Raw genomic sequence first — 117,243 nt, 5'->3', positions numbered from 1 at the left:
GTCAGCTTGGAAGGATGCAGTCGCATAAAAGTTGAGGGCGATAGTCGCCTTGGATGCCACACTCAGGGCTGTCCTCACCCATGTTTGGGTCTCCAATTCTGCCTGCAGGAGATTACAGAGCTCAGTCACGACGTCCTTCTGGAAACTCAGTTTGTGTAGGCACTGATCATCATTCATATCAGTGTATGAGAATTTCTGGCTGAAGACCCTTTCTCGATATGGCCTGTCGCCCCCACACCTGTGTGGCCATCTTGCTCTGTGAGGTGACTCATTGGCTTCTCCCTGCTGCTCTGCTGGCTCCTCCACCTCTGCAGGCTGCTGCTGCCCAGCATCTATCTCCGCTGCAGGCTGCCTCCTGGCCTGCTGGCTCAGTATCTGGTGTGGGGGGTCCGTGTACCTCGCTCTCCTGCTGAGGGGACACCCTTGCTGAGGGCCTTCCTGTGGCAGCTCTCTGGCCTCCCCTCTGTGGCCATCTCCCTGGCCCTCTCCGTGCTGGGCTGCAGTGATACCTGTGAACCTTGCCCGCCTGCCTCTGCAGCCGTTGCCCCCAGCGCCGCCTTCTCCTCTGTGCCTCTGCAGCATGCACAATGTGCAGGAAGCGTTGGCCTGTCAGCACTGCCTCCATTTCAAATCTCTCCACAAGCCCAGCCTCCTCGAAGTAGCCTCCATGTTCTGCATGTGGAAGGCGCCTCCAGCACTCGCAAAGCAGTATCCTTGCACTGCTAGTGAAAGAAAGCGAAAAAGTCGGCGACACAAAATCGACTGAAAGCAACATACCTTTAAGGCACTCTGGCGGCGTGCATCAGAAACTATGCACCACCCGAAAAACCAACTCTTGGCACCGCCCAGCGGTGGGATGCCTCAGTGGTGGGAAAATTATTGGAAAAAATCCTGAAAGATAGGATAAATCTACATTTGGAAAGTCAAGGATTAATTGGGGACAGTCAGCACAGATTTGTTCAGGGAAGATCGTGTTTGACTAACCTGATTGAATTTTTTGAGGAGGTAACCAAGAGGGTCGATGAGGGTAGTGCGTACGATGTAGTGTATATGGACTTTAGCAAGGCTTTTGATAAGGACCCACATGGTAGACTGGTCATGAAGGTTAAAGCCCATGGGATCCAGGGCAAAGTGGCATGTTGGATCCAAAATTGGCTTGGAGGTAGGAAGCAAAGGGCAATGATTGATAGATGCTTTTGTGACTGGAAGGATGTTTCCAGTGGGGTTCCGCAGGGCTCAGTACTGGGTCCGTTGCTTTTTGTGGTATATATAAACAATTTAGATTTAATATAGGGAGTATGATTAAGAAGTTCGCAGATGACACTAAAATTGGCTGTGTGGTTGATAATGATAAAGTCATGGGCTGCAGGAGGATATCAATGTGCTGGTCAGGTGGGCAGAGCAGTGGCAAATGGCATTTAATTCAGAGAAGTGTGATGTGTGAGCCCACTTTGGGAAGGATAATAAGGAAACGGTATATACAATAAGCAGCAGGCCATTTAATAGTGTAGATTAACAAAGGGACCTTGGAGTGCTTGTCCACAGGTCCCTGAAAGTAGCAGGCCAGTTGGATAAGGTGGTCAAGAAGACATACGGAATGCTTGCCTTTATTGGCCGAGGCATAGAATATAAGAGCAGGAAGGTTATGCTTAAATTGTATAATACTTTGGTTAGGGCACAGCTGGAGTGCTGCGTGCATGTTGCCGTATTAGAGGAACGACGTGATTATACTAGAGAGGGTGCAGAGGAGATTTACTAGGATGCTGCCTGGAATGAAGAATCTTAGTTATGAGGACAGATTGGATAGGCTGGGTTTGTTCTCATTGGGACAGAGGAGGTTGAGAGGAGACCTCATTGAGGTGTACAAAATATTGAGGGGCCTGGACATAGTGGATAGCAAGGGCCTATTTCCATTGGTGGAGGGGTCTATTATGAGGGGGCATAGTTTTAAGGTGGTTGGTGGAAGGTTTACAGGGGATTTGAGGGGGGGGCTCTTTTACACAGAGTGTTGTGGGGATCTGGAACTCGCTGCCTGGAAGAGTGGTGGATGCAGAAACACTCACCACTCCCATAAGGGGAGTATTTTCTAGTTGGGGAAGATTTAAACTAGTAGGACAGGGGGATGGGAACCTACACAGGGAGACAGGGGGAAGTAAAATGGGGTCAGAAGCAAAAGGTATAAAGGAGAAAAATAGAAGTGGAAGGCAGAAAAATCAAAGGCAAAAATCAAAAAGGGCCACATTACAACATAATTCTAAAAGGACAAAGAGTGTTAAAAAAACAAGCCTGAAGGCTCTGTGTCTCAATGTGAGGAGCATTCGTAATAAGTTGGATGAATTAACTGCGCAGATAGCTGTTAACGGATATGATGTAATTAGGATTTCGGAGACATGGCTCCAGAGTGACCAAGGCTGGGAACTCAACATCCAAGGGTATTCAATATTCAGGAAAGATAGACTGAAAGGAAAAAAAGGTGGGGTAGCGTTGCTGGTTAAAGAGGAGATTAACGCAATAGTAAGGAAGGACATTAGCGTGGCTGAGGTGGAATCTGTATGGGTAGAGCTGCGGAGCACCAAAAGGCAGAAAATGCTCATGGGAGTTGTGTACAGACCACCAAACAATAGTAGGGAGGTTGGGGACAGCATCAAACAAGAAATTAGGAATGCATGCAATAAAGGTACAGCAGTTATCATGGGTGACTTTAATCTACATACAGATTGGGCTAAACAAACTGGTAGCAATACGGTGGAGGAGGATTTCCTGCAGTGTATACGGCATAGTTTTCTAGACCAATATGTCGAGGAACCAACTCGAGAGCTGGCCATTCTAGACTGGGTGTTGTGTAATGAGAGAGGATTAATTAGCAATCTTGTTGTGCGAGACCCATTGGGGAAGAGTGACCATAATATGGTAGAATTCTTCATTAAGATGGCGAGTGATACAGTTAATTCAGAGTCTCGAGTCCTGAACTTAAATATAGGTAACTTCGACGGTATGGGGCGTGAATTGGCTAGAATAGACTGGTGAATGATACTTAAAGGGTTGACGGTAGTTGATAAGCAATGGCAGACATTTAAAGATCACTTGGATGAACTTTAACAATTGTACATCCCTGTCTGGCGTAAAAATAAAAAGGGGAAGGTGGCTCAACTGTGGCTAACATAGGAAATTAGGGATAGTGTTAAATCCAAGGAAGAGGCATATAAATTGGCCCAAAAAAACAGCAAACCTGAGAACTGAGAGAAATTTAGAATTCAGCAGAGCAGGACAAATGGTTTAATTAGGAGGGGGATATTAGAATATGAGAGTAAGCTTGCAGGGAACATAAAAACTGACTGCAAAAGCTTTTACAGATACGTGAAAAGAAAAAGATTAGTGAAGACAAATGTGGGTCCCTTGCAGTCAGAATCAGTCGAATTTATAATGGGGAACAAAGAAGTGGCAGACCAATTGAACTAATATTGGTACTGTCTTCACCAAGGAAGAAACAAATAACCTTCTGGAAATACTAGGGGACCGAGGATCTAACGAGAAGAATTCACTCTCGCGTTGATTCACTCACGGATTGATTCACTCTCTCATTCATTCACTCTCGGATTGACTCACTTTCGGATTGATTCAGTCTCACATTAATTCACTCCAACATTGACTCGCTCTCGGATTGACTCGCTCTCGGATTGACTCGCTCTCGCATTGACTCGCTCTCGCATTGACTCGCTCTCGCATTGACTCGCTCTCGCATTGACTCGCTCTCGCATTGACTCGCTCTCGCATTGAATCGCTCTAGCATTGATTCGCTCTCGCATTGATTCGCTCTAGCATTGATTCGCTCTCGCATTGATTCGCTCTCGCATTGATTCGCTCTCGCATTGACTCGCTCTCGGATTGATTCGCTCTCGCATTGAGTCACTCTCGCATTGAGTCACTCTCGCATTGAGTCACTCTCGCATTGAGTCACTCGCATTGAGTCACTCTCGCATTGAGTCACTCTCGCATTGAGTCACTCTCGCATTGAGTCACTCTCGGTTTCATTCGCTCTCGCATTGATTCGCTCTCGCATTGATTCGCTCTCGGATGGATTCGCTCTCGCATTGATTCCCTCTCGGATGGATTCCCTCTCGGATGGATTCCCTCTCGGATGGATTCCCTCTCGGATTGATTCCCTCTCGGATTGATTCCCTCTCGGTTTGATTCACTCTCGGATTGATTCACTCTCGGATTGATTCACTCTCGGATTGAGTCACTCTCGCATTGATTCACTCTCTGATTGATTCACTCTCGCATTCATTTACACTCAAATTGAATCACTCGGATTGCTTCACTCTGGGATTGCTTCACTCTGGGATTGATTCGCTCTCGCATTGATTCGCTCTCCCATTGATTCGCTCTCGCATTGATTCGCTCTCGCATTGATTCGCTCTCGGATTGATTCGCTCTCGGATTGATTCGCTCTCGGATTGATTCGCTCTCCCATTGATTCGCTCTCCCATTGATTCGCTCTCCTATTGAGTCACGCTCAGATTGAGTCACGCTCAGATTGATTTGCTCTCAGAATTGAGGGATCTAGGAAAGAGATCAAAATGTAGGACATCTAAGGTACTAATCTCCAGGTTACTCCCAGTGCCATGTGATAGTGAGTACAGGAATAGGTGCATGGAGCAGATGAATGACTGGCTGCAGAGATGGTGCAGGAGGGAGCGCTTTATATTCCTGAGGCATTGGCGCCATTTCTGGTGGAGATGGGACCTGTACAAGCCGGACGGTTTGCATCCCAACAGAGCCAGGACCAATATCCTCGCGTGCGAGTTTGCTCGTGCTGTTGAGGAGGGTTTAAACTAGCTGCGAATAGATTCAGAAGGGAGAGAAGCAAAGCTGGAAATAGAAGGCAGAAAAGCATATTTGGAAGGCAGAGGAATCAAAGGCTAAAAATTATACAACAAAGGAGTTTGGAAGTGCTAAATTATATATACTGCAATGCAAGAGTCTGGGGAATAAAGCAGATGAGCTGCAGGCACAGATAGATACTTGGGAGTATGACAATATAGCTATTATTGAGACATGGCTGAAAGAAGGGCAGGAATGGCAGCTCAACATTCCTGGTTACAAGGGTTTTCAGACGAGATAGAGAGGGGCTCGCAGTATTGATTAAAGAAACAATTACAGCTGTAAGGATGGATGATATGTTAGAAAGATCATCAAATAAGGTCATATGGATTGAACTGAAAAACAAAAATGTGGTGATCACACTGCTGGAAGTGTGCTATGCACTCCCAAACAGTCAGAGGGAGATAGAGGAACATATATGTCGTCAAATTTGTCAGAAGTGCAAAAACTTTAGGGCACCAAAAGTAGGGGATACCAACTATCCTATTATTAACAGGGATTGAATTAGTGTGAAGGGTATGGAGGGTGCAGAATACCTAAAATTGCATTCAGGAGAACTTTTTAGCTAGTACTTTTTAGCAAACCCAACAAGGGAGGGGGCGGTTCTGGATTTAGTTTTAGGGAATGAAGCTGGGCAGGTGGAAGGGGTATCAGTGGGAGAGCATTTTGGTGCGAGTGATCATAATTCAGTTAGATTTAGGGTAGCTATGGAAAAGAACAAAGATAGACCAGGAATAAAAGTTCTCAATTGGGGAAAAGACAATTTTACTACGTTGAAACATAGAAACAGAAATTAGGTGCAGGAGCAGGCCATTCGGCCCTTCGAGCCTGCACCCCCATTCAATAAGATCATGGCTGATCATTCAACCTCAGTACCCCATTCCTGCTTTCTCTTCATACCCCTTGATCCCTTTGGCCGTAAGGGCCATATCTAACTCCCTTTTGAATATATCTAACAAACTGGCCTCAACAACTTTCTGCGGTGGAGAATTCCACAGGTTAACCACTCTCTGAGTGAAGAAGTTTCTTCTCATCTCGGTCCTAAATGGCTTACCCCTTATTCTTAGACTGTGACCCCTTGTTCTGGAACTCCTCAGCAATGGTATAACATTCTTCCTGCCTCTCACTTGTCCAATCTCATCAGAATTTTATATGTTTCTATGAAATCCCCTCTCATTCTTTTAAACTCCAGTGGATACAAGCCCAGTTGATCCAATCTCTCCTCATATGTCAGTCCTGCCATCCCGGGAACCAGTCTGGTGAACCTTTGCTGTACTCCCTCAATAGCAAGAACATCCTTCCTCAGATTAGGAGACCAAAACTGAACACAATATTCTAGGTGTGGCCTCACCAAGGCTCTGTACAACTGCAGTAAGACCTCCCTGCTCCTATACTCAAATCCTGTAGCTATGAAGGCCAACATGCCATTTGACTTCTTCACTGCCTGCTGTACCTGCATGCCAACCTTCAATAACTGATGTACCATGACACCCAGGTCTTGTTGCACCTCCCCTTTTCCTAATCTGTCACCATTCAGATAATATTCTGTCTTCCTGTTTTTGTCACCAAAGTGGATAACCTCACATTTATCCACATTATACTGCATCTGCCATGCATTTGCTCACTCACCGAACCTGTCCAAGTCAACCTGCAGCCTCTTAGCGTCCTCCTCACAACTCACACTGCCACCCAGCTTGGTGCCATCTGCAAACCTGGAGATATTACATTCAATTTCTTCATTTAATCATTGATGTATATTGTAAAGAGCTGGGGTCCCAGCACTGAACCCTGCGGCACCCCACTAGTCACTGCCTGCCATTCTATTCGACTCTCTGCTTCCTGTCTGCCAACCAGTTTTCTATCCACGTCAATACATTACCCCCAATACCATGTGCTTTAATTTTGCACACTAATCTCTTGTGTGGGACATTGTCAAAAGCCTTTTGAAAGTCCAAATACACCACATCCACTGGTTCTTCCTTGTCCACTTTACTAGTTACATCCTCAAAAAACTCTCGAAGATTTGTCAAGCATGATTTCCCTTTCATAAATCCATGCTGACTTGGACCGATCCTGTCACTGCTTTCCAAATGCGCTGCTATTTCATCTTTAATAATTGATTCCAACATTTTCCCCACCACCGGATGTCAGGCTAACCGGCCAATAATTCCTTGTTTTCTCTCTCCCTCCTTTTTTAAAAAGTGGTGTTACATTAGTTACACTCCAGTCCATAGGAACTGATCCAGAATCAATCGAATGTTGGAAAATGATGACCAATGCATCCACTATTTCTAGAGCCACTTCCTAAGGCTGCCTCCCAGAGTACTTATCAGGCCCTGGGGATTTATCGGCCTTCAATCCCATCAATTTCCCAAACACAATTTCATGACTAATAAGGATTTCCTTCAGTTCCTCCTTTTCGCTCGACCCTCGAACCCCTAGTACTTCCGAAAGGTTATTTGTGTCTTCCTTCCTGAAGACAGATCCAAAGTAGTTGTTCAATTGGTCTGCCATTTCTTTGTTCCCCATTATAAATTCACCTGATTCTGACTGCGAAGGACCTTCGTTGGTTTTCACTAATCTTTTTCTCTTCACATATCTAATAGAAGCTTTTGCAGTCAGTTTTTATGTTCCGTGCAAGCTTCCTCTCATACTCTATTTTCCCCCTCCTAGTTAGACCCTTTGTCCTCCTCTGCTGAATTCTAAATTTCTCCCAGTCCTCAGATTTTCTGCTTTATTTGGCCAATTTATATGCCTCTTCCTTGGATTTAACACTATCCCTAATTTCCCTCGTTGGCCATGGTTAAGCTACCTTCCCCGTTTTACTTTTACTCCAGACAGGAATGTACAATTGTTGAAGTTCATCCATGTTTTCTATAAATGTCTGTCATTGCCTATCCACTGTCAACCCTTTAAGTATCATTTGCCAGGTCTATCCTAACCAATTCATTCTCATACCATCAAGATGTGATTGAGCCAAGGTGGATTGGAAACAGCTTCATGAAGGTAATTCAGTATCAGAGGCATTCAAGAAGAAGATCCTGAGGATTCGGAGCAAGTATGCTCCCTTAAAGAAAAAGGATGAGATTAACAAATCTAGAGCTCCCTGGATGTCAAGGGGCATACAGGGTGGGATAAAGAGGCTTATGCCAGATACTAAGGGCTCAGTACTGCAGAAAACCTCGAGGAATATAGAAAGTGCAGGGGTAAAATTAAAAAGAAAATTAGGAGAGCCCATGAAAAAATATTGGCATGTGAAATCAAGTAAAACCCAAAGATGTTTTATAAATACATTAAGAGCAAGAGGATAACTAAAGAAAGAGTAGGGCCTTTTAGATACCATGATGGAGTATGTGGAGGCGGAAGACGTGGGTCTGCTTCTTAATGAATACTTTGCATCCGTTTTCACAAAAAAGATGAGTGATGCAGACATTGCAATCAGGGAGATGGAGTGTGAAATATTAGATGAAATAAACATAGTGAAAAAGGAAGTATTAAAGCATCTTTTAAAGTCGATAAATCTCCAGGCCCAGATGAAATGTATCTCAGGCTGTTAAGAGAAGCAAGAGAGACTCTGACCATCATTTTCCAATCCTCTCTGGCTACAGGTGCGGTGCCAGAGGACTGGAGGATTGCTAACATTGTACCATTGTTGAAAAAGGGAGAAAGGGATAGACCGAGTAATTACAGGCCAGTCAGCCTAACTTCGATGATGGGAAAATTATTGCAAAAATTTCTGAGGGACAGAATAAATCTTCATTTAGAAAGACATGGATTAATCAAGGACAGTCAGAATGGATTTGTTCAGGGAAGGTCGTGTTTGACTAACTTGATTGAATTTTTTAAGGTAGTAACAAGGAGGGTCGATGAGGGTGGTGCATTCGATGTAGTATATATGGATTTTAGCAATATTTTTGATAAGGTCCCACATGGCAGACTAGTCACGAAAGTAAAAGCTCATGGGATCCAAGGCAAAGTGGCAAGTTGGATCCAAAATTGGCTTATAAGTAGGAAGCAAAGGGTAATGGTTGATGGGTGTTCTTGTGACTGGAAGGATTTTTCCAGTGGGGTTCCATAGGGCTTAGTACAAGGTCACATTCTTTTTTGGTATATATTAATGATTTAGACTTGAATGTTGGGGATATGGTTAAGAAGATAATACAAAAATTAGCCGTGCGGTTGATAATGAAGTAGAAAGTTGCAGACTGCAGGAAGATATCAATGAACTGATCAGGTGGGTAGAACAGTGGCAAATGGAATTCAATACAGAGATATGTAAGATTTGGGGAGGGCTAACAAGGGAATACACATTAAGTGGTAGGACACTGAGAAGTATAGAGGAACAAGGTGACCTTGGAGTGCATGCCCACAGATCCCTGACAGTAGCAGGATAGGTAGATAAGGTGGTGAAGAAGGCATACAAGATAATTGCCTTTATTAGCTAAGCTATAGAATATAAGAGCAGGGAAGTTATGCTAGAACTGTATAAAACACTAGTTAGGCCACAGCTAAAGTACTGTGTGTAGTTCTGGTCACGACATAACAGGAAAGATGTGATTGCACTAGAAAGGGTACAGAGGAGATTTACGAGGATGTTGCCTGACTGGAGAATTTTAGCTATGAGGAAAGATTGGATAGGCTGGGTTTGATTTATTTAGAACAGAGAAGGCTGAGTGAAGACCTCATTGAGGTGTGTAAAATTATGAGGGGCCTGGATAGAGTGGATAGGAAGGACTTATTTCCCTTAGCAAAAGGGTCAACAACCAGGGTGCATAGATTTAAAGTAATTGGTATGAGGTTTCGCGGGAATTTGAAGGGAAAGATTTTCGTCCAAGGATGGTAGTGGTCTGGAACTCACTGCCTGAAAGAGTAGTAGAGCCAGACACCCTCTCCACATTTAAAAAGTACTTGGATATGCACTTGAAGTGCTGTAACCTACAAGGTTTCGACCAAGTGTTGGAAAGTGGGATTAGGCTGAATAGCTCTTTGTCGGCCAGCATGGACACAATGGCCTCCTTCTGTGCTGTAAATTTCTATGATTCTAGTAGTCGTAGTAGTACATCTATCATTGTACGGCAGAGAATAAGGCTGAGTAAATGTTCTCTGGATGCTGAAAGCCTAGGTATGACTGGAAGGATGGAGCAGAGGAAAGGCTGGATAGGGCAGCAAACATGTAGGCCCTGAAATTCCAGCCTCTCCGGGTCCGTACGGAGTTTCTACAGACCCGGGAAGGCATCGGAAAAAATGGTTTTCAGCGCACAATGTGCATGCGCTGAAAACTGGCTTTTCTGATCTCACGCATATCTGGAGCGAGGACATTTGCAAGGGCAAGGTTGCGGGATTTACCCATATCTTACCCAGCAAATGTCCTCAAAATTCTTGCGCCTGATAAAAGTAGGTGCATCGCCCACTTTCACAGGCGTAAGAGTTTAAAAACATACAAAAATATAATTAAATTGAATTAAAAAAACACATTTTTAAAAACCCTGCCCACTACATTACATTTATTTTTAGCATAATGAAAAAAACTTTTTAAAAACTCAGGAAAAAAAAAATTCTCACATATTTATTAACTTTAATTTCAATTAATTTTAATTATGTGAGGTGTGTTTTTTTATTTTTTATTACATGTGTTTAGTGTCTTTGTTTTTTTTCTCATTAATAGCAGTGAGAACTCGTAGATACAGAGTTCTCATTGCTATTAATGAGAAAGCTGGAATACAGTACCTGATTGGCTGAGTAGTCACATGTGACTGCACCTTCTGTGTGGGAACCTGGAGGACGGGAAGAGAAGGCCTCCCCACCGGAATCCTAGGCTCCTCCCGGACCACCAGGTAATTTTGTAGAAATGTTTCAGGCTAGAGGCAATTGCCCGCGGGAAGCCTCCGACCCGAATTTCAGGGCCGTAGTGCGTAAGATGCCTGGAACGTGTGTGGTAAGGAGGCTGGTAATAAGAGTGCTGGAAATTGTCTATCAGGCAAGAGCAAGGGCAAGGCCATGAGAGATGGGGTCTGAGAGAAAGGGTGAACTCCTTAATAAATTGGACGGGCTCCACCTCAACCAGGATGGGACCCGTTTCCTAGTGGAAAGGATAAATAGGGAGGCGGGAAAGGCTTTAAATTAGTAAGACTGGGGGAGGGATCTACAAGAAACATAACCAGCCTAAATATAAACAAAACAGAGAGCATAGGAAAGAATAAAGTAAGTTAGGACATTGATGGCAAGGGAATAAACAGAGTTATAGTACAGGGGCTGGATTTTCCTCTAATTTGCGCCTCGTTTCGCGCCCCGGCGGAGGAGTAAATGCTGTTTATGGGTGTGAAACGGCATCCAGGATTTATTGCCCAGCCGGAAGTTTCACCAATGGTTTTGCGGCGGTGCAAAAACCTACTGCTCTACCTTCCAGTTTGTCCGTCATTATCACGTAAATCGTCGTGCAAGGCGGCGCTAGCACCCCGGGTGGAACTTTCAGCCCTCACACCTCATTTAACGACCGCCCCAGGAAACGACTGAAAAAAACAGGCGGACCCAGTGTGCAGCAGGCTCTATTGGCGGCATATTTAAAGGGAGGCTTGAGGATTTTATATCGCAGTTGTCAGTGACTGCCACGGTTGAGCGCAGAACGCTGCATGAGACTAAAGTTTAAAGTCGCACTTTTATGTGACCTCACACGTTGTTTACAAGGTCAGTGAGAGATTTCAATGGGGCCAATACTAGTTTGCCAGCGTAACATACTAGTTGCTGTTGACAGGCGGCTTCAAGCTGGAAGAATGGTTCTTGGCCATGTTGGGCCACGGAATCGAAGAGGTCGCAGATGTTTGGGGAGGAGGCCTTACCCTCACCCATGGGTTTACACGGAACATCGCTCATACCTCCACATCTCTGATGTGCAGTGCGTTAGAAGGCTGCACTTCCTAAAAGAAGTGCTTACAGAGATATGCCAGCTCATCCAGGCAGACCTACAGCCGACCAGCGCCAACAGGACTGTGCTGCCCGTCGAGGTGAAGGTTACAGTGGCGATGGCCTTCTATGCCTCTGGCTCCTTCCAGGCAGGAACAGCAGACATATGCAGCATCTCGCAGCATGCTGCACATTGCTGCATTCGCTAGGTTACAAGGGACTTAGAAACATAGAAAATAGGTGCAGGAGTAGGCCATTCGGCCCTTCGAGCACGCACCAGCATTCAATAAGATTATGACCGATCATTCACCTCAGTACCCCTTTCCTGCTTTCTCTCCATACCCCTTGATCCCTTTAGCCGTAAGGGCCATATCTAACTCCCTCTTGAATATATCCAATGAACTGGCATCAACAACTCGTGGCATTGGTAGCAATCCTGAGATTACTACCTTTGAGGTCCTACTTTTTAATTTAACTCCTAGCTCCCTAAATTCACCTTATAGGACCTCATTCCATTTTTTACCTATATCGTTGGTACCTATATGCACCATGACAACTGGCTGTTCATCCTCCCCCTCCAGAATGTCCTGCAACTGCTCCGAGACATCCTTGACCCTTGCACCAGGGAGGTAACATACCATCCTGCAGTCTCAATTGCAGCCGCAGAAATGTCTATCTATTCCCCTTACAATAGAATTCCCTACCACTATAGTTCTCCCACTCTTTTTCCTGCCCTCCTGTGCAGCAGAGCCACCCACGGTGCCATGGACTTGGCTGTTGCTGCCCTCCCCTGATTAGTCAGCCCCCCCAGCAGTACCCAAAGCAGTGTATCTGTTTTGCAGGGGGATGACCGCAGCGGACCCCTGCACTACCTTCCTTCCACTGCTCTTCCTGTTGGTCTCCCATTCCCTATCTGTCTGTGTAACTTTTACCTGCGGTAAGACCAACTCACTAAACGTGCTATTCACGACATCCTCAGCATCTCGGATGCTCCAGAGTGAATCCACCCGCAGCTCCAGTGCCACAATGCGGTCTGTCAGGAGCTGCAGCAGGATACACTTCCCGCACATGTAGTCGTCAGGGACACTGGAAGCGTCCCTGAGTTCCCACTTAACACAGGAGGAGCATGACACGTGTCCGAGCTATCCTGCCATGACTTAACCCCGAGATCAACTTCATTTGGCAACAACAATGATAATGGTTACCAACTGATAAAGGAAAAGAAAAAGAAAAGCTACTCACCAATCACCAGCCAACCACTTACCCCCTTGGCTGTGACGTCACCTTTCGATTTCTTTCTGTTTCTTTGTTTACCTTCTGCCTCTGCACCAGCTGGCCTCTCCGACGCCTCCCCGGACTCCCGCTGCTTGAACTCCCGCTTCCGCCGACTGTTGGGCCTTTTAAAGTCCTCTCCGATGCCTCCCCGGACTCCCGCTGCTCAAATTCCGACCTCCGCCGACTGTTGGGCCTTTTATAGGCCTCTCCGACGCCTCCCCGGACTCCCGCTGCTCGAACTCCGGCCTCCGCTGACTGTTGGGCCTTTTATAGGCCCCTCTGACGCCTCCCCGGACTCCCGCTGCTCGAACTCCCGCTTCCGCCGACTGTTGGGCCTTTTATAGGCCCCTCTGACGCCTCCCTGGACTCTCGCTGCTCGAACTCCGGCCTCCGCCAACTGTTGGGCCTTTTATAGGCCCCTCTGATGCCTCCCCGGACCCTCGCTGCTCGAACTCTCGCCTCCGCTGATTGTTGGGCCTTTTATAGGCCTCGCTGACGCCTCCCCGGACTCTCGCTGCTTGAACTCCGGCCTCCGCCAACTGTTGGGCCTTCATAAAGTTCCCAATGAGCAGGGACAACCAGAATGAGGGCTCTAGGCTTTGGACGATTTGCAGGCTTCTCCAAGGTTCAAGGTGCCATTGGCTGCACACACGTCGCCTTGCGAGCACCATTACACAATGGAGAGGTCTTCAGAAACAGAAAGGGATACCACTTCCTAAACGTTCAGCTGCTCTGTGACCACACTCAGTGCATCCTCGCAGTCAATGCCCACTATCCAGGGAGCGCACATGACTCTTTCATCTTGTGTGAGAGCAGTGACTCACCATGTTTCAGCGACAAAGACAAGGTCAGAGCTGGCTGATTGGGGACAAAGGATACGGCCTGGCCACCTGGCTCATGACGCCCCTCTGGAACCCTGCCACAGTAGCCCAGCAGCGCTATAGTGAGAGCCATGCAGCCACAGGCAACATAATTGAACAGACAACTGGTGTGCTGAAGCAGCGCTTCTGATGCCTGGACTGCTCTGGAGGCAGCCTACAATACTCCCCTCAGCAGTTCTCTGAGTTCATTGTGATGTGCTGCAGGCTACACAACTTAGCCATCATGAGGGGACAGGCATTGCCAGTGGGAATAGGAGGACCACCTCAGGAGGAGGAGGAGGAAGAGGAGCCTGGCGAGGAACCCATTGCGCATCCATCACAGCGACAGGAGAGGCAGCTTGGAGATGTGGCTGTAGCAAGAGCCTTACGTCGGCAGCTGATCATTGACTGTGTGGTTGTAGCGTTGACTCGCTACTCTGTGCCACCATGCTGGCTCATCTACACTTGATTCTGCGAATGAGACATAAGGCACCAATGGCAAAGGTCAAACAATTTTTTTGAAATGCAACATTTACAATTTTTCTGCCCCCAAAAATATACAGTGCTTAAAGACTATGTAAATGAGCACAAAACTGCTTCCTGCAGTGATCGATATGTAAATGAACACAAGACTGATTCATGCAGCAACACCATTGAAGAGGAGTGCATTATTATCATCCAACTATGTACAATCTGAACATTGTTATCAGCCACTGGGAAGGTCATTGCTAGAATCCTCCTCAACTATCTTCTCCCTGTGGCTGAGGAGCTCCTCCCTGAGTCACAGTGCGAATTCCGCCCACTACGGGGCACACGGATGTGATTTTTACGGCGCGACAACTGCAAGAGAAATGCAGGGAACAACACCAACCCTTGTACATGGCTTTCTTTGACCGTACAAAGGCCTACGACACTGTTAACTGCGAGGGACTATGGAGCGTCCTCCTCCGTTTTGGCTGCCCCCAAAAGTTTGTCGCCATCCTCCGCCTGCTCCACGACAACATACAAGCCGTGATCCTGACCAACAGATCCACCACTGACCCAATCCACGTCCGGACCGGGGTTATGCAGGGCTACGTCATCGCGCCAACCCTCATCTCGATCTTCCTCGCTGCAATGCTCCACCTCACACTCAACAAACTCCCCGCTGGAGTGGAACTAAACTACAGAACCAGTGGGAACCTGTTCAACCTTCGTCATCTCCAGGTCAGATCCAAGACTGTCCCACCCTCTGTGGTTGAGCTACAGTACACGGATGATGCTTGCGTCTGCGCACATTCAGAGACTGAACTCCAAGTCATGGTCAATATCTTCAGCGAGGTGTACGAAAGCATGAGCCTTACACTAAACATCCGTAAGACAAAGGTCCTCCACCAACCTGACCCCACCACACAGCACTGCTCCCCCGTCATCAAGATGCACGGCATGGCTCTGAAATATGTGGACCACTTTCCATACCTCGGGAGCCTATTATCAGCAAGGGCAGACATCGACGACGAGGTTCAACACTGCCTCCACTGCGCCAGCACAACCTTCGGCTGCCTGAGGAAGAGAGTTTTCGAAGATCAGGCCCTCAAATCTGGCACCAAGCTCATGGTCTACAGGGCTGCATTGATACCTGCCCTCCTGTATGGCTCAGAGACGTGGACCATATACAGTAGACACCTCAAATCGCTGGAGAAATACCCCCAACGATGTTTCTGTAAGATCCTGCAAATCTCTTTGGAGGACAGACGCACCAACGTTTAATGTTCTCGATCAGGCAACATCCCCAGCATCGAAGCACTGACCACACTTGACCAGCTCTGTTGGGCAGGCCACATTGTTCGCATGTCTGACACAAGACTCCCAAAGCAAGCGCTCTACTCGGAACTCCTACACAGCAAGCGAGCCCCAGGTGGGCAGAGGAAATGTTTCAAGGACACCCTCAAAGCCTCCTTGATAAAATGCAACATCCCCACTGAAAGCTGGGAATCCCTGGCCAGAGTCCGCCCTAAGTGGAGGAAGAGCATCCGGGAGGGTTCTGAGCACCTCGAGTCTCGTCGCCAAGAGCATGCAGAAAGCAAGCGCAGCCAGCGGAAGGAGCATGCGGAAAACCAGACTCCCCAGCCACCCTTTCCTCCAACGACTGTCTGTCCCACCTGTGACAGAGACTGTAATTCCCATATTGGACTGTTCAGTCACCTAAGAACTCACTTTTAAAGTGGAAGCAAGTCTTCCTCAATTTCGAGGGACTGCCTATGATGATAACAATGTGGACATTGTTGCCAGGCCTTATTGGGTCTTTGCAAAACTTTCCCCTCCCTCCGTCCCTTCAACCCCCTCCCATACCTGCTGCTCCCCCTCAATAAGTCCTCAGGGCATACAGCAAGGCTAGAGGGCTGCTGTGTTGGGGGGACCAGACGGTGCAGATGGCATCTGAGGACACCCTGGACCAGCTCGTGGCCTGGAAGGCCCGGCTTTGAACTGGGGCGCGTCATCATCGGCGTCACCAGTCACAGGTTGCTGGGGTGTCAATCGTGTATGGTATATGGTTGGCGAGTGAGTGGTGGGATCCGGAATGCTGTCATCCTGAGGAATGAGACCGCCTGCCATTTCCGGGCAGCCACTAACACTTTGACAGGGCTAGGCCTTAGCAACCAGAACATGATGTCAAGGAACAACTTGCTGGCCTGCTTTGGCACCGTCACTTCCCCATTGGACAGTGGGGAACACAGAGAGTATGGAACCAGACATGGACTGCATCATTTGGCCAAGCTAAAGCAAAGCTTGTATCTGTGATGTGCTCAATTCTGCGGCGTGATCCATGGCTCGCGCCACACTCTCTGGAACACCACTGTGTGTGGGCAATGATGCCCTTGTTGGATTCACGACTCGCATGACAATCTGTGACGCTGCCTCTGCAACAGTCTTGTCAATGCTCGCTGGGCTCCATCCCAATGCATCAATAAGGTCACGGTGCATTACTGTGGTTTCCTAGGACATCACCACCAGGTCCAGTTCCATGTCTGCCAGTCTTTGAGCAGACCGACTTTGCTGACTCGCCCTCCGGAGAGCTAGTCTGCGAGATTCTACCCCAATACTGCATTGCCTCCGACTCTTCAAACTCCGGGAGGTCAACATCGTGCCCCGATGAACTTAGCCCCGATGAGGCAACTGGTGGGCTGCAATGCTCTGCAAGAGCAATCTTCACCTTTCCTTGACGTTTTCACCATGGCCTGACGTGGAGGTCTCCCTCGAGGGATGCTGCACTTCTGGTTGGTCACCTGGAAGTAGAAAACAACAGACGAGTGGTTAGCATCTGGGGAGGGGACAGGGTGACATGAGGAATGTGGCATTGCACAGGTTCATTTGAAGGGCCGCCACAACTCCATAATATCATTCAATGCAGTATATTGAGTCGCGCGATCCATTTACATACACTCACTACCCGAAGGGGTCTCGGCATCGCCCCTGACAACTGTCCAAGCTGGGACTCCGATGAGGGCCGAGACCCCTTCCTCGACATCCGTCAAGGGGATTGGTTGAGGAGGACACCCGCCTGTCCGCAGCTGCTCCCTTCTATTATGGGAGTGTTTGGACTGCAAAGAGAAAAATAGGAAGGGTTCAGACAGGGTTTCTCTGCTGTTGTGGCACATATGCCTATGAGAGTATAATAGGTGATACTGTGTGAATGTTATTGTTGCTTCCATTCAATCTGTTTGGATGTTGTATGCTTCATCAGTATCTGTTCGTATGTTGGAGGCATCTAACATGGGGGCTGTAAGTGATCTTTCAGAAAGGCATCGCAACAGTTGGAGTGTATTGCGAGGGATGATGTGAATGATAGAGTTAATGTGTGTGGATCATTAAAAGCCAATGGGTGCCGAAGTAAACCTTCATCTTTATTATGCGTTGTGAAAGCCACCCTAGAGTGTTGAGAGGGACCTTCACATAGTGTGTGAGATTAATGTTAAAAGTCATAGAGGCATACATCCACGCAAATTGCACTCACTCTGATGTTTTCTCGTATGGGCCGTTGAACTTTGTTCGATGCTGTGTGCCAGTCCTGGCACAGTGTCTGCAGCAGACACTTCCTGCGCTATCTTCCATATTCGCTTAAACACAGTGGGGAGAGGTCTGGCTCCCCCAGCAAGACTGAGTGAGGACTCAGGCCTCACTCGCCTCATGACTGAAGCACCTGGCATGCTGCCTTCCCTCTTACTTCTCCATCTTAGCAGAAGTGGCTGAAGTGGGCGGTTTATATGCGCATGTGCGCAGGAAGCTGCTGCGCCCTGCATTAGCGTTTACAACCAGAATAGAGAAACTATCACTGCGCATGTGCAAAATGGCTGCCTCCTTTAACACCGAACGTTTCGGCAAATTGTCAGTCGTGCAATGCCTGCCTTAACGCCAATGCTTCTCCAGATGACTTCTTTGCCGAAACCTCCAGTCCAAAGGTGCAAACTACTTTCAGATGCACCACTGCGATTAACGTTCTGAAATCCAAAATGCCAAAAATCTAGCCCCAGGAGTCTAAAAAGATTGTTAAGCATAAAGTGAGACGAAAACCTATAAAAAATGAGTTAAACTGTCTGTACCACAATGCACGCAGTGTACGTAATAAAACAGGGGAGCTGGAGGCAATCATGCGTTGTGAGGAACCAGGCATAGTAGGAATTACTGAGACATGGTTACAAAAAAATTAGGTCCAGTGTCCTGGTGAATTGATTAACTAGGGCTGTAGATAGTACTTTAAGATATATAATGGGGTGGGGGGGGGGCGGTGGAGGGAACACGGGACGGAAGGGACAGATTGTGTAAACATAAGAGTGCATCAGAAAGTGGGGTCAGAGTAGGGAAAAATAGTAAAAAGACAAAATTAAAAGCTCTATATCTGAATGCACGCAGCATTCGTAACAAGATAGATGAGTTGATGGCACAAATGGAAATATTACAGAGACTTGGTTGCAAGGGGGCCAAAGCTGGGAACTGAATATTTTGGTGTATTTGACATTTCAGAAACGATAGACAGAAAGGAAAAGGAGGTGGGGTAGCTCTGTTAAGAAAGGATGAGATCAGTGCAGTAGTGAGAAATGATATTGACTCAGATGATCAAGATGTAGAATCAGTTTGGGTGGAGATAAGAAATAATAAGGAGAAAAAGTCACTGGTGGGAGTAGTCTATAGGTCCCCTAACAGTAGCCACACTGTAGGACAGAGTATAAATCAAGAAATAATCGAGGTTTGTAAGAAATGTACGGCAATAATTATAGGCGATTTTAATCTTCATATTGATTGGACAAATCAAATTGGCCAAAGTAGCCTTAAGGAAGAGTTTATAGAGTATCCGTGATGGTCTCCTTGAACAGTACATTGCGGAACCAACCAGGGAGAAGGTTAGCTTGGATCTGGTACTGTGTAATGAGACAGGACTTATTAATGATCTCATAGTAAAGGATCCTCTTGGGAAGAGTGATCATACCATGGTAGAGTTTCAAATTCAGTTTGAGGGTGAGAAAGTTAGGTCTCAAACTAGTGCCCTGAACTTAAATAAAGGTAATTACAAAGGTATGAAGGCAGAGTTGGTTAAAGTGGACTGGGAAAATAGTTTAAAGGGTACGACGGTAGATGAGCAGTAGCAGACATTTAAGGAGATATTTTATAACTCTCAGCAAAGATATATTCCAGTGAAAAAGAAAGACTAAGAGAAGGATGAACCATCCTTGTCGAACTAAAGAAGTAAGGGATGGTATCAAATTGAAAACAAAGACATACAATGTTGCGAAGATTAGTGGAAGGAAGAAGTTTTTAGAAACCAGCAAAGGACAACTAAAAAAATAAGAAAGAGGGAGAAGATAGATTATGATATTAACTAGCAAGAAATAAAAAAAGAGACAGTAAGAGCTTCTACAGGTATATAAAAAGGAAGCGAGTAGCTAAAGTAAATGTTGATCCCTTAGAGGATGAGACTTGGGAATTAATAATGGGAAACAGAGAAATGACAGAGACTTTGAACAAATATTTTGTATCGGTCTTCACAGTAGAAGACATGAAAAGCATCCCAATAATTGATAATCAAGGGGCTATTGGGAGGGAGAAACTGTATCACTAGAGAAAAAGTATTAGGCAAACTAATGGGACTAAAGGTGGACAAGTCCCCTGGACCTGATGGCCTGCATCCTAGGGTCTTAAATTAAGTGGCTGCAGAGATAGTGGATGCATTGGTTGTAATCTACCAAAATTCCCTGGATTATGGTGAGGTCCCAGCGGATTGGAAAAAGCCCCTATTTAAGAAAGGAGTCAGACAGAATGCAGGAAACTGTAGACCAGTTAGCTTGACATCTGTCATTGGGAAAATGCTGGAGTCCATTATTAAAGAAGTAGTAGCAGGACATTTAGAAAATCATAATGCAGTCAAGCAGAGTCAGCATGGTTTTATGAAAGGGAAATCATGTTTGACAAATTTGCTGAAGTTCTTTGAGGATGTAACAAGCAGGGTGGATAAAGGGGAACTTATATTTTGATTTCCAGAAGACATTCGATAAGGTGCCACCTAAAACGTTACTGCACAAGATAAGAGCTCCTGGTGTAAGATTTCTACATCTCTGGCATTAAATTGACAGCAAGACCGATTCTGTTAAAACAATTTGGAATAGTTTATTACACACACACATATGCACATCTATCAGAGAAACAGCAGTCGTGAACTATCCTATGGATGTACTTAGTTACAACAAATACAATGATGTTACAATTATGATTTATAAAAAAGTATACTTCTCTTCCCTCTGGCAAAGCACAAGCACTTGACGTTTGTCTTTGCTTCTGCTGTGGAAAGAGATTCCTGCTTTGCCATGTCCTAAGGAAAAGAGAGCGAGCAATCTTTTTGCTTGAGTTTTTATGTCCCTTAAGTCCATTGTTTCTCAGAAAGCCTCAGGATTGGGTCTGGTTTCCAGGGCCGTTCCTGATTGGCTTCTCCTCATACATGTGTCTGTCTGGAGGACCAGTGCCATTCCTTGATCAGATTAATGGCTTTCCAATTAAGATCTTTTCTTGTCTGGTGAGTTTCAAAGCCATGCTTCCTTTATTCCTTGGGTTCTGCCCAGCCAGAGAACACATGGGCTTGGGGAAGGTATCCATTTTGTCTCTTTCAAAACTGCAGCCTTTCCGTATAATCTACACTTTTAACATTTATATATACAGAATCAATGTTATCATCAATACACACTTTGGGGCCGATTTTCATTAAGGTCTCCGCCCGCCCAAAGTGCTGCTGCTGGCCGGCGAGATACCGGATGGTACTTTCGGCGGGATATTCATCGCCGAGGTCCCTCGAAGGTCATCGGGCGGGAAGTCTCATTCTCGGCGGCAGAGGCGCTTGCCGCCCAAGTGCCGCCGAGGATGGAGTCAGGCCCACGGAGGGTCAAAGATCTGAAAAAAAAATGCAGCAGTAAATAATAAAAAAACTATTGGAAGATCTCTAGGGGACCCCATGCAGGTAAGTTGCTGTGGAAATTTTAAAAAAATTCAGGTTCTTCATACTCACCATGGGGACAGACCAGCCTGTACCCTCATTCTGCCACTGAATCCCGCCCGCAGGAATCTGGGAGCACTTGGTCATCTGCTGACATCAGCAGGCATTTCGCGGCGGCTCTCCCCTCCCGCACGCTCCAGGCCACCTCGAAAGTGGCACTGGGCGGATCAAGAAGAGCAATGTCGGCGGCAATCGGCGACAGTGCAAGGTGAGATGATGAATTTCGGCCCCTTTTATTCTTACAGACCCCCCACCTTGAGGGGGAAATATCCTTATTGACTCCTCATATGGTTTATCTGTTCAGGGCTCGCATATCATAAACATTTAGAGGGTTCTGATAGCTCTGCTGTTTATGTTTCTGTGAAGTGGATGACCGTTGTACAATGGGTTTTAAACTTGGAGAGAGAGACAGAGAGAGAGAGAGAAAAGTGGACAGCCTGATTCGGTCCCCACCTCGTAAGGTGTATGCCACACGTAGGGGATTTACTATAGTGCAATAATATCTCCAGCGGAGAGCCTCCCCTTCCCGTATCTTCAGTGCACCATCGCTTCTCAAAGCACATTGATGATGTTCGTAAGTCATGCTGCAGCTCCTATTCCTCCATCTTCTCTCGACTTCGGTCGTGGCCAGTATCGTCCCAACAATCATAAGGTTCCGTATCGTTGTCTGTAGGAAACAAGATCAGTGTAGTACTTACTCTTTGGCAGTTTTTAACTGATTAATGTGAAACCATTTCTTGTGCTTAACGCCCCTTTTCCCCGGTAACTGAATCAAATAAACCGCGGGGTTCAGTCGGTCTATAATCGTATGCGGTCCCCACCACCTGGGCTCAAAGGCAGCTTTTTCCCATAAATTGAAATCATTACTGAGTCTCCCACCTGATATTCAAAGGGACGTATTTTCTTGTCAAAGTACCTTTTAATTTGTCTTTTTGACTTCCCCAATTTGGTGGCCACAAATCGATTCATCTGATCGGTGTGATCTACCTCTTGTTCCGGTCACTTGGAACTACATGGTTTCATTGTCAGGAGACTCATCCCTGTTGGTGTTAGTTCTCATGAGCCTCCCTGTCATGGCCTGATATGGGGAGACCCCTGTTGTTTTGTGACGTGTGGACCTCATTGCCATTAAGCACATTGGCAGCATGTTAGCCCATTGAGTGGGTGGTCTGCGCGCAATTTTTTTAACATTAACTTGAGGGTCCTGTTCCCCCTTTCGATCCCTCCGGATGACTGGGGGTGGTGAGCAATATGTAATTTGTGTTTTATCCCCCACATTTCCTGCAGGTGGGTAAAAATTTTACCAATAAAGTGTGAACCTTGTTCACTGTCCACTTGTACTGGTACTCTCTGTTATGTATTTAACCCCTTGCAACCTGTATTACACAACCACCAGAGGGCCTACCTGTTGGAGTCCCAAGGGATCCCAGCATCCCTTGGGAGCATGGTATATAAGCAGGCCACCCACGAGGTACCTGCATTCTGGAGTCTCATTAAAGGAGCTAAGATCACACTTTCTCATTGTACACAGTACTCAGTTTCATCCTTTATTATGAGCTTATCAATTGGCGACGAGGTAACGAATAACCGCGCGCAAATGCAAAGAACAGTCGGTATCCTGGAGAAGTTCTCAGAAGGGGACGATTGGGAGGCCTTCGTGGAGAGACTCGACCAATACTTTGTGGCCAACGAGCTGGAAGGGGACAAGAACGCTACCAAACGAAGGGCGATCCTCCTAACTGTCTGTGGGGCAACAACCTATGGCCTCATGAAGAATCTCCGAGCTCCGGCAAAACCAACAGCTAAATCCTGTGAAGAATTGTGTACGCTGGTCTGGGAGCACCTAAATCCTAAGGAAAGCGTTTTGATGGCGATATATCGGTTCTACACGTGTCAACGGTCGGAGGGCCAGGAAGTGGCGAGCTATGTCACCGAACCAAGGCACCTTGCAGGACATTGTGAATTTGAGGGATTCCTCGAACAAATGCTTAGAGACTTTTTTGTACTGGGCATTGGCCATGAGACAATCCTTCGCAAACTGTTAAACATTGAAACTCCGAATCTAAGTAAAGCCATAACGATAGCCCAGGCATTTATGTCCACCAGCGACAACACCAAACAGATTTCACAGAGTAAAGAAGTTTCGGCCAGTACAGTTTACAAAATAACGTAGTTTTCGAGCAGGAATATACATGGCAGAACGTACACGCCGACTGCTGCTGCCCAACCTCAGATGACCCAGAGTCCACCATCAATCGTTAATGCTAAGCAATTAATACCTTGTTGGCGCTGCAGAGGTGATCATCGGCCCCATCAATGCCGCTTCAAACACTATGCGTGCAACAGTTGCAGAACAATGGGACACCTCGAGCGAATGTGCAGGCGAGCTGCAAACCCTGCAAACCCTGCAAACCACCACATTGCAGAGGAAGATCGATCCACTGAATCGGAGACTTGAACCGAGGAGGCAGAAGTGCAGGGGTACTCAAATTCACCACGAAATGTCCACCAATAATGTTGAAAGTTGAACTGAACGTAATTCCAGTATCAATGGAACTGGACACGGGTGTGAGTCAGTCCATAATGAGTAAAAAGGCCTTCGACAGGCTGTGGTGCAACAAGGCACACAGGTCCAAGCTCAGCCCCATTCACACCAAACTAAGGACTTACACCAAGGAACTAATCCCTGTAATTGGCAGTGCAGAATGCAATATCTCCTATGATGGAGCAGTACACGAACTCCCGCTGTGGATTGTGCCTGAGAATGGCCCTACACTGTTAGGCAGAAGCTGGCTGGGAAAAATCCGCTGGAACTGGGATGACATCCAAGTGCTCTCGTCCGTCGACGACGCCTCATGTGCCCAAGTTCTGAGCAAGTTTCCATCGTTGTTCGAGCCAGGCATTGGAAGCTTCTCAGGGGCGAAAGTGCAGATCCATTTTGTTCCTGGTACGCGACCTATCCACCACAAGGCATGGACGGTACTGTATATGATGCGTGAGAAAGTGGAAATTGAGCTGGACAGGCTGCAGCGAGAAGGCATCAGTGCGCCGATGGAATTCAACGAATGGGCTAGTCCGATTATCCCGGTACTTAAAGAGGACGACACGGTTAGAATTTGTGGGGACTATAAAGTAACGATCAACCGTTTTTCGCTACAGGACCAGTACCCGCTACCCAAGGCAGACAACCTATTTGCAACCCTGGCTGGAGGGAAGACGTTCACCAAGCTGGACCTGACCTCGGCCTACATGACACAGGAGCTGGAGGAGTCTTCGAAAGGCCTTACCTGCATCAACACGCACAAAGGTCTGTTCATCTATATCAGATGCCTGTTCGGGATTCGGTCGGCCGCGGCAATCTTCCAACGGAACATGGAGAGCCTGCTAAAGTCGGTTCCTCGCACCATGGCTTTCCAGGATGACATACTGGTTACAGGTCGGGACACCATCGAACACTTGCAGAACCTGGAAGAGATTCTTAGTCGGTTGGATCGCGTGGGGCTCAGGTTGAAACGCTCGAAGTGTGTTTCCTGGCGCAGGAGGTCGAGTGCTTGGGAAAAAGAATCGCAGCAGACAGCATTAGACCCACCGACGCCAAGACAGAGGCCATCAAGAACACGCCGAGACCACAGAACGTGACGGGGCTGCGATCATTCCTGGGACTCCTTAACTATTTCGGTCATTTCCTACCTGGGTTAAGCACCCTGCTAGAACCCCTACATGCGCTACTGCGCAAGGGAGATGACTGGGTATGGGGGATTTCACAAGAGGCTGCCTTTAAGAAAGCCAGAACTCTGTTGTGTTCAAACAAACTGCTTATCCTGTATAACCCTTGTAAAAGATTAGTGCTGGCTTGTGATGCGTCGTCATACGGGATCAGGTGTGTGTTACAACAGGCTAACGAATCGGGGATTTTGCATTATGCGTCCAGGAGTTTGTTTAAGGCTGAAAGTGCCTACAGCATGATTGAAAAAGAGGCTCTGGCGTGCGTTTACGGGGTAAAAAAAAATGCACCAGTACTTATTTGGCCTCAAGTTTGAGCTTGAAACTGACCACAAGCCGCTCATATCGCTGTTCTCTGAGAGCAAAGGGATTAATACCAATGCCTCTGCCCGCATCCAAAGATGGGCACTCACGCTGTTGGCATACAACTATGGAATCCGCCACAGACCGGGCACAGAACTGCGCAGATGCTCTTAGTCGGCTACCACTGCCCACCACCGGGGTGGAAATGGCACAGCCAGCGGACTTGCTCATGGTAATGAATGCATTCGAGAACGAAAGGTCCCCTGTCATGGCTCGCCAGATCAGGACCTGGACTTGTCAGGATCCTTTATTGTCCTTGGTAAAAGACTGTCCTCCATGGGAGCTGGTTCAGTGTCCCAGTGGAGATGCAGAAAGTGATTTAGCTGTTCCACAGGCGCAAAGACGAAATGTCCCTGCAGGCGGACTGTTTGTTGTGGGGCAATCGCGTGGTCTTGCCCAAAAAATGCAGAGATACATTCATTTGTGAACTGCACATCATTGTAATGATGAAAGCCATAGCCAGATCCCATATGTGGTGGCCTGGCATCGACTCAGATTTAGCATCATGCGTGCGCCAGTGCAAAACTTGCTCTCAGCTGAGCAATGCACCCAGAGAGGCACCATTAAGTTTGTGGTCGTGGCCCCCCAAACCGTGGTCGAGGATCCATGTGGACTATACGGGCCCATTTCTAGGCAAAATGTTTTTGGTTGTCAAGGAGGCTTACTCAAAATGGATTGAATGTGCGATAATGTCTGTAAGCACGTCCACAGCCACTATTGAAAGCCTACAAGACATGTTTGCCTCGCACGGCCTGCCTGATGTCCTGGTCAGTGACAATGGGCCATGTTTCACCAGTGCTGAATTCAAGGAATTCATGATCCGCAGTGGGATCAAGCACGTCACATCTGCCCCGTTCAAGCCCGCATCCAATGGCCAGGCAGAACGGGCAGTTCAGACCATCAAGCAAAGCTTGAAACGTGTTTCGGAAGGCTCTCTGCAGATCCGGCTGTCCCGAGTGCTGCTCAGCTACCGCACCAGATCCCACTCACTCACCGGAGTTCCCCCAGCCAAGCTGCTCATGAAAAGGGCGCTCAAAACAAGGCTCTCTCTTCTCCACCCTGATCTCCATGATCACGTGGAGGGCAGGCACCATCAACAAAGTGTGTACCATGACCGCGCAAATTTGTCACGCGATATTGAGGTCAACGATCCTGTGTTTGTACTCAATTATGGACATGGTCCCAAATGGCTCGCTGGCATGGTCACAGCCAAAGAGGGGAATAGGGTGTTTCAGGTCAAATTTGCCAATGGACGAACGTACAGAAAACATTTACAAAAGAACATAAGAACATAAGAATTAGGAACAGGAGTAGGCCATCTAGCCCCTCGAGCCTGCTCCGCCACTCAACAAGATCATGGCTGATCTGGCCGTGGACTTCGCTCCACTTACCCGCCTGCTCCCCGTAACCCTTAATTCCCTTATTGGTTAAAAATCTATCTATCTGTGACTTGAATACATTTAATGAGCTAGTCTCAACTGCTTCCTTGGGCAGAGAATTCCACAGATTCACAACCCTCTGGGAGAAGAAATTCCTTCTCAACTCGGTTTTAAATTGGCTCCCCCATATTTTGAGGCTGTGCCCCCTAGTTCTAGTCTCCCCAACCTCTCTGTCTCTATCTTGTCTATCCCTTTCATTATTTTAAATGTTTCTATAATATCACCCCACATCCTTCTGAACTCCAATGAGTAAAGACCCAGTCTACTCAATCTATCATCATAAGGTAACCCCCTCATCTCCGGAATCAGCCAAGTGAATCATCTCTGTACCCACTCCAAAGCTAGTATATCCTTCCTTAAGTAAGATGACCAAAACTGCACGCAGTACTCCAGGTGCGGCCTCATCAATACCCTATACAGTTGCAGAAGGACCTCCCTGCTTTTGTACTCCATCCCTCTCGCAATGAAGGCCAACATTCCATTCGCCTTCCTGATTACCTGCTGCACCTGCAAACAAACTTTTTGGGATTCATGCACAAGGACCCCCAGGTCCCTCTGTACCGCAGCATGTTGTAATTTCTCCCCATTCAAATAATATTCCCTTTTACTTTTTTTTTCCAAAGGTGGATGACCTCACACTTTCCGACATTGTATTCCATCTGCCAAACCTTAGCCCATTCACTTAACCTATCTAAATCTCTTTGCAGCCTTTCTGTGTCCTCTACACAACCCGCTTTCCCACTAATCTTTGTGTCATCTGCAAATTTTGTTACACTACACTCTGTCCCCTCTTCCAGGTCATCTATGTATATTGTAAACAGTTGTGGTCCCAGCACCGATCCCTGTGGCACACCACTAACCACCGATTTCCAACCCGAAAAGGACCCACTTATCCCGACTCTCTGCTTTCTGTTAGCCAGCCAATTCTCTATCCATGCTAATACATTTCCTCTGACTCCGCGTACCTTTATCTTCTGCAGTAACCTTTTGTGTGGCACCTTATCGAATGCCTTTTGGAAATCTAAATACACCACATCCATTGGTACACCTCTATCCACCATGCTCGTTATATCCTCAAAGAATTCCAATAAATTAGTTAAACATGATTTCCCCTTCATGAATCCATGCTGCATCTGCTTGATTGCACTATTCCTATCCAGATGTCCCGCTATTCTTCCTTAATGATAGTTTCAAGCATTTTCCCCACTACAGATGTTAAACTAACTGGCCTATAGTTACCTGCCTTTTGTCTGCCCCCTTTTTTAAACAGATTTGGACCAAATCAAATTGCGGTTCACCAACGACTACAAACAAACCGAAGAAGACACCACCCACTTTGACCCTCCAACACACACACAAGTGGCAACTGACATCATGGTTGACCACGAAGCCGAACTCACCATCCCCAGTAGCCCAGCAAGGCCGGCTGCCCAGCAGCCCAGTGAAGAACTGACCAATTCACCCACACCTGCATTTGTACCGAGACGATCGACAAGGGAGCGAAAAGCCCCAGATCGTCTCACCATGTAAATAAGTGTACTATTGACTTCACGGGGGAGTGATGTTATGTATTTAACCTCTTGCAACCTGTATTATACTACCAGCAGAGGGCCTACCTGTTGGAGTCCCAAGGGATCCCAGCATCCCTTGGGAGCACAGTATATAAGCAGGCCACCCAGGAGGTACCTGCACTCTGGAGTCTCATTAAAGGAGCTAAGGTCATACTTGCTCATTGCACACAGTACTTAGTTTTATCCTTTATTATGAGCTTATTCCTCCCCATCTATAAAACACTTGATTTAATAGTATTTTGCTGCTGTGATTGCGGTGTTGGAGCGGCAGGGGCATGCTTCAATCCATTTAGTGAATTGATCCACCACCACTAGGGCAGGCTGAAAATTGCCTTGCGCCTGTGGAAGCGGCCCAAAGAAGTCTATCTGGAGGTGCGTCCATGGCCCTTGAGGTGGGGGTGCGCTTTGAAGCAAAGTTCAGTTAGTGCATGCGGGAGGATTGTACTGCAGGCACGATAGGCATGGTGCCACATATTGGTCGATTGTTTCCCTCATGGAAGGCCACCAAGCTGCGGATGCTACCTTATAGAAGGTTATCAGGACCAAATAGTGCCCTGCTGTGGGGTGGGAGTGAAGGAGGGAGAGCAGTTCCTGACCCACCTCTGGTGGAATACACACCACCGGGCAGGCGTTTGGCTTTCTTTTGAACATCAGCAGAGTCAGGGACAGTGGCTCGTATGGTATTGGGAGCCCAGGCTGTTGGTTGAAGAAGGGGTCTGCCTTCCTCGTGCCAGGTGCTTACAACAGCATATGACCAGTATTATTGCAGCAGGGACTTTAAACCTAGCTGATCTTTGAGGAGCCCTTGCTAACAGCATTGCAGGGCTCAACAACTATATCCTCTATCTCCCCATCAATCGCAGCGTTCTTGGCTGCTCTGTCTGTTCTGGAATTTCCCTCACAGTGTGGACCCCCTTTTCTATGGGCTGCTACATTTCATAAGAACATAAGAACATAAGAAATAGGAGCAGGAGTAGGCCATATGGCCCCTCGAGCCTGCTCCGCCATTTTGTAAGATCATGGCTGACCTGATCATGGACTCAGCTCTACTTCCCTGCCCGCTCCCCATAACCCCTTATCCCCATATTGTTTAAGAAACTGTCTATTTCTGTCTTAAATTTATTTAATGAAGCAGGGCTGGAATCGCTATTTAAGGTATGACCAAAGCAGGCGTAACCAGGGCCCATGGACCAGGGCCTTACCGTCTGTCATACGATAGTCATTTTTGTGGTATAGGGGCAAGGAGAGCATGGTGTTTAGAGCATAGGCACTATCTGACCAAATATTCATGGATCTATCTGAGGTTTCCTTCACAGCGGTTAGAAGTGCGGCGATTTCTGCATGTTGTGAAGACTGTCTGTTGCATCTTCGCTGGATGGTTCTTTCTGGCAATACCACAGCATACCCGGTGTGGGGGGATCCCTCAATGTGATATGTTGATCCATCGATGTAGACATCTGGGGCAGCCTGTATGGGCTCTTTCTGCACAGGATGGGTCTCAAAGTTAATCATGCGGGTCCCCCTCATAGATCAGAAATTGTGGCAGCAATATGGTGGGTTTGGAAATGTTATCAATGTCTCTTTTCATAAATTCCAATGTCCATTTGCTGAGGCGCTGCAAGGAAACCCACTTTTGTACCCCACTAAACCCAAGAATGATCGTAGGGCTGTTTTGGAAGTCTGGAGAAATGGACACTCCTCGAAAGGTGACCCGTTCTTTTACTAATTGAACCTTACGGGGATTCACCTTTAGTCCTGCCTGAGCCAACGATGTCAAAGGTTTGTGCAAAAGGGACATGTGCTCCTCCATGCTGTCGGGTGCCAGCAGTAGGTCGTCTACGTACTGCAGCAAGCAGGTAGGGCGGGAAAAGTCTTTTAAAGTTGCAGCCATTCTTTTGTGGAAGATCGCATTGTGGAACCCCTGAGGAAGGCATGTCCAGGTGTAGCTCTGGTCCTCAAATGTGAACGCGAATTTGTACTGATGTTCCCTTTTAACAGGGATACTCCAGAATCTATTGGCGATGTCGAGGGTTGCGAAGTACTTAGAAAGAGCAGAAATTTGTGATAATATGGTGGGGGTTTCTCTTACTACCGGTGAGCAGGCTGGTGTTATAGAATTTAACTTTCTTATAGAATCAATAGTCAGTCGCCAGCTGCTATCAGGCTTTTCAACTGGCCATGTGGGTGAATCACCATTAAACCCTTTAAGGGTCATACAACCCTTGCCCGCCGCTGCATGGCGTTCAGGATATGGGGTGGGGATGATGGTAATAGCTGAGCCGGTATCAATAAGCATAGTCTGCTGCCAGCCCCCTTTTAAGAAAACATCTTAAATCCTCTCACAGGCGTCTTCCACCCTTCAAGATGTAGTTCGGAATCTGGAATATTAGGTCCTTCATTGAAACACCTGTGAACTCATCCCTATTTGACGTGGAAGCAAGTTATCCTCGTTTCGAGGGACTGCCTATGATGATGAAGACAACAAGGACTACTGGTCTCCCGCTATCATCACGTCGGAACCCCACTTCCGACCAATCTTTGGCGGCCGGACCCTGTCATCGAGTGGAACCTTGAAGGGATCTCTATAATGAGTGTGCATCGGCGATTGTAGGCTCTGGTAAATGATTTTGCATCACCCCCGTGGCAATTTGAGTTTGTATGAGGGTTATCAACTGGTCCAGTCATTCATTCGTCCCAGAGGGCTTGGAGATTCGTCCCTCGGGAGCTATCTATGCGTTGCACTGTGGCATGGTGCCTGTCTGGGTCTGTTGCAGTCTTTTGCTAGGTGGCCTACCTTCTTACAATTAAAACACTGTCCCTTAAAGGGGTAACACCTAGATCCCTCCACCATTGACACTGGTTTATTTGCGGTGGATGGTGACTTCACCTTTAACTGGTCTTTTACCACCTTCCAGGTTATTTGAGCATTGCTCTCTATATCTGTCCACTGATTGGTGGGCCTCATGGATATTCCCAGGGTGGTTTTAACTAAAGGATGGAGTTGGATCACGAACATTGATTTAAATTGTTCCTGATTCTTTCCTACTGCAGCATTTGCGGGTGCCTGGTTCTGGGTACGTTCATAGATATCGTACAGCAATTACTGAAGGCTCTGGGGGCTCTTCTGGGCGCTGCTTGGTCTGATTAAGCAGAGCCACTAAGTTTAAGTTTTGGATTCCTAAATGGTTTAGGATCTCGGTCATGACTGCATCGGTCACTGTGCCATGCTGGAGGACTGCGTCCGGCAGATTATCTTTTCGGGAAGTGGAACAGGCCAAGAGAAGTACTCGTGTTAAGTCTCTCTGTTCTAACTCAGGGTGACTTCTCCTGAAATTTGCTCACCTCTTTTAACTCCCAATGGGTTGTCCCCATCATTAATGGCCCCAACTCATGGCTACCCACCATGGCATCAGCACCAGATATGGGCCGTGAGTCGGTATGGTTACTGTTGATGTGACCATGCGTATTACGCCGTAAAGAAGTGGTTTCTACTGCTACCTCCTGTCTCCAAAGTATTCCATCCTTCACCACCCTCCTGGGGATTATACTGATTGCCTTCCTCTTCCCAATCTGTCTCCCTCTTGTCCCATTCTGCTGTCTCTATTATGGCTGCCCGTGTTATTGCAGATACCAGGGCCTGCTGCTCCCCTAACTTACTTTTTAGCCTCGCTATTTCTAGTTGGCACCGGGAGTGGTCTGCCTCCCTTTGTGGCTTCTTAATTACTTCCGTTAATGCCCCCCTAGCATCTTCTACCACTTGCCAGAGCCCCAAGTTTTCCAATTTATATATTTTTAACTCTAATCTGTTTTCATTTGCTTCAACGACGGCTGCTGTGGCATTTAAATTTGAGAGGCTTTGTTGCTGTAGCAATGAAGCTGCCTGTTCGGCCCCTCTTTCTAATTGCCCAATACTGTGGTTTAATCGATCAATTTCTTGTCTGAAATGCTATATTTCTCCCTCTCTTAATTGCCAAGTAGGTTGGAGGCCTTCTTCCTTTTACATAAGAACAGAAGAACAGAAGAAATAGGAGCAGGAGTAGGCCATACAGCCCCTCGAGCCTGCTCCCCATAACCCCTTATCCCCTTATCGTTTACGAACCTGTCTATCTCTGTCTTAAATTTATTCAATGTCCCAGCTTCCATAGCTCTCTCAGGCAGCGAATTCCACAGATTTACAACCCTCTGAGAGAAGAAATTTTTCCTCATCTCTGTTTTAAATGGGTGGCCCCTTATTTTAAGATCATGCCCTCTAGTTCTAGTCTCCCCCATCAGTGGAAACATCCTCTCTGCATCCACCTTGTCAAGCCCCCTCATAATCTTATACGTTTTGATAAGATCACCTCTCATTCTTCTGAATTCCAATGAGTAGAGGCCCAATCTACTCAACTTTTCCTCATAAGTCAACCCCCTCATTCCCGGAATCAACCGAGTGAACCTTTTCTGAACTGCCTCCAAAGCAGGTATATCCTTTCGTAAGTATGGAAACCAAAACGGCACGCAGTATTACAGGTATGGCCTCATCAATAGCTTATGTAGCTGTAGCAAGACTTCCCTGCTTTTATACTCCATCCCCTTTGCAATAGAGGCCAAGATACCATTGGCCTTCCTGATCACTTGCTGTATCTGCATACAATCCTTTTGTGTTTCATGCATAAGTACCCCCAGGTCCCGCTGTACTGCAGCACATTGCAATCTTTCTCCATTTAAATAATAACTTGCTTTTAGATTTTTTTTCCGCCAAAGTGCATGACCTCACACTTTCCAACATTATACTCCACCTGCCAAATCTTTGCCCACTCACTTAGCCTGTCTATGTCCTTTTGCAGATTTTTTGTATCCTCACACATTGCTTTCCCTCCCATCTTTGTATCATCAGCAAACTTGGCTACGTTACACTCAGTCCCTTCTTCCAAGTCGTTAATATAGATTGTAAATAGTTGGGGTCCCAGTACTGATCCCTGCGGCACCCCACTAGTTACTGGTTGCCAACCAGAGAATGAACCATTTATCCAATATGTTCTTTTATACTTTGAATCTCTTTTTCTTTAACTCTCTTACTTGCGATTCTTTTAAGTCTTGTATTTCTTTTGCCCTTTGTTCATTTAAATCTTGTATCACTTCCCTTAAATTCTGAATCTCTCTTGCATCCTGCCTCATTAATTCCTCATCTCTCTGAGCGCAGTAATGTGCACTGTATGCCAAGAGACCGTTTGCCCATTTTGGCCTTAGCTCTCCTTGATTTACTTTCTCCTGGATAAATGCCACAAGCTCCCCAAAGAATGCATGTTGGCCCTTATGGAAGTACAGTCCCTGTGCCTATGCCTGTAACTCTTGTATATCCTTTATGGTCAACTTTTTGGATACTTTCTCCTGATAGACTCCCTCTACATCTTTTGCTGGCTTTCTGTACATGACCCGATCCCTTCATCCTGTGCCTTTTGAATTTAACTACTGATGGTTCCCCACTTAAACAGTTCCAACTATCGAAAGGACTGCTCTTTAAGACTTAACTTCTCCCGATCCCTTTAAAAGTTTACAGTTTAATCTTCGCAACACAGGTTAGAATCGCAACTACAGAGATTTTCAATTGTTCAAAAGAATGATCAAAAGCTGTCTCGCCAGCTCCTGGATGAGCCTCCAATCTGTAAGATCTCTAAATCTCTGGCATTAAATTGACAGCAAGACTGATTCTTTTAAAACAATTTGGAATAGTTTATTAAACACACACACACACACACATGCACATCTAGCAGAGAAACAGCAGTCCTCAGCTATCCTACAGATCTACTTAGTTACACCAGATACAATGATGTTACAATAATGATTTATAAAAAAGTATAAAAAGTTATATTTCACTTCGCTCTGGCAAAACACAAGCATTTGTCCTTGCTTCTGCTGCGGAGGGTGGTTCCTGCTTTGCCTAAACACTTTTATTCTTACAACAGGGTTGGGAGTAATATATTAGCATGGATAGAGGATTGGCTAAGTAACAGAAAACAGAGAGTCAGGATAAATGGGTCATTTTCAGGTTGACAAACAGTAACTAGTGGGGTGCCACAGGATCTGTGCTGGGGCCTCAACTATTTACAATCTATATTAATGATTTGGATGAAGGGATCGAGTGTAATGTAGCCAACTTTGCTGATGATACAAAGATAGGTGGGAAGGCAAGTTGTGAGGAGGACGCTAAGAATTTGCAAAGGGATATAGATAGGCTAAGTGAGTGGGCAAAAATTTGGCAGATGGATTATAATGTGGGAAAATGTGAGGTTATCCACGTCTGTAGGAAAAAAAGCAAATTATTATTTAAATGGGGAGAGATTACAAAATGCTGTGGTACAGAGGGATCAGCGAGTTCTTGTGCATGAAACACAAAAAGTTAGCATGCAGGTACAGCAAGTAATTAGGAAGGGAAATGGAATGTTGGCCTTTGTTGCAATTGGAATGGAGTGTAAAAGTAGGGAAGTCCTGCTACAGAGCGTTAGTGAGACCACACCTGGAGTACTGCGTAAGTTTTGGTCTCCTTATTTAAGGAGGGATATACTTGCATTGGAGGCAGTTCATAGAATGTTCATGAGGTTGATCGCTGAGATGAGGGGGTTATCTTATGAAACATAGAAACATAGAAAATAGGTGCAGGAGTAGGCCATTCAGCCCTTCGAGCCTGCACCACCATTCAATATGATCATGGCTGATCATGCAACTTAAGTACCGCATTCCTGCTTTCTCTCCATACCCCTTGATCCCTTTAGCCTTAAGGGGCACATCCAACTCCCTCTTGAATATATCCAACAAACTTTCTGTGGTAGAGAATTCCACAGGTTCACAATTCTCTGAGTGAAGAAGTTTCTCCTCATCTTGGTCCTAAATGGCTTACCCCTTATCCTTAGACTGTGACCCCTGGTCCTGGACTTCTCCAAATCGGGAACATTCTTCCTGAATCTAATCTGTCCAATCCTGTCAGAATTTGATATGTTTCTATGAGATCCCCTCTCACTCTTCTAAATTCAAGTGAATATAAGCCTAGTCGATCCAGTCTTTCTTCATATGGCAGTCTTGCCATCCCGGGAATCAGTCTGGTGAACCTTCGCTGCACTCCCTCAATTGCAAGACTGTCCTTCCTCAGAATTAAGAAACCAAAACGGCACACAATATTCAAGGTGTGGCCTCACCAAGGTCCTGTACAACTCTAGTAAGACCTCCCTGCTCCTATACTCAAATCCTCTCGCTATGAAGACCAAATGCCATTTGCCTTCTTCACCGCCTGCTGTACCTGCATCCCAACTTTCAAAGACTGATGTACCATGACACCCAGGTCTCGTTGCACCTCCCCTTTTCCTAATCTGTCACCATTCAGATACTACTCTGCCTTCCTGTTTTTGCCACCAAAGTGGATAACCTCACATTTATCTACATTATACTACACCTGCCATGCATTTGCCCACTCATCTAACCTGTCCAAGTCACCCTGCAGGCTCTTAGCATCCTCCTCGTAGCTCACACTGCCACCCAGCTTCGTGTCAATCTGCAAACTTGGAGATATTACATTCAATTCCTTCATCTAAATCATTAATGTATATTGTAAATAGCTGGGGTCCTAGCACTGAACCTTGCATTAGCCCACTAATCACTGCCTGCAATTTTGAAAAGGACCCATTTATTCCTACTCTTTGCTTCCTGTCTGCCAACCAGTTCTCGATCCACGTCAGTACATTACCCCCAGTATCATGTGCTTTAATTTTGCAACTAATCTCTTGTGTGGGACCTTGTCAAAAGCCCTTTGAACTGATCCAGAGTCTATAGAATGTTGGAAAATGACCACATCCATTGGTTCTCCCTTGTCCACTCTACTAGTTACATCCTCAAAAAATTCTAGAAGATTTGTCAAGCATGATTTCCCTTTCATAAATCCATGCTGACTTGGACTGATCCGGTCACTGCTTTCCAAATCCGCTGCTATTGCATCGTTAATAATTGATTCCAACATTTTCCCCACTCCCAATGTCAAGCTAACTTGTCTATAATTCCCCGTTTTCTATCTCCTTTTTTAAAAAGTGGGGTTACATTAGCTACCCTCCAATCCATAGGAATTGATCTAGAGTCTATAGAATGTTGGAAAATGACCACCAATGCATTCACTATATCTAGGGCCACTTCCTTAAGTACTCTGGGATGCAGACTATCAGACCCTGGGGATTTATTGGCCTTCAATCACATCAATTTTCCTAACACAATTTCCTGACTAATAAGGATTTCCTTCAGTTCCTCCTTCTCGCTAGACCCTCGGTCCCCTAGTATTTCCGGAAGGTTATTTGTGTCTTCCTTAGTGAAGACAGAACCAAAGTATTTGTTCAATTGGTCTGCCATTTCTTTGTTCCCCATTATAAATTTACCTGATTCTGACTGCAAGGAACCTACATTTGTCTTCACTAATCTTTTTCTCTTATATCTATTGAAGCTTTTGCAGTCAGTTTTTATGTTTCCTGCAAGCTTACTCTCATACTCTATTTTCCCCCTCCTAATTAAACCTTTTGTCCTCCTCTGCTGAATTCTAAATTTCTCCCAGTCCTCGGGTTTGCTGCTTTTTCTAATTCATATGCCTCTTCCTTGGATTTAACACTATCCCTAATTTCCCTTGTTAGCCACGGTTGAGCCATCTTCCCTGTTTTATTTTTACACCAGTCAGGGATGTATAATTGTTGAAGTTCATCCATGTGATCTTAAAATGTCTGCCATTGCCTATCCACCGCCAACCCTTTAAGTATCATTCGCCAGTCTATCCTAGCCAATTCACGTCTCATACCATCGAAGTTACCTTTCTTTAAGTTCAGTACCCTAGTCTCTGAATTAACTGTATCACTCTCCACCTTAATGAAGAATTCTACCATCTTATGGTCACTCTTCCCCAAGGGGCCTCGCACAACAAGATTGCTAATTAATTCTATCTCATTACACAACACCCAGTCTAGGATGGCCAGCTCTCTAGTTGGTTCCTCGACATATTGGCCTGGAAAACCATCCCTTATACACTCCAGGAAATCCTCCTCTACCGTATTGCTACCAGTTTGGTTAGCCCAATCTATATGTAGATTAAAGTCACCCATGATAACTGCTGTACCTTTATTGCACGCATCCCTAATTTCCTGTTTGATGCCATCCCCAACTTCACTACTACTGTTTGGTAGTCTGTACACAGCTCTCATGAGCTTTTCCTGCCCTTTGGTGTTCCGCAGCTCTACCCATACAGATTCCACATCATTCAAGCTAATGTCTTTCCTTACTATTGCGTTAATCTCCATTTTAACCAGTAACGCTATCTCACCTCCTTTTCCTTTCTGCCTATCCTTCCTGAATATTGAATACCCCTGGATGTTGAGTTCCCAGCTTTGGTCACCCTGGAGCCATGTCTCCGTAATCCCAATTACATCATATCCGTTAACAGCTATCTGCGCAGTTAATTCATCCACCTTGTTACGAATGCTCCTCGCATTGAGACACAGAGCCATCAGGCTTGTTTTTTTAACACTCTTTGTCCTTTTAGAATTATAATGTGATGTGGCCCTTTTTGATTTTTGCCCTTGATTTCTCTGCCCTCCACTTTTCCTTATCTCCTTTCTACCTTTTGCATCTGTCCCCATTTAACTTTGCTCTGTCTCCCCGCATAGATTCCCATCCCCCTGCCATATTCGTTTAAATCCTCCCCAACAGCATGAGCAAACACTCCCTCTAGGACATCAGTTCCGGTCCTGTCCAGGTGCAGACCGTCCAATTTGTACTGTCCCACCTCCCCCAGAACCGGTTCCAATGTCCCAGGAATTTGAATCCCTCCCTCTTGCACTATTCCTCAAGCCACGTATCCTGCTATTCCTACTCTGACTAGCACGTGGCACTGGTAGCACCCCTGAGATTACGATCTTTGAGGTCCTACTTTTTAAATTAACTCCTAGCTCCCTAAATTCAGCTTGTAGGACCTCATCCCGTTTTTTACCTATATCGTTGGTACCTATATGCACCACAACAACTGGCTGTTCACCCTCCCCCTCCAGAATGCCCTGCAGTCGCTCCGAGACATCCTTGACCCTTGCACCAGGAAGGCAACATACCGTCCTGGAGTCTCGATTGCGGCCGCAGAAACGCCTATCTATTCCCCTTACAATAGAATCCCCTATCACTATAGCTCTCCCACTCATCTTCCTGCCCTGCTATGCAGCAGAGCCAGCCATGGTGCCATGAACTTGGCTGCTGCTGCCCTCCCCTGATGAGCCATCTCCCCCAACAGCATCCAAAGTAGTATATCTGTTTTGGAGGGAGATGACCGCAGGGGACCCCTGCACTACCTTCCTCCCACTGCTCTGCCGGATGGCCACCCATTCCCTATCTGCCTTTGTAACCTTTACCTGTGGTGTGACCAACTCACTAAACATGCTATTCACGACATCCTCAGCATCGCAGATGTTCCAGACTGAATCCATGCGCAACTCCAGTGCCGCAATGTGGTCTGTCAGGAGCTGCAGCTGGATACACTTCCTGCACACATAGTCATCAGAGACACTGGAAGCGTCCCTGATTTCCCACATAGCACAGGAGGAGCATGACATGGGTCTGGGCTCTCCTACCATGACTTAACCCTTAAATTAACTTAATTTGGCAACAATGCCAAAGGTTTCCTACTGATAAGAAAAGAAAAAGAAAAAGGAAAAGATAAAATTCTCACCAAACCACCAGCCAATCATTTACCCGCTTGGCTGTGACGTCACAGTTCGATTTTGAATTAAAAAAAAATCTTTTGTCCCTGCACCAGCTGACTCCTCCGACTCTAGGGTTCCCTTTTATGTGCCTCTCGACCCTGCCACTCCTGCTCCTGTGGCTCCTCCAACTCTCGGGCCCCTTTTATGGGCCTCACGATCCTCCCCCTCCTGCTCCTGTGGCTCCTCCGACTCTCGGGCCCCTTTTATGAAGAAAGGTTGAGCAGATTGGGCCTATACTCATTGAAGTTTAGAAGAATGAGAGGTTATCTTATTTGAAATGTATAAGATTAATAGATTGTTGATTTTGAGGGGCTGAGTTTAGAACTTGGGAAAATAAAATGGGAAATATTTAAAACTGTTCAACAGAGTGCAGGAACAATATATCCCACTCAACGGAAAAAACAAACTAATCACAAATGAGACTCCATAAGGGAACAACTGAGGGTAAGGAAAGAGGCATATATTAAGTACATAGTCAGCAGGGGAGTGCATGATGAGAGAATACGAAGAGATTAGGAGAGAAGTCAAAAAAACAATTAGGAATCAAAGTGGAACTATGACATTACATTATGAAGGAACCTAAAACAAAATAGTAAAATATTTTACAGGCACATCAAGACAAAAGGAAGGGTGGGATAGGAATAGGGACATTATGGAACAGACAGGATAATACCACAGACAATAAGAGAGAGATGGCAGAAATATTGAATAATTATTTTGCTTCAGTATTTACCAAGGAAATAGAACAGGTAGACATTACATTGGATGATGAGATTAGTAATGAGATAATTGCATTTAAAATAAAAAGAGTGGATATATTAAATAAACTAATCAAACTCAAAGGGGATAAAACCCCTGGTCTGGATGGATTGCAGTCACACATTTTAAAAGAATCTAGGATTGAGATAGCAGAAGCATTAATACACATATTTAATAATTCATTAGAAACAGGTGTAGAGCCAGATGTCTGGCAGATAGCTCGGTAATACAGGTAGAGCATCTGAAATCCGAAGTTCCGAAATTCGGAATGTTCCGAAATCCGGACGTCACGCTGATCTGTGGCGGGATCGTCCGAAATCTGGAAAATGTTCCGAAATCGGACATTTTTAAAAACGGCGATAGCGGTACTTTTTCTCCAAAAATACCACAAATCACTATGCTACTATTTAGATGCCCAGCAGTAAAAATGAGCGGAAGCCGCGGTCCTTGCCAACTTTAGTCCGAGGTCGATTACTGCTGTGAGGTGGGCCTAGGGAGGGGGGAAAACACCCCCAAAAAATGCCAAAAAATTAAAAAAATAAAAAAACATTTAGAAGACCCATTTCTAGCGAATTGCTGCAAAATAATTAAAAAATGAAAACTTTAACTTACCTTCTTTGCAGGGCTTCATACCTATCCTGCTGTCCCAATGGCAGCAACACAGGTTTTTCCTGGGCGGTTCTGGATTCGGGACGTCGGAAAACGTTCCGAAATCCGGAACGGCCTCGGTCCAGAGGTTTCTGGATTTCAGACGCTCTACCTGTACCTATATTCAAGAAGGGGAATAGACTATGTCCAGGGAATTATAGACCAGTGAGCTTAACATCGGTGGTAGGAAAAAAAATGGAATACTGCTAAAGGAGAAAATAGAAGAACAGCTAGATACCAAAAATATAATAATGAATAGTCAGCATGGATTTCAAAAGGGAAAGTCTTGTTTGACCAACCTCATTGAATTTTTTGAAGAGGTAACAGGGAGAGTACATGATGGTAATGCAGTAGATGTAATTTATCTAGTTTTTCAAAAGGCCTTCGATAAGGTACCTCATAATAGACTGATGAACAAAGTCAGAGAATGCGGAATCAGGAGACAAGTAGCAGAGTGGATAGCTCGCTGGCTTCAAGACAGAAAGCAGAGAGAAGGGGAAAAACGTAGCTATTCACAGTGGCAGAAGGGGGGTCGTGGTGTTCCACAAGGATCAGTGCTGGGACCACTGTTGTTCACACTTTACATTAACGATTTAGACTTTGAAATCAAAAACACAATTTCTAAATTTGCAGAGAAACCAAATTGGAGGGACTAGTCAATACTGAGGAGAACTGCATCCAATTACAAGAGGACATTAATAAACTTGCAGAATGGGCATATAATTGTAAAATTAAGTTGAACACAGATAAATGTGAGGTAGTACATTTTGGTAGTAAGAATATTGTTTATTACTTGGTGGGTGCGAGTCAAGGTGGGGTAGAGGAACAAAGGGATCTCAGTGGAAATACACAAATCACTAAAAGTTGCGACACAGGTTAGCAAGGCCATAAAAATGCAAACCAAGCACATTTATAGGGGGATAGAATTGAAAAGTAGGGAAGTTATGCTAGGGGAACCTGTATTGAACCTTGGTTCGACCACATTTAGAGTACTGTGTACAGTTCTGGTCATCATGTTATAAAAATGATATAGAGGCACTGGAGAGGGTGCAGAGAAGATTTACAAGGATGATACCAGAAATGCAAGTGTATACGTATCAGGAAAGGATGAACAGGCTGGGTCTCTTTTCTCTTGAAAAAAGAAGGCTGAGAGGTGACCTATTAGAGGTCTTTAAAATTATGAAAGATTTTGATAGAGTGGATACAGAGAGAATGTTTCCACTTGTAGGGAAGAGAATAACTAGAGACCATCAATATAAAATAGTCATCAAGAAATCCAATAGGGAATTCAGACGAAAGTTCTTTACCCATAGAGTGGTGAAACTGTGGAACTTGCTACCACAGGAAGTGGTCGAAGCGAATAGTATCGATGCATTTAAGGGGAGGCTAGACAAGCATATGAGGGAGAATGGAATAGAGGGTTATGCTGATAGATTTAGATGAGGAAAGACAAGAGGAGGCTCGAATGGAGCATAAACACTGGTGTGGACTAGTTGGGTTGAATGGCCTGTTTCTGTGGCGTATATCCTATGTAGATTTGGAGCTAAAGGAGTGATCAGTGAGAATGAGGCTGAGTTATATCAAACCGTGGTAGGTCTGGAAGTGAGGGAGAGGCTAGCAGCAGATAGTGGTTGAGGTTGTGGCCCATGAAATAGTAATGGCAGATGAAATAGGAGGGAACATTCTAACTGTAGTATCTGATTAATCATTGATTCTTAAAGCTTATTTTGGCAACAATCAACAGTAGAAACACTAAACCAAGCAGAAATATCAGACATGATCCTATAGAAACAAAAACATTTTGGGCTGAAAATTGCGGTTGGAGGTTTCCTTCGTACAAATGCCTCTGACCCGAAAAAAATCTACGAACTACCTGTGTTTCCCGGAGGAACGTAGGATTCCGGTCTGAGGCCTTCATTCGCTGCACAGCGCACTGAAAGATGTTTTCCACGTACGAACGCAACTGTTGGAATCACATGGGCCTGGACCACCAATCACTATCTAGTATTCTCATTGATAAAAATGGGAGCTCTGTTTGTACGGGCTCTCATTATTATCAATTAGAATAAACCCATAAAACACCGAAACACATCACAATAAATAAAAAAAAAAACACCTCACATATTTAAAATTAATTGAAATTAAATGTAATTAAATGTTTTAGAAAAAAAAATATTTTTTGGAAATTTTTTAAAATGTGTTTTAATAGGGTTAAAAATAAACTTACCTTAATGGACAGGATTTTTAATAAAAAAATGAGTGATTAAATTGAAATTTTCTATGCTTTAAAAGTGTTATGCTGGTATAAGTAAGCTATACACCTGCTTTTACCAGGCGTAAAAAATAGCTCAAATCTCTCCCGCGTGGATGTCCTTCTCCCAGGGATGCGTAGAATCTCTCTAAAGAAATTTTGACAGATCGGTAAAGCCGGTTCTAGGCGCACCGAGAATCGGGCTTTTGCGAGGCCTCGTCGGGTGCATGCGCACTTCGTACCGACCCAGCGAGGCTGCAATTTTCGGCCGATTAATTCTATAGATTTTTGATTAGTACTAGGGTAACATAAACAATATCTTCAATCTGCATATATCAAAAATAGTGCAAATAATGAAAAACCAAGCAATCAGATTCACAAACATTTGAATTGTTTATGAAATTGGGAATTTTGTGGCAGATGTACTTTGATGTAGATCATCATCATCATAGGCAGTCCCTCGTAACGAGGATGACTTGCTTCCACGCTAAAAAAGGATGAGTTCACAGGTGTTCCAATGAAGGACCTAATATTCCAGGTCCTGAACTACATCCTGTAGGGTGGAAGATGCCTGTGAGTGGATTTTTTTAACGTGGGGTGGCCGTTGCACACCAGCCACCACACGGGTTTGACAGAGCTAGGTCTTGGTACAGTGGCAAGGGTTATCCAAGACGACTGGAGAGCTGCTCTGCTGCACGGATCTAGTGTGCACACATATCGCAGTGTGGGCTGGCCCGTGCTGCCCCTGGGACTACGCCTCTTTAGGCCCCGATCACATCCCTCTACAGCCTCTCGCCGCTTCTGCTGTATCTGCCCACGCTGCAATCAGCGACCTGGACCTTGATGACATCCCTCTTCGCGCCATTGCCCTCCTGCACCAACTCGCGCTGTATCTTGCAGTGGTATGCCGCCACGCTGCTCATGGCCGCCGCTCGCCACTCACCCTATGGCCCCAACCTGCCGCTAATGGGCCACAAAAGGAGCGGTGAGCGGCGGCTATAGGCAGCATGGCGGTCCCGACCTGCGACAAGGTAAACACAATTATTGACAAATATAAGATTTGGGATATAAAATCAGTCAGTAGGGAGTAGAGTGTGAAAGGCGTCGCTAAAATCTCCACGGATGCCAGAAGGTATCAGAAACCTGCCTTGTGTCAGCTGTGACTCAGTGGGCAGCACCCCCGCCTCAGAGTCAGAAGGATGTAGATAGATATAATGTGTTTGTAAACAATAATCAATTGAGAAAGTATCACTTAGAAATTACTGTTGCTGTTTAATTTAAATGGGTGAATGCTTAAAATTGTGATAAAGGCATTTCATATGATTGTGCTGTTTTTCTTCTAATATTGTCACATGTACTTTCTAGGCTTATGTATTCAATACAGTCACACTGTGTATTGATCAAGAAAGAGATGTTAGGGTTAATGTGAATCAATCTCTGAAATCTGCTTGGCTGCTGTGAAAATGAGGTAATGTATTGGGTTGAAATAATAGCAGGATGGTGTCAAAATCGTACAGTTATATTATTACTGTATAAGTCGTTGGTCATACATCGGGGTGCCCTACATAGTTCTGGGCACTAAATCATGACAAGAATATTATTGGCTTGAGAGATTAGAGTCAAGCAACAAAGATAATTCTCAATATCAGGAATTGAAGTTATGAGGGAAAGAGTTGTTTTTGAAACAAGCATGTTTCAAGATATGAAGGGAATTGACAAAATTGATCCAGGCAACTTGTTTACTAGGGGACGGAGTTTAATAAGCAGGAAATTGGGAGTAAGACAGACAGTCAAACAGAACACTTTTATCCACTGCAGCATAGCTGGACATGTACCAGCAGTCACAGAGCATGTTCATGTCTACTGTGAGATTTGCTTTGATTTATTATCTTACACTATTTCTCTCTTTTACAGTAGACTTTCATAACATCATTGAGCACTGATTATAATCTATAGAAAATCCAATAATCTCAGTTACAAGTGATTTTGTGAAAAATTTGACTTGTTTTTCAATTGGGTTTGCGTGTATTTGGTACTAAGATGAGTTTTCTAACATTTGAATAATGTCAACTGTATGAAAAATATAATGTTGTTTATATCTTTTAAGATGGAGGAGGCCGTGGAGAATGAGAAAAAATCATTTGATTCACTCCGCGATTATTCTGATGGAAAACGTATTACTAGTCTACAACCTTATTTGCTTCCAGTGTAAGTACAGCTACTCATTATGAACTATGAGGGTTAAGACTGCTTCAATTCACTTACTTGAACCTAACGCTGTTTGTTTTTTTAATATTATGCGATACTTTATTGACTTTGCACTGCTGCAAATGAACTTTGCTCTCAGTACTGCGTATCGGAAATTCGAATTGTACAATGGAGCTGATTTTTCAACTCAGTTAAGATGATGGTTAGAAACTTGTGCACAACATGCGAGTGAATTTCTGATCACTGATTTTGGTGGACGAGGCTCCCCGTCATCAGTGAAAAGTCAGAAAATTGCTCCTGATACTTGTATATATTGCAATGTTCAGATAGACGCTTAATAAAATTATTCAAATGGTAGCCTCGCTGCTGGCTCAGGGCGTACAGTAAGATGTAAATATATCCATATCAAGATGTTTCATTAAGTGAAAACCAGTGGTTAAAATTTAATTTGCATTTGGATACCAGTAAGCAGGGTGTTCTTCCTGGCCGGAGCGCAATATGCAGAAAGTAGTCTCGTTTGTATCTGTTCGCCTTGCATTACTCCAAACAGGTACCAGTTTCAGAACAGCACCTCTGATATAATAATACTGTTAGACTGCTGACACGACCAAGACCCCTGCTGTGGTCAGTTGTTTGTTTTCAACTCATAAACTGTGATTCTAAGTGAATGCTGGTATTACAGGAATAAAACTATTGTTTATTCTTATGTATAAGATGACCCATGTACAAGTATAGGGTTCTGCCTAATCACTTGGCTCCAGATGACATCACAGCATTAATCCAGACATGAATAGAAGAGCTGAATGCCAGAGGAGAGGCGACAGTAGCTGCTCTCGACATCCAGGCAGCATTGAACCAAATATTGCCCAGGAGCCATAACAAAACTCATCATTTGTGGAGTAGGGTCAAAAGAAAAACCCTCCAATAGGCAGAATCGCATCTGACACGAAGGAAGATAGTTGTAGTTGTTGGAGGACAGTCATCATGATCCTAGGACATCACTGCAGGACTTCCTCAGGGAAGCATCCTTGGCCCAACCATCTTCAGCTGCTTCAGCAATGACCTTTGATTTATTATAAAGCCAGGACTGGGTCTGATCACTGATGATTCCACAGGATTCAGCTCCATTGACAACTCCTCAAATAATGAAGCAACCTAGAACAGGACCTGTATAATATCCAGACTTGGGCTGACAAGTGACAAGTAACATTCATGCCATATGAGTGCCAGGCAATGACCATCTTAAACGCAAGAAATCCCAGCCACCTCTGCTTGAGATAATTGCACCACCATCGCAAATGTTATATATGCAGACTATAGATATACTCTCTGTTGTCACTGTATAGTTGCATAAGATGGAGACTTGTTACCTGATGTACTATCAATAAGGTTTACACGATGTATGCACTATGCTGGCACCACTAGAGGCTGCAACTGGTGGAGACTGGGGTTTCCTGCCTCTGTGGCAGAGGCTGTCCACCAGAGGGCATTGCGGTGGGAGACCTGAGGGTTATCTGCATAGGCCCAGTATAAAAGGCTGCCAACCATGCTTGTGCCTCGCTCTGGAGTTACGAATAAAGGAACAAGGTCACTACAGTTTGAGTACAACACATTGCCTCGTGGGGTCATTCATAAGTACATTACAGACTTAACAACTGGTGACGAGAATACAGACTTTCACGTGATTATAGCTATCTTTAGCACACTAAAAGACTTTGCAGAGGGTGATGATTGGGATGCTTTCACAGAAAGGCTCGAGCAATATTTTGTGGTAAATGACCTGGCAGGGGAGATGGACACATTGGTGGAGAAACGCAAGACTATACTGCTGACCAGTTGTGGGCCCAGTATAGCTTTGCGATTACTGTCTTGGACACGACCATCTAGTAAGAAGCTGTCCCGACCTGTACTGTTATAACTGTGGCGAATCTGGACACGATGCTCAGAACTGCAAGGCAGAGAATTGTGCGGTTTGTCACAAAGGCCCCACCCGCTGTGAGTGTGAGGCAGATGGAAGCCACTTGAGTGATGGGGAGATGGGAGAGGAAGCAGGAGGTGTGAGTGGAGTGGTGGAGGACACAGCCGCCGAAGGGAATGAGGAAAGAGCGCAAGAAGAGGCAGAAAATTGCGGAGCAGAAAACATGGTGGAAAACACACCAAGTATGGTGGATAAAGTCAAATTCAGTGGAGGACATCATGGGTCAAAGACAGAGTCGAGCCATAATATGGCTCGTCTCTCCCTAAAGAATCAGGTGTCCATGGGGGGAACGGAGGCACGAGCAGGGTGCGGGGTAAGTGGAAGTACTCCAAAGAAAGATGGGGAGTCGTACATCTCTGGGAGCAGGAGGGGGCAGGACAAGGAGAGGATGCAAGAGGCAGGAGTCTTAAAGGGGCAGCAGGATGGGAGCGCGGAGACAAAGACGCCAAAAGAGAGCAAGGTGGGTGGAGACGCGCCATTGTCACAGAGGGAGAAGAAATGGGGAGCAAGGGTCAGCGATGGAGGTAAGGCCGAAGAGAGTGGCACTGTTGGAAAAACCATGTTAGCAAAAAGTGAGATTATGTATCTGATGGGAAACAGGGACAGGAGATTACAGAAGAGCTTGAGAGTGAGGAGTCAGAGGAGGATGGAGACATGGAATTGGGGGTGGGGTGGCATCATGTGGAAAGGGAAAGATTAGTGGGGGACAGCAGGACGGAGAAGGAGCAGCTCCGCGGCCTAAATTTGATGTAAGGAAGAGACTGAAACTGCAGTGGAAGTTCAAACAGGAGGTGAAAAAGAGCCGGAGGCTGCAGGAGAAAGCAACAGCTGCCCAAAAAGTTTGGAAGCAGCATGAGAGGAGGGAAGGGCCAGAGATTAAATGATGGATAGATTATCAGGCATACTTCTTTTATTAAGAGCAATGATTACATTGGTCTTGATCAATATGAATAGATTGAGGGGGAGAAGAAATTGCAGCAGATATTGCAGTGTTTTAAAGGCATGTTGTGTCTGCAAGAAATCTTTAGGATGAAGATATCCTAGAAAGAGTTTGGTAAGGAGAAACATAGAAACATAGAAAATAGGTGCAGGAGTATGCCATTCATCCCTTCGAGCCTGCATTGCCATTGAATGAGTTCATGGTTGAACATGCAACTTCAGTACCCCATTCCTGCTTTCTCACCATACCCCTTGGTCCCCCTAGTAGTAAGGACTACATCTAACTCCTTTTTGAATACATTTAGTGAATTGGCCTCAACAACGTTCTATGGTAGAGAATTCCACAGGTTCACCACTCTCTGGGTGAAGAAGTTTCTCCTCATCTCGGTCCTAAATGGCTTACCCCTTATCCTTAGACTGTGACCCCTGGTTCTGGACTTCCCCAACATTGGGAACATTCTTCCTGCATCTAACCTGTCTAAACCCGTCAGAATTTTAAATGTTTCTATGAGATCCCCTCTCATTCTTCTGAACTCCAGTGAATACAAGCCCAGTTGATTCAGTCTTTCTTGATATGTCAGTCCCGCCATCCCGGGAATCAGTCTGGTGAAGCTTCACTGCACTCCCTCAATAGCAAGAATGTCCTTCCTCAAGTTAGGAGACCAAAACTGTACACAATACTCCAGGTGTGGCCTCACCAAGGCACTGCACAACTGTAATAACACCTCCCTGCCCCGGAACTCAAATCCCCTCGCTATAAGGCCAACATGCCATTTGCTTTTTTAACCGCCTGCTGTACCTGCATGCCAACCTTCAATGACTGATGCTGATGTACCATGACTCGTTGCACCTCCCCTTTTCCTAATCTGTCACCATTCAGATAATAGTCTGTCTCTCTGTTTTTACCACCAAAGTGGATAACCTCACATTTATCCACATTATACTTCATCTGCCATGCATTTGCCCACTCACCTAACCTGTCCAAGTCACTCTGCAGCCTCATAGCATCCTCCTCGCAGCTCACGCTGCCGCCCAACTTAGTGTCATCCGCAAATTTGGAGATACTACATTTAATCCCCTCGTCTAAATCATTAATGTACAATGTAAACAGCTGGGGCCCCAGCACAGAACCTTGCGGTACCCCACTAGTCACTGCCTGCCATTCTGAAAAGTATCCATTTACTCCTACTCTTTGCTTCCTATCTACCAACCAGTTCTCAATCCACGTCAGCACACTACCCCCAATCCCAAGTGCTTTAACTTTGCACATTAATCTCTTGTGTGGGACCTTGTCGAAAGCCTTCTGAAAGTCCAAATACACCACATCAACTGGTTCTCCCTTGTCCCCTCTACTGGAAGCATCCTCAAAAAATTCCAGAAGATTTGTCAAGCATGATTTCCCTTTCACAAATCCATACTGACTTGGACCTATCATGTCACCTCTTTCCAAATGCGCTGCTATGACATCCTTAATAATTGATTCCATCATTTTACCCACTACCGATGTCAAGCTGACCAGTCTATAATTCCCTGTTTTCTCTCTCCCTCCTTTTTAAAAAAGTGGGGTTACATTGGCTACCCTCCACTCCATAGGAACTGATCCAGAGTCTATGGAATGTTGGAAAATGACTGTCAATGCATCCGCTATTTCCAAGGCCACCTCCTTAAGTACTCTGGGATGCAGTCCATCAGGCCCTGGGGATTTATCGGCCTTCAATCCCATCAATTTCCCCAACACAATTTCCCGACTAATAAGGATTTCCCTCAGTTCCTCCTTCTTACTAGACCCTCTGACCCCTTTTATATCCGGAAGGTTGTTTGTGTCCTCCTTAGTGAATACCGAACCAAAGTACTTGTTCAATTGGTCTGCCATTTCTTTGTTCCCCGTTATGACTTCCCCTGATTCTGACTGCAGGGGACCTATGTTTTCTTTACTAACCTTTTTCTCTTTACATAACCAAATAAGCTTTTGCAATCCGTTTTAATGTTCCCTGCAAGCTTCCTCTTGTACTCTATTTTCCCTGCACTAATCAAACCCTTTGTCCTCCTTTGCTGAGTTCTAAATTTCTCCCAGTCCCTGGGTTCGTTGCTATTTCTGGCCAATTTGTATGCCACTTCTTTGGCTTTAATACTATCCCTGATTTCCCTTGAAAGCCACGATTGAGCCACCTTCCCTTGTTTATTTTTACGCCAGACAGGGATGTACAATTGTTGTAGTTCATCCATGCGGTCTCTAAATGTCTGCAATTGCCCATCCACTGTCAACCCCTTAAGTATCATTCACCAATCTATCCGAGCCAATTCACGCCTCATACCTTCAAAGTTACCCTCCTTTAAGTTCTGGACCATGGTCTCTGAATTAACTGTTTCATTCTCCATCCTAATGTAGAATTCCACCATATTATGGTCACTCTTCCCCAAGGGACCTCGCACAACGAGATTGCTAATTAATCCTCTCTCATTACACAACACCCAGTCTAAGATGGCCTCCCCCCGAGTTGGTTCCTCAACATATTGGTTTAGAAAACCATCCCTTATGCACTCCAGGAAATCCTCCTCCACCATATTGCTTCCAGTTTGGTTAGCCCAATCTATATGCATATTAAAGTCACCCATGATAACTGCTGCACCTTTATTGCATGCACCCCTAATTTCCTGTTTGATGCCCTCCCCAACATCACTACTACTGTTTGGAGGTCTGTACACAACTCCCACTAACGTTTTTTGCCCTTTAGTGTTCTGCAGCTCTACCCATATAGATTCCACATCATCCAAGCTAATGTCCTTCCTAACTATTGAATTAATCTCCTCTTTAACCAGCAATGCTACCCCACCTCCTTTTCCTTTTATTCTATCCTTCCTGAATGTTGAATACCCTTGGATGTTGAGTTCCCAGCCCTGATCATCCTGGAGCCACGTCTCTGTAATCCCAATCACATCATATCTGTTAATATCTATTTGCACAGTTAATTGATCCACCTTATTATGGATACTCCTTGCCTTAAGACATAGAGCCTTCAGGCTTGTATTTTTAACACACCTTGCCTCTTTAGAATTTTGCTGTAATGTGGCCCTTTTTGTTTTTTGCCTTGGTATTCTCTGCCCTCCACTTTTACTATTCTCCCCCCTTTCTATTTTTTGCCTCTGCCTCCCTTTTATTTCCCTCTGCCTCCCTGCATAGGATCCCATCCCCCTGCCATATTAGTTTAACTCCTCCCCAACAGCACTGCAAACACTCCCCCTAGGACATTGGTCCCGGTCCTGCCCAGGTGTAGACCGTCCGGTTTGTACTGGTCCCACCTCCCCCAGAACCGGGTTTGCAAGTTGTGCAAACAATAACTGTAGAGGGATGGCTGCATTAGTGAGTTCGTTCATAAACCATAAAAGAGAATGTTGCCTTGGTGGACAAGGACACTGAGGGGAGATTTTTACAGCTGAAGGTAAAAATGGAGGAATTGAATTGTGATCTCTTTAATATCTAATGATCATTGCAAGTGGCGTGAGTTTTTTCAGTGGTTATTCGCAGAAGAGGCAGAGGCGGAAAATCCTTGTATAATGGGGGATTTTAATGTATTTTTTATCTCGGATGGACATTTCAGCCCAAATGACCTTAAGGATGATAACTCTAGAGGGATGATTATAAAAATGATGGCAAATTTAAATTTGAGAGACTTATGGAGGGATCGGAACCCCATAAAAAGGGAATTCTCCAGAAGAGGTCGGGTGAGTGATGTTTTAAAACAGAGCCGAATAGATTTTGTGTTAATGCGGGAAGGGTTCAGTTCTGAGGTGATGGAGATTTATTATAAAAATGTCACTTGGCTTTGCTTCTTATAATTAAGAACAGCAGAGTTAAGATCGGGCCAGGGGTGTGGATTTTAAACAATCAGTACCTGAAAGAAATTGTTTATAAAGAAAGGATTTTAAATATAATAAAGAATACTCAGAAGGAACCTTTATTCTTGAAAGAAAAAAGAGTTTGGTGGGACAATTTCAAATATGAGGTAAAAGTTTTTTCTGTACATTATGGGAAAGAAAGGGCAACTGCTAACTGGCGTCGAGAAGAGAATATAAACAGAAGCTTTACAGATCTCTGTAAAGCACTTGATGGAGGGGATAAGGGAGCAGAGAATAATTGGGTGGTTTTAAAGGAAGAGTGGGAATTATTACAAGCTGAAAAATGAAAGGGGGCTATTCTCCGTGCAAAGGCTAAAGGGAGGGAGAAAGATCATTAGATATTTTCTGGAGCAAAAGAAGTTGCGACAATGTTTATCATTAATTGGAGATTTGAAGGTTGGGGAAAAGATCATTAATGAAAGTGGGCAGATCATGGAGACGGCTGGTAGCTTTTATCAAGAGTTGTATACAGAAGAAGACATTTCTAAATTTGCAATGGAGAAAGTAAGTGCTATCATTGAAGAGGGTTTAAAGGACAATGGGAAGCATGTGTGACAAAGTACCAATAAGTGGAATGAAGGGTGGGGGGCGGGGAGGGGGGAGGGGGGGGGTGGGCGGAAGCCCAGGGTCCAATGGACAATATGCAACATCTATGAAGAATTTTTAGAGCTTTTAAATCCATTGGTCTTAGAGATTTTTAAGGAGATTAAAACTGAGGGAAGTCTGGTCCCATCTATGTGTAGAGGTATCATAAGCTTAGCTTATAAAAATCAAGGGGATAGAAGGGATCTGAAGAATTGGAGCCCATCACACTATTAAATGTGGATTATAAGATCTTCACAAGGGTTATGGCAAATCGTATGAAGGAGGTGATGCCGCAGATAGTTTTGCCCTTTCAGTCCTATGGAGTCGTAGGCCGGGACATAACAGACTCTGTGGTCTCAATCTGAGAAAGTGGGAGGGAAGCTTATGTGCTAAAGATAGATCCAGAAAAAGCCTTTGATACAGTCTCTCTTAAGTTTTTATTGATGGTTTTGGAAGCATTTGGTTTCGGGAAAAATTTTATTGAGTGGATAAGGATTTTTTATTCAAACATATTTAGCTGTATTAAATTTAATTTTTTAAAATCCAAATATTTTCCAAACAGAGATCAGTGAGACAGGGTTGTCCCCTGTCTCCATTGTTGTACACATTGATAGCAGAACCTTTAGGTTACATGATACGAAAGGAACAAGGTGTAGTCAGGATTGCCGTTCCCAGTTCTGGGCAGGTGTCGTTGATACACCAATATGTAGATGACACACCCATTATGTTGAGAGATGGGGAGTCAGTGAGGAAAGCTATGGGAGTAGTGGAGGAGTATTGTAGAGCTTCAGGTGCCAGTGTGAATGGGCCCAAGTTTCGAGCCGTGCCTAGAACGGCGCAGTCCCGACCTGGACACCCGTTTTTCGCACCACAAAGTGCACCTAAAAAAACCCTCCAGATTCTCCACCTCCCTGCAGGTCTTCTGGCCCTCGGCGCAGCGCAGCAGGAGCTGTATGGGGCGGAGCCAGGTCCCTGCGCTGAAAACAGTGCCGGGACCTCTGCACATACGCGCTACAGTGGGGCCCGAAGCACGCAGCCCCTAGCCCTGGCCGAATGGCCTCACTGGGGCTGCGTGCATAAGGCTCCTCCCACGGCCAGCTCCTGCTTCCCGACCCGACTCAACTCGACTCCCGCCTCCAGACCGGACCCGACACTGACCCGACTCCGCCCCCCCTGCCCCGTCCGCCTCCGGACCCGACCCGACTCCCGCTTCCCCTCCCCCTGCCTCCGGACACGACCCGACTCCCGCTTCTCCCCGACCCGACTCCCGCTTCCTCCCCGCCGCCCCCGGACCGGACTCGATCCGACTCCCGCTCCCCCGGACTGGATTTGACCTGACCTCCTCCCCCCGACCTGACCTCCTACTCCCTCCCTCCACCCGACCCAAACCGAACCGACCTCCCTCCCACCACCCCCCCGACCCGACCCAACGCCACCTACCTGTAAATCTGGTGCTGGGGACGGGCCCTGCCCGAAGTCTCGGGCCCGGCCCGTTCAGCCTCCCTCCCCATTCTCCTTCCCCCGCCCCCCATCTCCTCCTCCCCCCTCCATCTCCTTTCCCCCCCTCCATCTCCTTTCCCCCCTCCATCTCCTTTCCCCCCTCCATCTCCTTTCCCCCCCTTCTCCTTCCCCCCCTCCATCTCCTTCCCCCCCTCCATCTCCTTTCCCCCCCCCATCTCCTTTCCCCCCCATCTCCTTTCCCCCCCATCTCCTTTCCCCCCCATCTCCTTTCCCCCCCATCTCCTTTCCCCCCCATCTCCTTCCCCCCCATCTCCTTCCCCCCCCATGTCCTTCCCCGCCCCCTTCTCCTTTCTCCCCCTTCATCCCTTTATCCCCAACTCCCCCCCTCCCCCTTCTCCTCCCCCTTCTCCCCCCTCCCCCTTCTCCCCCATCCCTCCCTCTGCTCCCCCCCTCTCTCCCTCTACCCCCCTCCTCCCCCTCCCCTCGCTGTCAGAAACACAGACACTGACAGACAGAGAATGAGAGACACACACAGACAGACAGAGAGATAGAGGCACTGACAGAGACACACTGAGGGGGGCATCCCAGCACGCTGTTGGAGGGCTCCCGGTGCTGCAGTCGGTAAGTAGAAAATGTTTTATTTATTGATTTAAAAAAAATATATATTTCTTATTAATTTTTTTTGATTGATTTATTGGTTGATTTATTGATGTATTTATCATTTATTATTGATGATGGCTCTTTATTTGTAAAACTGAAGTGTTTAATGTTTGTAAACTTCCCTTTAAACACCCCCCCCCCCCACCCCACCATTCCCTACGCCTGATTTGTAACCTACGCCTGATTTTCTAAAGTGTAGATAAGGTTTTTTCGAGCGTACAAAAATCTTCACTTACTCCATTCTAAGTTAGTATGGAGTACGTTTTCACTGACGAAACTTTGAAAACAGGCGTAAGTGGCCGGACACGCCCCCTTTTGAAAAAAAAATTCTGTTCCAAAGTGAAACTGTTCTAACTGACTAGAACTGGAGCAAACTAAATGACGAGAATTCCGATTTCTAAGATACTCCGTTCTACACCAGTTGCTCCTAAAAATCAGGAGCAAATCATGGCGAAACTTGGGGCCAATAATAGTAAGTCCCAATGCCTGGTTGTGGGAAGGAGTAGGGCGGAGTGGAGGAAAGCCCTTTTAAGATGGTGGAGGTTTTGCAAGTTCTGGGGGTGCATATGAGGTGCAAGAAGTCTAGGGATGAAGTGGATCGATTAAATTGGGAACCAAAGATTATGAAAATTAAAAAGATTTTGGGAAGATGGGAAAGAAGGTGGTTGAAAGTGCAAGGAAGAGCGACAGTGATTTCAACTATCCTGCTATCTAACCTATGGTACTTATTGATGGTGGAGGATATTCCTGAGTGGGCAGAAATTCCATCCGAGAGGTTTGTGTGAGGTTTTCATGGGAAGGGAAACCAGTCTTGGTTGCTTACAATACCATCATTGGACAGAAAAATCAGGGAGGACTCAATTTCCCAGATATTGATTTGAAGAAAAAAGTCTTTAGAATTAAATGGGCGACGAGATTTCTTCAGAACTCAAATACAAGTTTTTGGAAGAGTTGTTTCCAGCATTTTTTTAAATTAAGTGGGATGGGAGGACAGGGAATATTTTCTTTGGAATACAACAATATGTTTTTGAAATTGATTAAATCTCTCCCTCGGTTTTTCAGGAGGTTGTAGAGACTGGCCCAATTTTTTAAAAGTGTGCAGTTTATGCCCGGAAGCGGTAGTGAGGGATATGGTTTGGGAGGAGGATCAGGAGGTAGAGGAAAAAGCAATTCTGATCATGTATGAGAAGATTGTGAGGGTAATGCCACAGGATTGGATGGAAGAAATAAGTACGCAAATCTCCAAAGGAGGTATAATGTGTCCCGCTTTTCCAAGCTTTCTGCTGGAGAAAGGAGAGGAGTTGGTCCAATTTGACAACTGTAATACTCGAGATTTCTAGGGGTATTTAGAGACTGGAGATTCAAGACACCTGCTGGTCAGGAGTTTTGGAAGAGTATAAACCCACAACTGGACTTCAACAGGATTTGGAAGGGAGTGTGGGCGAGTTTTAAATGTACAGAATGATTGAACTGGAATTCAATTTGGCTCATAACCAGATCTTTATCACGATAGTCATGTAATATTGGACGAGTAGAGGTGGCAACTTGCCCAGTGTGTGGGATGTAGGATGAGACTCTGTCCCATTTACTGGTGTTATGTCCGCAGTTAAGGGTTTTAAGTGCTATGTTCGACAGTTGTGTGAGGTTTTCTTGCTGGGTGAGGACTGAAGAGCAAGAATGGGAATCCCGTGGCACTCAATTTTGAGATGGGGATTGTAGGAGAGTCTGTCGAGTCTAACAGAGCAGCAATTAATTTAATGTTCAGTTTGGCTAGATTTGTGATTGTGCAAAGAAGGAATGCTCTTTTTTCTAAGTGGAGGAGAATACACCTAAAAGAGTATTTTAAATATAAGTTAAAGATCATTATAAGGCTCTGTGAATGTTTTATTCAGAAAAGAATTTAAAGATAGTATTTTATGATCAATTTGTAAAGTACAATAAACTAATGTATGTTACAGGAGACAAATTAAACTTCAGGTTTTAATGTTAATATGTGTTGGAGAAATGGCTGTGCAGAGCGGGGGAATGGATTTGTATGATGAATGAAATGATCATGATGTAAATGTTCTTAATGTTCAATAAATATTAATTTAAAAAAAGTGGGTATCACACTCGCCTCTGAGTCAGAAGGTTGTGGGTTCAAATCCCACACCAGGGACTTGAGCACATAAATCTAGGCTGACGAGGGATTGCTGCATTGTTGGAGGTACCGTCTTTTGGATGAGACGTTAAACCGAGGCCCCGTCTGCTCTCTCAGGTGGATGTAAAAGATCCCATGGCACTATTTCAAAAAAGAGCAGGGGAGTTATCCCCGGTGTCCTGGCCAATATTTATCTCTCAATCACCATAACAAAAACAGATCATCTGGTCATTATCACATTGCTGTTTGTGAGAGTTTGCTGTGTGCGAGTTGACTGCCGCGCTTCCCACATTCCAAAAGTACTTCATTGGCTTTAAAGCGCTTTGAGATGTCCGGTAGTCGTGAAAGGTGCTATATAAATGCAAGTCTTTCTATCTTTATCCACTCTATCTAATTTTATACACCTCAATCAAGTCTCCCCTCAACCTCCTCTGTTCCAAAGATAACCCCAGCCTATCCAATCTTTCCACATAGCTAAAATTCTCCAGTTCTAGCAACATCCTTATAACTCTCCTCTGTACTTTCTCTAATGCAGTCACATCTTCCCTGTAATGTGGTGACTAGTACTGCACGCAGTACTCTAGCTGTGGCCTAACTAGTGTTTCATACAGTTCTAGCATAACCTCTCTGCTCTTATATTCTATGCCTCCGCTCATAAAGGAATGTATCCCATGTACCTTCTTAACCACCTTATCTACCTGTCTTGCTACCTTCAGGGCTCTGTGGACATGCACTCCAAGGTCCCTCTGTTCCTCTACACTTCTCAGTGTCCTACCATTTATTGTGAATTTGCATGCCTTGTTAGCCCTCCCCAAATGCATTATCTCATACTTCTTCGAATTGAATTCCATTTGCCACCGGTCTGCCCACCTGACCAGTCCGTTGATATCTTCCTGCAGTCTACAACTTTCTTCCTCACTATCAACCATGCAGCCAATTTTTGTATCATCGACAAACTTTATAATCATACCCCCAACATTGAAGTCTAAATCATTGATATATACCACAAAAAGCAAGGGCCCTAGAATTGAGCCCTGCGGATCCCCACTGGAAACAGCCTTCCAGTCACAATAACACCTGTCTGCCACTGAGCCAATTTTGGATCCAACTTGCCACTTTCCCTTGGTTCCCATGGGCTTTTAAATTTCTGTAGAGCATCCGCCATCAACATCCTGAGGGTCACAAATGACTCAAAGTTGGTCTGCACCAGCTATATCAATGCCACGGTTACAAGAGCAGGGCAGATACTGGGTAATGTCAGCCTTGGATCAGTGCTAGCACTTTCACATCTGAATCAGGAGGTTTTGGGTTCAGCCTCACTCCAGCAACTTAAACACATAATCTAGGCTGATATTTCGGTAGTAAGGTGCACTGTTAGAGATGGATGTAAAAGGTTTGAAGAGAAATAGGGGAGTTCTCCCGGTGTCCTGGCCAAAATTTGTCCCAACACCAAGATCATTAAAACAGGTTATCTTGTCATCAATCTCATTGCTGTCTGTGGGACCTTGCTGTGTGCAAATTGTCTGCTGAATTTCCCTACATCACAACAGTGACTGCACTTCAAAAAATACTTTATTGACTGTGAAGCCATTGGAACATAGAATCATAGAAAATAGGTGCAGGAGTAGGCCATTCGGCCCTTCCAGCCTGCACCGCCATTCAATGAGTTCATGGCTGAACATTCAACTTCAGTACCCCATTCCTGCTTTCTCGCCATACCCCTTGATCCCCCTAGTAGTAAGGACCTCATCTAACTCCTTTTTGAATATATTTAGTGAATTGGCCTCAACAACTTTCTGTGGTAGAGAATTCCACAGGTTCACCACTCTCTGGGTGAAGAAGTTCCTCCGCATCTCGGTCCTAAATGGCTTACCCCTTATCCTTAGACTGTGACCTCTGGTTCTGGACTTCCCCAACATTGGGAACATTCTTCCTGCATCTAACATGTCTAACCCCGTCAGAATTTTAAATGTTTCTATGAGGTCCCCTCTCATTCTTCTGAACTCCAGTGAATACAAGCCCAGTTGATCCAGTCTTTCTTGATAGGTCAGTACCGCCATCCCGGGAATCAGTCTGGTAAACCTTCGCTGCACTCCCTCAATAGCAAGAATGTCCTTCCTCAGGTTAGGAGACCAAAACTGTACACAATACTCCAGGTGTGGCCTCACCAATGCCCTGTACAACTGTAGCAACACCTCCCTGCCCCTGTACTCAAATCCCCTTGCTATGAAGGCCAACATGACATTTGCTTTCTTAACCGCCTGCTGCACCTGCATGCCAACCTTCAATGACTGATGTACCATGACACCCAGGTCTCTTTGCACCTCCCCTTTTCCTAATCTGTCACCATTCAGATAATAGTCTGTCTCTCTGTTTTTACCACCAAAGTGGATAACCTCACATTTATCCACATTATACTTCATCTGCCATGCATTTGCCCACTCACCTAACCTATCCAAGTCGCTCTGCAGCATCACAGCATCCTCCTCGCAGCTCACACTGCCACCCAACTTAGTGTCATCTGCAAATTTGAAGATACTACATTTAATCCCCTCATCTAAATCATTAATGTACAGTGTAAACAGCTGGGGCCCCAGCACAGAACCTTGCGGTACCCCACTAGTCACTGCCTGCCATTCTGAAAAGTACCCATTTACTCCTACTCTTTGCTTCCTGTCTGACAACCAGTTCTCAATCCATGTCAGTACACTACCCCCAATCCCATGTGCTCTAACTTTGCACATCAATCTCTTGTGTGGGACCTTGTCGAACGCCTTCTGAAAGTCCAAATATACCACATCAACTGGTTCTCCCTTATCCACTCTACTGGAAACATCCTCAAAAAATTCCAGAAGATTTGTCAAGCATGATTTCCCTTTCACAAATCCATGCTGACTTGGACCTATCATGTCACCTCTTTCCAAATGCACTGCTATGACATCCTTAATAATTGATTCCATCATTTTACCCACTACCGATGTCAGGCTGACCGGTCTATAATTCCCTGTTTTCTCTCTCCCTCATTTTTAAAAAAGTGGGGTTACATTGGCTACCCTCCACTCCATAGGAACTGATCCAGAGTCAATGGAATGTTGGAAAATGACTGTCAACGCATCCACTATTTCCAAGGCCACCTCCTTAAGTACTCTGGGATGCAGTCCATCAGGCCCTGGGGATTTATCGGCCTTCAATCCCATCAATTTCCCCAACACAATTTCCCGGCTAATAAGGATTTCCCTCAGTTCCTCCTCCTTACTAGACCCCCCGACCCCTTTTATAACCGGAAGGTTGTTCGTGTCCTCCTTCGTGAATACCGAACCAAAGTACTTGTTCAATTGGTCCGCCATTTCTTTGTTCCCCGTTATGACTTCCCCTGATTCTGACTGCAGGGGACCTACGTTTGTCTTTACTAACCTTTTTCTCTTTACATATCTATAGAAACTTTTGCAATCCGTCTTAATGTTCCCTGCAAGCTTCTTCTCATACTCCATTTTCCCTGCCCTAATCAAACCCTTTGTCCTCCTCTGCTGAGTTCTAAATTTCTCCCAGTCCCCAGGTTCGCTGCTATTTCTGGCCAATTTGTATGCCACTTCCTTGGCTTTAATACTATCTCTGATTTCCCTTGATAGCCACGGTTGAGCCACCTTCCCTTTTTTATTTTTATGCCAGACAGGAATGTACAATTGTTGTAGTTCATCGATGCGGTCTCTAAATGTCTGACATTGCCCATCCACAGTCAACCCCTTAAGTATCATTCGCCAATCCATCCCAGCCAATTCACGCCTCATACCTTCAAAGTTACCCTTCTTTAAGTTCTGGACCATGGTCTCTGAATTAACTGTTTCATTCTCCATCCCAATGCAGAATTCCACCATATTATGGTCACTCTTCCCCAAGGGGCCTCGCACAACGAGATTACTAATTAATCCTCTCTCATTACATAACACCCAGTCTAAGATGGCCTCCCCCCTAGTTGGTTCCTCGACATATTGGTCTAAAAAACCATCCCTTATGCACTCCAGGAAATCCTCCTCCACCGTATTGCTTCCAGTTTGGTTGGCCCAATCTATGTGCATATTAAAGTCACCCATTATAACTGCTGCACCTTTATTGCACGCACCCCTAATTTCATGTTTGATGCCCTCCCCAACATCACTACTACTGTTTGGAGGTCTGTACACAACTCCCACTAACGTTTTTTGCCCTTTGGTGTTCTGCAGCTCTACCCATATAGATTCCACATCATCCAAGTTAATGTCCTTCCTAACTATTGCCTTAATCTCCTCCTTAACCAGCAATGCTACCCCACCTCCTTTTCATTTTATTCTATCCTTCCTGAATGTTGAATACCCCTGGATGTTGAGTTTCCAGCCCTGATCATCCTGGAGCCACATCTCCGTAATCCCAATCACATCATATTTGTTAACATCCTTCGATCATGAAATAAATCAAACTTTCTTTCTTCTTTACACTGTTATGAGTAGCTTATCTCCTGACCCCCCTCAGTCTCTCCATCATCTACAAGGCTCAAGTTAGGAATTTGATGGAATACTTACCTCTGCCTGGATAGGTGCAGCTCCAACAACACTCAAGAGGTTTCAGTTAATTTGATTCTTGCTCCTGCACTCGATTCAATATCCACCCTGTCCAGCACACTGGCTACAGATGTCCTGCAGTAACTCACCAAGGTTATTTCAATAGCATCCCTGCAACCTCTACCACCAAGAGCAGCAAAGTAGTGGGAACACCATGACCTCCAAGTTCCCCTTTAATTCACACACGAGCCTGACTTTGACATATATCACTGTTCTTTCTTTCATTGTTGCTGGGTTAATATTCTGGAATTCCCTACCTAAACTATTGCAGGAGCACCATCATCACAAGAATTGCGATGGTTTGGAACATAGGAAAGGGATAGGCCATTTAGCTCCTCGAGCATGTTCTGCCATTCAATAAGATCACTGCTGATTTGTGACCGAACTCCATATGTCCACCTTTGCCCCCGTCCTTTAATATCCTTGGTTAACAAGAATCTATCTGTCATGTATTCAACCAGCATTGTAACCCATGTATAAACTGACCTAAGTTGTACACCGTGAGAACAATGACCACTCGGTGGGAGACACTCCTAACCTGGACTTTAAGTTTAAAAGGGGAAGCTCCACCCACCTTCATCACTTTGAGTGCTAAGGAATAAAGGACAGGTCACAGACTGACCTTCTCTCAAGCATGGGCCTCGTGTGCATTTATACTGTATAGTAAGGACGTATCAATGGTGACAAGAAACTGGGATTTAAACCACGCGAGCATGGCCACTAGCAGAACAGACGAGAGGTACTGTGTTAAGGGATGGTTGGGACAGAGATTCAACATTGTTAAAGCAGCACACAGTTCTCCAGGCAGACAAGGGCAGTCGGGCATGCCCCAACATGTAGTCGAACCCAGAGGGGGAGTTCGACAGAGACAATGGCAAGCTGAACAGTGATTCACGCCATTGCAAGGGATAATGCGGCCAGTAATGGGGCCATCAACACCTGTTAATGATGCACTCAAGGACAATAACAGGGGCAGTCAGGGACGATCGACTGGCAAGGGACCTTTTGTTTCAAACCGCAACTCATGCTGGAGGCATGGAGGCATACACTCAGCCGGAGTTTGCAGAGATGAGCAAAATACCTGCAGAAATTGCAGAAATGGACACTGGGGGAAATCGCTGGAAGCTGAAGTTCAGCGAGTTCATGTGGAGCACGTATACAGTTCATACACCAGGACGCCACCGATAATGATGAAAGTGCTCCTCAATGGCATCCCAGTATCAATGGAGTTAGACACGGGTGCCAGCCAGTCCCTGATGGGTATCAAACAGTTCGAAAAGTTGTGGCATCCAAGGCCAGGAGGCCAAAATTATCGCCGATTGACGCACAGCTATGGACTTACACAAAGCAGATCATTCCGATGCTAGGCAGCGCCACGGTAGTCGTGACCCACAAAGATTCGGAGAACAGGTTGCCACTCTGGATTGTCCCAGGGGACGGTCCCGCACTACTGGGGAGGAGTTGGCTTGCTGTCATGAATTGGAAATGGGGCGATGTCAATGCAATTTCCTCTGTGGAGCGAGTATCATGCTCACAGGTCCTGGACAAATTTGACTCATTATTTCAACACGGCATTGGCACTTTCATGGGGGCCAAGGTAGTGATTCACATAAACCCGGACGCCAGGCCAGTACACCACAAGGCCAGAGCGGTGCCGTACGTGATGCGGGAAAAGATAGAAGGCGAATTGGACCGCCTGTTGAGGGAAGGCATCATCTCGCCAGTCGAATTCAGTGACTGGGCGAGCCCGATTGTGCCGGTGCTCAAGGCGGATAGGTCGGTCAGGATATGTGGCGATTACAAGGCCACCATCAATCAGGTGTCACTCCAAGACCAGTACCCGCTACCGAGAGCGGAGGACCTCTTTGCGACGCTATCCGGTGGCAAACTTTTTTCAAAATTGGACCTGACCTCAGCTTACATGACCCAGGAGCTGGCGAGTGAGTCGAAGAAGCTGACCACCATCACGACACACAAGGGGTTGTTTGAGTACAACAGATGTCCGTTCGGGATTCGCTCGGCCGCCGCGATCTTCCAACGAAATATGGAAAGCCTCCTCAAGTCGATTCCAGGGACGGTGGTTTTTCAGGACGACATCCTCATTACGGGTTACGATACTGAAGAACACCTCCACAACCTGGAGGAGGTGCTACGCAGACTGGACCGGGTAGGTCTGCGACTGAAAAAGGCGAAGTGCGTCTTCCTAGCTCCAGAAGTAGAATTCCTGGGGATGAGGGTAGCAGCAGACGGGATCAGCCCTACTGCGTCCAAGACGGAAGCGATTCAGAGAGCACCCAAACCCCGTAACACGACGGAGCTGCGTTCGTTCCTGGGGCTCCTGAAATATGCTGGTAACTTTCTTCCCAAATTGAGCACGCTGCTAGAGCCGCTACACGTGCTCCTATGAAAAGGTCGCGAATGGGTCTGGGGGGACAGCCAGGAAAGGGCTTTTAATAGAGCACACAATTTGTTATGTTCCAACAATTTGTTAACGCTATATGACCCATGTAAGAAACTTGTATTAACGTGCGATGCGTCGTCCTGTGGTGTTGGGTGTGTGTTGCAGCATGTCAATGCCAAGGGTCAGTTACAGCCGGTAGCTTATGCCTCCAGGAATCTGTCCCAGGCAGAAAGAGGCTACGGGATGGTAGAAAAGGAGGCGCTCGCATGTGTATATGCGGTAAAGAAAATGCACCAGTACCTGTTTGGCAGGAAATTTGACCTGGAGACAGATCACAAACCCCTAACGTCCCTTTTGGCCGACAACAAGGCCATAAATGCAAACACATCGGCCCGCATACAGAGCTGGGCACTCACATTAGCTGCCTATGACTACACAATTCGGCACAGACCGGGCACCGAAAACTGCGCCGATGCACTCAGCAGGCTCCCACTAGCCACCACTGAGGGGGCTACCGAGCATGCTGCTGAGATGGTCATGGCTGTTGAAGCTTTCGGAAGCGAAGGCTCACCCGTGACAGCCCGTCAGATTAAAGTCTGGACAAATAGAGACCCGCTATTGTCTCTAGTCAAGAAATGTGTCCTGAATGAGGACTGGGCAGCCTCGTACAGGGCATGCCCTGAGAAATTTAAACCATTTCACAGGCGCAAGGATTCAGGCAGATTGCCTACTGTGGGGAAACCGTGTAGTCATGCCCCAGATGGGCAGAGAGGTGTTCATCAGAGAACTCCACAATGGGCACCCGGGCATTGTCACGATGAAGGCAATTGCCAGGTCACACGTTTGGTGGCCAGGGATAGACGCAGATCTGGAACTTTGTGTTTGCATGTGCAACATGTGTGCCCAGCTGGGCAATGCGCCCAGGGAAGCCCCCCTTAGCACCTGGCCATGGCCCGCCAAGCCTTGGTCACGCATCCATGTGGACTACGCAGGTCCTTTCATGGGGAAAATGTTTTTGGTTGTAGTAGACGCCTACTCCAAATGGATTGAGTGTGACATTTTAAATTCAAGCACATCCTCTGCCACGGTAGAAAGTCTACGGGCAATGTTCGCCGCCCACGGTCTACCGGACATCTTGGTCAGCGACAATGGCCCGTGCTTCACAAACACTGAATTCCAGGACTTCATGGCAGGCAATGGAATTAACCATGTTAGAACGGCACCGTTCAAGCCAGCCTCAAATGGCCAGGCAGAACGAGCAGTGCAGATAATCAAACAGGGGATGCTCAGAATCCAAGGGAGTTCCCTACAAACCCGCTTATCACGCCTCCTGTTGGCCTATAGATCCCGACCACACTCGCTCACAGGGGTTCCACCTGCAGAGCTACTAATGAAAAGGACGCTCAAAACCCGGTTATCCCTTATACACCCCACCATGAAAGAAATTGTCGAGAGCAGGCGCCAGTCACAATATCACTACCATGACAGGAATGCGAGGGCGCGATGTGTTGATGTAAATGATCCTGTTTTTGTCCTCAACTACGCTGCAGGGCCCAAATGGCTCGTAGGCACTGTGGTTGCCAAAGAGGGAAATAGGATTCTTGTAGTTAAACTTACCAATGGACAAATCTGCCACAAACATGTGGGTCAAACAAAAAGGAGGTTCAGCAACCCCATAGAAGAAGCAGAGGAAGAACACGATATAGAGTTCACTCCACCACAGGTGACCGAACACCGGAACCAAAGGGAGGAGAGCCCAGTCACTCCGCAAACAGCAGACACTCAGGCCAGCGCCCAAAAACCGGAGCCCCAACTCAGGCGCTCTACAAGGGAGCGTAAACCACCAGAGAGACTCAACCTGTGATCCCAATAAGACTTTGGGGGGGGAGGTGATGTCATGTATTCAACCAGCATTGTAACCCATGTATAAACTGACCTAAGTTGTACGCCGTGAGAACAATGACCACTAGGTGGGAGACACTCCTAATCTGGACCTTCAGGTATAAAAGGGGAAGCTCCACCCACCTTCATCACTTGAGTGCTGAGGAATAAAGGACAGGTCACAGACTGACCTTCTCTCAAGCATGGGCCTCGTGTGCATTTATACTGTATAGTAAGGACGTATCACTATCGACCTCAGATTTATAATTAACAAAACTGCTGTTTGCGAAAGAGAGTTCCAAACTTCTACCACCCTTTGCGAGTAGCAGTGTTTCAGAACTTCAGTCCTGAAAGGCCTGGCTCTACCTTTTGGTCCTTCAATCCTAGACTCCCCAACAAGTGGAAATACTTTCTCTCTATTTACCCCATGAGTTCCTCTTAATATCTTGAAAACTGCGATAAAATCACCCCATAACCGGCTAAATTCCAGGGAATACAACATATGTTCAAAGAAAAGGCCCACCACCTCCTTCTTGCGACAATTAGGGTTGGGTAGTAGATGTGGGTGATACGGCCTTGCTAGTGTCTCCCACGTCCAAAGCCCAAAATTTGAAAAAAGGCCAACCCTCCAGAATTGCTTGAAAAAAATGTGAAGATATCCATAACCCTCATTTAAGGTGAGAGTCCACAGTTTGGTGGCACTACACAAAAATTAGAATGATGTTGATTTTTGGAAGTTAATTTGAAGCTGAGTTGTAGGTTGTGTTGGAGCATGCTATTTATTGGGATGAATGGGGGGGCTTTGGGTATTGAATGAAGAGTGAATGGAAAAGTGATATAAAATTGACAACTTCCTCTTTCTTGTTTGGACTTGGGCTGTTGGATTTGGATGGAGTGTTGGGAAGGATGGTGATAAGGACATGCTGCAGTCTTTACCTTTTCTAGAAGATGCCCATCCATGCTCAAGCATATCTTTTCTGCAAAGCCAAGCAGAGAGGACACATTGGCCCTGAATTTGCAGTCGGAGGCGTACCTCCGGAGTACGCCTCTGATCTGCGAAAGCTCTACGAACTTACCTCCTGGCTCTAAAGCTCCAGAGAGTTTGGGTCCTAGATCTGCAGGCATAAGCCTGTGTAAAGGCCCACTGATTCCAGGAAAGTAAGCGGTTCGGGAGCGTCCCTGGGATCACATAAGAAATAGGAGCAGGAGTAGGCCATTTGGCCCCTCGAACCTACATTAAGATCATGGCTGATCTGATCAGGGACTCAACTCCACTTCCCTGCCCACTCCCCATAACCCTTTACTCCCTTATCATTCAAAAATCTGTCTATCTCCACCTTAAATATATTCAATAACCCAACATTCACAGCTCTCTGGGGCAGAGAATTCCATAGATTTACAACCCTCTGAGAGAAGAAATTTCTCCTCATCTCACTTTTAATGGGCGGCCCCTTATTCTAAGACTATGTCCCCTAGTTTTAGTTTCCCCTATGAGTCGAAATATCCTCTCTGCATCCACCTTGTCGAGCCCCCTCATTATCTTATAAGTTTCAATAAGATCACCTCTCATTCTTCTGAACTCCAATGTGTATAGGCCCAACCTACTCAACCCATCTTCATATGTCAACCCCCTCATTTCTGGAATCAACCTAGTGAACCTTCTCTGAACAGCCTCCAATGCAAGTATATCCTTCCTTAAATACGGAAACCAAAACTGTCTGCAGTACTCCAGGTGTGGCCTCACCAATACCCTGTACAGTTGTAGCAGGACTTCTCTCCTTTTATACTCCATCCTCCTTGCAATAAAGGCCAACATTCCATTTGCCTTCCTGATTACTTGCTGTACCTGCATATACTAACTTTTTGTGTTTCATGCACAACGACCTCCAGGTCTCTCTGTACTGCAGCACTTTGCAATAGGCAGACATGGGCCTGGTCCTCCAATGAGAAAGGAGGATTTCATCGCAGTCATTTCCAAATGGAATCTCCTAATGATATGCAATGGAATCCCCAAATAACTAAACAATTTAAACAACTCTAATAAATATAAATGCTTAGATTTTCAAATATAATTAAAAGTTCCTTCATTACACCAAAGACAATAAAAATTAAAGTTTTTGAAAAATAATTTTAAACATTTTAATCTGGGCCAATATTTGCATGAACTAATTTTAAGTGTGTGTGCATGATTTTTTATTTTTAAATGTTTCATTTAAGATTTATAATAACCCTTACGCTGATGAAAGCAGGCCTTCTTACCAGCCATAAGAGTTTTGTGGGCAATTGCTGGGTAATAATTGGACAAATAGCCGGGCTCTGCGCCAGCGAAAATGATTTCTTAGTCAATTTGGATGATCTGTCAAGGCCGCAAATTCCAGATTGTCGCCCATGCACAGTGCAGGCGAAAAATTGGAACTTGCGGGGCAAATCTCTGGCCCATTGTATACATCTCAGACAGCTCCAATTACCCAAGCAGGAAAGCAAGGAATACCTCCCGAACCTCATCCATTATTACTATACAGCTCAGTTCTCAGCATCAGTTGTCTAGAATATGAGCTGCTCTCAAAATGTTTGACTAAGTTTGGAAACAGTTGTTCCTTCATTAAGCTCCTTGTACACCCTCTCCTACACACCAGACTAAGAACTAGACTAATTGGTGGCTAAATATATTCAATTGTATTGCTAATGCTGACAGGAGAGAGATAGAGAGAGAGGGAGAGAGAGAGAGGCCTACCTGTCACTGAAGATATGTCACAGGACTTGAGCCCTTGTCCCACTTTGGCACAACTGCGACATCTCAGAGATGCTGGTTGTAGGAGCATTCAAAGCCTGCAATCAAAAGACCACGATAGAGTTGGGTAAGTCGCTCAATATGGTAGCAGCTAGTTGACAAATTTCATAGCCAATTGGAAGCCACAGATTCATGACCAGCCTCATTACTGTGTTGATGCATGATTGGCCTTCTGGTGGGCAAGGATCTTCTGCAGCAGCAAGATAATGTATACGCCAACTGTGACATAGCACATTACCCTACCCTCCCTCCCCATCCGTGCCACCCCCCCCCCCCATATAAGCATCTGTGGTACATCATTAGTTGGAATGGGTCTTGCACAGGCTATATTTGGAGTTGGAAAGCCACCATAGCATCTGGGCCCTCTTCCCGCGCACTCACTCTGCCCAAACCAATCATTTTACTCATTTCCCAGAGCAAATATTGTTCATTCCTTAACAGATTTAATTGCACTAAAATGTTGATTAAACTTGATTTATGAATAATTAGTAACTTAACATACTGTACTTTTAATTAATGTGCTTATGGTAAAGTTAAATTTGACATGTTTTGCATTAAACTTCGCCAGTTTATGATTTTCTGATGACAAATATTTTCCAGGAAGAACATTTTAAATTCTAACTCAACAACCACAAAGTGCAACACTTATTTGAAATATGGTCCAGTTTATCAGATGAAAATAAAATATTTCAGCACTGAGGACCTTCAATCAATTCTTTATGAGCTGGTGACCATGATAAAAGAAGGTATCCATTTTATTATTCATGGCTCATTGTGACACATCTGCATACATAAACTGCTGACAAGCTTTTTAAATCACTTGAGGTGATCTTTGGTATGATTTCATATTTAAAATCAGTTAAAATATTCCTTTATCTTTAGAAATGTAGATAAATGTATTTCTAATCAATACATTTGTTGAAACATCTGTTTTTTTTTTCTCTTTCCTCTTCTCTGATTTTGAACTTTTCTCTCAAACTGTCGTATTTTCTGTATGCACCTTGGTCTTTCACACTCATCCATTCTCTTGCTAACGTTGGCCCAGATTTTCCATGCGTACACTGCTGTAAGTGCCTTGCAAATTCTTTTACCAGCCTAAAGGGTTTAAATAAATATTAAAATTAAATTTAAAAATATCATTTTAACATTCAAAAACCTGTAAAGTAAGTTTAGGCTATTTTTGGCCCCTTGGAAAATGTTTACATTTATTTTTGAATACATTAATTTTTTGATTTAAATGTTAAATTGTATTTTAATTAATTTTAAAATATGTAATGATTCTTTTTATTTCAGTGTTGTGCAAGTGTGTTTTTTGAGTGATCCTATTAAGCTTACGGGGACTCGGTACATAAATGGAATCGCCGTAAGCATGATGGGAATCCGCTTTCTGATTGGTTGGGTCGGCCCACTTGATCCCAGGGGTGCTTGCGAACTGCATGCGCCCCCGGGATACATGGGCCTTTACGCATGCAATCGCGTAGAGGCACAGGAGTGCAAATCTCCGTGGATCCAGGACTGTCAGGTAGGTTCGTAGTTTTATTGTGGTTTGGAGGCATTCAACCGTGGGAAGCCTCTGACCGCAAATTTCGGCCCATATTTTCTCCTCAACCCCTTCCTCATTATCCTCTCATCTATCTGTTTTGTATTCTCTCTACTTCCCTGTCTACCCTTTCTATCATATCTGTACCCCTCTTCACTATCTCTGATATGTGTCAACCTTGCCTCAGTGATAGCATTTGCCTCTTAAATCAGAAGGTTATGGGTTCAAGCCCCAATCCAGAGACTTGAGCACATAATTTAGGTTGACACTTCGGTACTGAAGGCATATTGCACTGTCGGAGGCACAGTGTTTTGGATGCGATATTAAACAGCTCAAATCGACACAATGGCCCTGAAATTCCGATGTTCCCGGGCCTGTACTAAGCTTGTACGGACCCGGGAAGGCATCGGAAAAGCCGGCTTTCGGCGCGCAATGCGCATGCGCTGAAAACCAGCTTTTCTGATCTGTCAGGTTTCTAGCTTGACAGATCATCCGCAGATCGGGAGCGAGGACACTTGTAAGTGCAAATTTCCGATATTTACGCACACAATTGTCCTCAAAAATCATGCGCCTGAAAAAGCAGGCGCATAGCCTACTTTTACAAGGCAATTGTTTTAAAAAATATATAAAAATAAAGTTATGAAAACATATTTTATAATTAAAAACCCTCCCCACAACGGTAAGTTTATTTTAAAAAACTTTTTAAAAAATCGGGAAAATATATATTTTTTTAAAGACATTAATAACTTTAATTTAAATGAATGTAGTGTATATTTTCTATTTTTTTATTAGCATTTTTGGGTATTTGCGGCTGTGTTTTGGGTGTATGGGGCTGTTTCTCAATCACTGTAATAGGAGTTTAGGACCTTACGGAACTCCTATTACTATGATACTTTACCTGATTGGCTGCCAGAGCTATGTGACTCCAGCTCCAAGCCTGTGCACGTCCCGCTCTGCACGCACTGCGAATCGCAGTCAGGAGAGCCCTCAGCATCGGAAAGTCGAACGTGGGCAGCAGCTTAAGGTAGGTGCGTATTTTTTCTCTAAAATGCCCGCGGAAAGGACAAAACGGAATTTCAGGGCCAATATAAAACCATGTTCTTTCTTTTTCTTTCTTTATCTCTACTCTGTTTCTTTTCAACCTATTTTCTTCCTATATTCCTTTCTTGATACCTTTTCTTCCTCTGTATTTTCTCTCCAGCATGCTCTTCTTTTTTTATGATAAATCCTTTTCTCTGCTTCGTATTTCTCGACTTTTTTTCCCCTTTTCTCTTATATTACACACCCTTTCACACTTTATCTACTGTCTAAACATTTAGGGGCGAAGTTGGGCTCCTGTGCGCCTGCTGTTAGCGTCTTTGAGAGGCGCAAACATGGCGCAAATGGGTTTTCGCCTGGGCGTGGCGAGTAAAGCGTGCCCCCCACCCGCAAAATTGGATGGGGATTTTGCGGAGGCGCTAACAGGTAGCGCCACACTCCTGCCGTTAGTGCCCTGCTTGGCTGCACCCGGCAATGAAGCCGTAATTGTCGTGTGCAGCACACCGTTACCACCCTGGAAGAGGAATTCGGCCGCGCCCCCTCACTTACCGCCTGGCACTGACAACAATAGCTTCAGCTGTCGAGTTGCAGTTGGGAGTTGGCTGAAGGAGGGCTATTTAAAGACATCATCTTTAGAAACAATTTTTGTTGGCCATTACTCCTTGCAGCTTGCTGACACATAGGCAGAGTGGCTGTTAGACAGATTTGAGTGATTTTCAATTCAAAGACTGTTCTGCCTCTTAACCATTCCTTTGTTTCATTGAGGGCAGATTTGAAATGACAAGATTTATATCACTTTATGGGGGCTGTGTTAGCACTCGAGTTCCTGCTTCGACCTCACAGTTGGAGGCTACTTAGTTGGAGACAAAGACAGGGAGAAAGACAGCAAATTGTGGCCAAAGGCTGAAGGTCCAACAGGGCTGGCAATAGGAGACCTTACCCTCTCAGGGTGTTCCAGCAGTAGTTTTCCTACATCAATTTCACTGAGGAACAGTGTGTTCAAAGGCTGCGTTTGAGCAAGGGCGTGGTCACAGAGCTCTGCCTTCTGCTGCAACCAGACCTTGAGCCTCGAGGATGGCTCTCTCAGGGGCAGTCAAGGTCACCATTGCGCTCAATTTCTATGCCAATGGATCCTTTCAGGGTGCAACAGGAGACATCTCCAACATCTCCCAGTTTACCGTGCATTGCTCCAACTGCAAGGTCACAGATGCTCTGTACAGAAGGAGAAGGGACTACATTTCCTTCCCCATGACCAGAGAGAAGCAGCATGAGCGTGCATGTGGTTTCGTCAGGATAGCGGGTTTTCCCATGGTGCAGGGCGCCATTGACTGCACCCACATCGCTTTGCAGGCACCGCATAACAATCTTGAGGCATTCCGTTACCGCAAAGGCTACCACTCACTGAATGTGCAGTTGGTGTGCGACCACACACGCCGAATCCTCACTGCCAATGCCCACTATCCTGGCAGCTGCCACGAGCATTCATCCGCTGATGAATTGGTTCCGCTGCCTTGACCACTCAGGAGGAGCTCTCCAGAACTCGCCTGAGCGGATATCCCTATTCGAAGTTGTCTGCTGGATGTTGCACAACCTGGCCATCATGAGGGCACAGCCATTGCCACCAGGGATAGCTGCACCACCTCAAGAGGGGTAGGAGGAGGGGGAGGGGGAGGAGGAGGAGGAGGACAAGGAGGAGAGAATGAGGAGGAGCAGGAGCAGCAACACCAGCGACGGAGGAGGCAGCCATTCAATCGCGATTCTGCAAGGGCGGTCCGCGACCCGTCTCATCAGAGTTCAGTTCCAGTGAATTCCATCCGCTTCCCGGTTCCTCTGGATTTCCCCATCACCACATCAATTTATCCTTCCATACCAAAGCCACAAAACTGAAATGAGAAACAACAGAAAAGATGAAACATTCCAATAAAAATTTATGTAATAACAATTACCTGTATCAATGTATTTCAGAATCACCCGTCTGCATTTCATTATATCCCCTCTTTGCTTTAACTATTTCCAGTGCTCGTCCTCAGTGTGTCCCCTGTGGCTGCAGCATGGCTTGTGGAAGGCTGCTGTGTGTCAGGGCCAGAGACTACAGATGGCCTTGCAGGACGGCCTCGACCAGCTCTGGGCCTGGAAGAGCCGGCAGTAGGCTGCACCACCTCAGGCTGAGCGTCGGCAGTCTGGCTGGCTGGCTGACGGGCAGCGACAAGTGCAATGGCGGAATGGCAGTTGTGGGCCCAGGAATGCTGTCATCGTGAGAGAGGACAGCAGGTTCCTGCTCCACTGACCCAGTGACACTCACCCAGGGCAGCACCTCAGCATCCCCAGCAATCTGCTGCAGCACAGATTGGTAGGATGCTGTGACCCCATGAGATCCCCGGTGAGCTGTGGTGGACCCAGCGGCACTGGCAGCAGTCAGAGCTCGCGTGGCATCCAGCTGAGACGGCATGAGAACAGTCTGAGACTCAATGCCAGCAGTCACTGACTGCATCACAGCTCTAAGATGTTGCGTTGCTTCTGCCTGTGGTGCAATGGAAGCTGCCACATCGCCCATGACACGCGTCATGAGGGCTGGATCCGCACGGCCTCTCTGGGAGTCCACCATCGTCTGCAGATTGGCAATGGTGGGCTGTATGGTGTGCGCAAAGCTATGTGCAGTGTTGGCGGTGGCCTCCTCCACGCTCCTTACCACTGCCAAGAGGCTCTCTGGTACCTATGCCGTTGCACCTATCATGTCAGAGTACATGGCCATCACTCTTCTTGTGAATGCTTGCCCATCGAGGTCCTCTGCAGCAGCACTCAAGTGCGAACTTGCCCTCCGGAGAGATGGCTCCCGAGGTTCCCTTTCCCCTTGACCTTGTTGCATCCCGCTAGGCCCCGGTGCATTCATCCAGTGCAGACCCCTCTGCCAAGCTAACCTCTAATGAATGCGCAGTGCCAGTCTCTGAGCTGGTGCCTGCGGGTGAGAGATGCACATTTGCTGGTTGGTTTTCTGAAAGCATAAATGGCACAAAACCCGTGTTAAGGGCAGGGGGGCAGGAATGGAGCAAGGAAGGCAGACAGTATTAAGATCTGGAAAGTGATAAAGTCTTCTGGGTTGACGGGGAAGTGGGTTTAGAAAAGGAGAGGGGATAAAGATACCAGTATTGCCCCCAGCGGGGTCGACGTCTCCACCCACCACGGCGCCCACCACCTGCAGGCCAATGAGCCACAGCACTCACTTCTCAAGGTCAGTGAACTCGCACAGTTGAGGTTCCCCCACACTCCAGTGCGCTGTTGATCCCTCCTATTACGTGCCATCTTGGCCTGCAACAGAAAGGAACTTGTGTGAAGAAGTGTCCAGCTATGTATATGGAAGATATGCCTGCCGAGGTTGAATAGCTATAAATGTAGGCAAGGCACGAGATGAGGATGTCAGTTTGAGTAGTTGCACATGTTTGGAGGTTGAGTGATGGGGAAGTGGTGGTTTGCACAGTGTGCACAGACAGAGGTTCAGATGCTGGTCTGTAGGAGGTGTGGAAGCATGTACTCACCTTGACCACTCGACTGAGGCCGTTGAACTTCTTGCGGCACTGTGTCAGGGTTCTTTCTGTCTACAGAGTTGGCCAACACATCCTTGGCCACTTCTCGTCACATGGCCCTGAATACCTGTGACGATGGCCTCCTTCTAGATGCAGGGAACAACGATTCCCTTCTCTCCACTGCTGCCAACAATGTCTTCAATGCCACATTATTGAAGAGCGTGGCCTTCTCCCTTGCAGCAGGATTTGCACCAGCCATCCCACATGCTTCAGTTGCTGAGAGGCCTGACTCAAGTGCAGCAATGCTGAAAATGAGCAGCTGCAGCTGGAAATTACCTTGCCTTTAAGAGCTGGAATGAACTTGAGTCAAGGATTGAAGTCTGATTGCTGAATGCAAGTCAGCTGAAATTGGGTAACTCTCTGGCAATAGCGCCTCTGCAGTGCCCCACTGAGGCCATTTTAGCCTCATTTACTGCCCTCCTTCACTCCTGGGGTGAAAACGCCTAATTTCCCACAATTTAGCAGCCATTTCGCCGGACGCTAACTTTGCAAAATGTTAAAAGTTAACGCCCCAAATTAGATGCTAACAAATTTCTGCCCATCAATTTCTCACAGTCATTTCTGTCTTCACCTCTGCGTCTCACCTTCATATATTTTGTCTATCCTCCCTTTAAGTCTTACCTGTCTATCTTATACCTCTTATACCTCTGTGTTTACTGTCTCCGTGCCTCTCCATTTATGCTTTGTATATTTTTACTCTTTGTATTTTTTTCTGACTACCTTCTCTCTACTTTTCACATTTAGTTATTATAATTCCACTCTTTTTTTGATTTTTCCACTCTTCAAATTCAACATGAATTATTGTTGTCTCATGGTGAGCGCTAAATCATCTGAAGATATTGGGGGTAATTTTCCATTTTAGTGAAACTGGCATAGAGCATGCATGGCATGGGGTACATATCAGAATATTGTGTGCAAAGTGTAATGCCCGTGTAACATAGTCCACCTAAAGCTCTAGCTATCAATTTACTCTGTCATTCCTTTAGGAAATTTGCATTATTCTACTGCAATTTTGCTGGTATTTATAAAGTCTATCAAGGTGAATATTCTGACTGTCATTAGGAACCAGGAAATTGGATGCCAACAATCCCCAATAGAAACTCACTCTATTCAGTTTTCCAGTTAAGTTGAATACACATCATAGAAGTATATGGCACAGAAGGTGGCCATTCAGCCCATCGTATCTGTGCCAGCCAAAAAAGAGCTGTGTAGCCTAATCACGCTTCCCTGCTCCTGGTCCGTAGCCTTGTAGGTTACGGAACTTCAAGTGCATATCCAAGTACTTTTTAAATGTGATGAGGGTTTCTGCCTCTACCACCCTTTCAGACAGTGAGTTCCGCAATCCCACCACCCTCTGGGTGAAACAAGTTCTCCTCAACTCCCCTCTAATCTTCCTAACAATTATTTTAAATCTATGCCCACCCCTGGTTATTGACCTCTCTGCTAAGGGAAATCTATCCAGGTTCCCTCATAATTTTATACACCTCAATGAAATCTCCCCTCAACCTCCTCTGTTCCAAAGAAAACAATCCCAGCCTATCCAATTTTGCCTCATAGCTAAAATTCTCCAGTCCTGGCAAGATCCTCACAAATCTCCTCTGTACCCTCTCTTGTGCAATCACATCTTTCTGTCATGTGGTTAACAAAATTGCACGCAGTGCACTAGCTGTCGCCTAACTAGTGTTTTATACAGTTCAAGCATAACCTCCCTGCCCTTGTAGTCTATGCCACGGCTAATAAAGGAAAGTATCCCCTATGCCTTCTTAACCACCTTGTCTACCTGTCCTTCTACCTTCAGGGATCTATGGACATGCACTCCAAGGTCCCTCTGTTCTACTACACTTCTCAGTGTTCTACTATTTATTTCGGGGTGCGGTAGCACATTGGTTATGCTACTAGGCTAGTAATTCAAGGAACTGGACAAATGATCTGGAGATGTTTGTACAAATCCCACCATGGCAAATTTAAATTCAATTAAATAAATCTGGAATAAAAAGCTGGTCTCAGTAATGTTGACTATGAAACTCATTGTTGTAAAACCTATCTGGTTCACAAATGTCCTTTCTGGTCTGGCTTATGTGATTCCAGACCCAGAGCAATGTGGTTGAATCTTAACTGTCCTATGAAATGGCTAGCAGCCCACGCAGTTGTACCTAACCAGTATAAAGAAGTACCCTGGACTGCAGTGGTTCAAGAAGGTGGCTCAAGGGCAAATAGGGATGGGCAATAAATAGTGGTTAGCGTCGCCTACATCTCGTGAATGAATAAAAAAATATTTATTGTGTATTCCCTTGCCTTGTTAGCCCTCCCCAAATGCATTACCTCACATTTCTCAGAACTGAATTCCATTTGCCACTTTTTTGCCCACCTGACCAGTCCACTGATATCTTCAGTCTAGAGCTTCTTTCCACACAGCCAATTTTTGTATCATCTGCAAACTTCTTAAATCATGCTCCCTACATTCCAGTCCAAATCATTGATATTTACCACAAAAAGCAAGGCCCTGAAGAACCCCACTGGAAACAGCCTTCCGGTCACAAAAACACTCGTCGGCCATTACTCTTCGCTTCCTGCCACTGAGCCAATTTTGGATCCAACTTGCCACTTTCCCTTGGATCCCATGGGCTTTTACTTTTATGCCCAGTTTGCATGTGGGACCTTGTTAAAAGCCTTGCTAAAATCCATGTAGACTACACTAAATATGCTACCCTCAACGACCCTGGAGTGGGGGGGAACCCATATAGTCTACATCAAACGCACTACCCTCTTTGTTATCTCTTCAAAAAATTCAATCAAATTAGTCAGACACGACCTTCCTTAACAAATCCATACTGACTGTCCTTGATTAATCCATGCCTTTCTAAATGACAATTAATACTGTCCCTCAGAATTTTTTCCAACAATTTGCCCACCACCGAGGGTAAGCCAACTGGCAGATACTTACTTGGTCTATCCCTTTCTCTTTTAACCAAAGGCACAATGTTAGACGTCCTCCAGTCCTCGGGCACCACGCTTGTAGCCAGAGAGGGTTGGAAAATGATGATGAGAGCCTCCGCTATTTCCTCCCTTGCTTCTCTTCACAGCCCGAAATACATTTCATCCAGGCCTGACGATTTATCTACTTTCAAAGATGCTACACCCCTTACGGCTGAATTTTCTGCTCCAGTCCGTCTCTGTATTCGTCTCGGAAGGGCGGCATTGGCAGTGGTGAGCTCTTCTGGGTAGGCAGCCAACTTCCAGTGCCCCGCCAGGGTTTTCGGGGCCGGTTTCAGCAGGGCGCGGAGCATTACCGCCCGGAAGAGGTGAGTCGGTGTGCAATGACCCTGGTTGCGGCACCGGCTCAATTTTTGAGTCCAGCCTGACCCATAGCGCTGCGTAGAGCGTCCTGCTGGGACTGCATGTGAAAACGGGCAATTCAACCTGTAGCGGCTGCAGTGAGGTAAGTAATGTCAACTTAGGTAAGTGTGATTCTTTTTTTTGCAATTTGTGTTGTGGTGGCATGGAGTATGAATTAGGAATGTTTTTGGTGGATATTTTTCAGGCTTTTTTTTCCTCCCCAGGCCTCTCTTAGAGCCCTCCGAGGCCGCCTGCTTAGCTCGGGATTTTTACATGCTCAGCCGGCCCAGCGCCCTAAGAGAGATATGCAACACCGCCCTTACCGCTCCGCCTTACACTCAGGGCCCCGCTGCCCAATTTTGCTGACTGAGACGCAAACTTTTTCCAGGTGGTATCAGGACCGCCCTGTCGTCATTAACGCCCCCAAATCCTAAAAGCTGAAAATTTAGCCCATTATATTTCCTCTCTCACTATGTTTATTTCATCTAATATTTCACACTTCTCCCCCTTAACTACAATGTCTGCGTTTTCCCACTCTTTTGTGAATACAAGCGCAAAGTATCAATTAAGGACCATACTCACTTCTTCCATCTCCACACATAGGTTACCTTTTTGGTCTCTAATAAGCCCTATTCTTTCCTTAGTTATCCTCTTGCTCCTTATGTATTTATCAAACATTTTTGGGTTTTCCTTGATTTTACTTGTCAATATTTTTTCATGCCTTCTCTTTGCTTTCCTAATTTCCTTTCTATACTCCTCTAGGCTTTCTGTGGTATTGAGCTCTCGGTATCTGACATAAGTTTCTCTTTTTCCCATATCTCCTTGCTCCTTGACATCCTGGAGACTCTAGATTTGGCAGTCTCATCCTTTTTCTTTAAGGGAACATAGAAAACCTTAACCCTCACTATCTTCTCCTTGAATGCCTCCCACTGCTCTAACACTGATTTACCATCATGTGGTTGTTTCCAGTCCACTTTTGTTAAATCACATCTCAGCTTAGTAAAATTGGATTTTCCCCAATTGAAAACTTTAACTCCTGGTCTATCTTTGTCCCTTTCCATAACTATACTAAATCTAATTGAATTATGGTCACTACCACCAAAATGCTCTCCCATTGATACCCCTTCTACCTGCCCAGCTTCATTCCCTAAAAACCCAGTCCAGAACTGCCACCTCTCTTGTTGGGCTTGCTACGTACTGGCTAAAAAGGTTCTCCTGAATACCTCTTTCCCTTTTACAGTGATTTTATCCCAGTTAATATTAGGGTAGTTAAAATCCCCTACTATTAATGCCCTATTTTTTTTTCTTAGAATTTGCCTATATATTTGCTCTTCTCTCTCCCTCTGGCTATTTGGGGGTCTATGTGATTGCCCCTTTTTTGTTCTTCAGTTCAACTTATATGACCTCATTTGAGGATCCTTCTAACATATCCTCCCTCCTCACAGCTGTAATTGTTTATTTAACCAATATTGCGACCCTCTCTGTTTTTTCATCCCCCTCTTTATCTCGTTTGAAAACCCTGTAACCAGAAATGTTGAGCTGACATTCCTGCCCTACTTTAAGCCATGTTTCAGTAATAGCTGTGGGGCTGGATTTTCGGGTCCTTTGTGCTCCGGATCTCGCCCCGGAGCGGTGAGAAATGGGGTGGCGAGGTCTCCTGCATCCTGTTGGGAGCTTTGGGTCGGGTTCTGCGGCGGCGCTTAGAAGCACTGTTGGGAAGAGCCGCGCTGGGTGTGCAACGTCTCTTGTTGCGACACTAGTGCGAGTTTTGACTCGCATCCAACCCATGCGCCCCGCGATGACCGCCAGGTAAAAGACAGTGGTCCAGCCATGTTGGCGGCGGTGAGGTAGATAAAGTGCAGAAAAGGTAAGTTTGAGTGTTTATTCTTTTATATTTTTGTAGCGATTTGTGTTGTGGTGTGGGCAATGTTTTTGGAATGTCTTTATGTTTTTTTGTTTCCCCCGCCCCCCCCAAAGCCTCTCTTGGAGCGCTTCCGGCCCCGCACTTTAGTTGGCGAGGTTACCATTTTTGCGGTGCAAAAATTATACAATGCCTCCCTTCATGCTGGGCCCAGATGGCAAAAATTTCTCCCCAGAGCACAGATGTTCCCCGGGCGGTAACTTTCCCGCCCCGAAAACGGCCAAACCGAAAATTTAGCCCATGGTATCATACTTCTACATATCTATCTGTGCCCTCAGCTCATCTGCCTTATTCACTATAGTCCTTGCATTGAAGTATATACTATTTAGCACTGCCAAATGCCTTTGTTGTCTATGTTCTAGCCTTTGTTTCCTCTGCCTTCCAAACTCACTGACTAATTTTCTGCCTTCCACTTTCAGCGGTTCTCTTCCGCCTGCCAAGCTAGTTTAAACTCTCCCTAACATCACTTGAAAATTACCCCACAATGTTATTGGTCCCGGCCCTGTTGTGGTGCATCCGGTCCGACTTGTACAGGTCCCACCTCCCAAAGAACCGGTTCAAATGCCTCAGGATTATGAAGCCCTCCCTCCTGCACCAGCTCTCCAGCCACGCATTCATCTGCTCTATCGTCCTATTTCTCACTAGCACGTGGCACCGGGAATAATCCGGAGATTACTATCTTTGATGTCCTGTTTTTTAATCTCTTTCCCAGATCCCTAAATTCTGCCTGCAGGATTTTATCCCTCTTTCTACCTATATCATTGATACTGATATGTACTACAATCTGTGGCTAATCTAAAGCCCTCCCTCCTGCCCCATCTCTCCAACTACACGTTCATCTGCTTTATCCTCCTATTTTTATACTCATTAGCACGTGGCACTAGGAGTAATTCGGAGAGTACTACTTTTGAGGCCCTGTTTATTAATGTCAAATGACGGAAAGTTGCTCAGCACTTAAGCGCATGAGGCGTCATCCACCGAAGATAGTGTTTTGATGTCATCCCAGTTCCATCGAATCTTTCCTAGCCAGCTTCTGCCGAACAGCGTTGAGCCATCACCTGGTACAATCCATAGTGATAAGTCATGCACAGCTCCTTCGTACAATCCCTTTACTGCCACACTGCCAATGACTGGTATGAGCTCTTTAGTGTAAGTGCACAGCTTTGTATAAATCGGGCTCAGTTTGGCCTTTGTGCCTTGTTGCCCCACAGTTTCTCAAAAGCCTTCTGGCTCATAATTGACTGACTCGCCCCTGTGTTCAACTCCATGGAAACTGGAATGTCATTTAATTTGACTTTCAGCATTATAGGAGGACTCTTGATGTTGAAGGTGTGTACCCCATACACTTCTTCCTCGGGCTCTGGTTGAGTTGCCTCTTTTACTCATTCTGTGTGATCCACTTCGGATCGACCATCTTCTGCCGACTCTGCCACATAGTGAGTCGCAGCACGTTTGCACATTCGCTGGAGGTGCCCCATTGTTTCGCAGCCTTTGCACACGCAGTGCTTGAATCGACATTGATGGGCTCGATGATTACCCCCGCAGCGCCAACATGGTGTTAATGGATTCGCATTTACACCCCACTGTGGACTCTGAGTCATTCTAGGTCTTGCAGCTGCAGACGTGTAGGCCCTGCCATGTACAGTTCTGCCTGCTAAAGGCGTTATTTTATGTACAGTACTTGCCGGTGAGCTTCGATGCTGAGAAGATATCAGTTTAGTATTATCGTTCGTGAACATGAAAGCCTGGGCTATTGTGATGGCCTTGTTCAGGTCTGGGGATTCGGCAGATAGCAGCTTGCAAAGAATGACCTCGTGGCCGATTCCAAGCACGAAAAAATCCTGCAGCATTTCCCCCAAATATCCAGCAAAATCACAAGGTCCCTCAAGGCGTCTTAGGTCGGCGACATAACTCGCCAAGTGCTGGCCCTCGGAGCAATGGTCCGTATAGAAGCGATACCTGGCCATTAAGATGCTCTCCTTCTGCTTGAGGTATTCCTGAACCAGCGTACACAACTCTGCATAAGTCTTTTCCGTTGGTTTTGTCGGTGCTAGCAGATGTTTGATGAGGCCGTATGTTGTACACCCACAAACGGTGAGGAAAATCACGCTGCGCTTGATCGCTTTATTGTCCGCATCCAGCTTGTTGGCCACGAAGTACTCGTCGAGACGTTCAACGAAGGCTTCCCAATCATCACCCTCTACAAATCGCTCAAGAATACCAACGGCGGCCATAACCACGTGAAAGTTCGCGATCTGTTACTCGTCGCCAATTGTTATGTTTAGAATAACTCCACAAGACTGAGTACTGTGAGCTTAAACTGATGTGACCTTAGTCTCTTTAATAAAACTCCAGAGTGCCAAAGCAGCATGGCAGACAACCTTTTATACTCGCTTGCATGAGGTATGCAGGTGACCCTTGGGCCGCCCAACAGGTGCGCCCTCTGGTGGCAAGTCTCATACAGTTATAATGTTTACATACATAACAGATTTAATTTATAAATTTGGATTGGAATGTGTAATTTGTGTTGGCTTTTATTTTTGCATTGTGGGAAAGAGGAGGATGTTACGGACAGTGACAGGAAAGGTAAAGGGTGTGGGACTGTTGGTGAATGGGGAGTTGTGGTTGAAGTTACAGGTATCGCTCGTGGCTTATTTGTTCACGTAGAGCCCGGGCAGAAAGCGGCTGTCTCAGTTGCAGCCTCTCTTCCTCTTTCACCTCTCCTCCAGTGTTGAAAGGAGCATGCAGGGTGCCATAGCAGTCCAGCAGTTTGTTCTCCAACAGGTTACTAGGATTGCTGAGGTGCTGCCCCGGGGGAGTGGCAATGGATTTGTGGAGGCCGATCCTGCTGTCCTCTCTCAGGATGACAGCATTTGTCCTCCCACCACTCGACTCCTGCAGTGCCCTTGCTGTTCCCTGTCAGCCCAGACAGCTGCTGCCCATGCCAAGGTGGTGCAGTAGAAAGCCAGGCCTACTAGGCCCAAAGCTCCTTGAGGTCGCCTGCAAGGTCATCTGCATTTCCCCCACTGAAAATTAGCAGCCTTTCAACAACCATGCTGCATCCACTGGGGTAGCACAATGTAGGAGCACTGGGATAGGCAGAGCTCCGTGCAAGATGGGCACTAAGGGAATGCACAAGGGTGAATGGTTGATTTTTTAATGTAATATTGGATGGAGAAATGGATATAGTTTGATTGGAATGTTTGCTTTGGGGTGGCTTTTATTCCAATACGTTTTCTGCCCTTTGGTATTCCGCAGCTCCACCCATACAGATTCCACATCATCCAAGCTTTTGTCCTTCCTTACTATTGCATTAATTTAATTTCATCTTTAACCAGCAACACTTCCCCACCTCCTTTTCCTTTCTGTCTATCCTTCCTGAATGTTGAATACCTCTGGATGTTGAGTTCCCAGCCTTGGTCACTCTGGAGCCATGTCTCTATGATGCCAATTATATCATATTCATTAATTGCAGTTAATTCGTCCACCTTATTACGAATACTCCTCGCATTGAAGCACAGAGCCTTCAGGCTTGTTTTTTTAACACACTTTGCCCCTTTAGAATTTTGCTGCAATGTGGCCCTTTTTGATTTTTGCCTTGGGTTTCTCTGCCTTCCACTTTTATTTTTCTTCTTTCTATCTTTTGCTTCTGTCCCATTCTATTTCCCTCTGTCTCCCTGCATAGGTTCCCATCCCCCTGCCATATTAGCATAAACCTTCCGCAACAGCACTAGCAAACACTCCCCCTAGGACATTGGTTCCGGTCCTGCCCAGGTGCAAACTGTCCGGTTTGTACTGGTCCCACCTCCCCCAGAACCGGTACCAATGTCCCAGGAATTTGAATCCCTCCCTTGTGCACACTCCTCAAGCCACGTATTCATCTGAGCTATCCTGCGATTCCTACTCTGACTAGTACGTGGCACTGGTAGCCCTTGTCACCCAGTAGCCAACCTCTGGTTTGTCTTGGTGTTTTCTTGGTGGCTCAAAGGTTGAGGAAACAGCAGACTGGCACAGAATAAAAGCATCAAGAATGCTGCCAGGATGCTGGGCATTCACCATCATGATGTGCTGAGCGTGGTCGCACACCAACTGCACATTGAGCGAGTTGTAACTTTTGGGGTTGCGATACACTGCGGAGCATTCGGAATAAGGTGGATGAATTAACTGCGCAGATAGCTGTTAACGGAAATGATGTAATTAGGATTACGGAGACATGGCTCCAGGGTGACCAAGGCTTGGAACTCAACATCCAGGGCTATTCAATATTCAGGAAGGATAGACAGAAAGGAAAAGGAGGTGGGGTAGTGATGCTGGTAAAAGAGGAGATTAACGCAATAGTAAGGAAGGACATTAGCTTGGATGATGTGGAATCTGTATGGGTAGAGCTGCGGAACATCAGTGGGCAGAAAACGCTAATGGGAGTTGTGTACAGACCACCAAACAGTGGTAGTGAGGTTGGGGTGGCATCAAACAGGAAATTAGGGATGCATGCAGTAAAGGTACAGCAGTTATCATGGGTGACTTTAATCTACATATAGATTGGGCTAACCAAACTGGTAGCAACACGGTGGAGGAGGATTTCCTGGAGTGTATAAGGGAGTGTTTTCTAGACCAATATGTCGAGGAACAAACGAGAGAGCAGGCCATCCTAGACTGAGTGATGTGTAATGAGAGAGGATTAATTAGCAATCTTGTTGTGCGAGGCCCCTTGGGGAAGAGTGACCATCAGATGATAGAATTCTTCATTAAGATGGAGAGTAACACAGTTAATTCAGAGACTATGGTCCTGAACTTAAAGAAAGGTAACTTCAATGGTATGAGACGTGAATTGGATAGAATAGACTGGCGAATGATACTTAAAGGGCTGACGGTGGATAAGCAATGGCAGACTTTTAAAGATCACATGGATGAACTTCAGCAATTGTACATCCCTGTCTGGCGTAAAAATAAAACGGGAAAGGTGGCTCAACTGTGGCTAGCAAGGGAAATTAGGGATAGTGTTAAATCCAAGGAAGAGGCATATAAATTGTCGAGAAAAAGCAGCAAACCTGAGGACTAGGAGAAATTTAGACTTCAGCAGAGGAGGACAAAGGGTTTAATTAGGAGGGGGAAAAGAGAGAATGAGAGCAAGCTTGCCGGGAACATAAAAACTGACTACGAAAGCTTCTATAGATATGTGAAGAGAAAAAGATTAGTGAAGACAAATGTAGGTCCCTTGCAATCAGAATCAGGTGAATTTATAATGAGGAACAAAGAAATGGCAGACCAATTGAACAAAACTTTGGTTCTGTCTTCACTAAGAAAGACATAAATAACCTTCCGGAAATACTGGGGACCGAGGGTCTCGCGAGAAGGAGGAACTGAAGGATATCCTTATTAGTCAGTAAATGGTGTTAGGGAAATTGATGGGATTGAAGGCTGATAAATCCCCAGGGCCTGATAGTCTGCATCCCAGAGTATTTAATGAAGTGGCACTAGAAATAGTGGATGTATTGGTGGTCATTTTCCAACATTCTATAGACTCTGAATCAGTTCCTATGGATTGTAGGGTAGCTAATGTAACCCAACTTTTTAAAAAAGGAGGGAGAAAGAAAACAAGGAATTATAGACTGGTTAGCCTGACATCGGTAGTGGGGAAAATGTTGCAATCAATTATTAAAGACGTAATAGCAGCGCATTTGGAAAGCAGTGACAGGATCGGTCCAAGTCAGCATGGATTTATGAAAGGAAAATCACGCTTGACAAATCTTCTAGAATTTTTTGAGGTTGTAACTAGTAGACTGGACAAGAGAGAACCAGTGATGTGGTGTATTTGGACTTTCTAAAGGCTTTTGACAAGGTCCCACACAAGAGATTAGTGTGCAAAACTATTGGGGGTAATGTATAGATGTGGATAGAGAACTGATTGGCAGACAGGAAGCAAAGAGTAGGAGTAAATGGGTACTTTTCAGAATGGCAGGCAGTGACTAGTGGGGTACTGCAAGGTTCTGTGCTGGGGCCCCAGCTGTTTACATTGTACATTAATGATTTAGACGAGGGGATTAAATGTAGTATCTCCAAATTTGCGGATGACACTAAGTTGGGTGGCAGTGTGAGCTGCGAGGAGGATGCTATGAGGCTGCAGAGTGACTTGGATAGGTTAGGTGAGTGGGCAAATGCATGGCAGATGAAGTATAATGTGGATAAATGTGAGGTTATCCACTTTGGTGGTAAAAACAGAGAGACAGGCTATTATCTGAATGGTGACAGATTAGGAAAAGGGGAGGTGCAACGAGACCTGGGTGTCATGGTACATCAGTCATTGAAGGTTGGCATGCATGTACAGCAGGCAGTTAAGAAAGCAAATAGCACGTTGGCCTTCATAGCAAGGGGATTTGAGTACAGGGGCAGGGAGGTGTTGCTACAGTTGTACAGGGCCTTGGTGAGGCCACACCTGGAGTATTGTGTACAGTTTTGGTCTCCTAACTTGAGGAAGGACATTCTTGCTATTGAGGGAGTGCAGCGAAGGTTCACCAGACTGATTCCCGGGATGGCGGGACTGACATATCAAGAAAGATTGGATCAACTGGGCTTGTATTCACTGGAGTTCAGAAGAATGAGAGGGGATCTCATAGAAACGTTTAAAATTCTGACGGGTTTAGACAGGTTAGATGCAGGAAGAATGTTCCCAATGTTGGGGAAGTCCAGAACCAGGGGTCACAGTCTAAGGATAAGGGGTAAGCCATTTAGGACCGAGATGAGGAGAAACTTCTTCACCCAGAGAGTGGTGAACCTGTGGAATTCTCTACCACAGAAAGTTGTTGAGGCCAATTCACTAAATATTTTCAAAAAGGAGTTAGATGTAGTCCTTACTACTAGGGGGATCAAGGGGTATGGCGAGAAAGCAGGAATTGGGTACTGAAGTTGCATGTTCAGCCATGAACTCATTGAATGGCGGTGCAAGCTCGAATGGCCGAATGTCCTACACCTGCACCTATTTTCTATGTTTCTATTTACAATATACATTAATGATTTGCACAAAGGAATTGAATGTAATATCTCCACGTTTGCAGATGACACTAAACTGTGTGGCAGTGTGAGCTGTGAGGAGGATGCTAAGAGGCTGCAGGATGACTTGGACAGGTTATGTGAGTGGGCAATTGCAGTATAATGTGGATAAATGTGAGGTTATCTACTTTCGTGGTAAAAACAGGGATGCAGAATATTATCTGAATGGTGTCAGATTAGTAAAAGGGGAGGTGCAACAGGACCTGGATTTCATGGTACATCAGTCATTGAAAGTTGGCATGCAGGTACAGCAGGCGGTGAAGAAGGCAAATGGCATGTTGGCCTTCATAGTGAGAGGATTTGAGTATAGGAGCAGGGAGATCTTGCTGCAGTTGTAGAGGTGAGGCCACACCTTGAATATTGTGTACAGTTTTGGTATCCTAATCTGAGGAAGGACATTCTTGCTATTGAGGGAGTGCAGCAAAGGTTCACCAGACTGATTCTCGGGATGGCAGGACTGACATATGAAGAAAGACTGGATCGACTAGGCTTATATTCACTGGAATTTAGATGAATGAGAGGGAATCTCATAGAAACATATAAAATTCTGATGGGATTGGACAGGTTAGATGCTGGGAAAAATGTTCCCGATGTTGGGGAAATCCAGAACCAGGGGCCACAGTCTAAGGATAAGGGGTAAGCCATTTAGGACCGAGATGAGGAGAAACTTCTTCACTCAGAGAATAGTGAACCTATGGAATTCTCTACCGCAGAAAGTTGTTGAGGCCAGTTCATTAGATATATTCAAAAGGAGTTAGATGTGGCCCTTACAGCTAAAGGGCTCAAGGGGTATGGAGAGAAAGCAGGAAAGGGGTACTGAAGTTGCATGATCAGCCATGATCATATTGAATGGCGGTGCAGGCTCGAAGGGCCGAATGGCCTACTCCTGCACCTATTTTCTATGTTTCTATCTCAGCCTTTATATGTGATGCCCGCAAAGCCACGTGCGTTCAAGCGATGATGCCCTGCACCATGGGGTAGTCCGCTATCCTGGCAAAGCCACGTGCATGCTCCACTTGCTTCTTTCTGGTTAATTAAGTCCCCTCCCCTCGCATAAAGAGCTTCTGTCATCTCTCTTGTGCAGCAGTGGACGGCAAACTGTGAGATGTTGCAGATATTGCCTGCTCTAACCTGGAAGGATCCTGATGTGAAGAAACTCAAGGCCATGGTCACCTTTACAGCCAGTGGCAGCAGTGTTTTTACCATGGGCTTGACAGAGCTAGGTCTTGTTCCAGTGGCAACGATTAACCAAGACGACTGGAGACCAGCTCTCCTGCACGGACCCAGTGCGCACACATATCGCAGTGTGGGCTGGCCTGTGCTGCCCCTGAGCTCTCTCCTCTCCTGGGCCCCGATCACGTCGCTCTACAATCTCTCGCCGCTCCTTCGCCCCGACCGCGCCACTCCTCTGCTCCTTGCCGCCTCTCCTGCTGTACCTGCTCCCGCTCCATTCAGCGACCTTGATTTTGGTGACATTCAATCCAGTCGCCCTTCTCCTGATGTGCAACGGCCATCGCAAATTAAAAAAATCCATGCACAGGCATCTTCTACCCTTCAATATGTATTTCGGGACCTGGAATGTCAGGCCCTTCATTGAAACACCTGTGAACTCATCCCTTTTTGGTGTGGAAGCAAGTCATCCTCGATACGAGGGACCGCCTAAGAAGACCTTGTCTTGCCATGGAGTGAGCGGCAGGTCTGGTTGCAAGAAATGGCGGCGTTCTGTGTGCACCTTCTTCGTAAAGTGCAGATGTCCCATACACTCGCTCAGGTTGAAGTAAGAGAATTGCTCTCGGAAGACCCTAGTTGGTAAAGTCTCCTTCTGAGAGCCCTTCTCTCCCTCCTTCTCCTCCCTTTGCGAGCAGCTTGTCCTCTTTTCTGCCTCTGCTCCATCTCCCTATCATGCTGCAGGCCAAGGGTGATAACAACTAGAGCACCCATGACTGGGAGCAAATGGTGTGACAAGAACCCTTGAAGTTAGCAGCAAGGGCTTCTCCACTTGCAAAAGCACTCATTCTCACCTCTCCAACTTTAAATAACTCTAGAAGCCCCAAACACTTCCATAAACTTACACAGTGCCAGTAGAAATCAAAAAGCAAGTTACCTGAAATTTGTTGATGATCCATTTAAATAGCACTGTGGTGGCGGCGGGGGGGCGGTTGGGGGCGTGGGGTTCCTTCCTGCTGCTGAATTCATGTTCAGCTGTGCGAAGTTAACACAAGGCATTAACTCCAGCGATAATGACAAAAATGGCAGGGCTGCCGTCAAATCAAGGTTGCACGCTGATTGACGCCACGATCTTCCTACTTACAATACTTCTAGAGCAGGCTCCTAACGACTGCCCTACCATCCTCAGCAAGATAGCGTTCTGCATGGCCCGCACCAGAAATGTGTGCGCACTGCCCAGAAGCCATTTTGGTCCCAATTCGTCACCCGTAGCTCCCAAATGACAGGTGCTGAATTTCTAGGCCCAGGACTTGAGCTATAATGCTCCATATATTCTATGAGTAGGCAAGCATAGGTAGAACTCAGAAGGGTTCCCTTTGCAACAGTTGTGACTTGTAGGAAGTGTAGGTTTAAAGGTGAAGTTGTTCAAGTACAAATTAAATGAAGAATTGCAAATACTGGTATTTCAACATCTGTAAAGAGAAAGAACAGGTTAATGATTTCGGTGTAAGCTGTTTGATAGGATTGGAAAATAAAATACAGGCGAGCCATTATTAGGGCTGAAGCAAGCAAAGGGGAAGATTGGGGAGAAGAGAACAGCAACTAAATGTACAGTCCCCACCACGCACGTCGTCCACTTATTACAGTCCTATATCGGGAATATGGGGCTAACCATTTGCCATCGACATAGGCTTCAATTAGAAAGGTGTCACAATATTCACCCCAATATTTCCCTATCCACTTTGTTAAAGCCCTTCATAATTTGGAAAACCTCAATTGTAACTCCTCTTCTGCTTCTTAGCTCCACGAGAAATAGTTCCAAATATCTCGTAATTATAGTTTCCCATCCTGGTGGATCTACGAGTCCTTTCTATAATGGAGTGCCCAAAACTGCACACTACTCTAGCCTACTCAGTATCTTGTATTAATTCATTATTACTCATTTACACTTGTACTATATCTAGCTACACTCACACATTCAGGGAATTATGTATTTGAACCCCTATGACATGGGCTGAAGTGCAGAAACAACTTTTTACCCCTAGTGTCTGTCCCATTTGGCCCAAATGCCTGGCAGACATGAAACTCAACAGACACAGATGTTCTTGCATTTCATTTCTGGGATATTTAAGTGAACTCTATTTGGGTAAATAGTCCAGTCTGTAACTCTATTCACGACCATTAATGATCATACGTTTTTCGTTTAACTGACAGGTACTAATGATGACATGGGTGTGGTAGAAGACCGAAGAAACACTTCTCGTGAAGCATTAGAGAAGCTATTCTGTCTTCTCACTACTTACTTCTCAGATTGCACTTTTGATCAGGTAGCGAGTTTTAAAAATACCTTGGTTATTTTTGATTTAAATATAGATTCAGCCATTTTGGAAGTCTGATTTAACTTGTGTTGTTTGAAGAATATATTGCAGAACATTGAAAATCCAGGGCGCATTCAACTTCATCAAGGTGTAAAGGACTTGGCTGGAACTTCAGAGTGTTATATGGGCGATGGAGAAGATGTAATGAAGGATCGCATATTTATTAGGGTATGGTTTGTCACATTTAGCCAATGCCAATATAAAATATGCTCAAATGTTATTTTTATTTTTCTTCTACTGGAATACTGTGACAGAATTTGAGAAAAGGGCAGGATGTCTTAAGGTTAAAGATTAGGCCCTTGGGTTGAATATTTTAAAAATTGCATGAAGCTAACACGTTGCTGGAGGTTACTGACTGGAACTTGTAGAAATGATTTCTCCATTATTGGAACGTGGGGAAAAATGTTCACGTTAGTAATCCATATGGGGAGTAATTTTGCGCAGCAGTATTCACATTGTGGAGCCTCACTAGACTGGTGATAGGGTGGGAGCTGGGCTAGAACACTAGGTCTAATTCTCTGTAGGTCCAAGCTCTTATCTAGTGAGGCTCCATACTGGGAGCAGAGACGTGAAAAATTCCCCCATGATAACACAAAATTAATTGGGAAATGTCAGAGCTGAAGACTAGACAGATCTGTCTGGACATAATGCCTATTGTACGAATTTTTTTTTCCGTTCATGGGATGTGGGCCAGAATTTATTTCACATCCCTAATTGGCCTTGAGGAGGTTGTGGTGAGCCACCATAGCAGTCCGTTTGGTAAAGGTACTCTGGCAGTGCTGTTAGGGAGAGTGTTCCAGGATTTTGACCCCGTGACAATGAAGGAACGGCGATATATTTCCAAGTCAGGATGGTGTGTGATTTGGGGAGGAACTTGGAAGTGATGGTTTTCCCATGCGCCTGCTTCCCATCTCCTTCAAGGTGGTAGAGGTTATGGGTTTGGGAGGTGCTGTCGAAAAAGACTTGGCGAGTTGCTGCATTGCATCTTATAGATGATACACACTGTAGCCACGGTGCACCAATGGTGGAGGGAATGAATGTTTAAGATGGTGGATGGGGTGCCAATAAAGCAAGTTGCTTTGTCCTGGATGGTGTTGAGCTTCTTGAGTGTTGTTGGAGCTGCACTCATCCAGGCAAGTGGAGAGTATTCCATCACACTCCTGACTTGTGCCTTGTAGAAGGTGGAAAGGCTTTGGGGAGTCAGGAGGTGAATCCCAGCCTCTGATCTGCTCTTGTAGCCACAGTATTTAGGTGGCTGGTCCAGTTAAGTTTCTGGTCAATGGTGACTTTCAGGATGTTGATAGTGGTGGATTCAGCAATGGTAATGCAGTTGAATGTCAAGGGGAGGTGGTTAGACTCTCGCTTGTTGGAGATGGTCATTACCTGGCACTTGTGTGTTGGAAATGTCTTTTGAATTTCAATTATTAAAATGACCCATTTGAAATTGCTCATACAGGAAAAACTGCAGGAATACATAACCATGCAGAAAACACCTAATAAAGAGAGAACTCTGCAGAATATGAAAATAGCAGCATTGAAAACCGTTGAGGTTTATGCTCCATGCAAGATTTTGATTGGGAAAGAGTTTCTAGAAACACCTGGCATTGATGACACCGATCCATTGGCATTAAAACTAATCAATGATGTACTGGATGAGGTAAGTCATTACATCACCTTTGTCATCTGTCTTCTTTCTCCCATCACCAGCTCAGAGATTTTCACCTGGGACATCTAGCTAGTGGGGATGAGGATCTTGTAACTTGAGCACGAGGCAGCTGGAGGATTAGGGTAAGGATTTGGCTACAGTGGAGTCTGTGGAGTTGCCTTCCCTTGTCTGTGGAGGCACTGGACTCTGATCTCATGGGTCTTATAATGAAAAGGAGGATATTGGATAAACACGTGGAGCTACTAAAGGTGCTCCCCCAGAACGTGAGGCAGATGACACGGGTCTTGATTCCGTTCACTGGCTTCATATGCAGCATCGCTGGGAAACTTTTTCCTCTAAGAGATCAATAGAATTGTGCAGCTTCATTTCAGAATGTGACCATCCTCCACCACCCCCCCCACCCCATTCCCCTCCCCCAACATCAGCTTGCAAGGAGGAGGCAGTAACCCTGGAGGCCCTGGCTTGGAGAGAGCTCTCCATTCCAGCCTTCAGACACTTGGGGTCTGGGAACAGGAGGCACCTTCTCAGGGCTTTCAGGATCTGCAGGGAGTCATTTGATCTGCCCTCTCACTTATCAGAACCCAAAACCTAGGCCAAGAACCAGTAATTTGGCTGGTTGGGTTCCCTAAGTTCCAGGGAGTGATCAATGACATGGATCTAGGCTTTTATGTTCTTTTTCAGAGGAGTGGCAACTGTATGAATAGGAAGGGGTTGTACACTCTCAGGGCCCAAGTTTCCACATGATTTGCGCCTGATTTTTAGGACTATCTTAGAAATCGCAATTCTCCACATTTTTTTTTCTGCAGTTCGAGTCAGGTTCGAGTCAGGTAGAACAGTTCTACTTTGGAACAGAAGTTTTTCTTCAAAAGGGGGCGTGTCCGGCCACTGACGCCTGATTTGAAAGTTTCCACAGTGAAAACGTACTCCAAACTAAAGTAGAATGGCGCCAGTGAAGATTTTTGTAGAACTGAAAAAACCTGTTCTACACATTAAAAAATCAGGCGCAGGTTACAAATTAGGCGTCCAGAACGAGGGGGGGGGGGGGAAGGGAACTCATTAAATTCTACAATAAATCCTTATTTATACTTCTACAAATATTATACAAATAAATCCAACCTGAATAAACATTTATAAGCAAAGAAAAGATTAAATAAACCATCTTCCTACCTGTGTGAAAGTGCTTCAACCAGGGAGAATTCTGCAGCCGTTCGTGCCGCTGAGCGGGAGTGGGGGGGGGGCGGAGAAAGCCGTTCGTGTCGCTGGGGGGGGGGGAGAAAGCCGTTCCTGCCGTTGGGGGGGTGGCGGGGGGAGAAAGCTGTTCGTGCCGCTGAGCGGGGGGTGGCGGGGGGAGAAAGCTGTTCGTGCCGCTGAGTGGGGGGTGGCGGGGGGAGAAAGCTGTTCGTGCCGCTGAGCGGGGGGGTGGCGGGGGGAGAAAGCCGTTCGTGCCGCTGAGCGGGGGGGTGGCGGGGGGAGAAAGCTGTTCGTGCCGCTGAGCGGGGGGTGGCGGGGGGAGAAAGCTGTTCGTGCCGCTGAGCGGGGGGGTGGCGGGGGGAGAAAGCCGTTCGTGCCGCTGAGCGGGAGGGGTGGGGGGGGAGCAGAAAGCGGTTTGTTGTTGTGGAGGGGAGGGAGGGGAAGGAGACAGCGGGTTGTTGTTGTGGAGGGGAGGGAGGGCAAGGAGACAGCCGTTTGTTGCCGCGGAGGGTGGGGAGGGGAAGGAGACAGTGAGAAGGGTAGCCTCAGTGCTGATGTGCTGATGGCAATGTGATTTTATTGAAAAAAGTTCAAAAATTAAACAGCTACAAAGAACTACAAAAATGGCCGAGTGCCAATGTTTTTTTTCACACTGAGCATGCGCGAACGCTCCAACGCGCACGCGCAGCGTTGCCGGCAGGAAAAAAACTAATTTAAATAGTACCCGCCCCCTCCCACTTACAAAATCGGCGTGAGTGTAGGCTCCGCCCCCCTGGGCGCCACGCCAAACAGACAAGGAGCTGCAAAGCGCTCGAGAATAGCGCGTTTTTTTTCTGCTCGGAGGGGCGCCCGTTTTTTATCGTGTGGAAACTTGGGCCCTCAATGTGTAGATTGTGTGTGACCATCACCATAACACCTTGCAGGATGCCCTGGCAGCACAAACTATGCCTTTGTTCCCAGGTAGTTAACAGTAACCCCGCTGTTTGCAGATACTCACCGAGTGAAAGACTGGTTCCTGGGAGGCTGATCATACACACAGTTGCCCTGGCTCATGACCTCCCTGTGCCGTTCCTTATACTGCAGCACAAGAGAAAGTACAATGAAGTCCATGCTTTCACTAAATCCATCATAGAGCACATGATAGGCATGCTGAAAAGACAGTTGTGGTGCCAGGATAAATTAGAGTATCCTGCTATATCAACCGGCCAAAGTGTCCAGCATCATCACTGAGTACTGCATGCTGCTCTATTTGGCTGTTGATTAAGGCAAGAATCAGGAGGAGCAGCTGCCAGACTCTTCAAGAGGGGAAGAACCTGAGGAACTGGAAAAGGATAAGTTGGTTCCATCTTGCAAGCAGCTGGATCCACATTAGTTAATGAATATATTTCCTGACAGACCTTGGTCTGTTACTGCACCATATTCCTCCCACCATCTGACCATTTGACCCACAAATTTCTGTAATAGTAACTACAATCCCAGAATAAAGAACCTCTGTCCCAGTGACATCAGTCCTCCGTCCAGTTCAACACTTATACCAGATGAAAGTTCCTAACACAAAATACCATGTGCTAAATTCATTATTCTTCATTATTCTTCCAAATCCAAATAAATATCCCTGAACCTAATAGTTGTTTTCTTGCTGCTTTTCTATTCTATCAGTGTGTGCATGTTATTCTCTTCTAATTAATCTTTTCGATGGTGTGTCCATGATAAGAGGAGAGGTAGCTGAGTCTTACTGAGAGGCTCTTGAGATCAACATAAGAACTAGGAGCGGGAGCCGGCCATTCAGCCCATTAATTTCAAGGTGGCTTTTGACCTTCATCACCATGAACTCTAGATGGTCCTCCTTGAGGCTGTTGTCTAAAAGTTTTAACTTGCCTTCTACGGCCAGATTTGGGCTTTGAGTGCGTCCGCAGAGTGGCTGGGTGCTGCTCAATTCTTGCCTCCTCAGTGAAGCCGGAGCATCTATTGAATTGTTGCAAATGCGGAGAACCTGCCCCAACTATTAAACGATTCAGAGGGTGGAAAAACACAGCATTTCCATCCAGCCAAAACAATCTATGAAATTTCTAGGGATAAATAATCTGTACCTTCACCTACCAAACTCATTTGTTGATGTGTCTTTCTTAGTTGGAGTATTGGGAGCAGTTTTGGTTTCCACGCGATAGGAAGGATGTTGAGGGAATAGAGAGGGTATAGTGCAGATTAGTCTGCTATAAGGAAATACAAATGTGAAGAAAAGCTTGAAAAATTGTGGCTATTTTCATTGGAACAGAGATTAAGTGGTGATTTGATAGAAGTGATTACAATTCTGAAGCAATTTGATAGATTAGTTGGAAGGAGACTGGAGGTAATTTTGACTTTGACCAGCTTCTTTTTGATATTGTTTAAGATATCGTCTGACTCAAAGAAACATAGAAACATAGAAAATAGGTGCAGGAGTAGGCCATTTGGCCCTTCGAGCCTGCACCACCATTCAATAAGATCATGGCTGATCATTCACTTCAGTACCCCTTTCCTGCTTTCTCTCCATACCCCTTGATCCCTTTAGCCGTAAAGGCCATATCTAACTCCCTCTTGAATATATCCAATGAACTGGCATCAACAACTCTCTGCGGCAGGGAATTCCACAGGTTAACAACTCTCTGAGTGAAGAAGTTTCTCCTCATCAGTCTTAAATGGCTTACCCTTTATCCTTAGACTGTGTCCCCTGGTTCTGGACTTCCCCCACATCGGGAACATTCTTCCTGCATCTAACCTGTCCAGTCCCGTCAGAATTTTATATGTTTCTATGAGATCCCCTCTCATCCTTCTAAACTCCAGTGAATACAGGCCCAGTCGATCCATTCGACTGCACAGCGATCATCGCCCTTAAGCGAAATGCTTATGTCATGAAAAGGTTGCATGTTTGCATGGATAAAAGCAAGCCAGATTTTGTTACATTTTATGAAGACCTGCTGAGCACTTTTCCTCTGACAAAATTGACTTCAATGACTCAAAGTTGAAGGATCCTCTCTAAAGCAGGAAACATTGACAGCCTGACATTACTGTATCCTAATATATTCAGATAATCTTGTCCCATATACTCACAAAATCTATTCATGCAACTAATGAACATATAAAAATATCCAAAATTTCAATTAGAATATTCTCAACATCTACTGGGATTGCATCCCTTGCAGATTGGGCATATTAATGCATGATGTGAGCAAGGCATCCAGGGCCTATCACTTCCCTTTTTAAGCTTGTCTTTACTTTGTTGTGCACATTTTCTCTTCCATGTCTGTGCAGGCTGCCAAAGTTTTTGTTTGTGTTATCTGCTGACAATGCCACAACTTTATTTATTATCTCCGTTGCAAAAAGTTCTGACGTCTCCGTTAAGTTCAACAACATCCATAAGTTTAGTTTGCACACATGAACTGCCTTTACAAGCCTTGAAATAGTGAAACAAGACAGGAAGCAATTTTACATATCCATTATTCAATGCATCAAAAGACAGTGACAAATATTGAACATCTTTTAGGTCTTCAATTAGTTCATCATTTGCCCATGGAGAAAAAACATTTGCAACTGTTGCTTCAAGCGTTGTCTGCGCTCATAAGAATTTTGGGTGGGTGACATTTTTATTTAAATTGGAAGTACAGACTATTGACCTGAAACTGTGATTATGTCTAATGGTGTGATATGCAAATATTCCTGCTTGCTCACTCTGCGTTGGCTCAACTTGCAAAAAAAATCAGTAACAGTACTTGAACTAGCAGCTTTATGTTTAGTGGTACCTTTATGTACTTTTATAAATGTCCTGTCTCCACTCGAAATGGAAAATACTGACTGGCATAATCACTGGCATATTGAATATAATACAGTTGCTTCTTTTCCAATTGGTCGTAAATATGCAAAATCCTTTTGAAGCTGGTCATTAAAGCAGCAATTACACTTTTTTGTCAACACCATTTTCACTTTACATACACTGAATATCAAATCTTGTGTATGTTCTGGCAATAGTGCTGTACCATCTAACTCGTCCCCGAATATCCTAACTTTTAATTTCTCAATTTTAAATCTGTCCAAACAAACTGAAATTTTCCATATAAGGTTTGAAACACCCTCTGTCTCAGAAGGTTTCAGAAACCTCTTCCTGGTGGGAGAATGTAGAGCTTGCCTTATTTAAAAAAGACACGCACCATGTTGATCTCTGAGGTAAAGTAAATCCACTCACTTACAGCTCTCACTGTGCCCTCAGCTTCTCCGGTGACTCAATTCCCCAGAGTGTAGTGTGGCCCGAGCTATCGATGGGGTCTTTTGTCAACCGCGTTGCATTGTGGAAAGGCGGGGCCGTCATCGTCTCCTCCATTCAGTGGGCTCCTGGAATCTGTTCTTGAGCTTAAACTGGCCAGACATGGGACAAGAATCTCTCCTCCGGGGTTTCTGTACATTTGTGTTTAAAAAAACAAAGATCGAATTTTTCCAGTTTATCCAAAAATAAAGCTAAAATACAACTCTTGCCAACCAGCAGACAAATGAATATAGCTCTATTCGGGGATGAGTTTCCTCAACCAGAGACCCTTCCGGGGACATTGTTTGCCTGGGGACACATTGTTTGCCTCCGGAAAATGGGGATGAATTGTCAGCCTACAAATATCAACTGTGCCTTAGTCCTGCTCATTATATTATGATCACTATTGCCTAGATGTTCCCCTACTTTTACTTCTCTTATCTGCTCTGGCTCATTCCCCATTATTCAATCCAATAGCGAATTCTCCCTTGTTGGGCTTTTTAAATATTGGGTTAGAAAGGAGTCCTGTACATATTGTAGGACCTCCATTCCCTTATCCCCTTTACCTACCTCTTCTGTCCAGTTAATACCATAGAAACAAAGAAAATAGGTGCAGGAGTAGGCCATTCGGCCCTTTGAGCCTACACCGCCATTCAATAAGATCATGGCTGATCATTCCCTCAGTACACCTTTCCTACTTTCTCTCCATACCCCTTGATCCCCTTAGCCGTAAGGACCATAACTAACTCCCTCTTGAATATATCCTATGAACTGGCATCAACAACTCTCTGCGGCAGGGAATTCCTTAGGTTAACACCTCTCTGAGTGAAGAAGTTTCTCCTCATCTTAGTCCTAAATGGCCTACCCCTTATCCTAAGACTATGTCCCCTGGTTCTGGACTTCCCCAACATTGGGAACATTCTTCCCGCATCTAACCTGTCCAGTCCCGTCAGAATCTTATACGTTTCTATGAGATCCCCTCTCATCCTTCTAAACTCCAGTGAATAAAGGTCCAGTTGATCCAGTCTCTCCTCATATGACATTCCAGCCATCCCTGGAATCAGTCTGGTGAACCTTCGCTACACTCCCTCAATAGCAAGAACGTCCTTCCTCAGATTAGGAGACCAAAACTGTACAAAATATTCCAGGTGAGGCCTCACTAAGGCCCTGTACAACTGCCGTAAGACCTCCCTGCTCCTATACTCAAATCCCCTAGCTATGAAGGCCAACATACCATTTGCCTTCTTCACCGCCTGCTGTACCTGCATGCCCACTTTCAGTGACTGATGAACCATGACACCCAGGTCTCGTTGCACATCCCCTTTTCCTAATCTGCCGACATTCAGATAATATTCTGTCTTCGCGTTTTTGCTCCCAAAGTGGCTAACCTCACATTTATCCACATTATACTGCATCTGCCATGTATTTGCCCACTCACGTAACCTGTCCAAGTCACCCTGCAGCCTCCTAGCATCCCCCTCACAGCTCACACCGCCATCCAGTTTAGTGTCATCTGCAAACTTGGAGATATTACACTCAATTCCTTCATCCAAATCATTGATGTATATTATAAAGAACTGGGGTCCCAGTACTGAGCCCTGCGGCACTCCACTAGTCACTGCCTGCCATTCTGAAAAGGACCCGTTTATCCCGACTCTCTGCTTCCTGTTTGCCAACCAGTTCTCTATCCATGTCAGTGTATTACCTCCAAGACCATGTGCTTTGATTTTGCACACCAATATCTTATGTGGTACCTTGTCAAAAGCCTTTTGAAAGTCCAAATACACCACATCCACTGGTTCTTCCTTGTCCACTCTACTAGTTACTTCCTCAAAAAATTCCAGAAGATTTGTCAAGCATGACTTCCCCTTCATAAATCCATGCTAACTTGGACCGATCCTGTCAATGCTTTCCAAATGCGCTGCTATTTCATCCTTAATAATTGATTCCAACATTATACCCACTACTGATGTCATGCTGACCGGTCTATAATTACCCGCTTTCTCTCTCCCTCCCTTTTTAAAAAGTGGTGTTACATTAGCTACCCTCCAGTCCATAGGAACTGATCCAGAGTCGGTAGAGTGTTGGAAAATGATCACCAATGCATCCACTATTTCTAGGGCGACTTCCTTAAGTACTCTGGGATGCAGGCGATCAGGCCCCGGGGATTTATCGGCCTTCAATCCCATCAATTTCCCCAACACAATTTCCCGCCTAATAAGGATATCCTTCAGTTCCTCCTTCTCACTAGACCCTCGGTCCCCGAGTACTTTCGGAAGCTTATTTGTGTCTTCCTTCGTGAAGACAGAACCAAAGTATTTGTTCAATTGGTCTGCCATTTCTTTGTTCCCCATTATAAATTCACCTGAATCCGACTATGTTTGTCTTCACTCATCTTTTTCTCTCCACATATCTATAGAAGCTTTTGCAGTCAGTTTTTATGTTCCCAGCAAGCTTCTTCTCGTACTCTATTTTTCCCCTCTTAATTAAACCTTTTGTCCTCCTTTGCTGAATTCTAAATTTCTCCCAGTCCTCAGGTTTGCTGCTTTTTCTGGCCAATTTATATGCCTCTTCCTTGGATTTAACACTATCCTTAATTTCCCTTGTTAGCCATGGTTGAGCCACCTTCCTTGTTTTATTTTTGCTCCAGACAGGGATGTACAATTGCTGAAGTTCATCCATGGATGTTTAAATGTTTGCCATTGCCTATCCACTGTCAACCCTTTAAGTATCATTTGCCAGTCTATTCTAGCCAATTCATGCCTCAAACCATTGAAGTTACCTTTCCTTAAGTGTAGGACCCTAGTTTCTGAATTAACTGTGTTACTCTCTGTCATGTATGTAACCTTCATGTAACAACACTGCAATACTGTATATACTTGAGAAATGCACACCTTGACCACAGGGGGTGAACTTGTGGAAGATACTCCTCACCTGGTCATCCAGGTATATAAAAAGGGAGGTCCCACGCAGGGTCATCACTTCTTGGTTCTGTGAATAAAGGTTCAGGTCATAGAGTGACCTTGTCCATAGAATGTGCCTCGTGTGGACTTGTGGTATTGTGTAAGGACTTTACAGTGGTGACGAGAAACGGGAATTAACGACCCACGAGAATGGCCACCGGTAGCACAGAGGAACGGTACTGTGTTGAAGACTGGGACGATTTCGTTGAGAGGCTTCAGCAGAGCTTTGTCACGAAGGACTAGCTGGGAGATGCAGAGGCCAAATAGCGAAGGGCTCATCTACTGACCAGCTGTGGACCTAAGACTTACACGCTCATGAAAGACCTGCTAGCACCCAAGAAGCCGGCGGACAAAACCTTTGAAGAGCTCAGCAAACTAATCGGTGGGCACCTCAAACCGGCGAGCAGCATACACATGGCCCGACACAGATTTTGTACCCACCGATGTCGGGAAGGACTGAGCATACCGGAATTCGTTGCGGACCTCCGGCGCTTGGCCAGCCTCTAAGTTCACAGATGCCTGCAGGGGGGAGATGCTCAGGGATTTCTTTATTGAGGCCATCGGTCATGCCGGGATTTTCAGAAAGTTAATAGAGACCAAGGATTGACCTTGGAAGCGGCGGCGTTGCTGGCTCAGACTTTTATGGCGGGGGAGGAGGAAACCAAGATAATATATGCACGCAACTCTACCTCCAGGGGGTCAACATCATAAACATGACTCAGAACCCAGCAGGCAGGCAAAGGCAGTTCGACACACCCCAGGCAGCAATAGACCCCAGAACAGGCTTTCAACACAGACAATGGCAGGCTGAACGGACATTTACGCCATCCTAGTGGACAATGCGTTCTGGGATGGGGCCATTGACACCCACTAACAGGGTGATCAAGAGCAGTCAAAGGGACAATCAGCGAGGAATGCCTTGCAACAGCTCTTTTGTTCACACCAATGGGAATCTCAGTTCATGCTGGAGGTGTGGGGGCAAACATGCTGCTAGGACTTGCAGGTTTCAACAGTTTGCCTGCAGAAATTGTAACCTCACTGGCCATTGAGCGAGAATGTGCAGGAAGCCTGCGACCAGGCTAATTTACGAGGTGGAGGGACCAGAAGAGGGGTCTGCGAGGCAGGATGACACATGGGGCAAATCAATGGACGCTGAAGTTCAGCGAGTTCATGTGGCGAACGTTCACAGCTCATATACCAAAACGCCACCTATGATGATGAAGGTCCTATTAAATGGCATCCCGGTATGCATGGAGCTGGACACGGGGGCCAGCCAGTTGCTCATGAGCGCTCAACAATTCAAAAAGCTATGGCCACTCAAAGCCAGCAGACCCAAACTAGAACGCATTGAGACTCAATAATGGACGTACACCAAATCAATCATTCCAGTGCTAGACAGTGCAATGTTGGCTGTCACACACAATGGATCAGTGAACAGGCTGCCGCTCTGGATTGTCCCGGGCAATGGTCCCGCACTGTTGGGGAGGAGCTGGTTAGCTGAGATGAACTGGAAATGGGGGGATGTGCACGCAGTGTCATCTGTGGAGCGAAGTTCATGCTCACAGGTCCTACAGCAATTTGAGTCGCTATTCCACCTGGCGTCGGGACGTTCAAAGGTACCAAAGTAGTGATTCGCATCACCCCGGACGCCAGACCAGTGCACCACAAAGCCAGAGCTGTGCCGTATGTGATGCGGGAGAAAATTGAAAGCGAATTGGACCGTTTGCTGAGAAAGGGCATCATCTCGCCCGTTGAATTCAGCGACTGGGCGAGCCCCATTCTTCCCGTCCTAAAAGCGGAAGGCTCGGTCAGGATCTGTGGCGACTACAAGGCCACTATCAACCGGGTGTCCCTACAAGACCAATACCCGCTTCCGAGAGCGGAGGATCTTTTCGTCACGCTGGCAGGCGGCAAGCTGTTCACCAAGTGGGACCTCACTTCAGCCTGCATGACCCAAGAACTGGCCGACGAATCTAAGCTATTGACCACCATCCCACTCACAAGGGACTGTTTGTTTACAACAGGTGCCCGTTTAGCATTCGATCAGCGGCCGCGATTTTTCAAAGAAACATGGAAAGCCTGTTCAAATCCATTCCTGGAACGATTGTATTTCAGGACGATATCCTCATCACTGGTTGTGACACCGAGGAACACCTCCACAACCTGGAAGAGGTGCTACGCCGAGTGGACCGGGTAGGCCTGCGACTTAAGAAGCCTAAGTGTGTGTTTTTGGCTCCCGAAGTCGAGTTTCTGGGCAGGAGGGTTGCTGCAGATGGGATTCGGCCTACCAAATCCAAAACAGGCGATTCGACAAGCGCTCAGGTCCTGCAACACATCGGAGTTGCGTTCATTTCTGGGACTCTTGAACCATTTCGGGAACTTTCTGCCGAACCTAAGCACATTTTTGGAGCCGCTACACGTGCTCCTGCGTAAGGGCTGCGATTGGTTTTGGGGGGACTGTCAAGAACGGGCTTTCAATCGGGCGCGTAACCTACTTTGCTCAAATAAGTTGTTGACCCTGTACGTCCCCTGTAAGAAATTGGTTCTGACATGTGATGCATCGTCCTATGGGGTTGGGTGCGTGTTGCAGCAGTGCAATGCTGAGGGGCAACTCAGACCTGTGGCTTATGCCTCCAGGTCGTGCTCTCAAGCAGAATGGGGATATGGGATGGTTGAGAAGGAAGCACTCGCATGTGTCTATGGGGTGAAAAAGATGCACCAGTACCTTTTTGTCAGGAGGTTTGAATTAGAAATGGACCACAAGCCGTTAACATCCCTGTTGTCAGACAGCAAGGCTGTCAATGCCAATGCGTCAGCTCGCATACAGCGATGGGCTCTGAAAATTGAGCCGACGTGCTCAGCAGGCTTCCACTGGCCACCACTGAGGGGGCAGCGGAGCAAAGCGTTGAGATGGTCATGGCCGTTGATGCCTTTGACAGCGCAGGTTCCCCCATCACAGCCCGCCAGATCAAAATCTGGACCAACAGAGATCCCCTCCTATCTTTGATTAAGAAATGTCTCCTGACTGGGGATTGGGCGCCCGCACACGGAGCATGCCCTGAGGAGGTCAGACCGTTTCACAGGCGGTTGGATGAGCTCTCCATCCAAGCCGACTGCCTACTATGGGGCAGCCGGGTAGTCATGCCCCAGAGGGGCATGGAAGCTTTCATCAGGGAACTCCACAGCGAGCACCCAGGCATCGTGCTGATGAAGGCCATTGCCTGGTCACACGTTTGGTGGCTGGGAATTGATTCAGACCTGGAACACTGTTCGCAGGTACACGACGTGTGCTCAGCTGGGAAATGCCCCCAGGGAGGCCCTGCTCAGCCCGTGACCCTGGCCCACCAGGCCATGGTCACGCATTCACGTAGACTACATGGGTTTGTTCATGGGGAAAATGTTTCTCATCGTGGTTGATGCGTACTCGAAATGGATCGAGTGCATCATTTTGAATTCATACACGACATCCACCACTGTGGAGAGTCTACGTGCGGTCTTTGCAACCCAAGGTTTGCTGGACATCCTTGTTAGCGATAATGGCCCATGGTTCACTAGCTATGAATTCCGGGAGTTCATGTCGGGTAATGGCATCAACCATGTCAGGACAGCACCGTTCAAGCCGGCCTCCAGTGGCCAGGTGGAACATGCGGTCCAAATCATAAAACAAGGTATGCTCAGGATTAAAGGTCCCTCTCTTCAATGCCGCCTATCGCACCTCCTGCTGGCCTATAGGTCCCGACCGCACTCGCTCACGGCGGTCCCATCCACGGAGCTCCTTATGAAACGTACACTCAAAACTCGGCTGTCCCTCATTCATCCTGTCTTGTCCGACATTGTTGAGGGCAAGCGCCAGTCCCAAAATGAGTACCATGACCGAAATTCAAGGGGGAGATTTATAGAAATTGGTGACCCCGTATTTGTTCTCAATCATGCTTTGGGGCCCAAATGGCTTGAATGTACTGTAATAGACAAAGAGGGGAATAGGGTCATCGTGGTCAAACTTAACAATGGGCAGATATGCCGCAAGCATCTGGACCAAGTAAAAAAAAGTTTCAGCATGGACACTGAGGAACCTGAGGAAGATCATGAGATGGTATTCACACCACCGCCAGTGAATGAGCAACAAGAACATTCAGCAGCATGCACAATCCCTGCAGTCAGTCCGGACAGGCCGGAATCACCACAGGGGACAGACACGCAGGCCAAGGCTCAACAGCCAAAGCCCCAACTGTGGCGCTCCACGAGGGAGCGCAGACCACCCGAAAGACTTAACCTGTGATCCCAATAAGATGTTGAGGGGGAGGTGATGTCATGTATGTAACCTTCATGCAACAACACTGCAATACTGTATATACTTGAGAAATGCACAACTTGACCACAGGGGGTGAACTTGTGGGAGACACTCCTCACCTGGTCATCCAGGTATATAAAAAGGGAGGTCCCACGCAGGGTCATCACTTCTTGGTCCTGTGAATAAAGGTTCAGGTCATAGAGTAACCTTGTCCATAGAATGTGCCTCGTGTGGACTTGTGGTATTGTGTAAGGACTATATACTCTCCATCTTAATAAGGAATTCTACAATGTTATGGTCACCCTTCCCCAAGGGGCCTTGCACAACAAGATTGCTAATTAGTCCTTTCTTATTACACATCACCCAGTCTAGGAAGGCCAGCTTCCTAGTTGGTTTCTCGACATATTGGTCCAGAAAACCATCCCTACGACACTCCAGGAAATCCTCCTCCACCGCATTGCTACCAATTTGGTTAGACCAATCAATATGTAGATTAAAGTCACCCATGATAACTGCTGTACCTTTATTGCATGCATCTCTAATTTTTTGTTTGATGCTGTCCCCAACCTTACTACTACTGTTTGGTGATCTGTACACAACTCCCACAAGCATTTTCTGCCCCTTGGTATTCAGTAGCTCCACCCATACCGATTCCACACCATCCAGGCTAATGTCCTTTCTTACTATTGCATTAATTTTCTCTTTAACCAGCAATGCCACTCCGCCTCCTTTTCCTTTCTGTCTATCCTTCCTAAATGTTGAATACCCCTGGATGTTGAGTTCCCAGCCTTGGTCACCCTGGAGCCATGTCTCCGTGATGCCAACTACATCATACCCGTTAACTGCTATCTGCGCAGTTAATTCATCCAACTTATTCCGAATACTCCTCACATTGAGGCACAGAGCCTTCAGGCTTGTCTTTCTAACATACTTTGCCCCTTTAGAATTTTGGTGTAATGTGGCCCTTTTTGCTTTTTGCTTTAAGTTTCTCTGCCCTCCACTTTTATTTTTCTTCTTTCTATCTTTTGCTTCTGCCCCCATTCTACTTTCCTCTGTCTCCTTGCACAGGTTCCTATCCCCCTGCCATATTAGTTTAACTCCTCCCCAACAGCACTAGCAAACACTCCCCCTAGGACATTGGTTCTGGTCCTGCCCAGGTGCAGACGGTCCGCTTTGTACTGGTCCCACCTCCCCCAGAACCGGTTCCAATGTCCCAGAAATTTGAATCCCTCCCTTGTGCACCACTCCTCAAGCCACGTATTCATCTGAGCTATCCTGCAATTCCTACTCTGACTAGTACGTGGCACTGGTAGCAATCCTGAGATTATTACTTTTGAGGGCCTATTTTTTAATTTAGCTCCTAGCTCCCTAAATTCATCTCGTAGGACCTCATCCCATTTTTTACCTATATCGTTGCTACCTATATGCACCATGACAACTGGCTGTTCACCCTCCCTTTTCAGAATGTCTTGCATCCGCTCCGAGACATCTTGACCCTTGCACCAGGGAGGCAACATACCATCCTGGAGTCTCAGTTGCAGCCGCAGAAACGCCTATCTATTCCCCTTACAATTGAATCCCCTATCACTATAGCTCTCCCACTCTTTTTCCTGTCCTCCTGTGCAGCAGAGCCACCCATGATGCCATGAACTTGGATGCTGCTGCCCTCCCCTGATGAGTCATCCCCCTCAACAGTACCCAAAGCGGTGTATCTGTTTTGCAGCGGGATGACCGCAAGGGACCCCTGCACTACCTTCCTTGCACTGCTCTTCCTGTTGGTTATCCATTCCCTAGCTGTGTACCCTTTACCTGCGGTAAGATCAACTCGCTAAATGTGCTATTTACGTCATTCTCAGCATCGTGGATGCTCCAGAGTGAATCCACCCTCAGCTCTAGTGCCGTAAAGCGGTCTGTCAGGAGCTACAGCCAGATGCACTTCCCGCACACTTAGTCGTCACGGACACCAGAAGCGCCCTGACTTCCCACATAGTACAGGAGGAGCATAATACCTGTCCGAGCTGTCCTGCCATGACTTAACCCTTAGATATACTTAAATTGGCAACAACAATGCTAAAGGTTACTTGCTGATCTAGAAAAGAAAAAGAAAAACTACTTACCAATCACCAGCCAATCACTTACCCCCTTGGCTTTGACGTCACCTTTCGATTTCTTTCTACTTTTTTACCTCACTGCTGTAGCTGCACCAGCTGGCCTCTCCGATCTCCCGCTGCTCCCGTGAACTCTCGCTCCCCGGACTCCGAGTGTGGGCCTTTATAGGCCTCTAGCTTCTCCGATCTCCCGCTGCTCCCGTGAACTCTCGCTCTCCGGATTCCAAGTGTGGGCCTTTATAGGCCTCAAGCCTCTCCGATCTCCCGCTGCTCCCGTGAACTCTCGCTTCTCGGACTCCGAGTGTGGGCCTTTATAGGCCTCTAGCCTCTCCGATCTCCCGCTGCTCCCGTGAACTCTCGCTCCCCGGACTCCGAGTGTGGGCCTTTATAGGCCTCTAGCCTCTCCGATCTCCCGCTGCTCTCGTGAACTCTCGTTCCCCGGACTTTACAATGAATGAGAAAATACTTACCTGTGATTGGGTGTCCAGGCACACTTGACTCCTGCGCACGTCCCTACGAGCACATGCTGCGACGTGCAGGGAGAGGAGACCTGCGGATCGGGATTTCGAGTGGGCACAGCAGCTTCAGGTAAGTGCGCATTTTATGTCTATTATTTAGTGCTTTGCCCGCTGGAGGTCCTCGAGAGGAATTTCTGCCCCAATATATTACCCCCAACCTCGTGCGCACTTATCTTGTGCAGTAACCTTGTATGTGGCACCTTTTCGAATGCCTTCTGGAAATCCAAATACACCACATCCACTGGTTCCCCCTTATCCACCCTGCTCGTTACATCCTCAAAGAACTCCAGCAAATTTGTCAAACATGATTTCCCTTTCATAAAACCATGCTGACTCTGCTTGATTGAATGATGCTTTTCCAAATGTCCTGCTGCTGCTTCCTAAATAATGGACTCCAGCATTTTCCCAATGACAGATGTTAAGCTAACTGGTCTATCGTTTCCTGCTTTCTGTCTGCCTCCTTTTTTAAATATTGGTGTTACATTTGTGGTTTTCCAATCCGTTGGGACCGCCCCAGAATCTAGGGAAATTTGGTAGATTACAATCAATGCATCCACTATCTCTGCAGCCACTCCTTTTTAGGACCCTAGGATGCAAGCCATCAGGTCCAGGAGACTTGTCCGCCTTTAGTCCCATTATTTTACTGAGTACTACTTCTTTAGTGATAGTGATTGTGTTAAGTTCCTCCCTCCCTTTAACCCCTTGATTATCCATGATTCGGATGGTTTTAGTGTCTTCTGCTGTGAAGACCGATACAAAATATTTCTTCAAAGTCTCTGCCATTTCCCTGTTTCCCATTATTAATTCCCCAGTCTCATCCTCTAAGGGACCAACATTTACTTTAGCCACTCTTTTCCTTTTTATGTACCTGTAGAAACTCTGACTATCTGTTTTTATATTTCGTGCTACTTTACTTTCATCATCTATCTTCCCTCTCTTTATTACTTTTGTCATTCTTTGCTGGCTTTTAAAAGTCTCCCAATCCTCTGGCCTCCCGTCAGTCATGGCCACTTTGTATGCCCTTGATTTCAATTTGATACTATCCCTTATTTCCTTAGTTAGCCACAGATGGTTATCCCTTCCCTTACAGTTGTTCCTTCTCATTGGAATATATTTCTGTTGAGAGTCATGAAATATTTTCTATGTTTCTATGTTTCTATATCTCCTTAAATGTCTGCCACTGCTCATCAACTGTCCCACACCTCAAACTATTTTCCCAGTCCACTTTAGCCAACTCTGACTTGATACCTTTGTAGTCTCCTTTATTTAAGCTTAGAACACTGGTTTGAGATCCAACTTTCTCACCCTCCAACTGAATTTGAAATGCAACAATCCATGGTCACTCATTCCAAGGGGATCCTTTACCAGGAGATCGTTTATTAATCCTGCCTCATTGCACAGTACTAAATCAAAGATAGCCTGCTCTCTGGTTGGTTCCGCAACATACTGTTCAAGGAAACTATTCCGGATACGCTCTGTGAACTCATCCTCATGGCTACCCAGGCCAATTTGCTTTGTCCAATCAATATGAAGGTTAAAATTGCCCATGATTATTGCCGTTCCTTTTGTACAAGAGCCTCCGCAATGATAAAACTTCGACCCACCGGGCCACCTAAGAGGGGTGATAGTATCCTTCCCCATGATGACCGACTTCCGGTCCGTTGAACAAAAAGGCCGAAGAGCGGAATTGCACTCAAGAAGCCACCACATCCACTACGTCGGTAAAAACACGAGAAACAGGGTAGGTGCGCCCCATTTCCAGCAGTGGGCAATTTCGGCCCCTCTCTGTCCCTGTGGGCTGATTATTCGCATCGAATTGCGTACTGGTGGTAATCACCGCCACTGCCGGACCCGACTTATCGGACCCTGTGGGATCCACTCTGTCAGGCCAGCCATCTCGGTACCCGTATCTAAATGCCTTCTCCTTCAAATAGCCCCAATCTACCTCACCTCCAATGTCTTCAGTGCCTATGCCGGTCACTATCTTGGTTGTAACAGCTGATACGGGAGTCTGTTGCTTTTCCCAATTTTCCCGTAAGTTCTAATATTTTGAGTTTACAGAGTGGTCCGTTCCCTTACGGGGCTGTTTGACCGCCTCTCTCAGCGTTTCTCTCACATCCTCCAATTCTTGTTTAATCTGTGTATTTTCCTTTTTATACTTTTTCAACTCCTGGAGTCTGATGCGCCTCAGCCAAGACAGCTCCTGCATTTAAACTTGAGAGATTTTGCTGCTGCTGACTGTTCAGCCCCCAGCTCTAGTGCGCGAACCTGTCAGCTGAGTCGATCTATCTCTTGGTCTTTCTGCAACTTAACCTCCCGTAACTGTTGCTTAAGACTCTTGATCTCTTTTTCTTTCTATTTGAACAATTCATCGTCTCTTTGCACACACAGCATTGTGCTCCATAAGCTAAAAGTTTTTTTGCCTTATCAACTGTTAACTCTTTCTTGTCTACCTGTACCTGTTATTACTTCTTCAAAGGGCATACGCCCTCCCCTATTTAAACATTCTACTAAAAGCTCCTTTAAGCCACCCCTGGGCAACTTTTCTAACTTTTCCTTATACGCTGACACCATTTGTTTGCCCCCCATTTCACTAACGCTTTTGAATTACTGGCGGGTCTCACATGAGTCTCCGCACATCTGTAACCGGTTTCTCCTCCCAAAACACACACATTGGCCAAACTCGTCACTTCCAATATTCCAGAATACTTCAACGGGCAATCCAAAGCCGTCATCGCCAGTCCTGACGATGGTCACCAATCTGTAGGGAATTTTAAATGCCCTTATTTACATAGATTTGACTGGCATAAAAGGTGACGACAAGGTTACTCACTTTAGTACACCAGAACAGTTTATTAAACACACACAACATGCATTATACACACATGGACAGGAATGACTTGGTTAAAATACAGACTTTACTTCCCATACAACCAAGGATGACTGCACACATTGACGTGGGATGTATCGCTGGACACCCTCTCTTCTTTCCTTGAAGTCGTCTCCTCCATGTGGCGAGGGGTCTGGTAGTTAATTTTCTTCAGTATACAATCGTCACATTCCTTGTTGATGGCTGTCTGAGCTTTGCCTCATTCCGTTGATGATTGAATTATCGTGTTCCAATCTCACGATCTGTTCTCAACTTCTCTGTCTTTTGTGAATGCATTTCTCAGACAGAAAGCATTAGTCAGCAGGCATATTTACAACAACAAGGGAGCCGAAATTGCCCCTTCCCTGTTGAGGTTGTTAACTCTGGAAATCATCAGCCATGCTGCGGAGTACGGTGGCTGCTGATTTTTCGTGTAATGGCCACCATTATCAAAATTTTGCTCCGGCGGTGACCCACTCCCCCTCACCACTCCGTCCTAAGTGCGTCATCAGATTGCGCACCGCCGATGTACCCCCCCCCCCCGCGCGCCCCCAACGGCGAAATTCCGTCAAGAAAATCTTCCTCCCACCGAGTGGTGCCAAAACCTGTTTTTTGACATGGTCCAGTGAGGCTGTGGCCTTGTAAAATGGAGGTGCATCTCTCATTAAAGGGGAGGACGTATTGCCATTGCCGCCATTTTTTTTTTCAGGCCGACAATAATGCACCTGGGCCCGGCCGAAAGCCTCTATGGTGGCCCAATGGACCAAACTGTAAAATTTGCATCGCTTTCCCCTTTAAGTGCAGGGGAGAACCGTGGTGATGCAGCGTTGTGATGACAACATCAGCAAAACTGGTATCTGTGTTTTACAGAAAAGAAGCCATTAACTATCGAACACAATTAAAATAGTCCATTAACAAAGGTGGCTTTTTTGACTATTGGTTTTGTGAAGATATTAACCCTTTACAGCAGTGACCACCACACAGTGATTGTGGCGATGAAGTCCCTTCTTCATACTGAAGACACCTCCATTGTGTTGTGTGGCACTACCACTGTGCTAAATGGGTTAGATTCAGAACTGATCTAGCAACTCAAAACTGGGCATCCATGAGGCATTGTGGGGCATCAGCAGCAGCAAAATTGTACACCACAATCTGTAACCTCATGGCCCGGCATAATCCCTCACTCTACCATTACCATCAAGCCAGGGGATCAACCTTGGTTCAATGAGGAGTGCAGATAAGCATGCCAGGAGCAACACCAGGCATACCTTAATTTTGGTGTGGCCTAACCCGACCTTTAGTTTTGGGGATGGAGCCTTGGTCTACGCCAAAACGATCGGGCTGCCATGGTAACCAGAGACATAATGCGAGCTGAAGCATACAGCCAGCGCCCAACACATTAAAAGAATTGAAAAACACATAGCAGCAACTTACCTTCAACCCCACCCAAAAAGCTTGCCTGTCCGGGGTCTGTCTGTCTTTCTCTCTCTCACTCTCTCTCTCTCTCTCTCTCTCTCGGGGAAACAACTTAGGCCAAAAAGAGCAGCCTGCTCCAAAAGAACAGCGCAAATCACTGGGGAAAATTGAGCCCAATATTTCGCTCTCTGTAACATTTTTTAGAAAGTCCAGTTAAAAGCAGCTTCTCGTTTCCTGGTTTCTTGTCTGTGAGAATTCTGCAATGTGATTGGCTGCTTAAACAGCTTGTTGACGCCACTGCAATATTGGCATTGGAATCCCGATTATAGAACACTGAACTCAACTGAAAGTCGAAAAAGGCAAACTTCTCGCCACAGAAATTGCGAGATCTTTTTGGGCAGCTTTCTTCAGGGCCAGTGGCGAGCGCCTTTGCTTCACCGCTGACCACAAATTATGGGCCAATAGACTTGGGCAGATGAAATTTAACACAGAGAAGTGTGAAGTGATTCATTTTGGAATGAAGAATTAGGAGAGGTAATATGAACTAAATGGTACAATTTTAAATGGGGTGCAGGAACACCTGGGTAAGTATGTACACAAATCCTTGAAGGTGGCAGGACAAGTTGAGAAGGCAGTTAAGTAGAATATGGGATCCTTGGCTTTAGTAATAGAGGCACCATTACTGATACTAGCTTTTTATTCAGATTTATTTAATTAACTGAATTAAAATTTTGCACCTGTTATGGTGGGATAGGAACTCGTGTCTCCATAGCATTAATGCGAGCCTCTCTATTACTGGTCCAGTAATCTAACCACTATGCTGCCATGTCACTTGATTTTGGCCAAGGTAGTTGTTGGTGGCTACAATTCGCCTGCATGCCTGTGGGATCCACATTAGGGTTAGGGACGAAATCGGGCAGGGTTCGCACTCTAGAATGCTGGCCAGCAACTCCTGTGAATGTCTGGGGGAAGTATTGGAGAATGCTGGCATCTGTGAACCATATCTCAGCAAGACTCGTGTCTTCAGAAGATAGAAGATAAATTGTGAAAATAAATGTTCAACAGTATCTTTTGTCAGTCGTAACTGACTAGGCTCGCATCTAAGCTTTCGGATTGGTTTCAGTATATGATGATGTTCCAGTGTTTCTACTGTGAAAAACCACTCACATCCCCTTTCTGACTGGTTGTTCGGTTTGGTTTGATTCAGCGCGGCGGCCCTGACCTGCAAGGACCATCAGCAGGTCGGGGCCTTCAAAGGAGCATACCACGTCAAGGTACAGCTGGAGAGCAATGGCTATGAAGAGGGCAACTGGATTGGACGTCACCAAGGTCCAGGTCGCTGATTGGAGCATGGGCAGGTACAGCAGGAGCGGCGAGTGATCGTGGAGCGACGTGATCGGGGCGCAGGAGAGGTGTGAGTTCAGGGCCCAGAAGAGGCGAGGGCCCAGAGGCAGCCCGGCCAGCCCACACTGCAATATGTGTGCACACTAGGTCTGTGCAACAGAGCTGGTCTCCAGTTAGATGTGGTTAATCCTTGCCACTGGACCAAGACCTAGCTCTGTCAAGCTCGTGTGATGGTTGGTGTGCAACGGCCACCACACATTAATAAAATCCATGCACAGGCATCTTCCACCCTTCAACATGTAGTTCTGGACCTGAAATATTAGGTCCTTCGTTGAAACATCTGTGAACTCATCCCTTTTTGGCGTGGAGGCAAGTCATTCTTAATACGAGGGATCACCTATGATAATGATGATAATAGAGGCAAAGAATACAAAAGCAAGGTAGTTATGCGAAACCTTTATAAAACACTGATTAGGTCTCAGCTGCATTATTGTTTTCAATTCTGGGCACAACACTTTAGGAAGGATGTCAAGGCAGAAGCGACTTACTGGAATGGTACCTTCTGAGGGACTTCAGTTATGTGGAGAGACTGGAGATGCTGGGGTTGTTCTCCTGGGAGTAGAGAAAATTAAGAGGAGATTCGATAGAGGTGTTCAAATTCATGAATAGTTTTGATAGAGTAACTAATGAGAAACTGGGCGACAATTTGGTCGCGGGGCACAGAGCAGAACAAGCTGCTAGAAGAGGCAGGAAGAGGACGGGGAGAACGGCTCTCAGCAGGAAGCCATATCCACCCAGGGTCTTCAGGGAGCAATTCTCCCACCTCAGCCTCAGCAAGGAACAGTGCATGTGTCATCTCCATCTTACTCATGAGGTGCTCACTGAAATCTGCTACCTGCTGCAGGCAGATCTGCAGCTTTAGCCCAGAGCAAGGAAGGCATTGCCAGTGGCTGTGAAGGTGATCATGGTCTTGACCTTCTTCACGTCAGGCTCCTTCCAGGCTCGAGCAGGCGACATCTGTAATGTCTCCCAGTTCGCCATCCACTCCTGTATAAGGGAAGTGAGTGAGGCTGTCATGTGCAAAGAGATCTGAGTGCATTTCATTCACTCTTGTCAGAGGGAAGCAGGTGGACGAGCACGTGGCTTCACCAGGATAGCAGGCTTCCCCATGCTGCAGGGTGCCATTGACTGCACAATGGCGCTTTGTGGGCGCCGCATCTCATTTCAGAGATATAATGCAACCGGAAGGGATTCCACTCCCTCAGCGTCCAGCTGGTGTGCAACTATACTCAGTGCATCATGCATGTCAATGCTTGGTATTGTGGGAGCCCTCATGATGCCTCTATTATGCGGCAGTCCGATGTACCATCAGCATTTGAGCCAGCACGACAAACCAGCAGGTGGCTACTAGGCGACAAGGACTATCTGCTGAGCACCTGGTTCATGACTCTGCTGCACATAACAAAAGCTATACTGCCACAAGGAACCTGATAGAGCAGACCATTAGCATCCTTAAACGACGCTTCCGCTGTCTGGACCGCTCTGGAGAAGCCCTGTAGTACTCACCAGAGCCTGTCTCAAGATTCATCATGGTCTGCTGCATGTTCCACACCTCTCCATCATGCCAGCACTGCCCTTGCCACCAGGCATATGACGAGCAGCTGTGGAAGATGAAACGGAGAAGAGGAGAATGAGGTAACCCAGACAGCCCATTATTGCCTCGCTATCTGTGATCGACTCATCCGACTGCAGGACCAGTGAACGCAGCCCTAATTCTACATTCAACAATTGTCCTGCACCTCACCTCCCATCACATCGTCCTCTTGTCCACAATCCTACAATAAAATACAACACAAAACAAATATCCCAAATCAATTTTATGCATCAAATCATTACAATATTTAATTCAAAAGTCAACTAATCACCCTTGTGTATTCCCTTAGTGTTTGTCTTCCCATGCCTTTGCCTTTCCTAGTGTTCTTATGTAGTGCTACCACAGTGGCTGCAGCATGGTTGGTGGAAGGCTGCTGACTTTCAGGGGGGGAGATTGCAGATGGCCTTGCTGGATGATCTCGAGCAGCTTTTGGCCGAGAAGGCCCAGTTTAGGACTGCCCCACCTCAGCATGGGTGGCAGTAGTCTGGGCTGGCTGGCAGACAGGTTGCAGCAAGGGCACTGGCAACATGGCAGTGGTGGGAGGACGAATTTTGTCATCCTGAGAGAGGACAGCAGGCTCATCCTCCGTGAATCCATAGCCACTCCCCCAGGGCGGCACCTCAGCAATCCTAGTAATTTGTTGGAGTATAGACTGCTGGACTGCTGTGACACCCTGCAAGCCCTTTTCAACACTGGTAAACCCAGCCGTGATGGAAGCAGTCTGTGCTTGCGTGGCAGCAAGCTGAGCTTGGATGACTTCAGTCTGAGCTTCCATTGCAGCACTCAGATGTTGGGTGGCTTCTAGTTGTGCTGCAAAGGAAGCTGAGACATCAAACATCAGACAATGCAGGACGGTTGGGTCCACAAGTGCGCTAATGGATCGTCTCACTCCTTCCACGCTGGAAAGGTTGGACTCTAAGCTTTGCCCAAAGCCCTGTATAAGGTTGGATCTGGACTCCTCCATGCTCCTTGACATTGCATTCAGGCTTTCTAGCAGGCCTTCCAATTCACCAAGAATTTCATTGTACATAACCATTAGATTTGTTCTGTAGGCCGCCCCTTCCAAGTCCTTATCTGAGTCCTGTGCAGAAGAACACGTTTGCAACCTTGCCCTCCAGGGAGCTGGCACCTGTGCTACCCTTTCCCCCTGCCCTGGCTGTAGGCCACTTGTGCCCGGTATCTCACCACATGGCGATCTCGTGTCTAACCTATCCTGTTAGGTCCACGCAGTGTCAGTATCTGAGCTGGTGGCTGGAGTGTGAAATCAGGTGGTGGTGCTGTGTCTTCTGCATCATTTTCTTCCTCTTGTATTTCTGCTCAATCACCAGTGCAGGTCAAGTTGCAGTTCTTGACCATCTAAAAGGAGAAAGGCACAAGGGTAAGGTTGTGGTGAGAGAAAGCGGGGTGAGGGGAGAGATGGAGTGGTGGAAAGCAAGAGGTGCGTGCTTACACCATCTGCGGTTTATAAATCCAAGAAACTGTGGGATGAGGGGGAAGTAGGATGTGAAAAGGAGGCTTAGGTATGAGGATATCGTCATCTTTAATTGATTCAGCCGTGCCGCAGGCCATGGGCTCAGCAATGTCCCTTCCAAGAGTGGCCAGGACCGTTTCCACCATGTGGGTTAGGATATGCAGGTGCGCCTGTCCCTCAACAGGTAACCGCTGCTGCCTCCAATTGTGCATCACCGTATCCTGCAAGAGAAATGGAAGTTCGTGTCGTACAATCTGTTTGGATGATGTGACTTTCATGGTTGAATAGTTGCCAGTGTATGCAAGCTGTGAGAAATGATGTGAGGCTTGCAACAGTGCTAATTGTGTGAGGGTGAGGTGAAGCTATGAATGTTAGAATTGAGTCGCGATTGATAGAGATTGTTGGTAGGTGAGTAAATGGGGGGTGGGGGGGGTGGGGTGCTGAATTCAGCAATGTGTGAGGCTAGTGATCTAGTTGTAAGGATATGGCATTTGAAGATAAATTCACTGATCTTGACCACTCGTGTAAGGTCATTAAACTCCTTGCAACATTGCATTCAGATCCTCGGGACTACATAGAAACAGAAAATAGGTGCAGGTGTAGGACATTCGGCCCTTCGAGCCTGCACCACCATTCAATGAGTTCATGGCTGAACATGCAACTTCAGTACCCCATTCCTGCTTTCTCGCCATACCCCTTGATCCCCCTAGTAGTAAGGACTACATCTAACTCCTTTTTGAATATATTTAGTGAATTGGCCTCAACAACGTTCTGTGGTAGAGAATTCCACAGGTTCACCACTCTCTGGGTGAAGACGTTTCTCCTCATCTTGGTCCTAAATGGCTTACCCCTTATCCTTAGACTGTGACCCCTGATTCTGGACTTCCCCAACATTGGGAACATTCTTCCTGCATCTAACCTGTCTAAACCCGTCAGAATTTTAAATGTTTCTGTGAGATCCCCTCATTCTTCTGAACTCCAGTGAATACAAGCCC

At 46.0% G+C, this 117,243-nt stretch overlaps 1 protein-coding gene across 1 annotated transcript; it reads left to right on the top strand.

Annotated features, from left to right (window-relative positions):
- Positions 1–45,043: 45,043 nt before the first annotated feature.
- LOC139241397 (uncharacterized) lies at positions 45,044–97,720 on the top strand. The gene is made up of 6 exons (XM_070869975.1): positions 45,044–45,145; positions 69,074–69,219; positions 90,318–90,430; positions 90,521–90,649; positions 91,938–92,138; positions 97,607–97,720. The coding sequence occupies exons 1-6, from the start codon at positions 45,045–45,047 to the stop codon at positions 97,718–97,720; spliced, it is 804 nt and encodes a 267-aa protein (XP_070726076.1). The 5' UTR covers position 45,044.
- Positions 97,721–117,243: the final 19,523 nt, after the last annotated feature.

This window comes from Pristiophorus japonicus, unplaced genomic scaffold, assembly GCF_044704955.1.
Source record: "Pristiophorus japonicus isolate sPriJap1 unplaced genomic scaffold, sPriJap1.hap1 HAP1_SCAFFOLD_1063, whole genome shotgun sequence".
NCBI lineage: Eukaryota > Metazoa > Chordata > Chondrichthyes > Pristiophoridae > Pristiophorus > Pristiophorus japonicus.
Note: the sequence above shows the minus strand (reverse complement) of the source record. Positions and strands in the feature narration are given on the sequence as shown.

Excerpts from the sequence above, each read along its gene's own strand:
- LOC139241397 (XM_070869975.1), top strand. The coding sequence starts at position 45,045 with ATGGAGGAGGCCGTGGAGAATGAGAAAAAATCATTTGATTCACTCCGC. Across the intron at positions 69,220-90,317 it reads GGTGACCATGATAAAAGAAG|GTACTAATGATGACATGGGT; the intron begins GTATCCATTTTA and ends TTTAACTGACAG. Across the intron at positions 90,650-91,937 it reads AGGATCGCATATTTATTAGG|GAAAAACTGCAGGAATACAT; the intron begins GTATGGTTTGTC and ends TTGCTCATACAG.